The following is a 144,179-nucleotide window of genomic DNA, read 5'->3' on the forward strand; positions in this document are numbered from 1 at the left end:
TCTTTTAAACGCTGTTATAGTCCTAGCCTTCACAACCTCCTCAGGCAAGGAGTTCCACAAGTTGACTGCGCTGTGTGAAGAAGAACTTCCTTTTATTTGTTTTAAACCTGCTGCCCATTAATTTCATTTGGTGGCCCCTAGTTCTTGTATTATGGGAACAAGTAAATAACTTTTCCTTATTTACTTTCTCTACATCACTCATGATTTTATATACCTCTATCATATCCCCCCGTAGTCTCCTCTTTTCCAAGCTGAAAAGTCCTAGCCTCTTTAATCTCTCCTCATATGGGACCCGTTCCAAACCCCTAATCATTTTAGTTGCCCTTCTCTGAACCTTTTCTAATGCCAGTATATCTTTTTTGAGATGAGGAGACCACATCTGTACGCAGTATTCAAGATGTGGGCGTACCATGGATTTATACAAGGGCAATAAGATACTCTCCATCTTATTTTCTATCCCCTTTTTAATGATTCCTAACATCCTGTTTGCTTTTTTGACTGCCGCTGCACACTGCGTGGATGTCTTCAGAGAACTATCCACGATGACTCCAAGATCTTTTTCCTGACTTGTTGTAGCTAAATTAGCCCCCATCATATTGTATGTCTAGTTGGGGTTATTTCTTCCAATGTGCATTACTTTACATTTAGCCACATTAAATTTAATTTGCCATTTTGTTGCCCAATCACTTAGTTTTGTGAGATCTTTTTGGAGTTCTTCACAGTCTGTTTGGTCTTAACTATCTTGAGCAGTTTAGTATCATCTGCAAACTTTGCCACCTCACTTTTTACCCCTTTTTCCAGATCATTTATGAATAAGTTGAATAGGATTGGTCCTAGGACTGACCCTTGGGGGACACCACTTGTTACCCCTCTCCATTCTGAGAATTTACCATTTATTCCTACCCTTTGTTCCCTGTCTTTTAACTAGTTCTCAATCCATGAAAGCACCTTCCCTCTTATCCCATGACAACTTAATTTACGTAAGAGTCTTTGGTGAAGTACCTTGTCAAAGGCTTTCTGGAAATCTAAGTACACTATGTCCACTGGTTCCCCCTTGTCCACATGTTTGTTGACCCCTTCAAAGAACTTTAATAGATTAGTAAGACACGATTTCCCTTGACAGAAACCATGTTGACTTTGCCCAACAATTTATGTTCTTCTACATTCAAACAGAACACATTTTTGGCATATACAGGAATGATGATTATATAGAGATGGGACCAAAAATTTTTTTTAAGATAATAGATTCAGAGAGTTTAGTGCCAGAAAGGACCATTAAATCTAGTCTGACTTCCTGTATATCAAAGGCCATTAAATTTCACAGTTAAACCTGAATTGAGCTAAACGGGATATAATCCAAATCAGACGTGTATCCCTAGAGATGGTCCCTTGAAATCAGGCAGTGCAAGCCATTGGATTGGAAACTAGACTGGGAGCCAGTAGACTGCAGGTGAAATCTTGACTGCCATGGAAGTTATTGAGAGTTTTGCCATTAACTTCAATGGGGCCAGGATTTCATCCCCTGAATGTCATTTCTGGCTCTGCTACTGACTCAGTATGTGACTTTCCCTCATCTATTATGGAGGTAATAATGCTTACCCTCCTTTTGTAAAGTACTTGGAGTTCCATGGGTGAGAAATGCTACAAGTTCTCATTAATAATAAACGAGACTAGGTATTGGTAGAGCAGAATGTGAAAGCTTGCCCTGCCAGTGCCCATTCTATACTTATAATATGGATAAATAGAAGAGCTCCATTTCCAGAGCTGTCTAATCTGGTACATTTCACCAAATCATCAGTGGTTAGGGAGTTTGTGTGTGTGTTCCAAAGATTTTAATTATCCATATATATATATATATATATATAGAGAGAGAGAGATATATATATATATATAGATAGATAGATAATTAAAATCTTTGGATTTTGAGCATGGATTTTGTACTATATATATATATATATGTATATAGTACAAAATCCATGCTCAATATGCTACATTTTACATTCATTATTATTTGTATTACAGCAGTGCCTAGGAGCTCCTAGACTCTGTACAAACCCTGACTGCCCCCTCCTGGGACCCGTGCTCCTAACTGCCCTCCAGAACCCCACCCCCTACCTAAGCCTCTCTGTTCCTTGTCCCCTAACTGCCCCCTCCTAAGACCCCCCCAAATGCCCCCCAGCACCCTACCCCCTACCTGTACCCTGACTGCCCAAAACCTTATCCACACCCCCACCCCCAGAAAGCCCCCCCTGAACTCCCGACCCCCCCGTCTCTTGACTGCCCCCTCCAGAACCTCCCTGTCCCTTCTCCGACCCCCTGGCTCCCTTGTTGTTGGCCTTCGCCTAATGTCTCTGTGAGCTTGCTCAGGAACGGCCTGAGCCATTCGTCCCGGCACTCTGGGGAGTGGGGGAGGAGCTCCAGACTGCCGGAGGCGATCTGCGAATGCAGGGAGGGAGGGAGGGAGTGATCTCTGCTGCAGGGGAGAGGAGGAGGGGCTCTCTCTGGCTGTCGGAGCCCCATGTAAGTGGCACCATCCGGCCGGCTGCCCTGTTAGCCGCGCGCGCTCTGCATGGGGTGGGGGGGAAGTCCAGACACTTACAAATTCCCCCCCAACGCTATTTTTTGCGGTAAGCGCCGCCCGGAGACTTTATCTGAGGTCTTCCTTACTGTTGTTTTTCCTTAATCTACAAGTCATTTTGGGTGGAATGTACATGGTTGCTGTTTATGAATGTAAGCACCTTGGGGCAGGGATTTTTTTTTTTTTTTAAAGTTAAAAAAAGTCTCCGTGAAGGAACAAAGTGAGCATGTACCTTCTCTGCAACAGGGGCAGCAATTATGAGAACAAAATGGCTGTTTAAGTCTGCATATATGGATCCTCCTACTTGCAAATGAGCTGGGAGTAAGCAGGAAACAGCTCCTCAAATTGAAGCTAAGTTGTAATCAAACTAAGACACCTCTGCGTGTTAGAAAAAAGCCAAAAACCACCTGCTCACACCAGCTAGGACAGAGCTGAAAAGCTCCCCCTCCAACTATCTGGAACAGAGCCAGAACTGCCTCTCACCAGATGGAACCAAACCCAAGCTGCTGTAACTAAGCAAGAATCTCCCTCAGCCTTATTTTGTGCATGTTCCTAAATAACAGGAGTGTGTTTCTGGGGCAATCAGGCATGGTGCTGTCATTGTTTGTCTTGGGTCTGGATGGAGGTGGGTTGCTTTGGTTCGTGGGATGTGGTTTTAGCTTGGTTCATGTGAGTGAGCAATGGATGTGACTTGACTGAGGTAGGGTGAAACTTGGAAGGCAGAGCTTTGGATGTATCCAGGGTTTTGACATGATTCCAACATACTGGGGCTGGCTAGTGGTTCTACCTTTATTCTTCCCCCACCCAAGAGAGATTCTGTGTTACTTCCAATAGGTCCAACCATATATATATACGTTGAGGGGGGCATCCAAATGTGAGAGAGCATGAGATCTGCAGCTGTGAACCACAGAAATGTTGAGGGGACATATGCTCACTAGTGGCTGTACTTCATTTGTGGTCTATAGCAGGGATTCATACAAGCTAGTTTCAGGCCCATTTACTGCCTCTGTCCTACTCTCAGATGGTCAAGCTCCATCTTCTAGCACTTTTCAGTCACTAAGGTGTCTTAGCTCTCCAGCTAAGTCACAAAAGTCCATCCCTTCCAGCATTAAAATCCAAACGGAAACAAAACCATTCTTCCATCCCAGACTCTTGTTAGGAACAGCCCTTCCTCTCAGGGTCTGTCCTCTTCCTCAAGCTGTTAGCTCAGATTTAGCTCTCCTGGGTTCCAGTCAATTCCTTCTTTCCCTGGTTGGCAGGAGCCCACCTCACAAAGTGGTAGCATGGGGGAAACCCAACCCACCCTCTATTACAGGTCTGCAGCCTTGAGTCACTAAACAATTGGGCTGTCTGCCATGTGAAATGCCCTCTCTCTTCTTCCCAGAACTGCTTCCTATATACCCAGCCTCGGCCTCCTCACTGGCCTTTTTATGTCTGTTCCGCCAATTTTTAATAAAGTGCTCATTCCTAGGTTTGATCTCCCTAGAACCTCTACTGACTGAACTTAGGCTTGCACTTGTATCTCCCCCAGCAGCCTCTTTAGTTACATGCTCCCCTTGTGATGTGACCCTTGTACACCTGCTAAGTGGGTTAAATCTGACACAAGTGAGACTGGCCCCCAACCTCCTTAAAGGGCCCTTTCAGCCAGTGACAGAGAGGTTCTGGGAACTTTTGGCTGATTAAAAGTGAATCCAGAAGGATATGTGAGTATTTTGTTTGGACAGCGTTGGTGGATTCATTGACCAGGAATGCCTTCCCTTCTCTAACTTGGTGAACCATATATCCATCCTCGCCTCTTTCCAGTCCTGACTCTTTTAAACGTGCGTGTGCCATGAAGCCAGTTAGTGTTGTTATGCCACTCACCAAAGGATTTGCTATTTTTAATGTATTAAGATACAAAATAAATAGCTGTACCGTTGTGTGATAAATCCACTTCCTGATTACCTAGTGCTTTGTGTGTGCGATGGGGGTTGTTTGTCTACTTAGGGCTTGATCCCTTAGCCCTGTGCACATGGTACTCTGAAATTGAGGGTGCTTGGCTTTTCACAGGATTAGACTTTAAGACTGTGTTCCTTGGGGAAAGGACTGTGCATTCTCTGCATTCTGTATAGACATAAGCACACTGGGAACTTCAATAGCAGCTGCCAATGATTAAGCAATAACTATTTATCAAAAGGGACACTCTTTTCCATTTGTCCCCTCTCCATCCAGAAGGGAGATGTGTTTCATTGGCACCCTTCCCAACATGTTGAAGTCAGGGATGAAAATAAGGGTCTCCTGAATAGAGAGAACACAGGAATTGCCATACTGCATCAGAACATTGCTCAAACTACTTAGATATTCTGCCAACTGTATTGGCCAACACTTGATTGCTTCAGAGGAAGAAGCAACTCCATAATATAGCTGGCTTTTTGTGCTATGGTGTACGTGGGGGAAGGGGAGAGATTGCTGCAGTGTCTCTTTGGCTTATGGAAGCCGTTCTCAGCCATTCTCACTCGTTGATCTGGCTGGTGAAGTGAAGACCCACAAGGTGAGTCTGATGTGAGAGCAGCAGAAAGAACCTGGTAGGGGAGTTTCTGCTGCTTTCAGATTTTCTATTGGTAAAGGGAGCAGCAACAGCACCTGACAAAGGAAAAACCATCCCAGAAATTGTGTGACTTTCTTCCTCTCCACTAACAGAAGATCCATTTCCCCCATTACATCCCTGTCCTTCCCTGGGTATGAGGGGAACCAAGAGACATCCCTCTCCTTCCTCCACCCCTTTATCAGATAAGTAATACATTGATTTGGCATAAAATCTCTTTTGAACAGTCTTAAAATCTAACTTGCAGACAATTGCAGCGGATTGCTCAGCCTCATCTGAGGAAGAACACCCCTCTCCCCCGCTCACCATACCCTCCGTTTATATATCAATATTCGGGCTGTCAAGTGATTAAAAAAATTAATTGCAATTAATCAAGCGATTAACAGCACGATTAATGGCAATTAATTTTTTTAAACAACAATAGAATACCATTTATTTTAAATATTTTGGATGTTTACTACATTTTCAAATATATTGATTTCAATTACAACAGAACACAAAGTGTACAGTGCTCACTTTATATTTATTTTTTATTATAAATATTTGCACTCTAAAAAACTAAAAAAAATGTATTTTTCAATTCACCTCATACAAGTACTGTAGTGCAATCTCTTTATCATGAAAGTTGAACTTACAATTATAGAATTATGTACAAAAAAACTGCATTCAAAAATAAAACAATGTAAAACGTAGAGCCTACAAGTCCACTCAGTCCTACTTCTTGGTCAGCCAATCACTCAGACAAACAAGGTTGGTTACAATTTGCAGGAGATAATGCTGCCTGTTTACAATGTCACCTGAAAGTGAGAACAGGTGTTTGCATGGCACTGTTGTAGCTGGTGTTGCAAGATATTTAGGTACCAGGTGTGCTAAAGATTCATATGACCCTCATGCTTCAACCACTATTCCAAAGGACATGCTTCCATGCTGATGATGGGTTCTGCTTGATAACGATCCAAAGCAGTGTGGCCTGACGCATGTTCATTTTCATCATCTGTCAGATGCCACCAGCAGAAGGTTGATTATCTTTTTTGGTGGTTTGGATTCTGTAGTTTCCGCATCAGAGTGTTGCTCTTTTAAGACTTCTAAAAGCATGCTCCACACCTCATCCCTCTCAGATTTTGGACGGCACTTCAGATTCTTAAACCTTGGGTCGAGTGCTGTAGCTATTTTTAGAAATCTCACATCTTTGCGTTTTGTCAAATCTGCTGTGAAAGTGTTCTTAAAATGAACATGTGCTGGGTCATTATCTGAGACTGCTGTAACAGAATGTGGGTAAAACAGAGCAGGAGACATACAATTCTCCCCCTAAGAAGTACAATCACAAATTTAATTGACGCATTATTTTTTTAACGAGCATCATCAGCATGGAAGCATGTCCTCTGGAATGGTGGCTGAAGCATGAAGGGGCATACGAATGTTTATCATATCTGGCATGAAAATACCTTGCAATGCTGGCTACAACAGTGCCATGAGAATGCCTATTCTCACTTTCTGGTGACATTGTAAATAAGAAGCAGGCAGCAGTATTTCCCGTCAATGTAAACAAACCTGTTTGTCTTAGCAATTGGCAGAATAAGAAGTAGGACTGAGTGGACTTGTAGGCTCTAAAGTTTTACACTGTTTTGTTTTTGAGTGCAGTTATGTAACCAACAAAAAAAATCTACATTTGTAAGTTACACTTTCATGATAAAGAGATTTCACTTCCGTACTTGTATGAGGTGAATTGAAAAATACTATTTCTTTTGTTTATCATTTTTACAGTACATATATTTGTAATCAAAACTAATAATATAAAGTGAGCACTGTACACTTTGTATTCTGTATTGAAATTGAAATCAATATTGAAAATGTAGAAAAACATCCAAAAATATTTAATAAATTTCAGTTGGTATTCAATTGTTATAAGTGTGATTAATCACGATTAATTTTTTTTGAGTTAATTGAGTGCGTTAACTGCGATTAATTGACAACCCGAATCAATAAAGATTCTCTGTTTCGGTAGAAATTGGGGTGAGGAGCACCAGGGATGTACTGCTACCCAACCCCTGCACTACACCCCAATGCATATAGTTGGGTTTGGCTGGCTAGGGCTCCGCTTGGAGAGAGAAACTCCTTCCATATACGTTTCTTCTTTTGCCCCATTTTCTTCCACTTGCTGTATCCTGTTACCACCACATAATTTCCAGACTTGTGAGGAAAAACCATCAAAATGGGTGAGCTCTGCTATTCTGGTCTACTCTAACCACAGCTTCCTATCTTACCTTAACATGCATGCATGTGTTCAGGAACTTTAGTTGCCCATATGTGCACCATGATCTGCAAGGAGAATCTCTATTAGTTGTTAGCAATATTAGGCCTGACACTCAGTTGAGCAGTTCTGACTCTATCCAGTAGAAGGCAGTGTGCACATAAACACTAGCTAACTCAATAAATGTCATCTGAAGACATACAGTTTTCCAATCCTTATTTAAACCCACACACTGTATTTGATTCAATGATATCCCGTGGTGGTGAATTCTACAGACTGACTAAATCCTGCTGGGTACGGCTTCCTAATAGGCAAACTGCTTCAGCCAACAGTCCTGATTACTCTTCCCTTGCCCACCTGAGGCAAATACCAGAATAAAGAGCTTTGTAATACACCCTCTCCTCGCCCACACAATCTGTGAGGAATGTCAGGGATGGAATAATATGAATTAATCATGTCTCACATAGGATGGTATGTATAATTGGTCAAACATACCACAGGCTAAATGATATTAAGCCCTCAGGGCTGCCTATATATTTGCCCTGCTTTGAAGCACAAACAAGGTGGAAGAAGACACTTTGGTTGATATTTAGCTGTCTTTGGAAGTGACTCATAACAGGGATTTCATAAGACTCTGGTCATGCACACAGAAAGCGCTACATGACTGCACTAGGCTCCTGTCATGAATGCACCATGTGCCACAGAAACTCAGGCCTGGTCTATACTACAGAGTTAGTGTAAGTGTCGTGGTAAGGCATCTTAAGTCGATCTAATTACATCAGTGTACACACTACAGCCTTGCTCCCGCCGATGTAAGTGCCTTACCACGTCGACATAATAACTCCACCTCCATGAGAGGTGTAGGGCTTATGTCTGCAAAGTTAGGGCAAAATAGTATCCCTGTAGACCAGGGGTGGGCAAACTACGGCCCGCGGGCCACATCCAACCTGCGGGACCGTCCTGCCCGGCCCCCGAGCTCCTGGCCCGGGAGGCTTGCCCCCAGCCCCTCCCCTTCTGTCCCCTCTCCCCCGCAGCCTTAGCTTGCTCGCTCCACCGCTGGCGCAATGCTCTGGGTGGTGGGGCTGTGAGCTTCTGGGGCAGCGCAGCTGCAGAGCCCGGCCTGACCCAGTGCTCTGTGCTGCATGGCGGCGGCGGCAGCATGGCCCAGCTTGGCGTGTCTGTAGTGCCGCCTGCCACCGGTGCTCCAGGCAGCGCTGTAAGGGGGCACAGAGCAGGGGGGTTGGATAGAGAGCAGGGGAGTTTGGGGTGGTGGTCAGGGGTGGGGGTGTGAATAGGGGTGGGGTGGGGGGGAATAGGGGGTTGAATGGGGGCAGGGTCCTGGGGGGGGCAGTCAGGAAGGAGGGGGGTTGGATGGAGTGGCAGGGGGCAGAGGTTCCGGGGGCAGTCAGGGGATAGGGATCAGGGGTGTGTGGATGGGGCAGGAGTCCCAGGGGGTGCCATCAGGGAACAGGGGGGGTTGGATGGGGCAGGAGTCCTGCGGGGGGAGGCAGATAGGAGGTGGGGGCTGGGCCACGACCCCCTCCCCTAACCGACCCTCCATACAATTTCCGAAACCTGATGCGGCCCTCAAGCCAAAAAGTTTGCCCACCCCTAGCATAGCCGGAGCTACAGAAACGTGGCCTGTGTCATAATTGTGCTTCCAACTCTTACAAGAACAGGTACAATTGTTGGTGTCTCAAACAGCTCTTCCATGGGTCTTCAAATGTCTGTACATGTTTTCTGTCATTGACTCAGAGTATACTACTACGATCTAATATGAGAGATACTTCACAACAGCAAAACAAACAAAAAGTGTCAGAAGGGCCAAATCATGCGACATGAATGGCGCTCAGCACCTTGCAAGATCACAGCCTAAATCAGAGGTGGGCAAACTACGGCCCGTAGGACCGTCTTGCCCCGCCCTTGCGCTCCCAGCCGGGGAAGCTAGCCCCTGGCCCCTCCCCCGCAGCCTCAGCTCTCCGTGCCGCCAACACTCTGGGCAGTGGGGCTGCGAGCTCCTCCTGGGCAGCATGGCTGGGCAAGCCGTTGGCTGTAGTGTATTAAATTACTCCCCGTAGGAACGTGCTGCTTATGCAGCACCAGACCCACAGCTGTAAGTAGCACATTCCTACGGCGAGCAATTTAATACACTACTCCCACCCTCCATACACTTTCAGAACCTTGGTATCGCCCTCAGGCCAAAAACTTTGCCCACCCCTGCTGTAGACACTGTGTTACTTACGGCTGTCATTCTGTAATTACTGTTGTTGCTTGTAAATCGACCTAACATAGGTCGACTTAAGTTTATGTGTAGCCATGCCCTCGGGCTTCTATGCCTCATGCTGGATGGGGTACATTGGAAGATTTGCAGCAGATTCTTGCTAGCGCTTGATATGCCTGTAGCACGTGGCACAAGTAAGGGTATTTACTGCATGCTCTGGCCTAATCCTGACATATATTAAGCATGAGGCAAAGGAACATTTACAGCAGACTCTTGCCTGTCCCTCCTGTACATGCAGCACAGGGGACACGAGCATAATGGCAACAAATTTGCGCCAGCTCCTGCCCTGCGTGCAGCACAGTGTATTACCAAATAATAATAATAATAATAATAATAATAATTAATAATAATAATAAAAAAAATGCAGAAGACTTTGTCCGCTGCTGTCATGTATGCCTAGTAGCGCGCCAAGGAGGGCTGGCACCCCAGGCTCTTGCTTTCTCCCGCAGTCCCTGCAGAAGAGTGGGACCCATCAGATTTTGCAGCAGCAGCCCCTGCCATGCACACACAGCACAGGGAATGCGGAGGGGGTGGGGGCTGTGCGCGCTCGGAGCAGGCGGGGGGTCTTCCCTTCCCTCCTGGGAGGGGGTTTGAGGCGGCTCGTGCAGCGGGCAGGTGCAGGCTCGGGCACAGGCTTCCCATTGGCAGCTGCCGCAGCCTTGGCTCTGGAGCCGCCCGCCTCCTCCCTCCCCCTCTCCCAGACACAGGTGGGATGAGCGCGAGCGGCGGCGCGCGCTGCGTGTGTGGCTCAGCTCTTCCCCTCCAGCGGGCGGGGGAGCTGCCGCGGCTTACGGAGGAGGCGGCGGTGGTGGTAGCGGCGGCGGCAGCAGCAGCATTGGGTCGTGCCCAGCTGGGGACTCGCCCGGGGGAGGCAGGCAAGGAGGCTCCATGCAGGCGGGCAGCCCTCAGGTAAGGGCGCAGTGCTCACCTGGGTCCATGCACCGGGGAAGCAGCGACAAGGGGGAAGGCAGTAAAGGGGGGAGTGTAAAGGGGAGCAGCGCTAGAAGCGGGCGTCAGGGGGAAGCCGGGGTGGGGAGTTACAGGGGGAACCGTGCATATCCCTCTGGAAGAATTAACAGAAGCTGGGGCCTGCATTCAGTAATCCCCCCACCCCCGACAATTAGCTCCTGGGTGGAAATGGGAGCGTTGCAATATTTATAAGACGAGAGATCTAAGTCGGGGGTCTTGGCAGACTGGAGACCCTAGGTGGTTTATAAGACTTTATCATAGTGGCAACAAGCTGTGAATTGCATGGAGCAGCACAGTGAAGGTGGCTTCAGTGCTTCCTCTTTGCATTGAGGCTGATTTGCTGTTTGGAAACTGCATCCCATTCCCAGGGAGTCTTGGCTATTGCAGAGGGTAGAAGGAGAGTTCAGATTGGCACAGGGGTTTCGTGTGTATGCAGTATGCAGGCGGGGGATTGCATATTAGGAGAGGGCATTTTGGGGAGTGTGGTTTGCATGTCAGGGAATAAACAGTGGGGGATGGGCTGGACAAAGATGATTATAAGAATAATAATTTTATATCCTGTCTTTGGTGTCCATAGTCCTGACCAGATGTGTAGGTGGCAAGGTCCTTGCCCCAAAGAGGTTTCTGTTGCATGTCAGAGCTGGGAATGGGATTGCACCTTGGAGAAGAGTGGGCAGAGATTTCATCTGGAGGAAGAGAGAGATTGATCCTCAGCTCTGAGATCGCTGGGAGATGGCAAGATAATATTCTCTTTCTTGTTGCAGATTATTGCAAACCGGATGCCCTTCGTGGATAAAAGATGTATCATGGAATGAACCCGAGCAGCGGGGATCCATTCCTAGAGAAGCAGCAGCAGCAGTCCCTGTCCCCCCGGAGACTCTTCGTGGTGATCTTGTGGCTTCAGCTGGCGCTGTGCTTCGGCCCTGCACAGATCACGGGCGGTGAGTGACTAACTCATGTGACTGACAGGCAGCAGCAGCAGCGCCCCTGCAAGCTAGAGAGAGAGAGAGGAAGAGAGAGAGGCTCTGGCAGGCTGCAGGCAAGCGGGCTCCCCAGTGACGGGGTGCTGAGCCTCCTTGCTGTGTTTAAAGGCTAACTCACTTCTGTCTTATAGCCCCCCCCCTTACTTCTCACTACGGTTTACATTAAATCAAGCCATTTGACATTCAGTGCCCCCCTGTGTTTTTCCCATAATTCGAGCACTGGAGACATCCCTAGTTTCTGACCCCATATGCACAAATGCCAGTCTGAGAGACTGTCCTGCACCCCACTGCATACAGACACCTCCTTGCATGAGAGCCTTCCCCTGCATGTGCCTATGCACACATGGATCCTGAGATGCAAGAACCCCTTCTCTCCCTTCCTGCTCCCCAACACTCAGGCATGCTGACAGGACCCACCGCTATATGCATATGTAGAAACCTTCTGTCCACCACCCTTCTAGACACATGCACAGAGAGGTGCTGTCAGGAGAGACTCCCCCTCCTTATCCCCTTCTTTTCTCGTTCCAAAAAACAAACCATGGATACTAATAGGAGAAAATCCTCACACTTCTCTCTCTCCACCCCCTCTCTTCCCTTTCATAGACACAGACTAGAGAACTGAATCCCCTTTCTCCTGAAAAAATCCCACACATACATGCTGGCAGGCAATACACCCCTCCCCACATGCTGAAAGGAGAGGAGAAACTTCCCTCATATATACACACACATGGATGCTGACAGGGTAACCCTCCCACACTCGTATACACCCTGCTTCCCCTTCCATACATGCATACAAATACTGAGAGGAGAGGTGAGAGCCTTCCCTGCTGCCTGCAGGAAAGAACAATCATGTAGGTTGATGTGGAGACAACTACCCAAGGCACTAAAGTGGTGACAGGAGACAGCCTTGCCCAAATGCTGGCTGGAGAGAAGCAAGTGGTAATAAATATTTCCAGTATAACCACATATGAATTTTTATTTAAAAATAATGTAATTAAAATTCATTTAATAATGAATAGCAAGAATCCTGTTCTGTTAGCTCTCTTGCTATTCTTAACCTATGCATCTGGGAAAGCAAACCTTTTCTGTGTTTGGGAGGGAAAAAAAATCCAATGTGGGGCTAAATAAAGAGACATTAAAATTCAGTTCCATTGCATCCTCTTTGAAAAAGGACCAGTTCATGTTTGTTCTTTTTATGATTTTAATTACAATTTTTTACACCTTTTTTTATTTTATTGAGGCTTTTGAGGTATTTTAAGCAGATGCGTTTAATTACCAAATTGCTTGAAACTGATTCCCTAATTAGGTCTGGATTGCAGGAAAAGTCGTCAGATAAACTGCTGTGCTGCAAAGTGAACTTAGTTGGAATAACATTAGCAGTTTCAAAGGATTTCCACTCTACAATGGTGTTATATTTTTGAGGGGGGGAAATAAACTGTTTTGTGATTGGATCACACAATTAATGGCAGACTGAGAGGCAGTGTAAGAGTAGCTTGGGGTTCTTTTCATGCCTCTGAATTACATCAAACTGTTCAAACTTCGGTGCTTGCAGTTATGCTCATAAATCCACTGTTACTCACCTCACTTCTATTTTTGGTGTTTATGTGCGGCTCCCATTGTCTTCAGAAAAGCGGCCTTATTTTCAGAAATGTATTTTAGGTGCCTAATGATGGATTTAGGAGCCATATTTAGATACCCAAGTTTGAAAATTTTGGCCTGAGTTAACAACAGGCATGACAAGAAACTCAAGCAGCTCCTACACTGACACACTTTCTCTTATTAATTATGTGGTCCATTTGTAAGCTGGCTTATCTTTTTCTCCTCTCAAGAATATAATGCCATTTTAGAATAGAAATCCCTTGAAGCTGCTAATATTCCAGCTAAGTTCACTTTGCAGTCATACTTCCTGTGCTATAAAAGACCCTGTGTTTTTTGAAAGTGCTGCCTTTCTGATGAGTCTTAATTTTTTTTTTTAATTAGTGTGGTCATTAAACACCCTGCTTCAGTTGGTGGCATATTTCACGAGACTAGAGTGTTAACTTTGATGTCCTGACCAACTCTTAAAGTGTAATTACGTTCTGCCCACCTATGTTTCCTTTGCAGTTTCAGTTGGACAGGCCAACATTCATTTTGTGGGCCACCTCATAAGAGCGAGAATGCCTCATGGATCCACCTCCTATCCCAAACCCCATATCCTACTCCTTAATTAATTGCTGATTAATGAAAGGTGCTTTGTAAACTACAGTTTTTGAGCCTCTGAGATGCATTGTTCTTTTAACTACCTGTGCTGAACTCTTGTGTGGTGGTGGATGTTAATAAACAGCTGCTCCGTTTCACTTCAGTAGTGAAACCTGATATTGTTTCTATGTCAAACTACATTTGTAAAGCACTTCGGGATCCTTCAGGATGAAAGGTTCAGAGGAATTATATGAATCCAATATATTGTTTGTTAATATGAAGAGCTTTTGTTATAGGCCAGCTTGAGGCAAAAGAGAAATTCTTGTCCTGATCCCAGTGAAAATTAATGCATTAAACAACTTTGATTAAAAGAACCAGTGGAAAAATATCGGTTGTATTTCTAAGCAATATTATTTTTCAGTGAGAAGTACTGTATATACACAGTCTGCTAAATCAACAAATCTTTCATGTAGTAGAATACATATACCTGTTTTTCTGAAGGGTGGAAGTGGTGAGACAATGGGGATTTATAGTTAAAGAAGGAGACTGTGACCCAGGACTCATCATCTTTATTTTCCACTCTGTTATGGTCTTGGGCAAGCCACTTCAGCCACTTGTTTTGCATGCTTCAGTTTTTGACTGCTCAACTTGAGACACAGGGTGTGATTTTGAGAAGTGCTGAGCACCGATTGGACTTTAGTTGGAGTTGTGGTTGCTCAGCACTTTTGAAAATCTGGCTTCTATAGTACTCTCAAGTTGGATATCCAAATATTAAGGCATGCAAAATCAGTGAATACTGTTGAAAATTTGGCCATTAACCTCTTTGTATCTTAGTTTTCCCTATCTGTAAAACAAGGCCTTCACCAAGCAGGGTGTTGAAACATAACTAATAGTTTATAAAGAGCTTTGATTATTTTAAATTAAAGATGCTATGCAGGTGGAAAGTATTTATTCTTTTGTTTCAGTAGTGGTTCATCTTTAACAACATCAATGTGCTATAAGGCAAAAATAAAAACTAACTAATATGTTGAAAAAGAGGAAAATGATAGGTTAGACTTTGCCATGGAGCACTGTTTTCATTTACAGGATGAAAATACATTCTTCCCTTTCTTACCTGAGGGCAGAATTTGGCCCTAAGTAATAATCTTGTCATGACTTGTATAGCTCCTTCTATTTTATATCTGACTGTTCTATAAACTGTATTGATTTTAAGGTTCTGCCAGTTCACCCCAAATCAATATTATTTATAACCCTTCTTTTTTTTTTCTTGTCAGTGATTTTTACAGAGAATAAATCTGTCTGTAGTATTTTTACTCTCTCAAAAGTAGTTCCTGGAATGATCCATCAGAAAATTCACTCCACAAATGAAATCAAAAGATCAAACTCTTCAAAGCTCAGTAGGCCTAATTCCTCCCTGGTGTATGTAACTACATTCACACCAGAGATGAATTAAACCCCCTTGACGTTAGCTTGGGACTTTCTTCTAGTCACCTGGTATCTTTGCTCATCTTGTGCTTTTTACTGTTAATCTATAATGAAGAAGTGTTTTTAATAATAGAAATAACCAGTGTTAAGACCTTCAGACACACTAAATGCATAGCTGGTGCTAAAGGCAAGATATTTATTGCACATAAGCAATTTACAGAGTTCATGGCTGTACATGTATCATTCTGAGGGGATATTAAATATATATATTTTCCAAACATTGCAGATCTCTGGAAGTATGTTAATTTCTCCAGGAATTTGGAATTTTCTAATGACTGGGGGCAAAGAATTCACCATGTGAAGATTTATTTTAGTCAGTTTCTGAGTTTGGACGTGGGCTTTCGATTTTGCTGTTGTAACGGGAGAGGCGCTTGAGCTAATTTCTCTGTTTTGTTTTCTTGGTTGGCTCTGGAGTATTTCTAGTCCTTTGGAATGTCACTTTTTTGGGGGCGGGAGGGGAGGATAGCCCTTTGAGGAAGCTCACTACTGCAATTTGAGGGAGTATTTTTGTTACATTTGAATCAATGTCAGCTTGTTTGTTTTTTAGTGGTTGATACTTTCTTTGAGCCAGATTGATACCTTTGCTCACACTGAGTAATCCCATACTGTACAAATAGTTCCCATTTAGAGTACTTATGATATGTATGTAAGGTACTATTCATTGTGAATAAGGGTGTTGCATTCTGGCTTTTTGTGAGGTACTCAAACATGCTTTGGAGTCTGTTGAAACCATGAAGAATAGTGTTTTTGCTTGTTAAATATAGGCTGAATTTTTATTGCTCTGTGGTTTTATTGTATTGCAGTCTGGACTCTGCCTGATTCTGGATTTGATGATTCCATAAGAAATCTTTCTCAGGTTGCCAAGCAAAGTAGAACTGTTCCATCTGGATAAGTCAAATCCTGTGCATGCAAATGACTTGTGTTCACATTAGGGATGTGCATCGCCTTTGTTTTGACAACCTACTGTCTGTCTTTGGTGGTTTTTGGAGACACAAAACTGTTTGAGATTGTCTTTTTAATTGGTGCATGCAAACTCTTAGGCCTGGTCTACACTACGACTTTAATTCGGATTTAGCTGCTTTAAATCGAATTAACGCTGGACCCGTCCACACAACGAAGCCATTTAATTCGAATTAAAGAGCCCTTTAATTCGATTTCTGTACTCCTCCTCGACGAGCGGAGTAGCGTCAAAATCAGTATTGTCAATCCGAATTAAGGTTAGTGTGGCCGCAATTCGATGTTATTGGCCTCCAGGAGCTATCCCACAGTGCACCATTGTGACCGCTCTGGACAGCAATCTGAACTCGGATGCGCTGGCCAGGTGGACAGGAAAAGCCCCAGCAACATTTGAATTTCATTTCCTGTTTGCACAGCGTGGAGAGCACAGGTGACCACAGAGAGCTCATCAGCACAGGTAACCATGCAGGCTGATAATCGAAAAAGAGCACCAGCATGGACCGTATAGGAGGTACTGGATTTGATCGCTATATGGGGAGAGGATTCAGTGCTAGCAGAACTTCGTTCGAAAAGACGAAATGCCAAAACTTTTGAAAAAATTTCCAAGGGCATGATGGAGAGAGGCCACAATAGGGACTCAGATCAGTGCCGCGTGAAAGTCAAGGAGCTCAGACAAGCCTATCAAAAAGCAAAGGAGGCAAACGGTCGCTCCGGGTCAGAGCCGCGGACATGCCGCTTCTACGCCGAGCTAAATGCATTTCTAGGGGGGGCTGCCACCACTACCCCACCTCTGACTGTGGATTCCGAGATGGGGATAATCTCATCAGGTACACCTGATGATTCCGCGGAAGGGGAAGAGGAGGAGGAGGAGGACGAGCTGGCAGAGAGCACCCAGCTCTCCGTTCTCCCCAACAGCCAGGATCTGTTTCTCACCCTGACTGAAGTACCCTCCCAAGCCAGTACCCAAGACCATGACCCCATGGAAGGGACCTCAGGTGAGTTTACCTTTTAAAATATAAAACATGGTTTAAAAGCAAGCATTTTTAATGATTAATTTGCCCTGAGCACTTGGGATGCATTCGCAGCCAGTACAGCTACTGGAAAAGTCTGTTAACATGTCTGGGGATGGAGCGGAAATCCTCCAGGGACATCTCCATGAAGCTCTCCTGGAGGTACTCCAAAAGCCTTGCCACAAGGTTTCTGGGCAGTGCAGCCTTATTCCGTCCTCCATGGTAGGACACTTGACCACGCCATGCTAGTAGCAAGTAATCTGGTATCATTGCATGACAAAGCCTGGCAGCGTATGGTCCCGGTGTTTGCTGGCATTCAAGCAACATCCGTTCTTTATCTTGCTGTGTAATCCTCAGGAGAGTGATATCGCTTAGGGTAACCTGGTTGAAATACGGGAATTTAATTAAGGGGACAGAGGTGGCCGTTCCTACTGGGCTGTTTGCCTGTGGCTGAAAAGAAATCCTTCCCTGCATTTAGCCAAGTGCAAAGGGGGCGGGGGAGGATTGGCCCAGAGCTTTTTGCGTTTTGCTAGCAGGGATCTTCCCTGATACCAGCCACGCGGTGGGGGGAGGGATAAAGCACTCATCCCAGAGAATTCATGGCGGGTTGGGGGGTGGTGGTGGTGTTAGTTTGGTTCCTGCAGGGATCTTCCCTGATACCAGCCACGTGGTGGGGGGAGGGATAAAGCACTCATCCCAGAGAATTCATGGCGGGTTGGGGGGGGGTGGTGGTGTTAGTTTGGTTCCTGCAGGGATCTTCCCTGATACCAGCCACGCGGTGGGGGGAGGGATAAAGCACTCATCCCAGAGAATTGGATGGTGGGGGGGTGTTAGCTTGTTTTCTGCTGCTGAAGGTTAACAGGAAAACTGCAGCACAACGGGCTTTGCTTGGTATGTGGGAAAGCAGGGCGCAGAAGCCTAAAGACAGTGGCTTACCATGACAGCATGCAAGCTGAATTCTGTTGCCCGGACCTGCGTCTGTGATCTCTAGCAGCAAAGCCACAGGCACTCAATATTAAGAGGCAAAATGCGACCTTGCACAGAAATCATATGTGCTATGTAATGTGAATAGTATTTGTCACCGTGAAAGAGTATAAGCATTGTTCTGAAAAATGTATCTTTTAAAAAAATTCTCTCCTTTTTTCACTCCCTCCAGCAGCTGCAAATGTTTCAAGCCTCCCTCCTCCTTCCCGAAGGCTATCCCAGATAAGGCGTCGGAAAAAGAAGACGCGAGACGAGATGTTTGCAGAAATCATGCAATCCACCAGGAGAGAAAGAGCTCATCTGAATGAGTGGAAGGACACGGTTTGCAAGTATAGGAAAGAAGCCAGTGAACGTGAGGACAGGAGGGACCAATGTGAGGAGAGGAGAGATGCTCGAGATGAGAGGTGGCGTCAGGAAGATCAGAGGAGGCAGGATGCAACGCTGGGGCTGCTGCGTGAGCAAACAGACATGCTCCGGCGTCTGGTGGAGCTTCAGGAACGGCTGCTGGAGAACAGAGTGCCGCTACAGCCCCTGTATAACCCCCCTACCTCCTCACCATGTTCCATAGCCTCCTCACCCAGACGTGTAAGAACACGGGGGGGGGGGGGGAAGGCTCCGTACACCCTCCCATTCCACCCCAGTGGACAGCCCAAGCAAAAGGCTGCCATTTTTTAAACCTTTTTTTAGTGGGCTTTTCCTTCCCACTGATCCTCCTCCCAAACCCCACTCAGGTTCTCTCCCTCTTTTTATAATCAATTAATAAAGAATAAATGATTTTTAAACAATAGTGACTTTATTTCCTTTGAAAGCAAGCTGGGGGAAGGGGGAGGGTGGGTTCCTTACAGAAAATGAGTCAACCCGCCCCCTTTATTTTCATGAAGGATAAACAAACAAATTTCACACTGTAGCCTGGCCAGTCATGAAACTGGTTTTCAAAGCTTCCCTAATGCGCAGCGCTTCCTGGTGTGCTCTTCTAATCGCCCTGGTGTCTGGCTGCGCGTAATCAGCAGCCAGGCGATTTGCCTCAGCCTCCCACCCTGCCATAAAGGTCTCCCCCTTGCTCTCACAGAGATTGTGGAGCACACAGCAAGCAGTAATAACAATGGGGATATTGGTTTGGCTGAGGTCTGAGCGAGTCAGTAAGGATCGCCAGCGACCTTTTAAACGGCCAAATGCACATTCTACCACCATTCTGCACTTGCTCAGCCTGTAGTTGAACAACTCCTGACTCCTGTCCAGGCTGCCTGTGTATGGCTTCATGAGACATGGCATTAAGGGGTAGGCTGGGTCTCCAAGAATAACAATTGGCATTTCAACATCCCCAACGGTTATTTTCTGGTCCGGAAAGTAAGTCCCTTGCTGCAGCCGTTTAAACAGATTGGTGTTCCTGAAGACGCGAGCGTCATGAACCCTTCCCGGCCAGCCCACATGGATGTTGGTGAAACGTCCCTTGTGATCCACAAGTGCTTGCAGCACCATTGAAAAGTACCCCTTGCGGTTTATGTAGTGGGTACCCTGGTGCTCCGGTGCCAAGATAGAAATATGGGTTCCATCTATCGCCCCACCACAGTTAGGGAATCCCATTGCAGCAAAGCCATCCACTATGACCTGCACATTTCCCAGAGTCACTACCTTTCGTAGCAGCACCTCCGTGATTGCTTTGGCTACTTGCATCACAGCAGCCCCCACAGTAGATTTGCCCACTCCAAATTGATTACCGACTGACCGGTAGCTGTCTGGCGTTGCAAGCTTCCACAGGGCTATCGCCACTCGCTTCTCAACTGTGAGGGCTGCTCTCATCTTGGTATTCTGGCGCTTCAGGGCAGGGGAAAGCAAGTCACAAAGTTCCATGAAAGTGCCCTTACGCATGCGAAAGTTTCTCAGCCACTGGGAATCGTCCCACACCTGCAACACTATGCGGTCCCACCAGTCTGTGCTTGTTTCCTGGGCCCAGAATCGGCGTTCCAAGCCTATAACCTGGCCCATTAACATCATAATCTCCAAAGCACCGGGGCCCGCGGTCTGAGAGAATTCACGGTCCATGTCCATGTCCTCATCACGCTTGTCGCTGCGCTGCAGTCGCCGCCTCCTCCTTCTCGCCTCTTTTTTCTGGTCCTGGGTAAGCATAAACTCCACGAGAACGCGCGAGGTGTTTACAATGTTCATGACTGCGTTCTGGAGCTGAGCGGGATCCATGCTTGCTGCGGTATGGAGTCTGCAGAGTTCACTCAGGAAAAAAGGCGCAAAATGGTTGTCTGCCGTTGCTTTCAGGGAGGGAGGGGGAGGCTGTACCCAGAACCACCTGCGACAATGTTTTTTGCCCCATCATGCACTGGGGTCTCAACCCAGAATTCCAAGGGGGGTGGAGACTGCGGGAACTATGGGATAGCTATGGGAAAGCTACCCACAATGCAACACTCTGGAAATTGATGTTAGTACGGTAGCTTGGACGCACACCACCGAATTAATGTGCCTAGTGTGGCCGAATACATTCGAATTTATAAAATCGGTTTCCTAAATTTGAATTATATAAATTCGGATTAATCCCGTAGTGTTGACATACCCTTAGATCTTATAAAGAGTCTTTTCTGAACAGACTCCTATTTGACTGACACCCCAATAAATATATCTGTAGCCAGCATATTTTGCTTCTCCCCTTTCAGTGTGGCTGCCTCAGTTGACAAGCAAAACAGACAACACCCTTCTTTTCAACCTGAAATATGTAACTGAGGTTGGTGAAATCATTAATTAGCTTTACAGTATCAGCCTTGGCTTGTTACTTTGTAAGAGCTGGTTTAGGCATTGTCATATCTTTTAATGTATCTTCAGTGTAGCTTCCTTTCATATATCTGCTGAGATATGTTCTAAATTCATTCCACTGAGTAATTCTGATTTAAAATGACAAGTTCTTCTACACACCTTGGTATGACAACAGATAGTTTGCTTAGTGGTGTGTCCACCCACATCCTTGTGAGATGTGGACTTATTTGATAGGCTAATACTGTAGCAGTTCCTTCTTGCGCTTCATGAGAAGGAGGTTGATCTTGTTGCTAAGGCATGGGAATAAGAATTAAGATCTGTGTTCTGTTCCCAGCTCTGCCCCTGACTTGCACTATAACTTTTGGCAAATCACTTAGCACATCCTTACAGAATGGTCCAAATTTGTGTGCCTGCTTTCTCTGCCATGTTGATTGGCACTAATGAAAAAAGAACAATGCTTGGCTGCAAGGTACCTGGAGAGCCTCATATGGAAGATGCTGTGAAGTGAAAAGTGTTTATTATTACATAAAGTAAAAGATTAATCTTTAACACTGGTTGTTTGCCTCAAAGGTTAGTAAGTAAAGATCCCTAATGAAGGCAGAAATATTTCATCCCTTTTGATTTCTACAGCTTTTCTTATGGATATTTCTCTGTATAGAGCTTTGATCACACACTTTGAATTTTTCAAGTATCTACCACCTCTGCCTCTCTGATATTCATAAGTTGCTTGTAACAAAATAAACCTCACTAGAAACCATGACTGTTGCACCCTTACAACTCCACTGATGTCAAAAATGTATGGGGTGGTTTTTGGTAGGGCCGAAGAAGGCAGAATGTGACCCCAATTCAGATCTGATGTAAACAAATGCAACATCCATGGAAGACTTAGCCAAATTCAGTAGTGAACATAGGCTACACATCACATGTAAATTGGTCAGAAAATGAGTGTAAAGGGTAAAATGGTGTAACTTGCACAAATGTATTGTTCAGTACACTAATTTTATGTGCAACTTACACACTGAGAAGGCTTAAGGTTTATGTGTTGCAGGAAATCCAGCTAATTACAGTGTAAGATAAAGTAGCCTGCCTACTTCTTTTCACATCTTCCTATTTGTTACTTTCCTTGCCATGTTACAAATCCATCAGCATGTTAATTACTCTTGGTTTACACACCCACTGGATGTATGCGGTATTGTAGTCATGTTGGTCCCAGGGAATTAGAAACATTACCATACCCACCTGGTAGCTTTTATTGGACCAACTTCTCTTCATGGGAGAGTCAAGCTTACACAGAACAACTTGATGTCAGATTGGAGCAAATTGCAGTACTGACCCTTAACATTTATTTATACTTGTTTTCTAACCACCTTACACCACTGTTTGTAGGTGCTAATTTGGCCCCCTGTGTTTGCAGAAGGGGTTCTTGATGCCTTTCCCCAAACAGCTAGTCTGCTCATATGATTAGTCTAAATTGGGGCATTTCTTTTTCACGTATTGAAGACATTAGAACAATTTGTTAATACCATCTGTGCACACCAAGCACATGCTGACAAAATGTGTCAGACATATTTTCACACTCACGAAGAGTGACCCTTGAATCACTTTTTTCTTTTATTTAGTCATATCTTCTTAATGATGTAGTGTCCATATTGAGTTGGATTTCTGCTTATTATTAAGGAATGATACAAAGCATCCACTCCATGAGGAAGTTCAAGTCTTTATTAAGAGAATTTTTCGGTTGAACAGTTCTCGCTATTGTCAACATTACTGGCCTTAGAAAGGTAATACGTGGAGTTAGTCTGCCAGCATCACTACTAACACATTGCCAGGAGCATCAGATTAAAAGAAAAGATTAAACATATTAGTGATCTCTCTCCTGCCATCCATCTCCATCCTCTGACGAACAGAGGCTAGGGACACCATTCTTACCCATCCTGGCTAATAGCCATTTATGGACTTAGCCACCATGAATTTATCCAGTCCCCTTTTAAACATTGTTATAGTCCTAGCCAAAATTCTAGCAAAAATTGTTGCCTGTTAATAATAATTAATAATAATAAATAATTCATAGCTCTTTTATATAGCCCTTTTTGTCCCTAGATCTCAAAACATTTTAAAAAAGGAAGTTAAGTATCATTATCTTCTCTTTGTAGTTGGGGAAAATGGGCACAGAAAAGTGAAATTACTTTGCTTAAGGTCACATTGCATTGTCAGTGGCAGAGCTGGTAATAGAACTCTGGGAATAGATCTCCTGGCCCAGTGCCCTGTTCATTGGACTGTATTTTTTCCATGACAATGCAAAGGAAAAATGACTTGCAATTGCAATTTAAAATGGAGGTGCTGGGGGGTGGGCAACATCTACAATTTTCTTTTGATGCCACATTTGTATGGTAAAAATATCTGATGTATCTTTTTGGACTCAATTCTCTCATCACTGAAGTCAGTGACAGAAATCCCATTCACTTTATTGGGAGCAAGTTCAGGCCCTATGTGTTGCCTAAGGAAACTACACAGGCAGACTGTTAATCTAATCTTTTCAGGTGAGATTTATCTGTCATAATACTTCCGAACAGGAGTAGGTGTGTGGGGATGTGTATATTTCAGGTGGCACATGTCGTTTTTCCAATATCAGAAGTATCTTTATCTGAATAATAAACAATAAAAAAGTATTACCCTTGAAAAACCAGCCATCTCTCTCTCTCCTTAGAACTAGCTGATGGTCTGTGGGATGGGGTTCTTATACTTTTTCATAGTAAGGAACACATATTAATAGTGAGAGAGTATCTCATGGATATCCCATAGATGTCACTCCCAGTTACGATTACAGGACTTTTCACTGTCATATAACAGTCCTGCAGCAACTACAGCAATTGCTTACATGGAAAGATAACATAAGCAAAGTATTGAATGTGTTTGCAGGTAATTTTAATGTGCTTTAGTGGTTGGAAATAAGGAGAGCCAATTCCATGTGAACAGCCAGCTCTCTGCAAGCCATTGTCAGAAAACAGTACCACCCTTGTCATTTGTTTTGGGATCAGTGGCAATTCAGTGGCTGCACTCAAAAACTTCTTCTTCTCTTCCTACAACTAACTGTTTCCCTCCTGCAAATAATGCTGACATGTGTTCCTTGCATGAAGGGAAAGAAACAGAAGAAACAGTTCAATTCAGTTCCTTGCTGTTTACACCAGATGGCTATGCTGCTGTCACATTCTGCATATTCTCCTGTGGTAGGAAATGTCCCACTCCAGCCAGGAAGGGGTTAATGAGCTCCTGTGGGCACAGTCAGCTGATGCCTGTTCCACCCGGAGAAGGATGACTACTTAGAAGGCATGATCCAAACACAGTGAGGGGAGGCACTCGGAGGGAAGCAGAGCTCCCTGCAACTACAGAGTGGAACTGCTGACCCGGAAACTTGCTGAAGGGCCTCTACCGCCTGGAGCCTCTGGACAAATGAAGGGACCTTCTTTATTTTGTTTGCTCTTTCCTTAAAGCCTAGGACACTCAGCCTGGGCCTCACAGACCGATAAGGAGTTAGAGACTCAGCCCTTGCTAAGAGATTAATAGTCCATTTGCCTTGTAATCATAGTGGGGCAAACCCAGAACGTTTGTGGACTACCAGACTGTTATATTTTTCCTCTGTCACTCACTGGGACTGCTGAAGGACTTTAAGAAGAGGGGGAACTGCCTCCCTGAGATGTGTAGCTGGAAGCAGTGGTGAGCTGGAGCTGGGGACAGGGAATGGGAGGGGGGGGTTGGGCAGGGGGTGGGGTCCTGAGGTGCAGTTAGAGTGGGGGGGTCTCAGAAGGGGGTGGTCGGGGACAAGGAGCGGGGGGGGGGTTGATGGGTTGCGGGTTCTGAGGGGGGCATTCGGGGGCAGGACGTGGGTGGGGGTCGGATGGGGGGGGACAGACAGGGGGCTTGTACTCACCGGGCGGTTCCCTACTGGGTCTTCGATGGTGGGTCCTTCACTCGCTCCGGGTCTTCGGTGGCTCTGAAGGGCCCGCCTCCGACATGCCGCTGAAGACCCGGAGCGAGTCAAGGACCTGCTGCCGACAAACCGGTAGGGAACTGGTTCTTAAGACTTTGGCAGCTCATCACTGGCTGGAAGGACATAGCCTTGTGGCAGACAGACTTTACAGCAACTACTTGCAGCCAGGTAAAGGCCTCTGGGACAGAAGAGGTGCTCTAGGTTCAGAAGCACAGCCTCCGACATCTCCATTGAGCTGTGCGTTATGGAGAGGTCGTAGGCTTACCATAGTTGAGGTTGCAGGTGAGATTCTGTTTAAAGCCAAATTTTCCATTTTTGGAAAAACCTACAAAAAAGAGTCAGATCAGCTTGGAAGCTTGGCAGAAAGGACAGGAGCTACAGTAGACTGGGGGAAGTGAAGGTTAGGTGATACAAAATTTGCAGAAGATACAAAATTACTAAAGATAGTTAAGATACAGGCAGACTGCGAAGAGCTACAAAAGGATCTCTCAAAAGTGGGTGACTGGGCAACAAAATGACAGATGAAATTTAATGTTGATAAATGCAAAGTAATGCACATTGGAAAGCATAATCCCAACTGTACATATAAAACAATGGGGTCCAAATTAGCTTTTTACCACACAAGAAAGAGATCTTGGAGTCATTGTGGATAGTTCTCTGAAAACATCCACTCAATGTGCAGCAGCAGTCAAAAAAGTGAACATAATGCTGGGAATAATTAAGAAAGGGATAGATAATAGGACAGAAAATATCATGTTGCCTCTATATAAATCCATGGTACGCCACATCTTGAATAATGTGTGCAGATGTGGTCGCCCCATCTCAAAAAAAGATATATTGGAATTGGAAAAGGTTCGGAAAAGGGCAACAAAAATGATTAGGGGTATGGAACGGCTTCCGTATGAGGAGAGATTAATAAGACTGGGATTTTTCAGTTTGGAAAAGAGACGGCTAAGGGGAGATATGATTGAGGTCCATAAAATCATGGCTTGTGTAGAGAAAGTAGATAAGGAAGTGTTGTTTACTACTTCTCATAACACAAAAACTAGGGGTCACCAAATGGAATTAATGGGCAGCAGGTTTAAAACAAATAAAAGGAAGTATTTCTTCACACAATGCACAGTCAACCTGTGGAACTCCTTGCCAGAGGATGCTGTGAAGGCCAAGACTATAACAGGGTTCAAAAAAGAGCTAGATAAATTCATGGAGGATAGGTCCATCAATGGCTATTAGCCAGGATGGGCAGGAATGGTGTCCCTAGCCTCTGTTTGCCAGAAGCTGGGAATGAGCGACGGGATGGATCACTTGATGATTACCTGTTCTGTTCATTCCCTCTGGGCACCTGGCACTGGCCACTGTTGAAAGACAGGATACTCTGAAAGGCACTGTGAGACACACTGATGAATTTGTGTAGTAAATAGTTTCACATGATGGCATTTCTATATAATGAATGAGGCTAGATGGACCTTTGGTCTGACCCAGTAGGGCCGTTCTTATGATCAAGGGGATCCTGAAATACTGCATCCCAACAATGAGTTGTTTACAAAGATGCTAAATTCTTCTAATGCTGTTTTGCACACATACATAGGGGAAATAGCCAGATGCAGGAGACACATGAAGCTGGATTCTCTTTGCTGAGATCTCAAACAAAGAACTGAAAAGAAGACCTATGAAATCTAATAAGCTTTTTCAGACCTTGTTTTTGGAATTAGAGTTGTTAAAACGCAATGTTGAGGAGATTGTGCAGACTCAACACCAAAGCACTCCCGTATACTGTGTGTGTGTGTGGGGGGGGGAGTGCGTCCCATCAAAACCACACTTTTGCAAAGGGGAAGGTGCGCTGAACTGGGAACCAGGAGACCATGGGTTCTAGTCTCCTCTCTTTCACTGATTGGCACTAGGTGTTGTTTATACTTGACAACTTGTTAAGCAAAGACTCATACCCCTATTTAAAAGGCAGGAAGGTATCTTTTCCTGAATTTTACAGATAGTGTAATGAAAGAGAGAACTGGGAATAGGACCCAGGTCTCTAATGTGGCAAACAAGTCTCGTTCCTTTAGCTATATTGCCTTTCAGAATGAATGTGCTAAGCATGTGTCCTTATCTATCCTTCCTGCTCTAACCACTAGATTACACTTCATTCCCAAGATTAGGAATAGAAAGAATCCCGATTCCCAATATTCTACTGCTGTCTAACAAATAGCTGTGTAACTCACTGGCAAAGTGTTTGTTCAAGTGGCAGAGGCCAGTGGTGTAGATCTAAAAGTTCTGTGTTCAAACCTTGCTGCCAACCCATGAAGGAGTCATTAAGGTGATGAAATTTCTGTTTTTTCCGTTTTTTTGAGGTCACCACTAAGTTTGTTTTAAAACTAGATTGTGTATCCTCCCCAACAGCGATCTAAAGAGACAGATTGGCCAGGCTAGGTCAGGGGGCTGGCAGAGATTCTGCAAGGCAGAGCCAGGAATAGAACAGGTCCCTTGTATACCAGAGCCAACCCTTATCCCCGTAGCCTGGTGCCTCTCAGCCAAGTATACAGATTTGGCCTAATTTTCTTATGCTGCCTGTACAAAGAGGCTACTCCTGCATACTGACCTCTGAAAGGCACTGTGAGACACACTGATGAATTTGCATAGTAAATAGTTTCACATGATGGCATTTCTATGTAATGAATGAGGCTGCAGGGGAAAAAATGGATGGTCCTGGGGCTAAGATAATAGACTGGACCACAGGTGAACTGGCTTTTATGTATAGACATCCTATGTGATCTTGGGCAAGCCTCGTACACCACAATTTCTGGAGGTAGTTACTAATTAATGTCCTTGTGCCTTAGCTCCTCCTCTGTATAAATTGGGGGATAATAAATATATTATCTAGGAATGTTTGTGTCACGCAATAGTCTGGAGCTATGCAAGAAGTGCATTAGAAAGGTGTCTGGAGCATTTCTAGGTGGGGATGAAATGTGGGGGACTTAGAGGTGTATTGGGAGCTTGCCGTCTAATCAAGAATAGTGTGTTTGTAATGGGGGTGAAGGCACTGGAACTAATCACTTGAGAAAATGGTACTCAACATAAGTTCAGCATCAGATCCTCTGATTGTAAGCACTTCATGGCAAGGAATGTGTCTTTTTATCTATGGTTTTTAAAGTTCTGTGTAAACTTACAGTGCTACACCCAATGTTTTTGTAATACTAATTAGTACTCAGGAAGCATAGTACTTATGAGTGAAACAGGCATATTTCTCAGCATCACATCTCTCTCACAATTGCTATGATATTTTTAAAGATACTGTATGAATAAAACACTGTTCAGAGAATATACAAATGACCCACTCCAAAAGGAAAATAAATAGTAATTAATTTGGGTGCACATAAATTGGAATTGAGTGCATTTTAAAATAGCTTAATTGGAACTAATTGCTGCTTTAACCTTAAAGATGGTAACCTGAGAACACAAGGGGAAGTACAACAAAATAATGGCTATCATTATGGGGAAACAGTAAATGTAGGAATGCACAGGCTATTAGCCTTATCTTGCAAAGTGTTCAGCATCTGTCCCTCCTGTTGAGGGCTCTCAGTGCCTCACAGAAGGTGCTCAGTGTCAGAAACTTGCCCACTCCCCCTCTGGAAGGACACCAAATGTCTACATTACAATGTTATAGCCCCTGCCCCCCAGGCTGAGCCCTTGCGAGCCAGAGTCAGCTGACATGGGCTAGCCACAGGTGTTTTATTGCAGTGTAGACAAACACTACGGCACGTTCCCAGGTGTAGACCTCACGTCTCTACCCCTTCCTTGGGATATGGTGCTCTTGAAAGCTGGATACCTTACACCCTGGAACCAGCCCTCCTGGTAGCTTATGCACGCTCCCTCGGAGTCTGCCTGACTGTGGGCACTCTGAGCTTCTCGATTAACCCCTTCAGGGACAACAATGGCAGGCACATGGAACACAGACTTAGCCAGGGAATTGCTTAAAAGCACAGGTACTTCTATTCTTGAAACCCTTGAGAGTTACAGATCTTTGGAAAACAACACAATCCTGAATATACAGCCCATTTAGGGTGATCTCGCCCCCCTTGTCAGCCCTGGGTTTGGTATGGGTTCATAGGCTAGATGGCCCTTCCACCAGCCTTCTCTCTCCTTAGCCTGGCCTTCTTGCATGTGGCGGTGGTCTGGCTCCCTGCTCAGAGAAACACTCATCTTTTAAAACAGTCTGTCCCCCTTTTTCCCATGTGCTTCAGCTGGGGAAATTCCAGAGTGCAGCCCCGGTGTAGGGAGTCATTCAAAAATCAGTGGCCCTACCAGTAGAAAACCCATCATTCCAGAAGAGAAGAGTCAGTCACCATTAATGATACTTGATGGCTTTCTCACTTTTATCTCTCTCCAAAGTGTCCCACACCCCTGCATGAGCAGGACACTATTCAGAAGAGACTGGCCGTGTCAGGGCCAGGCTGGTTGTTCAATATAAACTGGATATCTTATTCAAACGTGGTGAGTACAATCAAAAGTGACAGTCACAATGAAGGTTACAGTTGACAATGGCATTCACAAAACAAAATGGAGTTTATGGTTTGACACACAGACGTACCCCCCCAATCTGTCACACTCAGCACCTCAGAAGAGCTGGGCTCTTTATCACTGGACATGCTGCCTTGTACTAACTGTGAAGGATTTAGGAGGAAGAAACTAAATAAATGGGCCCACAGATGAGGAGAAGGATGTGGAGAAAGAGACAGACTAATAATTACGTGTGCACATGTGTGCTTTTATGCACACATACATGTATGTTAGTCTTAATCTTATGTGCACACGCATGCACGCACACTTGCCATGAAAGTCAAAAAATAAACAATGTGGGAGTTGGAAAAAATTTGCTACTCTCATTAGCAGCCATTTCAAGGATATCTTCAAGTAGATTAACCCCTAATGGATTCTCTGGAAAATCCTCTGGATAGAACAAGTAAATCCATTGTGTTCAAAAATATCATAGTGAGCCTTGGTGGGTAAGGATATCAACCAATAAACGAGAGGGTAAAACGTTATTTAAAACATAGGGTTTATAAAAGATAGTAAAATCACTGTTCTGTATTAATACAGTGTAAAAAATTAAGTCAAGAGCACACTGTTTACTATATAATATTATAAATTAGCCCTGGATTATGTTAACTAATTTTTTTCCCCATGGTACATTAGCATCTCAGATCAGAGAATCATGTTCTTTTAGAAATGTGCTTTAAAGCAGTAGGTGCTAGATCAGAGGTGGGCAAACTATGGCCCGCGGTCCACATCCGGCCCGTGGGACCGTCCTGCCCGGCCCTTGAGCTCCCTCCCGGGGAGGCTAGCCCTCAGCCCCTCCCCGGCTGTCCCCCTCCCCCACAGCCACGCCAGCAGCACTCTGGGTGGCGGGGCTGCGCGGTCCTGCAGGGCAGCGTGGCAGCGTGTCTGGCTTTGGCCGAGTGGGGCGGCTGCCAGACATGCTGCTCTGAGCGGCATGGTAAGGGGACCAGGGGGTTGGATAAGGGGCAGGGGTACCCGGGGGGCAGTCTGGGGACAGGGAGCGGGGGGGGGGGGAGGTTGGATAGGTGTGGGAGTCCCGGGGGGCCTGTCAGGGGGTAGGGGTGTGGATAGGGGTCGGGGCAGTCAGGGGACAGGGAGAAGAGGGGGTTGGATAGGGGGTGAGGTCCCGGGGGAGCGGTTAGGGTCGGGGGGTCCCGGGAGGGGGTGATCAGGGCACAAGGAGCAGGGGGTTGGATCGGTCGGAGGTTCTGAGGGGGGCAGTCAGGGGACGGGAAGTGGGAGGGGGTGGGGGCCAGGCTGTTTGGGGAGGCACAGCCTTCCCTACCTGTCCCTCCATACAGTTTTGCAACCCCGATGTGGCCCTCAGGCCAAAAAGTTTGCCCACCACTGTGCTAGATGATATCACCAAGCAGTCTACCATCTGATGTTTGTAGTAATTGTATAGGCTCATTATTCTCAACTTAATTTCTGAAGTTGATTGGATGGGGAGAAAAAACAACCTTGCTATTGTAGCAAACAATGCATATTATAAAAAGCTTTTGTTCTATATGTGGTGGTATTTTTTGTAGCTTTTTATTCAGGTGATTGTGTGGGTAATATTTCTTTTGTAATGCAAAACTAAAGCATTTCAGGCAGCTGAACCAGAACTTCGTAGATTTAGTAGCTCTTCAGTAAATGGCCCCATGTTGTCTATGTTAAACTGAAAACGATGTGTTGGTTTTTGTCACTTTTTTTTTTATTTTTGGAAGTAGGGTCTGGGGATTTTTCCTACTGATCATATTTCCATTCCCCTGCAAGTGTTCTTTCCTTAGGCCTTGGCTACACTCGGGAATTCACAGCGCTGCCGTGAGCGTGCAGCGCTGCAGGCTCTGATCACACTGGCACTTTACAGCGCTGCACTCGCTGCGCTCGGGGGGGGGGGGGGGGCGTTTTCACACCCCTGAGCACAGCAAGTTGCAGCTCTGTACAGCGCCTGTGTAGCCAAGGCCTTACTCTCAATGGCTTGCATCGCAGTGACCTCCCTTCAGGTTGAGAAGCCTAGGATTATGAGAACTACTATCATAGCTGAGTGCTGCAAGGGCAAATTTGGATCTTAAGTGCTGTCTGCGAAGACTACCAGATAGCACTCAAAGACTTCGTTCTAAGTGTAAGATCTTATCCAAATTGCGCAAAAGTTGGCTCTATGTGAAGTATTTATATAATAAAGCAAACAATGAGATTGTGATTCAGGGATACCATTCCTCAGCAGTCTGATCAGAGTAGAAGGAGATTTACTTGCTTCCCCTCTTCATGAGGTGATGTTAAAGCTGTCTTTCTGAGCATATTATTTCGACTCCACTTCCCTATCTCAATCTGGTAAATCCCTGATTTTTGTAGCATTGTTTTGCAACTTGAACAACTGCTCCTGTGTAGCAGAATAAAATCTTCCAGTCTGTTCTCTGTCTTCCTTGAATAAACCTGCCTGGTATTGTGAAAGGACTAAGTGATGAGAGAGGAACTTCACTGGGAAGATCGGCCCCAAGCCTAGCCAGTTATTTTTAAATGTAAGTGAAATCATCCCTGGGTCCTTACACTTCTTCCCTTGGACACCCTACCCTACTCATTTGCAGCACACCTTATTGGTTACAGAAACTCCTTTTTGCCACCTTTACCTCCCTTAGAGACTGAAGACCATTTCTGCCTTTTAGAGGCAGCTTGTGTGAAACACTCACATAGAAGTTTTATTGGAAACAAGATTTATTAAAAATAGAAAATCAGATTAAAATAAAAAGTCATTTAAAATAGATGAAAATAAAAGAAACTGTGCATAACATACCTCATTTCAGTACTTTGCAAAATCCCATAGAGGCCGGCTCCTCTTCATTTAGCTGTAAGCTCTCTAAGGCCTTGTCTACACTACGAGAGTACTTCGATTTTAGTTAATTCGACTATGTGGAATCGATATTACAAAGTCGAACGTGTGTGTCCACACTAAGGACAGTAATTCGACTTTGTGAGACTTGGTGAGTCCACACTAACGGGGCAAGCGTCGACATTGGAAGCGGTGCACTGTGGGCAGCTATCCCACAGTTCCCGCAGTCCCCGCTGCCCATTGGAATTCTGGGTCGAGCCCCAAATGCCTTCTGGGTAAAAAAATGTGTCGAGGGTGCTTTTGGGCGCCTGTCGTCATCCGTCCGTCACTCCCGCCCTCCCTCCCTCCCTCCCTGAAAGCGCCGGCGGGAAATCAGTTCGCACGCTTTTCTGATTACTGACAGCGCGGACGCCACAGCAGTGCGAGCATGGATCCCGCTGCGACCATCGCTGCAGTTGTGGCAGTTCTCAACGCCTCGCAGCTTCTCATCCACCTGTACCAGAGGCAGCTGCAGATAAATCATGAGAGGAGGCTACGGCACCACCGTGACGGCATGAAGTCGGACACTAGCTCCGACCTCTCAGAGAACATGAGACCCAGCGCCCAGGACATCTCGCTGTCACTGGGTCTTGTGGATACTGTTGAACGGCGATTCTGGGCCCGTGAAACAAGCACGGACTGGTGGGACCGCATAGTGCTGCAGGTCTGGGATGAATCCAAGTGGCTGCGCAACTTTCGCATGCGGAAGGGGACTTTCCTAGAACTGTGTGAGTTGCTGTCCCCTGCCCTGAAGCGAAAGGACACCCGGATGCGGGCAGCCCTGACTGTCCAGAAGCGAGTTGCCATAGCCCTCTGGAAACTCGCAACGCCAGACAGCTACCGGTCCGTCGCTAACCACTTTGGTGTGGGCAAGTCTACCGTGGGGGTTGCTGTCAAGCAAGTAGCCAAGGCAATCGTCAAGCTACTGCTATCTAAGGTAGTGACCCTGGGAAACGTGGAGCTCATCATAGATGGCTTTGCCGAGATGGGATTCCCAAACTGCGGTGGGGCTATAGATGGGACTCACATCCCTATCTTGGGACCGGACCACCAGGCCAGCCAGTACATCAACCGAAAGGGATACTTTTCCATGGTGCTGCAAGCACTGGTGGACCATCGGGGACGTTTTACTAATATCAACGTTGGATGGCCTGGCAAGGTTCATGACGCTCGGGTTTTCAGGAACTCTGGTCTGTTTAGATGGCTGCAGGAAGGTCTTTACTTCCCGGACCACAAAGTAACTGTTGGGGATGTGGAGATGCCTACAGTCATCCTCGGGGACCCTGCATACCCGCTAATGCCCTGGCTCATGAAGCCCTACACTGGCGCACTGGACTCAGGGAAAGAACTATTCAACTACCGGCTCAGCAAGTGCAGAATGGTGGTGGAGTGTGCTTTTGGCCATCTCAAGGGGAGATGGAGAAGCCTACTCACTCGCTGTGATCTCAGCGAGACCAATATCCCCATTGTGATAGCTGCTTGCTGTGTGCTCCACAATTTGTGTGAGAGCAAGGGGGAGACCTTTATGGCGGGGTGGGAGGTTGAGGCAAATAGCCTGGCTTCTGATTACGCCCAGCCAGACAGCCGGGCGATTAGAAGATCCCAGCGGGACGCGCTGTGCATCAGGGAGGCTTTGAAAGCCAGGTTCCTGACTGAGCAGGGTCTCCAGTCACTGTTTACTTTGTGGACACAGATGCTGAACCTGCCCCCGTTTCTTTACCCAGTTACTGTTGACTACCCTTCCAAGTTACATACCCCCTTCCCCACCTTCCCAACAAATAAAATCTGTTCCGTTTTGTTAATGAACAAGGTTCTCTTTCTTACTGTTTTCGCGGGAATGTTTTAAACCGGGGACGCAGACTGTGGCGGGGGGCGGGTTTAGTGTTCTGATGCAAATGATGCTTCTAAACTCCGGGAATGACAGGCTCCGCAGTGCTGGATTGGTTGTTTCAACGCAGCCTGCCAGCAGTCCTGGGCGGGACTGCGTGTATGTGTCGGCCAAGTGACTTTCTGGCAGGGGGCGGAGGGTAACAGACCCCCTGCTGCGTGGCTCTGTGATCCAGGATAAGGACCGCGGCAGAAGATCTCTAACTGCCCTCCCCCGCCACAAAGTCACAGATCAACCCCCTCGCACCCCAGAACATGAAAACTGCCTCCCAGACTGACCAGGGTAACTGGTGACTGCACTGTGTATGTGTCCTGATGCTGGACCTGCCCCCGCCTCTGTAGCCTGCTACAGGTGACTGTCCTGTCCAAGTAACAAACCCCTTCCCCCCCTTCAGACAGAATCCCCTCTAAAAGACACTCTCGGAAACAGTACTTAACAGAAACAGATGTTTTATTATGAACCGCACATGAAAAGGGGGGGGAGGAAACTTGGACGTGGGCTAGTGTGAGATGGGTAGGAAAGGACTTTTCAAACTTTGTGGAACGAGAGCCTTCCAGTGCTGCAGCAGTGTGCAGGGGCCGACTGAAAGTTTTAACGGCCCTTGCCGCCCCTCCTTCTTTGTACTTTTGGTGAGGGGGGTGTGGGACTTGGTGGCGGGGGAGGGCGGTTAGAGATAGACAGCAGCAGGGCTCTGTCCTCCTGCCTCCGGTCTTGCAGAACATCCACTAGGCGCCGGAGCGTCTCCGTTTGCTCCCTCATTAGTCCAAGCAGGGTTTGAGTAGCCTGCTGGTCCTCCTGGCGCCACCTCTCCTCCCGTTCCATGACTGCTCTATGCATTTGTGACAAGTTCTCCCTCCACTGTGTCGTCTGGGCTGCCTGCTCTCGTGAGCAGTCCATAAGTTCATAAAACATGTCTTCACGCGTCCTCCTCTTCCTTCTCCTAATCTGCGCTAGCCTCTGGGAGTGTGATGCCAGGCTGGGTTGGGAGACAGTCGCAGATGTGTCTGTGGGAATGGGAGAAAGGGAGTGAATTCCTGAGACAGATAAATGAAGTTGCTAACAAAGAACATAGTCTTTCTCTGTGAACAACACCATGCACTGGACCTTTCACATGCGCACTCAGGACAAGGTCGAATTTTCGGCCTTCGCCTTCAGTGCCTGGGGTCTTGCGGTTGCGATCAGAGAAGCATTGCAGGACACCTCTACTTCTGTTGCAGGAAAGCATGGTAAGCCGTAGACTTGTGGCAGCTTAAAAATGTAATAGTAGCACTGGGCTCCTTTCGCACTGAATGCAAGGCCACTCTCTGCTGGCAGCAATCAGGGAAGCATGAGCTCTGCCCCTGTCCCACCACCTCGCTGCTGTCCCCGGGAAAGCTCCCTGTATGCTGCCCCTCTGCCGCCTCCACCGCGTGGCTGCAAAGCAGTCCCAATACTAACATTCCCCTCCCTAATTTAAAGCAGGGCGTCATGTGTGATATTACTCTCATGAGGATCTCGGAGACCGAGAGGGGAAGGATGCTTCGGGAGACCATGCAGAGGCCAGGGCCGTATGCCGCCATGCTGTGCCGTGCCATGATCCCGGACTACCTAATGGACTCATGGCGTGGGAACGTCTGTTACCATGGTGGACCGAACAAGATCGCCCTGCCGCGGAACCTGATGCGCATGCTTGAGCGGTACCTCCAGGAGAGCTATGCCGAGCTATCCCAGGAGGACTCTCTGTCCATTCCCGGGCACATTGACCGTCTTTTCCTTTAAGTGCAGCATAAGGGACTACAGAGTGGAGCGTCCTGTGGTGGCCTAATCATGAATATCCGGACATTATTTGATTTTCTATACATAGTTAGGACTAAATAGTTGACTAAGCCAAATAAATCATGAACACCAAATTGCTAATATAGTTAATATTCCTGTTTTGTTATAAATAAAAGTTTCTATGTTTAAATGAGTGACTGAAAAGCCCATTCTTAACAATATAAATATTCCAGTTATGTTAAAATGAAATGTTGAGATGTTTAAAGCACTCACTGCTTGATCCTTCCCCTGATTCGGTGTCCGGGGTAACGGTTGTGGACGGTTGGTAGGGGATCTCGGTAAGGGTGATGAAGAGCTCCTGGCTGTCGGGGAAATCAGCGGTGCAAGCGCTGTCGACTGCCTCGTCCTCCTCATCTCCTTCCTCATCTTCCCCGTCAGCTAACATTTCCGACGAGGAACCGGCCGTGGACAATATCCCATCCTCGGAGTCCATGGTCACTGGTGGGGTAGTGGTGGCGGCCGCACCTAGGATGGAATGCAGTGCCTCGTAGAAACGTGATGTGTGGGGCTGGGATCCAGAGCGTCGGTTTCCCTCTTTGGTTTTTTGGTAGCCTTGTCTCAGCTCCTTGATTTTCACGCGGCACTGCGTTGCATCCCGGCTGTATCCTCTCTCTGCCATGGCTTTAGAGATCTTCTCGTAGATCTTTGCATTCCTTCTTTTGGAGCGCAGCTCTGAAAGCACGGACTCATCGCCCCACACAGCGATGAGATCCAAGACTTCCCAATCAGTCCATGCTGGGGCCCTCTTTCTATTAGATTGCACGGCCATCTCTGCTGGAGAGCTCTGCATCGTTGCCAGTGCTGCTGAGCTCTCCACGCTGTCCAAACAGAAAATGAGATTCAAACTGCCCAGACAGGAAAAGGAATTCAAATTTTCCCGGGGCTTTTCCTGTGTGGCTGGTCAGAGCATCCGAGCTCGAAGTGCTGTCCAGAGCGTCAACAGAGTGGTGCACTGTGGGATAGCTCCCGGAGCTATTACCGTCGATTTCCATCCACACCTAGCCTAATTCGATATTGCCATTTCGAATTTAGCGCTACTCCTCTCGTTTTCGAGGAGTACAGAAGTCGAATTTAAAAGAGCTCTATGTCGAACTAAATAGCTTCGTGGTGTGGACGGGTGCAGGGTTAATTCGATGTAACGGCGCTAAATTCGATATAAACTCCTAGTGTAGACCAGGCCTAATGTAGCTGCTCTAAGCTGATAGGAGAGAGCTCTCCTGTCAGCTTAATTACTACAGCCCCTGTGAGCAGCAGTAGCTATGTTGGTGGGAGAAGCTCTCCCACCGACATAACACTGTTCCCACCGGTGCTTAAATTGGCATAAATTATGTTGCTAGGGGGGAGGCTAATTCACACTTAAACTGTAGTGTAGCCACAGCTGTAGGTGTAGGTAGGGCTCTACCAAATTCACGGTCATGGAAAAACTCATCATGGACTGTGATATCTAATTAAAATATGACCATGCAAATCATTGTTGCTACCACTGTTGTATAATGGCAACAAATCTTATACAAAGTGTGTCGCATGGCCAGAAAGGGTTAAGCAGGATAAATGACCCAGATTCAACCTTTAGAGACATGTTAGAAAAGTATGTAAATGGTAATTAGGACCATTCCATGGTAGATAGGCTAGAACTTTGAAATGCAAACCTATATTGTTAGAAATTAGAGGTGGTACTAATTGTATGTGTGTACTCATATCTTGTTAAACGTTAACCATGTAACCAGACAGTTCCTGTCTGTCACTATAGCTGTTGATTCAAAGATCAAAAGGGAATATTAACATTTAGATGAACCTTGGATGAAATAATGTCATTGTCTATATGTCTCTTTAAAGTTTGTGATAGACTGCCTAATGGATAAATTGCCTTATGTTAATTTGTGTAGCTAATTACTGATGATGCTTAGGAAATAGGTCTATTTCAAAGTATCCATAATTGCCTATTGTTCGCCTAAGGACTCCGAGCTGTCGAGGAAGACCTGGAACTGTATAAGAATGCCTGGGGTCCTGATCCTTTTTATCTCAGATCTGCTTCATGCAGGGGAAGCTTAAGCCTAAGATTGAGATCTCCAGTCCTAAACTGGAACACCCTGAATATGAGCATGGACTAATTATAAGAGAACTCTTTGCAACTACAAAGCTCACCATCTCTACTATGAATCTAAATCTCAAGAACTGTACTCATGTCTGTATGTATACTGATCTTTTAACCAATACACTTTTTCTTTTCTTTTTTAAATAATTTTTAGTTTAGTTGGTAAGAATTGGCTGAAAGCGTGTATTTGGGTAAAATTTGAAATATTAATTAACCTGGGAGTTAATGTGTCTGATCCTTTGGGATTGGTAGAACTTTTTTAATATGATGAATAAGATTTTCAGTAATCCTCATCATATTTCACTTGGGTGTCTGGGTGGAGGCCTAAGGCTGGGTTACTTTAAAGGTACTGTGTTATTGGCTTCTGGGTAACCAGTGAGGTATTATAGAAGTTGTTTTATGCTGGTTTAGTAAATCTAAGTATTGGAATATCCACCAGCTTTGGGGATTGTCTGCCCCATTCTTTGCAGTTTACCCTAATTGAGTGACCTCAGTTGGCTCCCCTGGGACCCCAGTCACACAGACCATGAAATCTGGTCTTTTGTGTGCTTTTACCCTATACTATATAGATTTCATGGGGGGGGGGAGACCAGTGTTTCTCAAATTGGGGGTTCTGACCCAAAAGGGAGTTGCAGTGGGGTCACAAGGTTATTTTAGGGGGGCTGCGGTATTGTCACCCTTATTTCTGAACTGCCTTCAGAGCTGGGTGGCTGGTGGCCGGGCGCCCAGCTCTGAAAGCGACACCCCGCCAGGAGCAGCGCAGAAGTAAGGGTGGCAATACCATACCATGCCTCCCTTACTTCTGCGCTGCTGCCTTCTGGGTGGCCAGAGACTGGCGGCTGCTGACTGAGGCCCAGCTTTGCAGGCAGCAGTGCAGAAGTAAGGGTGGCAATACCATATCATGCCATCCTTACTTCTGCGCTGCGGTTGGTGGTGGTTCTGCCTTCAGAGCTGGGCTCCTGGCCAGCAGCCACCGCTCTCCAGCTGCCCAGCTACGAAGGCTGTGCCGTGGCCAGCAGCAGCTCAGAAGTAAAGGTAGCAGTACTGCAACTCCCCCTCCCCCCCCCCCACAATAACCTTGCGGACTCCTCCCCCCCCCCCCCCCCCAACTCCTTTTTGAGTCAGGACCCCTACAATTACAATGCTGTGCAATTTCAGATTTAAATAACTGAAATCATGAATTTATGATTTTTAAAATCCTATGACCATGAAATTGACCAAAATGGACTGTGAATTTGGTGGTGACCTAGGTATAGGGAAAAAGGAAAATCTCTCATTTCTAGAAAGCAAGTCCTTTTTTATTCTCCTGATCAAACTAATAGCCTCTCCCTCCAGTGTCCAGAGAAAACTCTCTCGTCCCCATCCTTATCCTTGTTGGCCCCTTCAATCCAGGGCCCCTTCAATCCAGGGCAGTATAACTCATTTTCCAAAACTGTTATTTGAATATAAAACACACAGTGAGGGTTGGTGCCTTCCCCAGGAGATTATCTGAGGATGGGGTGAAGGTCCTTTTAACAATGCTTTGTATCAATGCGGCCTGCTTAGCTACCAAACTCAAGTATAGCGTTTCTCAGATCATTTGGTCTGGCTATCTCCAGATTATCCAGGCCTCTTTTTTAAAACCTTTTTCAAATGTTTCCTTTGCCATGAAATATAAATGACTACAGACATTCTGTCACAGGAGGTGAAATGGGACATTTATCTTGGTGGTAAAAACTTTCAAAGGTTTGGGTGTAGCTTCGCTTCCCAGGTGGTGGGTAGGTCTGGGCTTGTTTGTCTTATCTGATTCAAGTTGGCATTTACACCAGGCTTATCTGGTGGGCAAGATGCTATACATGGATGCTGATATTTGAATCCAAGGGTCAATAGATGCCTCTCTTAAAAATGTTGATGTTCTCACTATCATACTGTATATTAGGAAGGGAATGATTCTGCATATCTAGGCCTGATGGCCCAGGATTTGTAAAGCTAAACAGCAGCAGTTTGATGCTCATATGAGTCACTATTATTTTTAGCTCTAAAGAGAAGACAGTTGGTCCGAGGGCTTTACTTGTCTTGCCACACCAGCTGTCGTTTCCTAAGGATGATCTGCCACCACTGATGGTTTTTAACTCCAGGGCTCCCTCTTTAATCAAACTTCTGCAGGATGTACTTATAGCTGTTCAATTTTTTCTTATTACAGTGTCAGTCCTTGAAAGAATGGCTCAGTGAAGTTGAAAGGTGATCTGTTGCTATTCTTTTGCAAAGTGTCCTTTTTATGGTTCTCAAGGACCAAGACTTAAACTTGAGCTGCTGGAGTACCTGCAAACAGAGCAGGAGTAGCAGAGGCAGGAATTTACCTACAGTAACAATATAGCAGACTTTGGAATAGGTTGGATAATTTCTTTTCTCCGTTCCAATTTTGAAAGTTTATTCCAAATAATAATTTCAGGGGTCAAAATTTGTGTAATGATGCTAAAATAAATAGATCAGGGGTCAATTTTTTCTCTTTGTGGTCACTGATCCAAGATCAGAATTTGGAAAATTATACTGGTTCTGAAAGCACTTTACTGGTCTGCTAAAGCACTCATAGTCCTGGCAAGTTGCATTATATTTAACTTATATTTAAGTTAATATACTAGCATTCTCATTACTTATCCCAGTGAAGTTTGAACAGCCATTATTATTCTAGTCTATTCTATTCAGGTTTTTATACTGTGCGTGACAGAGGGGGTGAAAAAGAAGTGCGGTTCAGAATGGATTGGAAGTTCTGAGTTGAGTCAGTGAAGAGAGAAGGAAATGGGCAATAGAGTAACAGACATGTCTTGACTTGAGTGTGAGTCTGTACTCTTATGTTCACCCTTTTTACAAAATGATAATAAAGTACAAAGTACGCCTTGTGAACTTTCATTTGAAAACTCATAATCTACTGAACATTATTGTCCGGGTAAAATGTGTGTAGCAACATTGTATATAAAGTTATAAGATTTTACTGTATGACATTGTTGAGACATGCTCCAAGTTTAGAAAAGCAGCCTGAACTAGTTCCTCAGGGACAAAAGGTTAACCAGCACCTCAGCCAGGTGTCAGCATAATCAAGTAGACTATCACCTAGATAAATGGCCATTCTTTGGCAGGAAGAAAAGTGTGAACAAGAAATTTACATTTTGGGCAATGTAACAGCTCGGGTTTCCCCGTGTGACAGACTGGCTGTCACCTGTACCCCGGCTGGAGTTCTTCCTTAAAGAGAAGAGAGAGGTATGAGGACACTCAACACAGATTACTGTTCTCCTCCACTCTTCTCTGCTCACAGCAGCAACAATGCCTGAAAAAAACCTGAACTGGGGGAGAGGTCCTGGCTGGGAGGCTTTAGCCAGTAAAGACGGCAAAAACCATGTGGTGAGAAAAATCTTTGCTTTTAATTCATTTAGTTTGCCAAGTTAGATATTAGTGGTGTTTTATCTTTTATTTTCTTTGTAACCAATTCTGACTTTTATGCCTCATTACTTGTAATCACTTAATCTTTCTTTCTGTAGTTAATAAACTTGTTTTATTGTTTTATCTAAACTAGTGTGCTTGGATTGTAGTGTTTGGCAACATCCATTTGAAAGATTTGTGCATATCATTTTCTGTTAATGAAATGACACTTTCTATGAGCGTGTACTGCACAGAAGGAAAGAGCTGGGCAGCACAAGACGCACATTTCTGGGGACAAGTCTGAGACTGGGAATTTGCTAGTGTTGTCCTGTAATGTAATTTGAGTGGTTAGCTATAACACTCTTTCAGTTCAGGTGCGAGTGACTTTGCATGCCAGTGGCTGTGTGTGAGCAGGACCAGGAGTGGTTGCTCTCACAGCCAAGCAGTGTAAAAGACATCCCAGGTTGGTGATTTGAGGCGACACAGTTGTGATTTGAGGCAACCTGTCCAGATTGTACCCTGGGGAATTTCACACTCAAGAGGGCCTGTTGGAACAATCATAATCAATGGTGGAATAGTATGGCACAGGAAGCCTCTGAAAGACATGATCAGAAATGTGTGTTTGAGATGTCCATTTTTGTGGCTTCCTCCAGTTAAGGATAAAAATGGAGAATACTGCCAGGATATTGATGCACAACCTGAGCTTTGGCCTGAGCATTTTTTTTTTTTTTTTAATTAATGAACTGATCCCTCACCAAGATGAAAATTACAACTTAATCCAAAAGTGAACCCAGCAGAAAACAGGCCAGTGACATTAGAAGAAATGATGGTAAAGTACCTTGTCATGACAATATTTCATCGGAACTGCTAAAGAGTGGGTGCCCTGATTTAGTTAACTGATTTCATGCAGTTGTCTTAAAAGTTTGAGGAAACTGGTTACATTCCAGAAGGTTGGAAAAGGGGCTGCATCCTCTCTTGTTTCAAAAAGGAGAATAATCAGCTTGCTCAAATTACAGGGGAATAACCCTGCTATCAGCCCCAGGTATTACTGTAAATACAATACTACTGAATCGACTGAAATATTGTCTCAACCCAAAAGTGAGAGACAACCAATGTAGTTTCTTTACAGACTGATCTACAATTCCTGCTATATATGCTCTGCAGAATGTTATTGAACAACATTTAGAGCAACAAAAGGAAGTTAACGTTGCATTTATAGACTTTACTGCTGATTTTTGGCTCTGAATTTATCAGCACTGTGAATACTGTGGTGTCTGAGGACTTAGTATGCCTAGGGGAGAAACTGTACCATAGTACTTTTAGCTGTGTGAGGGTCAACGGTTGTATTATAGACTGGTTTTCAGTAGGATCAGGAGTACACCAGGGATGTGTTATCACCTATGTTTTTAAAATATTTTAATAGACTTTCTAATGACAAAGCTGATTGAGGCCAAAGTATGGGGTGTGAAATTTAAAGATTCATCTTTAGAGGATCTCAAGTATATGGATAATATTGTCTGTCTTGGAGAGACTACTGACTAACTACAGCTAATACCGGAAGAGCTGTGGAAAATTGCAGAATTTATGGGACTTGCGATCAGTGGTGGTAAAAGCAAAGCTACGCATGCTTCTTATAAAACAGAAATGAATGACCTGCTGATACTATATGTACAAGGCAATGACACTGAATCTGTGATTAGTTTTATCTATTTGGGTAGTCGGTTGACAGGAGGTTCTATATCCGAGGAATGCACGTCAGGCAGGTTTTGCTTCGTTGGCATTTCAGCATCTTCAGAAGCCCATGTTTGAGCAGTGGAAATGTCTGTGAGACAACTAAGATACGAGTGTTCAAATGTGGCAGTGATTATAACTCTTTTATATGGAGCAGAAACAGATGAGGAGAGTTTAAAAAAAACTGAGGAGAGGAAACTAATCAGTTTTCAGCTTCAAAACTTATGGCGTATTATTAGCATCTGTTGGGTTGATTTTGTCACAAACAGGGAGATACTGAAACGATCCCAGCGAGTTGCAATCTTGCATCAGTTGAGATCAAGATGACTGCATTGGTGGGGTCATGTCCAATGTGCAGAAGAAGGTATGCTTTTACAGAAGGTTTATAGAGCTGATATTGAGGGAAGTAGAGCACAGGGCCAACCATGAGTGAAGTTGGAAGATGCAGTTCGGAGGGATTTAAGAAGTCTAAACCCTCCCATACTGACTATTGCCAAAGGAACCGTTTAAGATGGAAATCCATTCTCTGTGCCACCATGGCTACATCATATCCATGTAAATCTGCCGTGGCTGCTGCTCTTCTACCACACTCATCACCAAAGTATCTGAACTCCTTCCTGTAGTGCACTAAGCAGTGTGACTACACATCTGTCACATGTTTGTTCTCTCATCTTCTCCCCAGAGGGAGTGGAGTGTCTTGTTTTGGTAGTGTTTAATAAATATACCTGTTGCTACATGTGTTCATCAGAGAAGGCAAGGTCTAAGAAATGTGCCTCACACTTGGAATGGGAGTCGGGAGGTTTGTGTTCCTTTGGGAATTCATTCCACAGTCTCGGACCACCCTCGGAGAACGTTCTGTGTCCTGCACAAATGAGCTTTACTTTTATTGTCGAGAGTTGCATTGTGCCAGAGGAGCGAAGTTGTCAATCACAGTCTTTGTCCTGAAGCTTCAGTCGGTGTTCTAGTTATCGTGGCCACAGGCTATGGAGCACTTTAAAGATAAGGACTGAGATCTTGAAGTCTATAGGAAGCCAACGTAGAGGCCGGAGGAAAGGTTTCATTAGAGTCCTGTGCTGCTGCAGCTGTCTTAAGCAGTTCTCGTTTTCATTTTAAAGAGGAGCTATTGTAACCCATGCCAGCTTGGCGTTGTGCTCTGTCCCCCTCTAGTGGCACCTCGCCCAGTTAGAGATTGATGAGTCTGCTACAGCCTTGACTAAGAGACATGTGGCTTTTAGCTCATGCAATAGGGACTCATACACTGAGTTTCAGAGGTCCCAGGTTCGATCCCGCCAACAACCGGGGTCTGTCGCTGTTACGCTATGATGGCAAAAATCAACAAAAGTGAATGGAGAAAATATTGGACTTGGAAAAAAGATCGAAGGTTTAACATTTTAAAAGTACATGTGGATATGTCCCAAACAAAAACCCAATCACAGTGAGCCTTGGAGCCTGGGCCTACAGATGCAGGCTTTCACTATGGCACTAAAAATAGCCATGTAGACCTTTCAGGCTTCAGAGCCCACCCAGAATGTCTACATTGCTATTTTTGGTGCTGTAGTATGAGCCGGAGTCTGTAGGCCCAGTCTCTGAGACTTGCTGCCATGGTTTCTTTTTGTTTTTTGTTTTGTTTTGCAGTGTAGACATACCCTAAGTGACTTAGGAGACTCCTTTATTCAGCATTGACCTGGGCACTTGGGACCAGATACACAAAGGGAGTTAGGTGCCTAAGTCCCAATTGTAAATGCCACTGTGACCACAAAACCCCTACTGAGCTGCTGCCTAATCTCAGCCAGTGCCGCAATTTTTGCTGTAAAAGTTCCCTAGACACCTCCTAAATTTCTGTCTCTGGGCATGCAAAATGTTGCCTTGCTCTAGGTTCTGGATGCCTGAGACCCAGTGGGATCCTCAAACCAGGTGAAGAACAGCGTTCCCCCACCTGTCTTGTCGGTGGGGCCCAATCCACATACTGCAATAGTCGTTGGCATTGCAAAACCTAAGTTCCTGTGTGGATCTGGGCCTTAATAGCCTAAGTCATGTTGACTTTCAGTGCGACTTAAGAGCCTAAATGCCTATGTGACTTTTGAAAATAGAACTTAGGCTCCTGAGTCACTTTGGGTTAAATTTGTAAAAGTGCCTAAGTTCGATATTTTCCCTCAGTGTTCACCAGGACCTAGACTGAAGCTTTCCTGCTTTCATTATGAAGGACCTTGCATTTGGCCAGGGCAGTTCAGAAGGATGTAGAGCTGCCACATTTATCACTAAAGATATATTTGGCAAATAGTTTTGACAGTTCACATCTCGTTAGAAAAATGTAACCTCTTAGGTACTCAAAGCAGCATGTAGAGATTTATCTCTGTGACCTCAGTGTGACTTTACAACTAATTTTACAACAAGCTTTACTTGTTGAATAGAACTAAAACCATAAGCAACTCTGAAAGCGTAGGGGAAAGCAGCTAAAGCAAATTCTACACCAGAAAGGTAGATCAACCCTGCTACATCACTCAGGGTGTTTATAAAAAAAAAAAAAAAAAAAATCCACACCCCCGAGCAATGTAGTTAAGCCAACCTAACCCCTGGTGTAGATAGTGTTAGGTCAACAGAAGCCTTCTTCCATCGACCTAGCTACCGCCTCTCAGGGATGTGGGTTAACTACAGTGATGGGAGAACCCCTCTTGTTGCTATAGTGAATGTAGTGTGCTGCTGTAATGGTTTAAGTGTAGATATAGCCTAAGTTGCTGCTAAATGCTCTTCAGATACTTGATAACAGTATAACCAAAGCAAAAGCGCTGCATTCAGAATACAAGTGTGTTGGGTCTTTGTGCTTCAGATATAGTAGCTTTTTTTCTTTTTTTGCTCATGCAGCATATTTGATGAGAAGATTACTGCATGTGCATGAAGGTGAAGGAAAGGATTTTTAATTTTAATTTTTAGTTTTTAGTTTTTCTGAGAGCTTGTAAGCACAGCCCCTTTACTGGAAAGACTTAGCCTTGTGTACGTCTAATTTGAATTTAATTTATAAGGAAAACCTATGGATCAAGAATCTCGTTGAGCAATACTTAGTTCTCTATAATGGGGTTTCATCCTGGTACATGTGGAAGGTTAATGTGAGTCAAAAAGGGAGGAAGGGGCAGAGAAGGAGGAATAAGGGGAGAATGTGCCCTGTGTAAACAGGGAATCGCAAGCTTACAGAAAGTAAGACAGACATTTTTCAAATAAGTTTGAAGCTTGCTCCAGGCAGTTTTAACTTACTCAGCCAGCACTTACAGTGGCTGATAACTCACAGTGACACTGAATCTGACAGTTGCACAAGGGTAAGCTCCCCAGAAGGATGAACTATTCTTGAACCGTTTCTCCAGTATACCAGGCACAATCCTGCATTCCTTCAGCATTGATTATGGATGTCTGTTTTATTCCAGGGTCAACATATTGATTGCAGATAATATGTCTGAGCACTCCTGCATCCATTATGTAGTACCGCAGGGCAGTGTGGTGCAGTAGAGCCTCTTGCGCCACACTTACCCCTTTTTCAATTCTTTTTTTTCCCGCCGTTCCCCTTCGAAGTGCTGTAAAGAGTTTGGTTTTTAGTAACCATCTGCCCTATGGTGTTCTGTCTTTGGGGTAATTTAATAATTTCTTCCAGTCTTGTATTCCTGTCTAGCGAGTGCCAAGTAATCTTTTACAAGTACAGTTTCACTTGCACAGGCAGTTTTCAAGCGTCATAAGTGGCAGCTTTGAGCTGATCAGCATTAGGAGACACAGTCAAGGCAGTAACATTATTTTTAAGCCTTTCTCTGTGCATTGGTGGAGGCTGCCTCTTTGCTGGTGAATCACTGTACTTCTTGCTAAATATGCCAGGGTCGTGGGTGTTGAACGCTGCCTGAATGTAAATCCTTTTTCTTGTAGAGAGCCCTCCAGACTCAAGAATAAAATGCCACAGTAGGAATGAAGCTTATTTGCATCCTCCCCATGCAGATCACCGCAGCTTCTGTGTGCTGAAAGGTCAGCTAGGGAGTCAAGACCTATCACGAGTCCTATCCTATAACATGGAAGGTTATGAATTATGGTCTACTGCAGAGAGTCTTTAGTTGTTAGATAGGTTTTAGGAATTAAAGGGACACTGTCAGGGTTGACAGGCCCTAAATGCCTCCCTACTCTAAAAAAGAGTTATTTTTTAAAAATATTAGACTGTGTCCATGATACAGAAAAAAACTTCTTAGGCTATTCAGGACTGTGACTGCAGCTGTGTTAAAATTCTAGGTCCTCTGCTAAGTGATCTACCAAGAGCACATAGGGTCAGGGATGTTTTTGTGCATGTTACATTGTCGGTCTGTTCTCCCTGCTTTCTCTGATCCCCTGAGCTGGCAGAGGAGTGAAATTGACAAGACTTTTGCTCTCCCAGCTCTTCAGGGAGGAGGAATCTTGTCAATTTCAGGACCATGCCTGCTTACAAGAATTCAGCTGGCAAGGAAAAACAGATAGTATCATGGGCATGTGTGTGACTGCAGCTGAAGAAAAACTCTATTACCCAGGTTTTACCAGCAGTCCTCAGGCTAGAGAATGGGATTTTAACATTCTTGGACAGTTGCTAATTTTTTTCTGTATCAGGGAGGCATTTAAACAGAAAAAGAATACTCTGGTGGGAGGATTTCATTTTATTGCATCCACCTGACCACTGTGACCTTTTAAGGATATGATGTGCTAAGAGTCAGGCTCTTTCTGAGTGTCTCTCTGTTAACCGCACATGTCACAATTTCAGGGTAACCACATTTATTTCTTCCTCTCCCTCGTCCACTCCAGGAGTTCCTAGTCAGGTCTCCAGCTGTCATCTGCCAGGAACCTTTGTCCCATTCCCTTGTGACCGGGGTTTTAAGGCTGCACAGCTCCCTGCCTTACATTATGGCATCCTCAGCAAACTAGTGTGCCTAAAGGCTAGTGCCTGTGCATTGTTTTCTCTCTCTCAGGGCTATGAACAGTATATTGCCAGCAGTTCCAAGTTACCACAGATCTCCTTCTAATAAAGCACCTTTATTTTAAGGTAAAAGCATTAAATAAAAAACGTAGTAAAAACAATAGACAGATTTGAACACACACAAAATGTACCAGGAGTCCCCCATCAGTCTAGTGGAGCCCTAGTAAGCCAAAGTCTTTCCAACCTTTGGGCAAGTGTTGGGGCTCCCACTGGACAGAAGGTTCAGTCCATTTGCAGGATCAGAAAGAGGACCTTGAGTTGGTTCAGATGCAGCCTTTTGATGCCAAAAGCGCTCTCTCTTTGTCTATTGGTCTCTGAAAACCCAATTTGAATGAGTATATGCTAACCACCCCAAGGCTGATATCTTCCTGGAGGTATGCACAACCTAAGTGATTTACTTTAATCACGCCCCCCTTGTTTTTGATTTCTTGAGGAGTTGTGGCGACCCTCCCCATGGAGTTGTATATAATCCCTGGCCCACAGTGATACATAAACTTAATACAATATGGTCCTCAAAGATATTGCATGAGATTGCAATATCTGTCTCAATTGGTGCCATTTGTGAAATAAAATCAATTTCCTTATTAGAACTCAGTCTGAGTTCTGGTTGCTTGCATGTAGTTGGGACTACCACTTAACCAACCACAATGATAAATTACTTAGCACCCAAGGGGAAGGGTGTGGGTGTTTGTGCGTACAGATGGACCTGCGCACATAAAGGCTGTAATTTGTATGCATGTGGTCATGTGCAAAAATAGTACATGCAGAGTTCTGCAACCACAAATAGAAGCAGTGCTTGAAAATTTGGCCCATAATAAATAAGGGATGAACACAGACTTGATATGCATATAAGAGTCTCTCAGTCTTTAAATTGATTATAAGAGGGCCGAATGGAATGAGGATTTGTAATGGGATATGGAGTCTTCCTCCTGCTAAAGGTCATTCCCTGCCAGAGCCAGACCTAAAGTTGTTCCCACTGATGGTGTTTATTGATCTGTGGTCCTAGAGGGTAGGTGTTTATCTTGTGCCCCCTTTGCAACTGACACTAATTTAGCTTGCTTGTTGTCAGTCTTGAGAGATTGGCTGTGTACTGAATGGGCATGGAGAATGAGTTACCTTCTTGACCTTAGAAGTTGTCAACCTAAACAGGGTTGCCATAAATTGATAGGGCAGTATAAGGAAGCTAGAAGCTGCTGGTAGGCCATGCTGTGTCACTTCTGGACCCTATCCTGCTCTATTGAAGTCCATGGGAGTTTTGCCATAGGTTTCAGTGGGAGCAAGATCAGGTCCTGAGTGAATAGGTAGAAGAATTCAGGCACCAGGGCTGCTTATACGGTACCTTCTAACTTGAAGGTTGTTTAGAAATATATAGTTAACTTCATTTGAATTTATTTTTAATCATAATTAGTGCCATTTTTTTAAAAGTGGCATGCTCTTCTATGGAGCACATCTCATGTATAATTGGCTGACCTGCCATCAGAAATTATTGCCTGTCAGCTCTAAACATGCAACTCACAAAATCAAAATAGGAGGATTTAGTCTTTTACTCTTTTGAGGAGCTGTAGTGTGATGGCTAATTTGTGTGAGCAGATGGCATCTTGCACCACTCTTAAGACTGCATCGTAGTTTCTATCATAAACTCCTCTATTAGTCAGGAACGTATAAGTCAATTGTACAATTTTTGCTTGGAGCTAAAACTTGACATTCAAGGTCACAGCCTAACTGCAATGTGGCTGACCCTCTGAGGTAGACAAGAAACTCTGGAAGCCACAGCTTTATTGTCAGAGCGACCTGATTTTCCAAGCTGCTGGGCCCTGTAACTCCTGCTGAAACCAATGGGAGTTGCAATATCACAACTCCTTTAAAAATTGGACCCCAAATCAAGAGACCTACCCATTAGGACTACAGGTCATTTGAGTACCATCAGATGGGAACAAGCCCTTACCCCTATATTGGGGGTCCCTGAATAGCATCCATCTGGCCAATACTCTCATAGTGTAAAATATATTGGCCTTGTTATAAATTGACTTTAGTGGCCCAATATACACCTCTACCCCGATATAACGCGACCCGATATAACACGACTTCGGATATAACACGGTAAAGCAGTACTGCGGGGAGGCGGGACTGTGCATTCCGGTGGATCAAAGCAAGTTCGATATAACACTAAGATTTTTTGGCTCCCGAGGACCGCGTTCTATCGAGGTAGAGGTGTATTAGCCCAGTATGTTGGCAATATTTTTGCTAAAGTTGGTCAGTAAAAGTACTGTAAAATAAGAGGCTAATTGATTTGGTATTTCATTTTTTGAAACATTTCACCTTTCAGTAAAGACACAGAACCACATATTTAAAAATACATGTTTATATGAAAAAAAATATTATTCCTAAAGGGGCATTTATAATTAGGGCCCTACCAATTTCAGGGCCATGAAAACACGGACCGTGAAATCTGGTCTCCCCGCTGTGAAATCTGGTCTTGTGTGCTTTTACCCTATACTATACAGATTTCATGGGGGAGATCAGCTTTTCTCAAATTGGGGGTCCTGACTCAAAAGGGAGTTGCAGGGGGGTCGCAAGGTTATTTTAATGGGGTCGTGGAATTGCTACCCTTACTTCTGTACTGCATTCAGAGCTGGTTGGCCAGAGATTGGCGGCTGCTGACTGAGGGCCCAGCTCTGCAGGCAGCAGCGCAGAAGGAAGGGTGGCAATACCGTACCGTGCCATCCTCACTTCTGGGCTGCTACTGACAGTGGCTCTGCCTTCAGAGCTGGGCTCCCGGCCAGCAGCCACCACTCTCCAGCTGCCCAGCTCTGAAGGCAGCACCGCCGCCAGCAGCTGCGCAGAAGTAAGAGTAGTAATACCTCAACCCCCCTACAATAACCTTGCGACCCCCCCCCCCCCAAACTCGTTTTTTGGGTCAGGACCCCTACAATTACAACACCATGAAATTTCAGATTTTAATAGCTGAAATCATTCAATTTACAACTTTTAAAACTTATGACCGTGTAATTGACCAAAATGGACCGTGAATTTGGTAGGCCCCTATTTATAATCTATTGTGTAAATAATCTGCATTTTAAATAGCCCCTAAACACATTCACACAATGAATAGTTCATAAAAGCTGTAAATATATATTTCATCAGAGAAATATGTATTTCATCATTTATATGGCAGAATACTTCTCTCAATAACATACTTTAAAAAACAAAGCAGACCCACACATCATGCACACAAATAATGTTTAAATGAAGTTCAAGTTGCAAAATAAATCAGTTAAAACCAGCAAATTAGTTAAGACTGACATATTAGTAAGTGTTCTGCTGTGCTTAGCTATTACGGAGGTCTCAGATCAGTAGATAATTCTATATACTCTGAGATGCAATAAGTAGGTAAGACCAAGAGGTTTCTAGATGGAGGGAAATGCATCACTTCAGTGAATTTACCTCTACTTATGCCACCAGTCAAGTTAGCCCCGAGTATCAAGTTTAACTGTGAAATTCCGGGTTTTAATGGATTGTGACACAATCCTTACGTTGCTTTAGGCTTTGTGTAATTTGTGGGGGGGTTTTCAATGCATCTTAAATCTGAGGATTTGGAAAGTGTTTTTGCATTGTATTCTAGCTACTAATTCTTTTCCAAAGCAAGTGTTAGCTAAATATATAAAAAATATGCAAGTGGTGGGTTGTGGCAGTGGTTTCTTAAGTAAAACAAATAACATCAATTTTATGTTTGCATAAAATATTTTATTAACTCTTCCACCTCTACCGATGAAATGGCTATTCCTGAGACTAAATATTAAGGGTGAAAATCTCCTCCAATGTGCAAGGCCTGAGTATATGAAATGAGTGTGTATGAAAGAATTCTCCCCACTCATCCATGGTTGATATCAAAACTTGCTAAACTCCTCCTCTGTGGGTTTTCAGGCAGTGAACCTGTGTAGTTTATGCAAAAACTATGAATCTGAAGAAGTGGGCTGTAGCCCACGAAAGCTTATGCTCAAATAAATGTGTTAGTCTCTAAGGTGCCACAAGTACTCCTGTTCTTTTTGTGGATACAGACTAACACAGCTGCTACTCTGAAACCTGTGTAGTTTATGGACTCGCTAGCCATGCTGTTGGCTTTTGCCTGGCCTGCAGTCGGCCGTGTTGCTGCAGAGAACTTCTCTATGACATAAGGAGGATGCCTGTTTGCAGCCTACACACTGGCTTAGTTGAGCCACTGTGTTGTGCTGCATTTTGGGCTTTGCATTCCCACACAAGAAAGATAAGTTTTCTCCTTCAAGCAAAATAAGTTGGGCTCTAATGGTGGGCACTCTCTTTTCTCCATCGTTATAAATGATGGGAGAGTCTGAATGAGGAGTGCAGTAGCATTTAAATAGCTTATTTAAAATTGAAGCCATATAGTTGACACATTTCTCTACCAAGATTTATTTCTATTCAGTTTTGAAATGGGAGTGTATTATTTCAATGGTGTGTTTCCATTGCCAGCTCAGAAGACACCCAAGAGAAGGAACTTGACTTGCTGATTAACAGCAGAGATTTTACGTGTCTGAGATGCTAATCTCAGTCTCTGGCAAGTGTGTGTGGCAAATGGGTAAGGGGAGTTGGTCTCCTGCCTTCTGTTCTTTGTACACCATCATACCTGCAACACCTCCAGTTCCTTTCTCTTACTTATTAACCCCCTAAAATTCTGTGCTGGGTAAATCCATCTTGACTTGCTATGGGTTGGAAGGTGGTGGTGGGGGCTTTAACTTATTAAAATCTGAGAGAACATTTGTTGCTCGTGTGGAGACACTCTTAAAATGCAAAGGAGACTAAAAGCAATCTCACTCTTTGAGGTGATCTTTCATGAGAATCCCTTCCCACACTTTTTTCTCCTCAGTTGCTTCTGCAGGAAGAGAGGCAGGGAAAGCTCTGCCAGTTTCCAGCATTTTCTTTTACTACACTAGATACTGCCTCAACAGTATGTATACCAAGCCTGTGTATCATTTGGGACCAAATCCTGCAACTTTTATTTAGCCAAAAAAGCCTGACTGATGTCCATAGAACTCAGGGAGTAAAGGCTGGTGGATTTGACTTGACCCATGCGTTTTAACTGTTGATTTTTAGCCCCCGCCAACCCATGCAGTTCTGTCTAACCTAATCTACAAATAACGTGCTGATAATTTGAGATCTCGGTGCAACCAAAGTCACAAAAAGCAATCAGCCAAAAATCGCTATTCTCCCCCTTGTTTTAATAATGCACCGAGGAAGGGTGCATGTTGGGTAAATTTCCTCCTGATCCTCCTTGTATTTGTTTACCCTAGAGGAATGTTCAAAGCCAGCACAGTGCAATCCACCCACCCTGCTCTGTCTCTCAGCAATCTGAATATGAAGGAAGTTATTGTAGGAAAGCTAACTGAATGAAACGGGTCTTACATTTTGTTCTGATGGGGATAACATTAATGGTCATCTTGATAGCCTGTGCATGGGAGCTCTACAGAAGTGGGCCATGTACTGAGACAGCTGCATCCCCTGCACTTGCAAGTCTTACCCTAGGCAAGGTGAGTTTTAGGATCATTGAGAGGAGTGCAGCTCTCATGGTTACAAACAGGGAGCAGCTGGGGGTGATTTAGGAGATAGTTGGGGAGCATCCTGTTGAAAGTTTTGAAGATGAAAATCCAGACCTTGAATTGGATTTTTGGGCCAGGTGCCAGTGCAGTATGTAGAGCGATAGGGGTAATGTGTCCTCAGCACGCTTTGCTGGGTTAAAAGGGAAGCCATTACACACTGGACCCTCTGGAGTTTCTTTGTTCATCCCCAGGAGCAGTGAGTTCTGGTAGTGGAGCCTGGAGGTGATGCAGATTGTGGCCACCTTTGTCACAAATGGACGTGATTTTCTAGCCTGCTAAAGGGCCACTTGGATGTCCAGGAGCAGTAAAGAATCCAGAAGGACCTCAAGACTGCACACCATCTTCAGGATGGGAAAGCATTTACCCTTGGTTGAGGGTGATATTACGGCTTGGCTAGTTCTCCAGAACACTTTTGTCTTCCTATTAACATCACCTCTGTCTTGGCTTGGATTTAGTTTCCGATAGCAGCCCTTCATGCAGGTGCATTATTCACTGAAGCATCAAGAGAGCTGTGTGAGGGTACTGCCTGTATTTGATGTGAAGGCCATGTAAAGATCGGTGTTATCCATCTACAGCTGGCATTGGAGTCCATAGCATCTCTGTCTTCTGCAGAGGTTTACATAGCTGTGTATAGGATGGGAGGAAATGATTGAGCCTTGTGGGACTTCACAGGTGAGTGATGTCAAAGCAAAAGAACAGCTACCTGCCGCAATCTGCTTTGATCTATCCTAGAGGAGTGTTCAAAGCCAGCATAGCGCAAGTCCAGCCACCCTATTACAAGGTGTCTCAGCAATCTGAATATAAATATCTATCCACAGCTAAGAGTGCCATCTAGCTGCCGTATCCTGGCTTTGAGGAGTCTAGTATGTACTGCTGGAGATGATGGTTCTTCACCTGCTGCTCAGTTTACATTGCTCGGGAATGGTAGATTTGACACAGGCTGACACATGAAAAATTTTAACACCCGAGCATTCAAAAATGCTAGTTTTTGTAGCTGCAAATTCTAACACTTGTGTGTGTGTAGACATTTAAATTCTGAATGTGCATATGCAGAGGTTTGCACCTGCAAGGTGCAGGTACATATGTGCGTGTGCTAGTTTGCATACTGTGCATGCAAAATTGTATATTGTGCTGAGTGGACAACTATTTGAAAATTTGGCCTTAAAAATGTTTAATCTATGTATAGAACCACCTACCTCTTGCCCTCCCTGGCTCCCCTCCAGAGTTGCTGTTGGATTGGATCAAGATCAAGCAATTTAGCAACCTTTCTAAGTACAAATTAAAAGTGCAATAGTAGGAACTTTGCACTAAGTGTAACGAGATAAAAGTAGAGGGACTGAACTTAAAAAATCAAAAGGCCACTTCAGGCTTTATGTAGGGCAATGCTTCTGCATCTGGTCTATTATTTATTATTACAATTTGGCAACTGTACATCAGCTGAAATTTGGAACAGTTTGCTGCATTGTGTCTTTATGAACATGCAACTTGACTGTGTGCTGTCTTGGCATAACTAGGACCAAACCATTGGGGGGGATAGCTCACATTCTTCAATTTCCTTGTGTTACTGCTTTTATTACAGGAGCAGATGGCTTGGTTGGAATGTTTCAGGCTTGGTTAAATCAAAGATGTGAAAGGTCGTACGAACTGGCTTTTATTGGAATGTGCTAGTTATCTCGGCTAGTGGTTGTTTAACAATCAATCTTCGAGAATACCTTTCATCCATTGCACAGATAGTATCAAAGGTCTGGTAGTGCAGGAAGGGAATACAACAGAAAATAAATTAAATGCTTTTAAGTAAGCAGTGCAAAATGACTCTAAATTCAGCACCATATTTGTCTATGCGTTTTGAGACATTTCTTGCTTGCTCTGATTCTGAACATGTAGCGACAACATTTTGGTTGAATAATACATAAAATGACTCTGAAGAATTGGCACCATTTCAGAGCTAGTTTACTTAAAAAAATTCTGGGGTCTGGATAATGGGCTGTAGAAATGTACTATTTAAGCCAGTTCAGATTCTGCTCCAGTGAATAGTGACCGAGAATTATTGCTAACTGGCATTGGATGATTTAGCATGTAAAATAAGTTGGTGGTTCTCAGTTTGGTTCCAGTTGCTCAGGTGTCCACACCACAGAAGCATCCTAATTGGCCCTTTGCAGTCTCTGTATGGAGGCCAAGTTTGGAATGGACCCTGGAAGCTGAAGTACTCTCACCTTTGAAAGTGATCTGGCCAGCACAGGGTTGAGGTGCACTGAGGTGGGGGGACGTGAAAGGAAGCTCATATTGCCAATGTCTATGCAGTTACTGAAGGGTGTGTCTAGGCAAACACTGCACAGCAAGCTGGGGTTTAAATCTATAGCACTCCAGCGTGCCAGCTCACTGTCTGTGTGGACCCTGCTGCCATGCATTAAAATTTCCCTAGTATGCTTTGACCGACTACAGTTTGTTAGTCTCCAGGAGTGTTGATCCTACACCAGCACAAAATTCACTCTTTTGTGCCTAAAGTTTATTTTCTTGAATTTTTTTTTTTAAACTGCATTTGTACTTGGCACCCTTGTCTATTATACCTTGTGGGATAAAGGGTGCTCTATAACAAGAGCTGTGGTGCTTGTGCCAGGAGGAGTCAAGAAAAAGCAAACGATAAGAGCAGTTCTTTAAAGGGAGCCACTTTCTCTGCTTTCTCTTTTATTGACCTAGCACCAGATTTGTCTATATTCTTATCTCATTCTGGCATTTATTTCTTGATCACTTGAATGTCTCTTTGTTTTCTGCATAAAACTTGAATAACAAGTCACATACCTGTGGGTTTTAAGAAAGTGGGAAATATATCCATAGGGCTCCAAACACGTGGGGAAAATCTCATGTGGGGCTGGGAGCCTTTATATCAAGATAACATCTTTAAAACCTGTTTCTAATTTGATGATTTTGGTCTTGTTTCTGAATCTAAAATCGGTATCCGTTTTCCACTGATGCCATGTTAGGTTGCATTTTCTGCATGCAGACTATTTTCCCATTGTGCCACAGGTGGTATTTTTTTTCATTTCACAATGGGCAGTAAAAGCAATGCAGTAAAAGCAATGCAGTAAAAGCAATGCAAAAGAGTCCCTGTTTTAAAAAATCACCGATGAAGACATCGGCATTATTTAGACTGAAAGGCATAGCAGAAGTGTAAAGTTTTATTTATTTAGTTAGTTTATTCTATTCTATTCTGATAAGATTCTGCAGAGAGAAATTAGGTGATCTGAGAAGTGGATCACAGTCACCTGCAGGGAAAGTTTGAGAAAAAAGCTTGATAGAAATGCTATTTCTCAGTTTCTCTCTGACATCAAGGCTTGATTATATAACAAATGACTGTTAGGTATGAAGAGCTGTGTTGTAAAAGGGGGAGCTGGTAGCACTAAAATTACTAACAGTTTCCATTATGAGCCCCTGTTTTCAGTTGCTTATACTTTTGCCAGACTATAAACATTTGGGTGAAAATGCCTGTGCATGCTCTTTGTCTGTGGCTGAAAAGTTTCAGCAAAAAGGACTCAGCTGTTTTTGAGAATGAGGCTAGGGGAAAATAGGTAGTTTTGCCAACATTAAATTATTTTCACAATCGCTATTTTGAAGCGCTCCAGATTTCTTAAAGGTTTGGAGCAGGAACTTGAATTTGCTAGGGGTAGGAGGTGCTTTTTGCTGTCCCTATGAAAATCTACCACGATTTGGTCAAGCTATGGGGCTTAGAAAAGCACTATCTGTACAATAAAGTTTGTCAGAGGCTTGATAAAATCTCTGAACATTCTTTCTGCATGCTTCCACTGAGCATGCTCCATGGCTTCCATGGGCCTTCCTCTTCATGGAGCATGCTCCATGTTCCCACATATTTTGAGCTTCAGGTGTTGTGAAATAACATCTGCTCCTTTAGCCTATGGGAAGGGGGTATTGGGCTGTAATCCTGGAGGAGATCATGAGTTCTAATCTCTGCTTTCTGTTGACTGGGAGGGAGGATAGTCAATATGGTTCCACCTGATGGAATTTGTTAGATCACTTTTCCTTTTTAGAAACTAGAAAATTACATGTAATAACACTAGGTTAAAAGAGCAATAAGGTTGCAAAGTCAAACACCCCAAATTTAGGAAATGCTGGCATTAAGATTGTCTCTGCAACCTTAATTCTAGCTCCCTTATTCCTTAGTCTAACCTAGGTTCTTTGCATGTAGTGTTACATAAAATATGTGGGGAGGGGAAACACTTTAAAAATTATTTTTATGCATGTGATTTCCAGATAGGGTCTATGAGCCCAGATACACAAGAGATGAGAAACCCACATGGGAAGTCACAAAGGGGAGGGTTGATGTCTAAAAATGATGCTTTCAACATCTGAAGAGGATCTGGTGAATGCCAGTCGTCTGCATTATCTAGTGAACAATCCAGTGATGCCAGTCGACCCTCCCTTCCTGTTTATAGGATGAGAAACGGAAAATTCCCTCATTCCACTCCAAGCAGACCAAAACACGGGTTCTTGTTACTATGGCATGGGAGTCAGATTGGCAGTATCCTCCAGGTTAGGGGGATGATAGTTGATAATGACTGTTCATATACTTTAAATGCATACTTTAAATACTTTAAATACATAAAAAACTGTGTGAACAAGACACAGAGTAAGCAATTCCGATATAGGTCAGAGAGTAAGAACAAATTATCATTATTTCAATAAATGTGCTATAAGAGAGAACAATTACTACCTGCTGTCTCGATCTCAAACCATTTTACACTTTAAGGCAAATTCACTTTGAAGGACTGTGCCAGGAATGGGATGCAAAGCATAATAGAGCTACCTTAGTTTTGTTTAGTAACATTTTGAAGGTCAGTAGTCCAGAGAATTAAGGGGAAGATGATGCAAGATGGTAACAAAAACTGGGAAAGTTCCCTATGAAGAGTCTTCTTTCTTTTCTTCCTTTCCATCCAGCTGTGGAGCCTCATATGTAGTTTATCTATGGTGTGTGTCTGCATGTGTAATAAAAATTTTGTTTAATTACAACAAGTTTGTGTCAGGAGAACTGAGAATTTGGATTCTGTTCTAATATTTGTACTTGCACATTACATATCTGTGTTTTAGAGGCTGACATTGCTTGTTTGATCTAAATTGGTTCTATTTACTCTCCTGAAGCTAACTCTTTTTGTTGTGTAGTTGAACCTGCTTGCTCTAGTGTCCTGTGCAAAACTCGACTGGTCATGCAGCTATCTGACCGCTTAAAGAAGAAAAATCCTTGTTCTCTTTCTCCTCAACTTTACCTTGTTGAATGGAGCAAATCATACAATAAATTACATCTGCTTTTAACAAACCCATGCATGTTAGTAGAACTTGGTCTGAAGTAATAACTACCCTTTCTTGAAACTTAACTTCTCAACTATAATTGTTTTAATTATTTGCCCTTTGTCATAATATCTATTATATTGAGATTTCAGAGACACTCTCTTGTGGCTACTTTAACTTAATATGGCTCAAAAAAAACCCACACACATGCGTCTGGGGGCGCACACACTCACAGGACCAGCCTGATACAGGGGGCACAAACCAAAAAAACAGTGTTTTCATAATGCCAGTCTTTTTGAGGGGAGGAAAGAGATGATGGCCAGTGATGCAGGTTCATTCAGAATGGGGTGAGGAAATGCTTTCTGGCAAGAACAGCTGAAGGAATTGCGACCCAGCCTGACTGTTGGTAATGCACATTCAGATACTGTAATTATTGATCAGGCACACACAGATAGGATTAGAACTTGGGACCTCCCATTTCAAATCACAGCTTCTCTATTTGATAAGCTAAAGGAACAGCCTCATCTTCTCAACTAACAGGAACTATTGTACATGTGTCCATGTGCGGAGTCCAGCTCCCGCATTGGTGTGCACTTTAACAACAGATGAGTGGGGCATAGAGCCTTGTTCATGTTTATAATGAGAGCGTGTTGGGCACAAAAATATGCCCATCAGTTTATCAGATTTGTAAATTATTTTGGAGGTAATTCTTCCAAGCACGCAAAACATACATAAAATCATTCAACACTTCATTTTAGTTGTTAGTATTATCTAAGGAATATCTCTTTGTGCCTCATTATCCCACGCCCACTGCAGCTGGATGGAAGCAGTGTATTAGAGCTATCACAACCGTATTGCGACTCCCACACTATTTTTCTCTGAGTGACAGGATTGATCAGATCTCCCACAGCTGCAGGAACTTGAATTTATTCTTTTCCAACTGTAGAAATGACAAATGCTAGTCCAGTTACCCTCCTCTACAACTGCAACCCTCTTGTGTAGTGCTAGAGATCTGGAAACTTGTTCACAGTGCAGTAAAGAGTCTGGATAATTCTCTTACGAGTCATGTGCTGACCCATGTCTTTGTCTTACCAAAAAGATGATGGGTTTTAAGTGCTGCTCTGTTCTTTGTCACCATTTCCTTTAAATAACACCTCAATAGCACAAGAACAAGGCTTCTCCAGCTTTTTCATAGAATGGAGTGCGTCTTAGTGGTCGAGCCATGTTCTCTCTACATCCTCTCCCAATCATAGACCCATTCACAATGATACAGCAACACTGTGTGTACACAAACACAGGAACTGGAACACTGAGTCCAGGGAGCAGAAACCAGGAAATGAACAGGAACAGGGAGCAGGAAGCAGTAAGACAGAAGGCAACACCCACACCAGTCATCATATTAATATAATCACTGTATAAAAAGCCCAGGGTGAAAAAGTATTTTCCCATGCTCTTACAAGACACATTTATGTGCCTAATAAACACTGAGGATTTCATGGTTCTGCTGAAATCTGTTAACATATGGAACAGACTAAAATGCTACAAGATTTCAATATGAAAGGAAAGCATGTACTTCACAATGTACTTACCAGGAAGAATATAGTTCTTCACTGTTCTAAATCTAAAACAATTTCCTCCTCCATTTGGATAAAGTACATTTTGAAATGGGTGTACCCATGTGCGTTTTTTAGCTGTCAGAGTAAATATGAACCAGAAGCTTTATTGGCACTGATTGGATGACATTCAGTAATTGCTGAGTTCATTCCGGTTTGGAGTGGCTGTGTTTGCCAGGGATGTTAGAACATCACTACCATTCATCGTAAAACAGTTTATAGAGTAAAGACCGCATCCCTTGTGACCCAAGGGATAGCTGAGGCGGATCAGATCGAAAATGCTTCTAGAAGTAAATGTATTTCTTTGCCGTACTGAAACAATTAGTTCTTACCTTGGAAGTCAGATAAAGGATGATGTCCCTGTGCTGAAGTATGGTACTGTATACCGAGAATATTAGCTGCAGGCAAGGGAAATTCCACAAAGTACCTCCAGGATTTTTCAAGAACACAAAACATAATTAAAAGATAAAAATTGATCAGGGCCATCTTTAAGTATAATCTACGTAGGAGGCCATATAGGGTGCTACATTTAAGTAAAAGGCAAGATCCCTGCCCGCCCCAGGGCCTTACCATCTAACTCACAGGCAGCATTTATCCTCACAAGAAAAAGTCAGAGTCCAATATGGGACTTAGTAAAAACAATATGGGAACTGAAAAGGAAAGACTTGAGACAGACAACCCATTATGCACATGGCTGGAGGCTGCAGCATAAGGATGTAGGGTCTTGCATTTTTCTAACCCCCCTTGCTACATAATTCAGGATAGTGAGGTTTGCTGAGGATGAAGCATCAGCCTTAGTTTGGAATTTTTGGTCTGATCACTGCAGTGTGAAGTTATTGAAAGAACAATCCCAGGTGACCTGCACACAAACAGATCTGGGTATGTGGCCTTTCTCTAGCACAGCATATGTATAGATCTGACTGAATGCACTCTTTTAAAAATGTATTTATTTATTTAAAATAAATCTGATGTAGCTGTTGCATCAGAAAGAAATACAGCACTGACGGAGAAGAGGCTGGGGAAATACTTATCTTAAACCCTACAAAGAAAAATAACCTCTAAATAAGTTGCTTGTTTAGGTGTGTCAAATTCTTATCAGTACTACTTGATTAAGAACAATGGACTATATCATTGTTACTTTCAGACCCTTCCTAACTCCCAGCTAATCAGACAAATGATGCTATCCATAAAAAATTATATAACAGATGTTTCTTTTTCTGCCTCCAGTACTTTGAAATGATGAGAATCTATTTGCATGGCAGCTTGGGATATGAATATCTCTAGAAGAACAGGACCGACGTCTAAAATATTTTGAGCATCAGATATCACAGTTGACTAATCATGGTGTGTGTATTTTTGTTACTATATAAATTTGACTACCTAGGTCTTCACCGCTGTCATTGTGCTGCATGTGATGGCCACCTATAGTTCTTTGGAGGAAGGCCAGTGCTTGTTCATGTCAGAAGTGTGCAGTGCAGATGCTCTGCCTCTCTTCAGTTCTCTCCTGGCACCAATGCCACCTCTGGCCCCCTAGCTCTACTTCACATCTGTGTCTCTGTCAACACGTCTCTTCCCCACTGGTTCCGTGCCACTCCCCCAGCCTCTGCTGTTCCGCATCCCAGAATCCCTCCCCACACTTCATACTGCTCTGACTCCTCCTCCACGCCTTCCTGGCTTCTAATGATGCCTGCACCCAAACCGCTCTCACCCAGCCTACAGCCTGAGGTTTTACTTCACCTGCCCTTTCCAGTCCAGCAAAGCCTCTCTACTGCTGCTCCAGCTCCTCCCATTTTCACTGCTTCCCCTTCTGCAGCTGTCACTTCAACCCCCTCCTCTGCTTCCTGCTCTATTCTGTTCTATATAGGTTTTTATCATCATGCTCTCATCATGGGCAGTGGGTATAATAGGCCAGGGGAGGCTCTGCCTCCCCCGGTGCTGCCGCGACCGCCGGACCCCCGGTTGCGAGGTTCAGTGGTGAAGTTTTTGCTTTATTATGCCCCATGCAGGTTTCGGGGTGGCTGAGGAACCACATACCCCCTCCTCAGCTGGGGACCTGCATGGGGCATATCAAAAGCGTCTTGTAACAGATGCTTTTCCCCTGGGCAGGTTGGGTCTAGGGAGGGGAGGCATGGTGCAGCTTTGGTCAGCCCGGGGCTCCTCCAGGCAGGTGGAGGGGGGCACTCGGGGCTTCGACCTGCCCGGGACTCCTGTGGCTGGGGGGAGGGGCTCCGGTCATGGGGAGGGTGCGGGTGGAAGGGGCGGAGCCAGGGTCTAGCCTCTCCAAAGGGGGGCTTCACCCACCGCCCATGACTCTCATCACTGTCATATCTGAGTGCCTTGCTTGCAGTAGTGCACTAAACAGTGTGACTAACATCTGTCATGTGAGGCTGTTACTTATTTTCTCCCAGGGGGAGAAATGTGAACACTGGAGTGTTTTGTTTTGGTAAGTTTATTTTATTTTATTTTATGTATTTTATTTTTAAATATCTGAATATGAATCCTTCCCTCGCTATCAGACATCCCTTTTAGGGCATGACCAAGGCTCAACCATACCTGACTATCCTGGGCCGCTCTTTGTGTATCCTCTCTGTTAAGTCCCATACGTTTTTCCTGTCTAAGTACTGTTCAATGGAGAGATTATTTCAGTCGGCCCCTTCTGAGAACTACTCCAGCTACTCAATGGCACCTCTGCAATGGCAGATGCTCTGGCTTCATTGTTAACTCATGTCCCAGATATTTCCATCTTCTTTTCTGGATCATTTGGAGATAAGGAGTTGTTGAAATCTCTGAATCTCGGCATTTGTTATAAATTTATTCCATTTCACACCAAATACTTTTCTGAGCGCTTGCTTTTGAAGTCGTTTAGACAGCTGTCTGTATTTTTTTTGATGGATTTCCAGTTTTCACATCCTCATATTAAGGTGGAAATAACATTGGAGTAGAAAATGTGTAGTTTGGTCTTTGAGTTGTAGTGTTTGTTTTTTTTGTTTTTTGTTTTTTGTTTTTTGTTTTTGCAGCTGCTGGCTTGCCAATTCATGACAGTTTTCCCTTCTGGATATCCCATTTACCTTGCAAATTATTGCCGTGATATGTAAATTGACTCACCTTTGCCGTCTAACGTAATGCTTGAATTGGAAATTGCTGGGGTTCTCATTAAATTTGGTTTTTTTCCGTAACTCATTATTAACCCTGTCTTTCACTCTTTGCTTGCATGTTGGATCAGCTGTCACTTAGAAGAGCTGTGTTGTCCACAAAATATAAATCTTCTAGTGTACTGTTGTGAAGCAATGCGTTGCCTGTATGTGCCCATGTTGCTATGTGTTTGTTAGAGCAGGCAAGTCAAAGAAAAGTGCCTTGCACTTGGAGTGGAAGGTAGTGAGGTTATAATGGTCCTTAGTTCCTGTGGGATTTGAGTTGACCTAGTACAACTAGCTCCCAAGAAGTCTCTGTCTCCTGCACAGAGAAGCTTCATCCTTATTGTAGAAAATTCCATTTTGTGCTGGAGGAGTGGAGTTGTCAAACCCACCTAGTTTCCTGATTGTCTCACTCCTGGGTCATCGATGAGTTACTATGTGTCACTTTGACAGCCTCCTTGCTCAAAACCAGAGGTCCACAGATTTTAGAGAGGTGCTTATTAGGAGTATTTTAATAGTGACTTCCCTAGAATGGAGTGCTTTCCTAAGAGGTTCGAGGTCTTTACTAAGCTGTCTGGAAGGAGCGTACAAGCTTTAGGGGCATTTCCCTTCGGTATTGTGGAAACTGAATTGGAAGCAATTCTGATTCAAAAGGACAGGAAGAAACAAGGGTTAGAAACCCACTTCTGCATTTTGTTATTGTAACCTACTTCTGATTTTTACAGCCTTTTCATCATGAATAAGATGACTCATTATAGTTCAGAGCATTTATAATGTATAATTTCACTAATACAGCCATTTTATTTTGATGATGGTGGTTCATTATCTACGCCCAAATAGATCTCTGCTTCCTTTGTATTCAGTTGTTTCATTTTATATCATTCTTTGAAAATAGCAAGCAAACTTGTCATTTGTCTCCAAGGAATGTACACTTGTTAAGGGAAACCACAAACTAAAACCTGTGCTGGATGTTTAATATTAGTGAAGCATAGGAATATATGGTCAGCTCTCAGCATGGAAGGAGATTAGTAGAAGAGTGCTCCAAAGATCCATATTAAGGCTAATATTGTTTAATGTATTCCTTCAGTGACATGGAAAAGGGGATGAACAGTAAGGTGGCAAACTTACGTATAATACACAATTATTAACAGTAAGTTAGTCAAGTTCAGAAAAGACGTTAAGGAACTCCATTAACAAAGCTAGGTGGCTGGGCTAGATGATGGTTGCGTTATGAACTACAACCACTCCAGAAAAGAAAACAAAACTCTGGGTGTCGTAAGCACCTCAATAAAAGCGTCTGCTCATTGTGCAGCAGTATAAAAGAAGCAAATAAATGTTAGCTTGTGTTAAGAAAGGTGTAGAGAATAATCTGAAAATAGGATAGTGCTTATTATATACATTGATGGTACGCCGTCATTTCAAATACTGTATTTAGTTCTGGTCACCCCATCTCAGAAAGCATATAGCAGAAATGGAAAACACCAAGGAACAGCAATGAAAATGATATAGAGCCCTGGAAAGACTTTGATATAAGGAGTGATTACAAAGATTAGGAGCTATTTAGCTTAGAGAAGAAACTAATAAGAGGGGACTTGTTTTAAAGAAGGTCAAGTTTGTGATCGTAGTTCTCCTCTGGGCAACGAGACACCCAATGAAATTAAAAGGCAACAAATATAAAACTGATAAAAAGGAAACACTTTTTTTCAAATTCAGTGCATACTTAACCTATGGAGTTCATTGCCACAAGATATTACTGAACAGATAGCTTAATAGGATTCAAAAATATTTTATATTTATATGGATAATAAGAGGTTTCAGAGTAGCAGCCGTGTTAGTCTGTATCCGCAAAAAGAACAGGAGTACTTGTGGCACCTTAGAGACTAAGTGGCAGACAACCCACTTAGTGGGTTGTAGCCCACGAAAGCTTATGCTCTAATAAATTTGTTAGTCTCTAAGGTGCCACAAGTACTCCTGTTCTTTTTATGGATAATAAGAATCTCTCTAGTTACCCCAACATTTTTTTATTCTATCTAATGTATTAACCTTCCAACTTCAAGATGTAAGACAGACATTAAGTGCCTGGTCTTAAGAAGAAAGTCCTCCTATTGTCAGGTTAGACCGTAAATGTCTGTTACAGAGATGATTCTTGCACCTTCCTTGGAAGAGTCTGGCTACTGTCAGAGACAGGCTGCTGGACTTGGTGGGGGTATTGGTCCAAATTGGTACTTTTTCTTTATTTAATCCTTTTTAGGGGAATACTTATACCAAGGGGTAGATACTCCGCTTCTGGAAACTACTTCATTGATGTCAATGGAGCTACGATAATGTATACCAGCTGAGGATCTGGCCCATGTCTTCAAAAGCACTCTTTGCTGGGAGGGAATATTTCACTTTAAAAGTTGTGTGAATGGTATGTTAAGTCACTCCCACAGGTTTCAGCTTTGGCAATTTTTAAATCTAAACGTGAGGGGCCAAATTCTGCCATAGTATGTACACATACAAGTCCCAGTGAAGTCGGTGGGAGCTCTTTGCTTGGATCTGAAGGCAGAATTTAGTTCAAAACATGCTTCTCCCGTTTTCTCGTGTTGCTTGTCAGAATATTTGAGTCCTGTGTGATTTTATGTGGCCTTATTATTTTGAATACATATGTAGAGACACATTTATTACGTTTTTGTATATTGACTTAAATCTGGTATTGCATAATGCTATTTGCTGTGTTCTTGCAGTTCAGTGCCTTGAGGCCCTTATTAAATTACAGTTAGTATTATTGTTCCTGGAGTTATTGCAATGTGAAAGGGCTTGGGGTGGATGGGTAGTAAAAGTGTATCCTGAAATCCTTAAGTATTAAATTCAGATGAGGAGAATATTTTATTCGTCAATTTATATAGAATGCATATTTGAACTGTGTCTGGTGCTTTCTATAAAACATACAAAAAAGTATTTTCTAGAGGCATAAAATACTGATTCAATAATTCATTCCTCACAGAGAACTCACCTGCCATAACATCTAGCTCCTAAAGTAAATGAGGGCCTGATTTTTTTTTTCCAGCCTGGCCCCTCTGTGTCCATAGTACAGTTGATTGTGGGTGCAGTTTATTTCACAGAAATGTCTATCTACCTAATGTACAGCTACAGTCCTGTAGTTAGACATTTCAGTGACATAAACTTGGAATTATTTGTGTATGCAAGTTACAGGCACGAAGGGAGGCCACGTTTAAAAAATAAGTTTCTAAATGTTTCATTTAAAAGTCTTACTTGAATAGAAGTATTTTGCCAAATGCCATATGACCTGAGGCACGTCCAAAGACCTTGTGGGGATCCTCAACTGGAAAACACCTTGCTTTCAGCAAAAGCACCTAGTCAATCTTATTTGTTCCAGTCTCTTAGGTAAATAACGTGCCAGGCCTAGTAGGGCTTTGTATCTTGTTCTTTCAGTCCTTTATATTGTACCTAGAACTAAATAAGCAGCCAGCCTGCAAAACACACATTTTCTGTACTCTTCAGGCTTGTCTACATGGGAGAATAGCCCGGAATAGGTATTCATCAAAGCTATTCCTCATGATCTCCCTGTGTGGACACTTATTCTGCACTACAAGTGCCTGTGTGTGGTTTGGCTTAGCCCACTTCCAAAGTGGATTATTATTTATACATACTGAAATTTGTCATAGATGAGAACATGAATGCTGAAACCTCAAGCCATGTACATGAGTATTTGATTCCTGAAGTTGTCATTGTGCCTTGAAGAAACCAGGTATTCTGCTGCATGGTTTAAGTGACACTTCATTGTTCTGGATTTGCTTTGATTAAATGTATTTTATACTATTGGCCTAGAATAAGTATTATTATAATAACCACCTCATGCTTCATTTCTGCTGCTTTTTTGCTGTATTTAATCAGGGATGCATATGTAGAGTAAACTAATGAATGGTAATAGTAATTATTTTTTTCCATACTGCTGAAAAATGTATGATAAATACAACAGCAACACTGAAATGAATATTAATTTTTTTTTTTTAAATACCATAGAAGAAGTAACATTCTGATTTTTTTTATTTTACTTCATGTTGCATACCTAAGGGTATATTCTTACAGCAAGAATTTAGAAAACTCCCTGTTAAGCCCATGAGAGTTTTGTGTATAAATTCCAGCTCAGACATAAAGGATGAAAATACACTCCTTTGACAGTTACGCTGAGTTTTTATAACTGAAACGTAAACTGTGTTGGTATGAGCTAAATGCTGTCAGAAGAACTACTGGCAGATTTACTTTCTAAATTTTGTCTTTCATTTAATTGATGCAAAGTTCAGAGAATTGCACAGTAGCGTGTAACATTTGTTGTTTCATAGGGATTAATAAATTATGCAGTCAAACTTGTCAGCTTTAAAAAACAAAAAGAGGCTGGAAACAATAAATGCCTCTTGCATTATAAATGAAATGGCTTATTTGTAAAGAGGCATATATATACTTTAATTGTAGGAGGAATTTATGATTAGGGAGACAGACTGATGCTCTTCTAAGAATAAACACACTGCTCCAGGAAGAAACAAATGCATCTTTTAAAATTTTGTTTTGGCCATATACGTAAATTACAGATTTGATCATGATTGTCTGAATTGGACCTGATATGTATGTGAATCCACTCGAAATCTGCATATTTGGATTTGACAGTTTCTGACCTAGCTGTCACTTCATCCCTCAGATTTCATAAAATGCAGACAAAAATATAAATAGCAGATAAACTGACAAGGTTTAGGACCTGATCCTGCAACAAATTTTGCTTGGGTGGACCCCCTGCTCCTGTGCAGAGTTGATTGACCATACTGGCCTTAATTTATCTTATTATTTATACAGATTCAAACACACAAATGTCCTTCACTATAGAGGGTAGTTTTTGAGACAAGAGCCTTCTTTCTGCCCCTATTCAGCCTTTGTGGAATCGTTTTTGAGGGGGTAAAATGTTTCTTGAAAACTGTTTGAATTAAATTATACCCTAACAGAGTCGTCATCTTGTCACATAGGTGGGGATCTACGATTGTCTAGGTATACTTAAGAGAGGGTTCTCTTTGCCTATGAACCTTTAGGAACTGCCACATTGGATTAAGCCAGTGGTCTCTAGTCCTTCTGGCCTTTGTATACAAGCATTTATAAAATTTGCCAATATTTAGTTGTCTGTCTTCATGTGATACAATTAAGTAGGACTCTTTTTCATTTGACTTTCTCTTAATTTTCTGCCTGTACTTTATTAACTTCTGTCTTCTTTACTAGGATATAGAGTATCCCCTTTAATAAATCCTCCTCTTAGGGGTGTCTGATCCAAACTTTGGGCTCCTTCACACCTGTTAGCTTTACCCCAGCCTTTAGTTTAAAAACTGCTGTACAACCTCTTTAATTTTACATGCCAGCAACCTAGTTCCATTTTGGTTTAGGTGGAGCCCATCTTTCCTGTATAGGCGCCTCCTTTCCCATAAGGTTTCCCAGTTCCTAATAAACTAAATTCCTCTTCCCAGCACAATTGTTTCATCCACTCATTCATAGATTCATAGATTCTAGGACTGGAAGGGACCTCGAGAGGTCATCGAGTCCAGTCCCCTGCCCGCATGGCAGGACCAAATACTGTCTAGACCATCCCTGATAGACATTTATCTAACCGACTCTTAAATATCTCCAGAGATGGAGATTCCACAACCTCCCTAGGCAATTTATTCCAGTGTTTAACCACCCTGACAGTTAGGAACTTTTTCCTAATGTCCAACCTAGACCTCCCTTGCTGCAGTTTAAGCCCATTGCTTCTTGTTCTATCCTCAGAGGCTAAGGTGAACAAGTTTTCTCCCTCCTCCTTATGACACCCTTTTAGATACCTGAAAACTGCTATCATGTCCCCTCTCAGTCTTCTCCTTTCCAAACTAAACAAACCCAATTCTTTCAGCCTTCCTTCATAGGTCATGTTCTCAAGACCTTTAATCATTCTTGTTGCTCTTCATCATTAAGAAGATATGACTAAATAAAAGAAAAAAGTGATTCAAGGGTCACTCTTCGTGAGTGTGAAAATATGTCTGACACATTTTGTCAGCATGTGCTTGGTGTGCACAGATGGTATTAACAAATTGTTCTAATGTCTTCAATACGTGAAAAAGAAATGCCCCAATTTAGACTAATCATATGAGCAGACTAGCTGTTTGGGGAAAGGCATCAAGAACCCCTTCTGCAAACACAGGGGGCCAAATTAGCACCTACAGACATGCAGTTCTGCCTGTTTAACTGGCCTGCATGTGGAATTGGAAGCATTTCAGAGAATGCTACCATGGAGGTCCTGGACTTTAATCTCTTACGTAGTAGCCTAAATTTGGCTTCCAGTACCTCTATCCTTCCTTTTCCTATGTCATTGGTAACTACATGTACCGTGATCCCTGGCTCCTCCCTAGCACTGCCAACAAATCTATCTAGCTGTCTTGAGAGACCTGCAACCTTCGCACCTGGCAGGCAATTCACCATGCCGTTCTCCCTGTTATCACAAACCCAGCTATCTGTTTCTAATAATTGAATCCCCCATGCTATCACCTGTCTCTTCCTAATAACTGGAGTTCCCTCTCCCAAAGAGGTATCCGCAGTGCGAGAGGCTATCATGACATCAGCTGGAAGGAGGGTCCCAACTATGGAATCATTTCGCTCCGCTCTGACTTGATGATCTCCTTCCCTGAGACTTCATCCCCCTGAACAGCACAGAGGCTGTCAGACTGGGGCTCTGTGTCCCAGAAAGCTCTCTGAGAACATCCTGCCAGCTGCCCCTTCTATTTTGTAATGAGGGAGCATCCAGCTTGGGTGTCCCTGTTGATTGCAGCTGTGGCAGTGTGGCCTGGGGAGAGAGGTAATCCCTCAGGTAAGCTGATCACAGACCATTTAAGGTGTTGTGGGTGCCCCTCGCAGTAAAGGAGCAATTACAGTCTGCACCAGCTGCATTCTATGAATGCTTTTAGAGTGTACTGCAGTATTAAGGTGTAATGCAGAGCACCTTACGGTAGGCCAACCTGAAGGTAAAAAAGCATGGGTACCAGTGACAAGATTTGCATCCGACAGGAAAGGGCATAGCCTATTAGCCAGGGCAGGTGGTAAAAAGCAGACTGAGTTAATGCTGTCATGCTGTCAGCAAACAGCAACTAGGCGTCTAAAATCATCCCTAAGTTGTGAACCCTAGTAACTAATGGCAGAAGTACTCCCTCATGCACCTCAACCATCTTCTCCTATGCAGGAGCTGACATACTGCCAGTGTATCCTTTCACCGTTCTCACCTGTTCAGTTTAATCACTGGGCTGCATGTCAGCGGCCCCTGGCAGACTCGTTTTGTGCACTATGGGCTTTTTGCCGGTGTTGTAGCTTCTCATGCTTTCTAGCCCTGCATGTCTGTGGTCCTGTCAGAATGGAACAGCAGCTCATAGAATTGCCAGAGAGTTGTCAGCACTGTTTGGTACAGCTACATCCCAGGGTTTAGGAGAAACATGTTTCTCATGAGTGGGGCTTTTAAGGCTGAGCTGCCTCTCAGGCTCAGTAATGCTTCTGAGAGACTGCTCTCTAGTGCTGCTGTCCCCAGCAGATGGTGCTGCAGAGAGGCAGGGGAGGAGTAACACTATCGTCTTATGCCCTGTGGGGGGACTTGAGTGCCCACTGAGGCCTGATTTTCCTGCTGCTCCTTTGCAAAGGGGCCTCAACAAATAGGTTCTGCTCTAGAACATTGGAGTGGAAGCAGCCGAACAGAAGATCATAACACCCAATACCTCTGCCACCCCATGGCCTGAGGTGAGCATGATGGAAGGCTCCCTGTCTGTGACAGGAATAGGTGGGTTAGTTAGGGAAGCGGGGGGGGGGGGGCGGATAGAAGGAAAAGGGAGATTCGAGGAAGAACAATTGCTCGATTTGAGCAGAGAACTGAACTTGTGTAACTTCCAGGTTTTGACCAGTTCCTAACACATTAAAAAGTTGCAGTGGAGGAAAGCAAAGCAGCAGGATGTAAGCAGAAGACCTCGGCTCCATTCCCAGCTCTGCCACGGACTTGCTGTGTGACACTGGGCTAGCGGTCCTCTCAGTTTCTCCATCTCCCAGAATGGAAATGATCAATCTTACCTGACTTGTAAAGAGTTCTGTGATTTCTCAAACAAAAGGGTTGCTAATAAAATTACATAAGAATGGCCATACTGGGTCAGACCAATGGTCCATCTAGCCCAGTATCCTGTCTTTGGACAGTGCCCAGTGCCAGATGCTTCAGAAGGAATGAATAGAGCAGGGCAATTATCGAGTGATCCATCCCCTGTCATCCAGGACCAGCTTCTGGCAGTCAGAGGTTTAAGGACACCAGACCATGGAGTTGTGTCTCTGACCATCTTGGTGAATAGCCACTGATGGACCTATCCTACATGAATTCATTATCACCTTTCTGTTTGCCACCTTTAAACCAATTTATACTACTCCATATTATGAATATATGATTATTAGTGCTGTCAAGCGATTACAAAAATTAACCACAATTAATTGCGCTGTTAAACAATAATAGAATACCATTTATTTAAATATTTGTGGATATTTTCTACATTTTTAAATATATTGATTTCTATTACTACACAGAATACAAAGTGTACTGTGTTCACTTTATATTTATTTTTGATTACAAGTATTTGCACTGTAAAAAAACAAATTAAATAGTATTTTTCAATTCCCCATTACAAGTACTGCAGTGCACTCTTTATCGTGAAAGTTGAACTTACAAATGTAGAATGATGTACAAAAATACAGTGTAAAATTTTAGAGCCTATAAGTCCAATGAGTCCTACTTCTTGTTCAGCCAATTGCTTAGACAAACAAGTTTGTTTACATTTGCAGGAGATAATGCTGCCTGCTTCTTGTTTACAATGTCACTGAAAGTGAGAACAGGCGTTCGCATGGCACTGTTGTAGCCAGCGTTGTAAGATGTTTACATGCGCTAAAGATTCATATGTCCCTTGATGCTTCATCCACCATTCCAGAGGACATGTGTCCATGCTGATGACTGGTTCTGCTCGATAACTATCTGAAGCAGTGCAAACGGACGCATGTTCTTTTTCATCATCTGAAGCAGATGCTACCAGCAGAAGGTTGATTTTCTTTTTCGGTGGTCTGGTTTCTGTAGTTTCCGCATCAGACTGTTGCTCTTTTAAGACTTCTGAAAGCATGCTCCATACCTCGTCCCTCTCAGATTTTGGAAGGCACTTCAGATTCTTAAACCTTGGGTCGAGTGCTGTAGCTATCTTTAGAAATTTCACATTGGTATCTTCACTGCAAATCTGACAAAACGCAAAGAAGTGTTCTTAAAATGAACAACATGTGCTGGGTCATCATCCGAGACTGAAATATATGAACATGAAATATATGGCAGAATGCGAATAAAACGTGCTGAACTCCCCCAAGGAGTTCAGTCACAAATTTAATTAATTAAATTGAATTAACGCATTATTTTTTTTAACGAGCGTCATCAGCATGGAAGCATATCCTCTGGAATGATGGCAAAAGCATGAAGAAGCATATGAATCTTTAGGGCATCTGGCAGGTAAATATCTTGCAAGGCCAGCTACAGCAGTGTCATGCAAATGCCTGTTTTCACTTTCAGGTGACATTGAAATTAAGAAGTGAGCAGCATTATCTCCCGTAAATGTAAACAAACTTGTTTCTCTTAGCTAAACAAGAAGTAGGACTGAGTGGACTTGTAGACTCTAAAATTTTACATTGTTTTGTTTTTGAGTGCAGTCATGTAACAAAAAAACCTACATTTGTAAGTTGCACTTTCATGACAAAGAAATCACACTACAGTACTTGTATGAGGTGAATTGAAAAATACTATTTCTTTTGTTTATCATTTTTACAGTGCAAATATATGTAATAAAAATAATATTAAGTGAGCACTGTACACTTTGTATTGTGTTGTAATTGAAATCGATATATTTGAAAATGTAGAAAAACACCCAATAATATTTATTTAATAAATTTCAATTGGTATTCTGTTGTTTAACCGTGCGATTAATTTTTTTTATCGCCATTAATTTTTTTCATTAATCGCCTGAGTTAACTGCGATTAACTGACAACCCTAATTATTAATGTATCCCCAGTCCATTTAAGGATCAAACATTCTCTCCTGGCTTATTGCCTCACTTCTGCAGTTCTTGTATCTTCTTTTTGTGTTGTGCTTGGGAGGTTTTGGTGCCTGTGGATTGCAGTGCACAGTGGTTCCTTATTTCTCTGCCACCCCACTTGTAGGGTTATGTGAAGGAAATTGTTGCTTAATAATGTTCTTGGTTTTATGGATCAGTTTGTGGTTTAAGCCAGCTCTCCACCCCCCGGAGTGTGTGTTTGCTATTCTGCTTCTCCTGCATAGTAATTGGAACACCTGCCTTTCTCTCAGTGCATTGTTATGCTATTCTCGATATGGTTGTACAGTGTGAGAAGCAGGAGCCCCCAACCATGTTGTGAGCTGGGATGCACTCTGGAAGAATAGCAAATGAGATTGGGAATTGTGTCTTAAGCAGGGCTGGGTTTCACAGAGCTGCTGATGCCTTGAGGAAGCCCAAGTAATAGTGATTTAAGGGATTAAAGAGCGGCTACATTTTAGCAGGGATTTCACTAATGAAATTACAGGTTTATAATTAATTTCACTTCTTCCAAGGGAAGATGCTATAAGCAGATCCTTCTTTTTCTGTAGTGGTAAGCAGATGCTTCAATTAACGTCACTGATTACGAAGAAGCATAAGTAGCCCCAGGCACAGAACTCTGTGTGGTTAAAACAGAGGCACTTAGGGTACTGATTGTTTAAGGGACAGAAATGACATTTGTCTCATGCAAAGAAAAAAAAAAAGCCCTCCGCATGTTTGCACTTGTGGCCTCTTCTTGTGGTTTGACTTAAGGTAATGCTGCAGCTGCAGCACACGCAGGGTACGTCTATACTTACCTCCGGGTCTGGCGGTAAGCAATCGATCTTCTGGGATCGATCCCGGAAGTGCTCGCCGTTGACGCCGGTACTCCTGCTCTGCGAGAGGAGTATGCGCAGTCGACAGGGGAGCCTGCCTGCCGCGTCTGGACCCGCGGTAAGTTCGAACTAAGGTACTTCGACTTCAGCTACGTTATTCACGTAGCTGAAGTTGCGTATCTTAGTTCGAAGTGGGGGGTTAGTGTGGACCAGCCCGCAGATTGCTTTTGAGAAGTGTGAGCTGGGGATCCAGTCCCCCTGTAAGCCACAAAGTCTCTGCTTCCTGACACTGTAGAAAGACAGAGAAAAGACCCGCCAATTTGGTAAGCCCAAAGACTAACATACTGGGTTGAGGGAAACCCGCACTCCAACATAATGTTACAGCCAAAGAGAAACGCTGCAAATACATTATAACGTTAGCAATACCACACATTTACATAGCACCCTTCCATCCCTCTAAAATCATAAAAAATTGAAATACAGGCTGTGACAAGGGATTGCTTCATCCAGCACTGAAATGCAGCCACCCTTTGGGATGACATGCAGCAGATGTTTAACAATGGAATATTACACAGCGGTTTGGAAGGGAAGAAATCTGCCATATGCAGATTAGAAATCGGCTCACCAGTAGCATGATCTGGAAATCTTGAGTTCCTGGGATGGGAGATGGACTCTAATTTAGAGCTGTGGAAAATGGGAGGGGAGAAGATGGAAGAAACCAGATGAGGAAGGGTGCATGCAGAAAGGAACATTCAGAAAAGAAGGATGAGATGAAGTGTGAGGAAACATTCTTTAGACATCTGACATTTTAGGTCTTATCTAAAATTCAGCCATGTTGAAAATAATTTTCTTTGATGACAGATTTATTCTTGATTTTGCTCCCAAACTTATGCGAGTACTTGGGTGCTACCTGGAATGTTCCCAGCAGTTGAGATAAAATTAGGGTTGCCAACATTATATTTCAAAAATAAGGAACTGTTTTCCTAGCAACCCACCCCACCCCACCTCTCCTCCCCATATCATCATCATCATCAATAATAAATAACAAGCAGTACTCACATTCACAAGGGGTATTTATTTCTGCTTTATGCAGCACTCAGCAGCTTGTACAGAGATAAAAAAATAATATTTAGGGCTGTCAAGCGATTAAAAAATTAATTGCAATTAATTACACAATTAAAAAAATGAGTTTAATCGCACTGTTAAACAATAAGAGAATACCATTTATTTAAATATTTTTGGTTGTTTTCTACATTTTCAAATATATTGATTTCAATTATAACACAATACAAAGTGTACAGTACTCAATTTATATTTATTTTTGATTACAAGTATTTGCACTGTAAAAAAACAAAAGAAATAGTATTTTTCAATTCACCTCATGCAAGTACTGTAGTGCAATCTCTTTATCATGAAAGTTGAATTTATGGATGTAGAATTGTGTACCCAAAAAACCCTACATTCAAAAATAAAACAATGTAAAATTTTAGAGCCAGCAAATCCACTCAGTCCTACTTCTTGTTCAGCCAATTGCTCAGACAAACAAGTTTGTTTACATTTGCAGGAGATAATGCTGCCAGCTTCTTATTTACAATGTCAGCTGAAAGTGAGAACGGGCGTTCGCATGGCACTGTTGTAGCCGGCGTTGCAAGATATTTACGTGCCAGATGCAAAGGTTCATGTGTCCCTTCATGCTTCAACCACCATTCCAGGGGACATGCATCCATGATGATGACGGGTTCTGCTCAATAATGATCCAAAGCAGTGCGGACCGACACATGTTCATTTTCATCATCTGAGTTAGAGGCCACCAGCAGAAGATTGATTTTCTTTTTTGGTGGTTTGGGTTCTGTAGTTTCTGTATTGGAGTGTTACTCTTTTAAGACTTCTGAAAGCATGCTCCACACCTCATACCTCTCAGATTTTGGAAGGCACTTCAGATTCTTAAACCTTATCTACAGCACTCAACCCATCTTTACAAATCTCACATAGCTATCTTCTTTGCGTTTTGTGAAATCTGCAGTAAAAGTGTTCTTAAAACGAACAACATATTCTGGGTCATCATCCAAGACTCCTATAACATGAAATATATATGGCAGAATGTGGGTAAAACAGAGCAGGGGACATACAATTCTCCCCCAAGGAGTTCAGTCATAAATGTAATTAATGCATTGTTTTTTTAGTGAGCGTCATCACTATGGAAGCATGTCCTCTGGAATGGTGGCCGAAGCATGAAAGGACATACGAATGTTTAGCATATCTGACACGTAAATACCTTGCAATGCCAACTACAAGAGTGCCATGCAAATGCCTGTTCTCACTTTTTGGTGACATTGTAAATAAGAGGGCAGCATTATCTCCTGTAAATATAAACAAAATTGTTTGTCTTAGCGATTGGCTGAACAAGAAATAGGACTGAGGGGACTTGTAGGCTCTGAAGTTTCACATTGTTTTGTTGTTGAGCGCAGTTATGTAACAAAAAAATCTACATTTGTAAATTGTACTTTCACAACAAAGAGATTGCACTACAGTACTTGTATGAGGTGAACTGAAAAATACTATTTCTTTTGTTTATCATTTTTACAGTGCAAATATTTGTAATAAAAAATAACATACACTTTGATTTCAATTACAACACCAAATACAATATATATGAAAATGTAGAAAAACATCCAAAATATTTAATAAATTTCCATTGGTATTCTATTGTTTAACTGTGTGATTAAAACTGGGATTAATTGCGATTTATTTTTTGAGTTAATTGCATGAGTTAACAGCGATTAATTGACAGCCCTAATAATATTATTGTGATAAGGGACTGTTGACAATCCTAGATTAAATGTCCCAGGATATCCTAATAGTTTACTCCAGTGGGGACATGTGCTACATTTATTTTTATCAAGGAGTAATCTGCCATTTTTACAGGCCTCATAAAGTCTGCATTACGAAGCAATTGCCCGTGAATAGAGATGCCTATGTTAAGGAGGGTTTTATTAGGGTTGGCCCTATAAAAAGCTTTAAAACATGGAGCAAAACCTACTCTGAGGTGTCCTGACAATATCTGGCAGAGGGATTTCCAGAAGGTGAGCAATTTTGTGGGTAGCTAAAATTCTGGTTCAAAATTGAACTTGGTTTGGAAACCTCCAGACTTCTGAGAGATAATTGGCTTCTGATTTTTCAGGCTTTTCATCATGAACAAAATGATTCATTATATAACAGACCATTTAAAATGTAGAATTTCAGTAGTACAGTCATTTCAAATGGATTATAATGGTTCATTATCTACCCAAAACAGAGCCCTGCTTTTTTAGTCTTCTGATTGATTTTTCATCATATTTTTACACTGACAATACAAAAGTAATTTAGATAGAATGAACCTGAATAAAATGCTCTCTCGAACATGCGGTCGTATCCATGTTGGGAGAACTGCTATATCTCTATGACCACAGTTTGGTCCAGTAGTAAAATGGAGCCTATAGCAAAAACCCCGTCTGCATCAGGGACACATCTTATTGCTGCCACATAACTTCCTCACTCCTGAGCTACAGCAGAACGTGTTATTACTAGGGCTGTCGGTTAATCACAGTGAACTCACCTGATTAACTCAAAAAATTAATCACGATTAATTGCCCTGTTAAACAACAGAATTCCAACTGAAATGTATTAAATATTTTGGGTGTTTTTCTACATTTTCAAATATATTGATGTCTATTACAACACAGAATATGAAGTGTATAGTGCTCACTTTATATTATTTTTTATTACAATTATTTGCACTATAAAAATGATAAACAAAAGAGAGAGCACTTTTCAATTCACCTCATACAAGTAATGCAGTGCAATCTATTTATCATGACAGAGTAATTTACAAATGTAGATTTTTTTGTTTGTTTCATAACTGCACTCAAAAACAAAACAATGTAAAACTTTAGAGCCTACAAGTCCACTCAGTCCTACTTCTTTTTCAGCCAATCGCTAAGACAGACAAGTTTGTTTACATTTATGGGAGATGCTGCTTCTTATTTACAATGTCACCTGAAAGTGAGAATAGGTATTTGCATGGCACTTTTGTAGCCGACATGCAAGGTATTTATGTGCCAGATGTGCTAAATATTCGTATGCCACTTCATGCTTTGGCCACCATTCCAGAGGACATGCTTGCACGCTGATGATGCTCATTTTTAAAAAAAAAATGTGTTAATTAAATTTGTGACTGAACTCCTTGGGGGAGAATTGTATGTCTCCTGTTCTGTTTTACCTGCATTCTGCCATATAGTTCATGTTATAGCCATCTTGGATGGTGTTCATTTTAAGAACACTTTCACAGCAGATTTGACAAAACACAAAGAAGGTACCAATGTGAGATTTCTAAAAATAGCTACAGCACTAGCCCCAAGGTTTAAGAATCTGAAGTGCCATCCAAAATCTGAGAGGGACGAGGTGTGGAGCATGCTTTCCAAAGTCTTAAAAGAGCAACACTCAGATGCGGAACTACAGAATCCAAACCACCAAAAAAGAAAATCAACCTTTTGCTGGTGGCATCTGACTCAGATGATGAAAATGAACATGCATCGGTCGGCTTTGCTCTGGATCATTATCGAGCAGAACCCGTCAGCATCATGGACACATGTCCCCTGGAATGGTGGTTGAAGCATGAAGGGACATATGAATCTTTAGCGCATCTGGCACGTAAATATATTGCAATGCCGGCTACAACAGTGCCATGAGAATGCCTGTTCTCACTTTCAGATGACATTGTAAACAAGAACAGGAAGCATTATCTCCTGCAAATGGTAACCAAACTTGTTTGTCTGAGTGATTGGCTGAAGTTGGACTGAGTGGACTTGTAGGCTCTGAAGTTTTACATTGATTTATTTTTTAATGCAGTTATTTTTGGTACATAAATCTACATTTGTAAATTCAACTTTTATGATAAAGAGATTGCACTACAGTACTTGTATCAGGTGGATTGAAAAATACTATTTCTTTTGTTTTATACAGTGCAAATATTTGTAATAAAAAATAAAGTGAGCACTGTACAGTTTGTGTTCTGTTGTAATTGAAATCAATATATTTGAAAATGTAGAAAACATCAAAAAAATTTAAATAAATGGTATTCTATTATTAACAGCATGATTAATCGCGATTAATTTTTTTTATCCGTTGACAGCCCTAGTTATTACACATAACTCTATAAGATAGGCCCTAGAGGTCATCAGTACATAGATCTAACAAGTTGGATAAAGGATGGAGTTTTGATCCTGATGGTGAAGGGTGGGTAGAATTTCATCCTTAATTCTGCAGTCTTTACTTCTGTGGGTTTAAATCAGAATAGTAACAACATTTAACATCATTATTGATGATGCAACTTTACTGTTTATCCTTTGGATTTCCCAAATAACCGGTGGAGATACCCTGAGGTAATTGAGATCAGAATCTGGCTCTGCATCTTACAATTATATAATAAGTATTGGACATTGCAATTTTCCCCCCTATGATGGTGGGTCACAGCCAGTTCAACATAGCAAGAAAAACTCCAGTAAACAAAATAAAGGTTATATTCCTTTCCTCTCCAGGGACTCATCTAACAGTTTGCAAAGGAATGGCGCCATCCCTGGTTCTGAAGTGATTTTTACTCTATTGGCTAGCAGCGAAGAGTGTATCTAAGACTTTTCTGTTATAACCAAAATAATTGTTTTTCATACTTGGAGCATCTTTGTGGTTCTTTTCAAAGATTTATCTTTTGGTTCATGCTGAAAACTCTTGCCTGGTTTCATCATACTCTAAAGTGATCAAGGCAAAGATAAAATAACTAGTAGTACTTGTGGCATCTTGGAGACTAACACATTTATTTAAACCTGTCACAAAGCAAAGATGTCGATTCCGTATGATGAGATTGGCGTTCATTTCATTTTTATGATGGGACAGAGTAATTTCACAGTGGCTGTTATTAATAAGTTAGCTTAGATGAAAAAGTGACACAATATAGTAAGAGGAAAAAAGACATGAAATATTGGAACGTTATATATTGTATCAGAGACATACATTTGTGCTCCTTCTATACAACAGCATAGAATGAAGCTTAACTAATTAGTCTGGGATCCCAGGTGGGAAATTTTTGGCAAATTTTGGAAATGTAGGGGTGAGGGGGCAGAGTGAGGGCAGGGTCTCGGTGGAGGAGGGCAGAGCAGGGACAGGAAGAGGAGGAGCGATGGTGGGGCCTCGGTGGAGGAGGGCAGAGCGGGGACAGGAAGAAGCGGAGCAAGGGCAGGGCCTTGGCTGAAGGGGCAGAGTGGGAGCAGAGAAAATATCTAGAGTAAATTTGCCGTAATGAAATCAGCATAAGATGACCCCAATGTTATACCCATGATAAAGGACCGTCGTTACTTTGACTTTTTAAAGAAATTTCAGAAAACAGCTTGACATTGTGACACTCTGCACCCCATATTCATCATAGTGGTATGATTATGAAACCGTCACAAACATGATTTACAAAAACATCCATAATTCTCAAAGCAACCACTGCATAATATACCATCCCCCTGTAAAATCACTCCCGAGGTTAATTCCTTCATAAAAATGTAGAGAAATGCAATGAATCTCAAATTCAGACAGCGTTTTCCGTTTGGGCCCCCAGACTATAAATGAAGTTATGAAAAGAGAGAGAGGGTCAAATCCTAGTCCAGTCAAAGATACCAGAAACACTCCTATTTTTCATTATTGGATTCTCACTTTTGGGTTTTGTACCAGGTTTGTTTTGAGAATTACTCATGATGATGGGCTAAATCTTCAGCTGCCCTGGAACAATACTTGGTATATCTGGTGCGGGGGGTGGGGGTGCGGGGGGGTGGAAAGGAGGGTTACACCATCTCTTTCTGGGGCAGCTCTGTCAAAACACAAAGTAGCCTCAGAGTTGCTCTAACTTGTAGCAGTTTGTAATGGCCCCCTAGGGGCCATGATGTGGATGTGGGGACTCCACAGAATGTGATGCACTCCAATCAGAGCCTGCCTTCCTTCCCTGCTTCCCTGTGTGGGGCGAGGAGGCAGGAAGAAGTGGCATTGAACTGGCTTTGCTGTTTTAAACCAGTTTTCTACCTCCCTTTGTGTCTTTGAAGCAGCATAAAGGGACCTGAATGCTAACTGGGATCTGGCTCCATATTTTCAAAAAGCAGAATTACATGTAAGTAACTTCCCTCTGATTTAGGTGGGGCCAAGGTTTGTCCCAAATCTGCTGTGGATATTTTGGGGAATTACTGAAAAGAATTGTGGGTTCAGCTTTTATCATCTTTTTTTAACTACTGCAAGATAAATTACTGTATTCTCTGCATCCGAAGAAGTGGGATGTAGCTCACAAAAGCTTATGCTCAAATAAATTTGTTAGTCTCTAAGGTGCCACAAGTACTCCTGTTCTGTATTGCACAGTCTGAGTGTTTCCTCCCTGTACCATTCCCCCACCCTTCCTTTCTACACTGACAAGAAACCTGAAATATTGTAGAGCAGCAAGTGGACTATACTGCCTATATTACTGTGTAGCTTGTGGGAAACACTTTGAAGCAGGGGTTTGGGAAAGTTTCAGGGAATATAATTCCACCTTCTCCTTGCTGTTCCAGTTCCCTCCTGGAAATTGCAGTGTGTGCACAGTCTTCACACACAAATTGTGTCTGAGGGGTGGACATAGGCTAAGACAGAGGCCACATGCGACTCTTCAGAAGTTAATATGCGGCTCCTTGTATAGGCACCGACTCTGGGGCTGGAACTACACGCGCCAACTTTCCAATGTGCCAGGGGGTGCTCACTGCTCAACCCCTGGCTCTGCCACAGGTTCTGCCCCCACTCCACCCCTTCCCACCCCCTCCCCTGAGCCTGCCATGCCCTCGCTCCTCCTAAGACTTCTATGAGGTGTATATAACCCCACCAGTGTAATGAATCCATGGCTGCACGATCGTCACATTTGTTAAAGTGGTGGAGGCATGTGTATTTTGTGCAGTAGGTCCTGAGTTGTATGATGTCTGCACTGTGTGTATTGGGGATTTGTTTCACAGTATCATCACAGATGAGACTTAAGCGCCTGTGACTCTTTGATGCTTAGGATGAGCTTCATCTAACCGGAGATGGAAATATGTAGGGTAAGAGTCTGTGGCCTGTGCTGCTCCCCTTGCGCTTCTCCAGCAATGCAAAGGAAATGGAGACTGGCTGCATCCCTCTAGCTGGGGTTCCTCATGGCACAGGAGAACCCCAAGGGTATAGACCTAGTAGAGCCAGCTCCTACGCAATTCCTCCTGCAGCCCCTGGTGGATGGGGTCTGTTGGGAGTAGGGGAGTGGCTCCTGGGGGTGTGATCAGCTGGTGGAGTTCAGAGCAGCCATGGAGCCTGGACTGACACTACAGTGGAGGCCCTTGAGGCAGGAAATTACTGAGGCCCTACGATACGTTTCTTTTAAAATCAAAACATTAAATCTATAGTTTGATGGTTTTCAATTTTTTCCAAGCATCCCTCCCATTGGCTGATTGCCCCCCTGCTGATCTTGTTGCAGAGCTGTTTGCTTCTTCAATATGCTGTGCATATTCAGTACAACACTAAACCTTAGTTATTTTTCAGCAAAAAAAAAAAAAGCAACATTTGGTGGAAGACTCTGCATACGTTGTAGTGAGCTTGAAAAAGTGCTAGACATTCATTTTAAAAATGTGATTCCTGGCTGTTTGTTGATTAGTTAGTTCTCTGAAAGCAAATGTCTTAACATAATTCCTCCTGGTGTTAACTCCTGCTAGTGGTCCTCAACCAGGGTTTTACCAATATGTGAACTGACCCACAAGCCAGCTTCATTGTGGGATCTCATTTACCCAACATAGAAAGTCACATTTTCCTATGTACTGACATTCCCCAGAATGCCCATCCTGCCCCCAACCAGCTCAGCTCCTAGACTGGCACCTGATTCCTTGGATCGCAGCTAGACTTCATACCCTCTATGCTTTCCCTTTCACTCTCCCTTCCCATTCTCCCCCCCCTTCTCTTTTTCTGTTTCTTCCTCCCTGCTTTCTTTTGGCTCTTCCAAATCACTCTGGTCCCCCAGCTCCTGTGATGAGCTACAGATATGTTACCCTGCTTTGTTCCCTGCAGACATGTGGGTCAGGTCTTTATTGACTTTGATTAGATATTGAATGGCTAGGCTGACATCGCTTCTACTTCTAGCTCAATAGGCTGGAGCTATGAGAAGGGGCAAAGTACCTCAGCACCTGGAATTTCCTACTGGAGATTGGGGGTGAGTCATTTCCAGGGGGACGGGGTGCCCTAGAATGCCCCTAGTGATGAGCTTGCTAACAGGCATTAATAGGAGGCTTAGGGGCTCCCATACGCTACAGGGATTGCAGTGGGTGATTGTTGTGTCACTATCCTCCACTGGCTGTCGCTGTTCTCCAGAGCCTGTCAACATGGTGAATCCTAGAAAAAGGAAGACTGTTCATTTGTTACTCAAATAATTGCATAATTGACTTACATGTTTGTTCACATAGGATTTGATGACCTCCATGCTTGTGTTGATCCTGGAGTCCCTGAACATGGATACAAGACACCCAGTGCAGGTGTTTTCTTTGAAAGTGCTGTAGTCCGGCTTCACTGTCAAGAAGGATACAGGCTTAAGGGTCCTTCGAAAAAGATTTGTGTGAGACATTTTAATGGCTCCTTGAGCTGGAAACCAAGCGATAAACCTGTGTGCCTACAAGAAGGTAAGTTAATTTTGTTTAAACATTTCACAAACCTCAATTGTGATCACTTACATACATACCATTATGTCTCCCTGCAGAGCGCAAAAGCCTGGAACCCGTTTCATAGGATTACATTCAATATGTGTTTTAATTTCTGAGAAGTTTTTATCCAGATAAATTAGCTAGAACATGCCTGTGTGTGTTGTCAAGGCAGGAACAGAGGAAGTAAATGAATTTTAGCCATGAAAGTAATAAAGTCCCATTACAAATAGATTTATCACTGCTTTTGTCAAAACACACAGAGAGAGAATACTGCCACTGATAACAGAAACATTATTACCATTACTGTTCACTTAGTGATCCTTTCTGTAATATCGTACTATATAATACATCTTTGGTATCATTAGAAATGAATTTTAATCAGAGGTTTAAATCAATTATTATTTATTACATGTACATAGTTCATAATTAATTAGAGGATGAAATAGGCAGAGCAAGCAGTAGTTTATTGGTACTGTATACGTTTACTTTTAAGTAATTCAGACATTCATGGGGTAAAACCAACTTGATTTTTGTTATATGTAAATATGGTCTGTTTAAAAATGTATCTGGTTTTAAGTATTTGAGACACTGCTACTTTTTCTTCTAAGATGTTTGATGGAAGCAGGATTAGACTATCAAATCACAAACATTAATTCTGGCCAAAAATGTGTCCAAGTAGTACATACTATTAATTTCACCAAGTATATTAAAACTATCACTTCTTTCTACAATGGATTGATTTTTGTTCAGCAGAGATACTATCATTAAGAGACATAAAAAGTGTCAGCAGGATTTAGTGTGAATGCTTTACCGCTATGAAACTTTATAAATAATATTTGGCTGGGAGTGTTCTCTCTCTATTTATATTAAAAACTGTGGGGCAGATCTTCAGCTGGTGTAGTCATGCTGATTTACTCCAACTGAACAACTAGTCCTGTGTATCCAAGTAGAATTTTTCTTCTGCTGTTTTTTTTTTTTTTTAATCTAACTGTATACCTGTTGTGTTTTAGGGCCTGCTTTTGCCCCCATTAAAGTCAGTAGCAAATTACCCATTGACTTAAAATTCGACCCTGATCTCGCTTATTTGCTAAGGCTCCCTTCATGTAAAAGAAGATAAAATACCATTACCTAGACGTGTAGATCTGACTCAAAAGAAACAACTGAAGGCTATGTGACTAAGACTTAGCCCAAGGTGAACAGTAACTGCAAATATATTATGAGGGAAAACCCCTTTTATATTTTGTAAGTGGTTATGAATCACATCTTCTAAGCATGGAAAGTACAGAGGCCTATGTCTTTGGGTGGTAAAATTATATCCTGGTGGCATGTTCTTTCTGAATCATGATAACTGAACCTTTTGCAGTCAGTCTGTTTCTGGTACTTTTTCTTTCAGTAAATCTCATTAATAGTTTTGCTTGTTTGTTTTGTTTTAATTTTTAACAGGGAGACATGAGAGTTTTGCTCTTTCATTCCATTGGCAAAGCAGGAAATGACCATCTTCCCAGGACAATTCAATCCCATTTTGCTGTTTCTGAAAGAGATGCTTCTATTATACAATGTTTTGCACATTTCATGCTGTGGCAGAAATAATCCTGTAGATATAGCACAGTAAAATAGCAGTAACTTTTTTGTTTTTACTTCACTGTCTCATTACCAGCAAAATAGTTACAAAGAAAAAATCAGCCACATTTTAACACCACATGTGTGTAATATTCACACTCTTGCATATTCCATTCACCTGGCATTGACATCCATACTCTCTAACCAAATAAGTGTTGATGGAAAAAATGAAAATGGAATGACAATGGAAACAATTATGTTTAAAATTAGCAGTAAAACTAGGGGAAAAAGACAAGTTCTTGTAAAAACTTATTTTCTTTTAGACATTGCTAAGTGTTTGCTTGGGGGTTCTGCATATCTCTAAGCCAATATATGTATCACTTGTTGCAACTGTTACACTGAGCATTAATGCATTTTTATTGTGTACACAAAAAACAGTTTATTATTATCCATGGATGAAATTCTGCCCCTATAGAAGTCAATGGCAAAACTCCCATTAAGTTCATTTGGGGGGGTGGGGTGTCAAGATTTCACCCCATGTTTGGGGGATGGTAATGATTTCACCCCATGTGTGGGGGATGGTAATGTGATGGGCTGAGTGCCCAACAATCTCACCGGAGGCAATCATTAACTTGCACCATTGGGCATAACATAACATTGCCTGTCAAGGCCTTAATCCAGCAAAACACTGAAGCATAAGCTTCACTGTGAACACATGACTACTCATGTTTAGAGTTAAGTATGTGCTTAAGTGCTTTTTTGGATTGTGACCCAAGAGAGTAAGGCCCTGATTCAGGAAAGCAGCTAAACATAATACTTTACTGGTTAGGGATGCTTTCCTGAATTGAGGTCTAAATACTGTACTACCAAAAAAAAAAATAGATTTAGCAATAGAAAAGAATGATTTAAATCATATAGTTCATCCCCCTGCTAATAAGCCCCTGATTCAGAAAACCACTTAAGCGCATACCTAACTTTAATTGTGGGATTTAAGCAGTTATATAAATGCTTTCCTGAATAGGCGCCTTAGTCACGAAGCAGGAGAATTGTAGATTGATGGGCAATATAGTAGCATGGCACATTTGGAGTGTAGTTGGGAAGGAGTTGGGACATCTTTTGGGTTCTCCTGGCACCTGTCAGAGGTTTAGTGACTTACATAAAAGTCTGCATCACAGACATTTTCTTCTTTAATGATATGTGTAGAAATTTGGAGCAATTAGTGGTGAAGCAGGCTTTTAATATTTTAACATGCATCATTATAACCCATCAGAAGGTGAAATAATCTTTGTGTTACAAGCACTACTTGACTGTTTAAGACAGATGTTGATTGTTATATTTGCCACTATGCCTTATGTAAATTTCAGGTATTGCCACCTGGACCATTAAAATAGCTGTTTTTAATATGACCAACATTAGAAAACTTGAGCATTAAAAGCCATTAACATACCACAGTTATTTGCTAGAACAATCTAAAATTTATATTTGCTCTACAATCTCAGGTATTAGTACTATTTAAAAGACTATGAAATGTCAATCTATATAAAAAGTTCTTCATTTAAAAATGAATAAGCTTATCAGGAGATTTTCAGTCAATTGATTTGATTAAATAGACCTTTCATTTCCTGTTAAGGTGCAGAAGATCTTAAGTGTCAATGCAAGGACAAAGTCGCACAGGTCAACGATATACATGATAAATGTACTTGTCAAAAAATCTGTTTACTTACAGTTATAGTCTCGTATTGCTCTACAATGTGTAATGCATGTAACTTCCATCAGTTCTAATGGGGTTATGCACGTAAATCCTGAGGCAAGGTAAGAATTCCGTATTTATTGTTTAAGAATAAGTGTCATGTTTTCTACACCGTAATCTCCCACTGCAATACGTGGCTGCTGAAACTATCAGACTAGTAGGAACAAGTGCTACCTACCTCCTTTCAGGCTAAATCTACAGTTACACAGTCCACTTGAGGATGCTCTATTGTGCTATGGGCTGAACTCTCTCACTCCCATTCTCCAAGGCTGTTTGTTACTGTTGAGTTCTTTCAGTGCCAGGCTGTCCCAGGGGGAGAAAGGTTGGCCTTGTGGTTAACTCAGGAAATCTAGGTTCAGTTTCTACCTTTGCCATGGACTTCCTGTGTGATCTTGGACAAATGATTTAATCTCTCTGTGTCTGTTCCCCATCTGTGAAATAAAGATGATGATATGTTCTTCCTCCCATCTTTTTTCTGTCTTGTCTATTTAAATTGCAAGCTCGTCAGGTCCAGGACTGTCTCACTGTTGGTCATATTAAAAAGAGCTATTTTAATGGTCCAGATGGCAGTACCTGAAATTTACATAAGGCATAGTGGCAAATATAACAATCAACATCTGTCTTAAACAGTCAAGTAGTGCTTGTAACACAAAGATTATTTCACCTTCTGATGGGTTATAGTGATGTATGTTAAAATATTAAAAGCCTGCTTCACCACTAATTGCTCCAAATTTCTATGCATATCATTAAAGAAGAAAATGTCTGTCTGTACAGTGCTTACCTCTATGGGGCACCAGTCTCAGTTGGAGCCTCTAGGCACTGTTATTATACAACTAGTAACAATAATTAACAAAGAGCAGGAATCCTGTGATGTCTCCAGAAATATAATCTCTTTGTCATCCACAGAATTATCATACCAACCTAATTCTGCCAACTTTATTTTATAGCACTCACAGACCAAGTTTTTCCATAATTACAAAAATACAACTTAATGGGAAAATATAGATCCTTATATTTGTTTTTAAGAGGACACTGTCAAGATCAGTTAACCCAAAACTGAGCATGTTCTTAATAATGCCGTTCCTGTCATATTTCCCTCCTAATCCTGGAAGACCTATACGTGCCCCTTAACAAGCACTGCAGCATAGATAAAATACAAGCCACTCTGGTGGGCAACTCCACAGTAACACACCTGGAGCACTGGATTTCTTCATTGTTGTGTGCATGTCCTGTCGTCCCTCTGAGCTGCCTTTGTGTGCTGTTCTTGGAAGCAGGAAGCAGTTAAGAAATAATCCCTGAAATCTTAATTTAGAAGAGGTCGTGTATGTTTCAGGGTCACAACAGAATGGAACAGACAAACATGTACCTCGGTATGAAAGATGAGCTCCATTTACAGCCATTGGGCTGCTGGAAGTTCACAAAGGTGTCTCTCAGAGAATGGTTTGGGCTCCCCTGCTTTCACATTGACATATTAGATCTAAGCAGAGCATGCAAGTAGAATTCTTTACTCTATAATGCTGGTAAAAGATCACTTACAACATGTGATGTGGTTTACACGTTCCAGGGGATTTGCTGAAGAGTGCCTAGAAAAGCAGTGACAGGAACACATTTTATTTTGTCTGATGAAGAAGTCTTTCAGTTCGGTCACTTACTTTCAGCTATTCCAAATGGAATCTGTGGCAGCTCATCCAGTTTATGGCGGGGAAGACTACAGCAGTGTATTCTTTTATTTAAGCCAACCAGGGTGTAGTGGGCTGCTAATGGAACCGTGAGCAACTGCCACTGTATTCTGCTAACATCCATCTGAGTAAAATGTTTCAGTCTGCAGCCATCATTTGGGATAATAGGAACGAAGTCACTGTAATAGATCATAGTTACAGGATCAATTTTCTCTGCTTTGAAAATAAAATTTCGTATTTCATCTCAGTGTATAGTTTGCTCCTGTATTTATGTAGCAGCAGGACACCATTATCCCAGGAGTAAGCTTTTCATCGGTATTGTCTCTTGCCATCTGTCCTGAGCTTCCATCTGCATCAGGCTAGGAATTGGGATCCCTATCTGTCATTCCATCCCTGAAGACTTCCACTGAAGCCCCCTCGTGACAATATTCAAGACTTGGCATAAGGCTTTTCTGTTGGGTCAGGGCACCATTTTTTCACTCCCATGCTCACTAGCTCTCCAGTTTTTTGAGGGAATGTCTGGGTTTTTAACATGGCGTGGGTTTAACTTTTTGTTAGTGTACACATCATCCGAGATCTGGGCGCTCTATAAATTAATAATCTCTGTTGCTGCTGTTCCCCTGCAACACCCGCCATCATCCATTAACGCTCCAGTGGACAGCTGGTGTGCTCTGCCAAAATACCTGGCAAATTCAGCAGTAGTGAAATAGTTAAAGGTATTGGGAAATCGTCAAATTTTTGACTACTAATTGTTTCCAGATGACATAATAAAGTCTACTAAATAAAATATAATCCGGAAAGGACAGGTATAAGTTGAAAACACAGAGGGATGTGTTTTTAAATTGGGGCAAGGCACCAGTCTCCAATTAAAGTCAGTGAGATCTGGTGGCTGAAAGGATCATAGAACAGAGGTTCTTCATCTGTGAGCCATTGCTAGAGGTTTATCTAGTCTAGTTGTAAATGTCTAGGCCTTGCTTAGAAATTGTGCCCCTAGTAAACAAGCGGCTTGAAAGCAAGATGTTGCAGTTTTTCTTCTTTATGGATGATTGATTCCTAAATTGTAAATTTAAAAATATACTATCTGTGAAATTGGCAGAAGATTTCTCTTGGTTCCCTAAAATTTGCAGCTCCCAAGTGATTTTCAAAACAAGGTAGTTAGGCTCCTTGTGTAATAGTGTGGGTGACCGTCTCCTGGGAGAGAGAGGTTTGTAAAGCAGCACAAAAAGAGATTTATGATAACTTTTTTTTTTATTTGGAGCCCTTTACTCTCCTTATGTTTTCTGGTGTCTACAGATTCTTAACTGCTGTCTCTGACATGAGTTGGTTCCTGGCATTCAGACAGATGATTACATGGGCATATTTCTCCAAGATTTCCTTTATTCCGCTTTCTAATCTTATTTTATGTTTATGAGGAGGATGAACTTTCTGAGTCATGTATACAGTTGTCTCTTATTAATTTACCTGGCTGTTAACTGTTTAGTATTAGTAGAATTTTTTTCTCTCTCTCTCTCTCTCTCTCTCTCTCTCTCTCTCTCTCTTTGTCCTCCCTCACCTTCCAGCCTATGTTTCATCTATTTGTGTATTTTTCCACTTTTGCTGCTTTGGCACCACTGTGTGTCTGTGCCCGTGTATCAATTCTCCACCATTCTTCCTCATATTTCATCTAGTGAACACAGGATTTTCAACAGTGGCTATTGATTTTGGGTCAGCTCAGTTTTGGGATACCTATGTGGAGGGCCTGATTTTCAGAGGGAAGTTTCAGACAGTGCTGAGCAAATACCTTTTAAGGCATATCCATTTGAGCACCAAAAAACTGAAGCATCCCCCCAAAATCGCTGGTAACTTTTGAAAATCTGGCCATTGAATACACACTGGGCCTGAGTCTCTACTCCTTTACACTATTTTACACTGCTGTGACTACATTGACTTCAGCAGAGGCACACTGATGTAAAACTGCTGTAATGCATGCAGCAGAGAATTAGCTCCATCCTCTCTGGAAAGAGGGAATTTTTCTTATCCTTTGAGCTAATGCCTCACATACAGTTTACACATTTTTACGAATAGACATCATCAGGGCTTAAATTCTCTCAGAGTTTCTGGGAGGCCCCCCACCCTTGCTATACAAACTTCTGAGGGTTGAAAATATTTACTGGCGCTCCGCTCCAGACAGCTCCGACTGAATTTAAGCCCTGGACATCATCCTCCATTGATTTACCTTATTCAGCATCTCTGCCTAATAGTCACAGTATGCAGCCTGGGAAGGTTAAGTGTGCATGTGAATTACAACTTCGTGGCCTCTTTATGACCAGCCTGTGGACATAAATGTCTGCAAATGGATAACATGATGTGATCTCTTCAGCTAAGTGTTTACTCTGTTTTACTGTCTGTGAGTGATCATAATGTAAATCACTAAAAGCAAAAAACAAATGAGCAAACTGAACGCTAGTAATGTGGGGCTTTCTATTAGCTAAACACTGACGGTGTGTAAGGAGCAGGATATAAATATGCAAACAATATCTGCATTTCCTCTTTTCTTTCCTCCTCGCCCTCCTATCCCCCCTTTCCCCCCCCCCGCTCCCTCCTGCTTGCACTGACTTAATGTACGTGCAGTTTAACTTGTGCTGCAACAGAAGGGGAATATTAAAAGCAATCTAGCTAGGCTCTCTTCGTCTGCTTGTATACAACAATTGGAAATACGTACTCTCATAACACACCAGACTCTACTATCCTACAATCGACTATGGTACTGATGAGTGACTAGGAAAATGTATATTAACTGAATTGCATTTTGTGCTGTGCAGGCGGCAAACTGTTTAACCAGAACAGAGATATTATGGGTTAACTTTGCTTAAGAGCTTGACTATTGAGCAGCTGGCCATGGTTCTTTTTTTGTAACTAAATTAATAATATATCACTTTTTTTTATTAAGTCACAGATTGCCTTGTTCCACGTGTTGAAGATGCAGAGGTTCATAACAAGACATACAGGACTGGAGATAAGTTAATAATCAGTTGTCATGAAGGATTCCAGATCCGTTACCCCGACTTAGACAACATGGTTTCAATATGTCAAGATGATGGAATGTGGGATAATCTGCCCATTTGTCAAGGTATAGTACCCCAGAACACCTTATTTTATAGCTCTTACACCTTGTAATCCTTTACCAGCACTTTTTTCTGCGGCTAAAGAGGATAGCAATAAGCTGATCGATCCAGTTGTACAGTATTTCTACAAAGGCTTTTGGATTTGCTCATCCCTATTATTCGCTGTTGGAAGTAAAATTCCACATTCCAGCATAGCTTTATTTTAAAATATGTTAAATGTTACTTTTTGCTAGTCTAAAATCTGAGGCAGGCATATCCTTTTTTTAATGAAACAGGTTGAAATTCACCCCTGTTAGGTCAGCACAAGGCCCTTTGGACCACCTAAATCTGTGCACTACTTCATTTAGTGAAAGAATTAGGTTTTTTTACTGCTTTTCGCTTCGTTAGCCCTGCAGAGCTGATGCAACTAGGAGAGAACAAGTTAGAGTCTATTCCATCTTGTGCATTATCAACTGAATGGTTCACCAGGTTTTAAATCAGTTACACCCATGGATACTGACTGAACACTGTTCAGTTGCACAGGGCCTAATTTGGCCAGCAGAGCCATTAGTGCTAGTGACGGTGTATGAGAAGGAGACAGCTTGAGTTTGTCTAGACTTGAGAAGAGTGATTGAGGCTAGGCTGCCATTAGTGGGCATGTGTTAAATACCCTGAGCTAACCCCAACCCTTTTCTCTTGTATGGCCACAGATTAGCACCTTTAACCTCAATTTAGCTAGTTGAGGTTGATCCTAGGCTCCCCTGGGGTTAGTCTTGACCATTTTAGTCAAGACAAAAGGTGTTAACCTGCGTCTGCACCAAGGGAAAGGTTAGGATTGGCTAACCTTGACCTCTTTTCCTTATCTAGACAGGTCTTCTGTGTGTAATACAATTTAGAAAGTATACTGTCATTTTGGGTTTAGACGTGAGAGTGCTGAGCCCGCTTTGAGTTGAAATCCAATGTGAATCACAGATGCCCATCCCCTTTCAAGTTATTTCCATACATTTGGAACACATCTGGAAATGCAGTAATGAACTATTGTATTTTTAATGGCGTTGGGGATTGCAGAAAGCATTGAACATTAAGACTTGTCAGCATGGTGCATGTGTATTTTTTGTCAGTTTGATAGTTCCTATTATTCTGTAAATCTTTTTTAAAATGCAGGGAGAGCAGAAAAATAATCAAATTTCACTTAACAGACGGTTCCTAAATATGCTGTGGCCAAATAGAAGATAAAACAAGACCCTGAGTGATTAATTCTGGCTTTATTTTTTTTTTTAATTTAACATGCCGCAGAGTCTCTACATATTTCACAAAGAAAGGTCTGATAGCTGCCATGTGGCACCAGCATGTTGAAGTTGGGCAACTGCCATAGCCCAATATTGCTTTGCACATATCTTAGAGATTAAATAAATTGTATCTATAGATGCTAGCAGAAAAAGCAGAACCCTTAAGAAAATCACCTTTTCCAGTCAAAATGGTGAATGCACTTTGCACCATCGCATGCTGGTGCAAGGGGCATTTGTGTGTAGTGGTTTTAAGTGCCCCTGCCATTTTTAAACAAACAATGACAGACTCAAACACTATTTGTTTTGCACTTAAGGGACTTGCTCACACAGTTTACAGGTGGAATTTTTCTGGGCTATTATTCAGATGAGCAGTAGTATCCATTGCTTTCCTCCAGTGTGATATCAAAGCCATGGAACAGAAGACAACTGCTGCTACACACACCTCAGCTGCAGTGGATTGATAGCGCTTCCTAAACACACACCTCAGTTCTCCTCCTGCTTAATTCAACATTAACCACATTTTAAAAGTAAATTTAGTGCAAGTAAGCGGTATGAAATTTGGTATCTACGAAACAGGTACAGAACAGGCAATCACAGTGTAGGCTTCCTTACGTTGCTCTCCAGTGGTTCTCAAGTCTTGTTGTGGAGTTAGCAGCTGTTCCAGGTGCCTCCGGTCTCTTAGGATTGCCATCATGAGTGCTAAATATGAGGTGAGCACTTGTCCACTAGGACATGGACCACCAGCTCATTTTAGATAGCCCACCAATTACTGTGGACCTGATTCTCATTACACTAAGGCCCCTTTCAAGTTGTCAGAGCAGTGTAAAGAGGTCTTGGTGTAAATGAGAAATGGGCCCAATGATTTTAGGCATTAGACAGTACTGGAATGGATTTAAGTTAACTAGACGTAAATGGCTTTGTTTTCTAATACCAACCCCCTCTACTCCTTTTTTTTTTTTTTTTTTTTTTGCCAAGTTAGCAATTTTAGCAAAGGAAAAAAACAGTGAAAAATTGTTAGAGTAGATAAAGTTAATTTGTTTAAAAATAGGGGGAAATGTATATGACCTTCTAATTATATTTTTGGGTGAGAGAAGCTGAGCCTGGTAACTAAGGCTAGGTCTACACTACAGCGGGGGTCCGACCTAAGATACGCAACTTCAGCTACGTGAATACCGTAGCTGAAGTTGCGTATTTTAGGTCGGCTTACCTAGCGGTGAGGACGCGGGAAAGTCGACCGCTGCCGCGCTGCCGCCGACTCCGCTGCCGTCTCCTGCCGAGGTGGATTTCCGGAGTCGACGGCAGAGCGATCAGGGATCGATTTTACCGCGTCTTCACTAGACGCGGTAAGTCGATCCCCGATAGACCGATTGCTACCCGCCGGATCGGCGGGTAGTGAAGACAAAGCCTAAGGCCCAGATCCTCAAAGGTATTTTGGTGCCCAACTCCGATAGATTTCAGTTAGGTGCCTAAATACCTTTGAAGATCAGGGCCTAGATGGCAACAAACCTTAAGTGCAAAGCATAAGTGTGGCCCATAAATCTGATCACATCTGACTTTGGGGATACCTGCCCTGGAGCTGGAGGTGTGACTGTCAGTCCACGTAGACATACCTCTGCTAGCTCTGATTGATCGAGCACGCTAAAAATAGAAGCGTTGCTGGGATGGCACAAGCAGTAAGATAGGCTAGGCACCTGAGTATGATCCCATCTAAGATGTGTCCTCAGGGCAGCCAGCACCTTCCACCACTCGCGCTGCTGTGGCTACACTTCTATTTTTAGGGTGCTAGTTCAATCAAAGCTAGCATTGGTATGTCTACCCGAGTTGCAATTACACCTTCAGCTCCAGTGTAAGCATACCCTTCACGAGTGCATTTGTCTGATGTGTAATTTTGGGCTGATTTTGGAAAACACACTCCCTAGTTGCTGAATGACAGGATTTTAAAGGGAAAAAAAGTTTGCTGGATCACTAAGAATTGTGAACCACTGGACGATGCCACCCTCTTTCTTGTTTTTTAAGATGAATTCTTGTGGAATTAAAGTTTCCACGCTTCTGGTGAAAATGGGAGGCTCCTTGTTTCTGGGTAGACCTTCATTTAACTGTACCAGAAGATTGATGATTTTTTTCATACTTTTTTATATACTGTGCTCTGTGAAACTTACATTTTGGAGGGGTCCTCCCTCCAAACTCTCTTGCCTCCAGAAATGGGAGACCGTCTTTCTGTGAACCCAGATTAAATGTCTGAGGAAAGGGCAGGTTAAATTTACAATAGCGCTGTGAACTGGGCGCTCATATGTAATATGATTTTCTGCACGTCGTGTACAGTCACATAAGGAATTATAACCAGGCTTTAATACTACATTTCACAATGTACTTTTAAAATTTGCACTTACGCAGTGGTCCGTTGGGGCCTGTGCATCGGAGCTCTGTCATCTTTATCTGGAAATCCAAACAAAACCTTGTCTGAACTTAGTCACGTAGGACCAGATTGTCAAATGTATTTATTTAGGTGTCTTCAGATGCATATACACACTTAGTGGGATTTTTAAAGCACCTACTGAAAATCTCACTAGATGCCTACCTTCTTCTTTAGGGGTGTAAATACCTTTAGAAATCTGGCCAAGAAGACAAATTCACCCTGGTATAATTCCATTGAAGGTAAACTTACCCCATTTAATAGTCTGGACTCTTTGCCTGCAGAAGTGCATGTGTTTTATATTTGGTACATAAGAGGAGGTAATAGCCAATAAATAGGGCGATTGTGGCTCTATTTGAGCAAAGGGGATTCATGAACTAGTAAAACTACTATTAAAAGCCGTTGTGCTGAGAACATGCTGCAACAGGTTTCCGTCCTCTCTCCCCCTCCCCCAATGGCCAGTGCCCTGAATTATTCTCTGCCTTTGGATTAGTTAGAAGCTGTTTCTTTAAAGTGGTGGCTTGGCATCTCAAGAAAAGGGAGTTGAAGGTACCCAGCACTTTGCAAGATGTACTCAAATTGGAAGATCTGTCCTGTAGCTTTTATTTTGATAAAGTACGACTTTAATTTTTTACAGTTTGTCTAACAAGGCTTGAAATTATGGGAATCCATGTGACCTTCCTTCTGGAATTCCTGATAGTGACAAGAGGCCTATTAATGGTGGTTATTGCCACAACAAACAGCTTCTATTAGTCTCATAAATTTTCATAAGGCTTTTTTCATTCCCAGATTGCTAATCATCGTTCCTCAAAATCATTGCAAGCTAAAAATCAACACCATTAGTCATTACCAAGTGGGTCATTTTTTAAGGCAGTGAGCAAAATAATTCTAGTTTATTTTAGTACACAACTTGAAATCTCAAGTCTCAATATCCACTCAGAACATTGTTTGCACACATGTGAATCAAATATTAGAAAGTCGTGAGTGATCATGTAGTGAATTTCCTTATAGTCCAAATGTCATCTCATTTGTGAAGCCAACTGCTGTCAATTCCCCCTCTAGGGTGCCAAAATTACAAAGTCTGCCTGGAGTTAATCACTCTGAGCCAGATTCATCCCTGGTGTAACTCCACTGAAGGTAAATTTGTCCCTTTCTAGATCGGCTGTGGCCACTGTTCTCAAAAATGACTGATGAGTTTAGGTGCCTCCATTTTTGGGTGCCCAATCTGAAACACCTTGAAGGGCCTGATTTCCAGAAGGTGAGCTCACTGAGCACTTTCTGAAAATCCGGCTCCGCTAAACTATCTCAAATTGGGGTCCCAAAATCACTACTCATGTTTGAAATCTTGGCCTCTTTTGCTGCTCTGCACATGTCGTAACAGCATCAATTTCAGTATTAAACATAACCTCTGTGACTGCCTGTTTGAGGAGAGGAATAAAACCCATGGTTTTGTATAAGTGACAGTCTTTGTTTATTAAGGATTCCACCTCATAATAAGTGACAACTGCTAATCCGGTGAATGTGTGGGTGTGCAAAACAAAACATTGCAATTGTCATTAATGCTATGTTGGATTTGCAGAGGATATATCTTATCTTGGCAGAATGTGTGTGCTAAGCAATAAAAGAACTTGAAATGAGGTAATGCCAATCTCTCTCTTAGATGCTCAATTAAGTAGGAATGCCATTCACTGTGGGGAGGATGGGAAATATTGTGCTTCTCAACTTGGGAACCATAATCAAGATGTGTTACAATGACTAAGACAAGCGCCTCATAATAAAAGATACCTTCCTCTTCTTAATTTGCAGGTTGCCTGAGGCCATTGGTTCTTCCTCATAGTTACATTAACATATCTGAGTTCGAGTCCTCCTTCCCAGTAGGAACAGTGGTATATTATCAGTGCTTTCCTGGATATAAACTAAAGGGGACAAAGTTCCTTGAGTGCATGTATAACCTTATCTGGTCACATAGCTCACCTAGGTGCCTTGATGTGGAAGGTAAAACAGCTTATTTGTTTGTTTTTACTTTTGGACAATTTAACATGATATATTTTATTTGAATTTAGGGCTACGATTTTTAGCTCCATTTTGCCCACTGCCTCCTGAGGACATACAAAGTGCATCCATTCAAGTTCCTGTTTTGTTGTATGTATACTGTGTAATCTGGAACATCGCATAGCTTAATTGTTAAAGTTACTTACATAATGTTTGCTCTTTCGGTATCGTAATCATAATAGCTGAAGATTGTAACAACGAAGACTGTTAGTTTTTAGATTTTAAGTATAAACAATGTAATCTGCTGTCTTTCTAATGAAATGCTGAGAAAGTTAATGAATCTATATTCACATAAGGACAGCCTGAGTAGCTGAAAATTTCAGCACCATACCATTCTGAACTAAAAGCATTTGTAAATACTATTAAGTATCAAGTTTCATTTCAGCCTGCATGCCAGGTGTATGCACAATCTAATACTGCATGATTTTGCATTAAGAATATTGGATGTACTACCCAAAAGTACTGGAGTGTTTCTTATTTTTAATTAGCAGTCTGGTTTCCAAAATTCTAAAAGGGCTTTGCAGTGTAAGGGTTCCACCTACAGGAACTGATTTTCTGATCTAACATCCTAGAAATTTAACCACAAAACAGCCCTGCATAAATCATCTTTCTTTTTATTTTTTGTAGTACATGTAATACAGTGTTACAGATAAAATTATTAGAAAGAGAGACTGCCTGTCAGATACCATAAAAGAAATTACAAAATGAAGCAGGATAAGCCAGAAGAAAGTCTGTGTGTTAGATAGGAGCATTAAAACGCACAAACACAAACGTACGAAACTGAAAATTTTGTATGTGTCATTTCCCTGTGCTCACTTAACACAGATGACAGTCTGAACTGCCTCTTCCAGCTCTTGTCAAAGTACATAGCAAAACTCCCATTGACTTTAATGGGGGTATGGATCATTTGTATTATATTAGCACCTAGAGCTCCATTGTGGAAGGCTTCTTAAAAGTATACAGAGAGTATGAGAGAATCCCTGCCCTGAAGATTTTGCAGTCTAAATAGACACGACAAAGAAAGGGTGGGAGGAGAGGCAAAGTAGTATTATCCCCAATTCACAGATGGGGAACTGAGACAGAGATTAAGTGCCTTGCCCAGGGTCATACAGGAAGTTTGTGGCAGAGTGGGGAATTGAACCTAAACCTCCTGAGTCCCGATCCAGTCCTTTAATCACAAGCTCATCCTTCCTCATGATCACTTTTGGCACAGGGCTTGTTGTTCTGTTGTAACATTAAGACCAATTTTTTTCCTGGTGATTACTTGTAGAAACCCCATATATAAGGTGATGTACTATCTGAAACATTTGTGGTTTGTCTAAGAATGGGTTATTTTGACTTTGGGTCCTTTCTGTTTCCATATGGGTAGGACAGAGTCTTATAGCTGACAACTCCATTTCTCAGGTGTCATGTGGGACTGGTGTAACTGGAACACACAGAACTTGTAAAGTTCCATCCAGCACCTGTAAATCAACTTTAGGTATTCACATTTGAAAATGTTGGCCTAAGTGACTTATTCAAGAAGCATCAGACTTCAGGGGTCCTGTCTCCCATCCATTATAACCTCCCACATCCTTTTCAGCAGTACTGCCACTTAGCCAGTTATTCCCCATTTTGTAGCTATGCATTTGATCTTTCCTTCCAAAGTGAAATACTTTGCACTTGTCTTTATTGACTTTCATATTGTTGATTTCAGACCAATTCTTCAATTTTGTCAAGGTCCTTTTGAATTCTAATCCTGTCCTCCCAAGTGCTTGCAACCTCTCCCAGCTTGGTTTCATCTGCAGATTTTATAAGCATACTCTCCACTCCATTATCCAAGTAATTTAATGAAAATATTGAATAGTACCAGACCCAGGACAGACATATGCAGGACCCCACTAGAGAACCCTCCCAGTTTGACGGCACACTATTGATAACTACTTTGAGTACAGTCTTTCAACCAGTTGAGCACCCACTTTATAGTAATTTAATCTTGACCACACTTCCCTAATTCACTTACAAGAACGTCATGTGGAACTGTGTCAAAAGCCTTACTAAAATAAGATCCCTCACATCTATTGTTCTCCTCCCCCTGCCCCCCATCTACTAGGCCAGTAACCCTGATGAAGGAAATTAGGTTGATTTGTCATGATTTGTTCTTCCTTATAATCCTGTTATCCTCCAGGTGCTTACAAATTGATTGTTTAATAATTTGTTCCAGTATCTTTCCAGGTATCAAAGTTAAGTGATTGATCTATACTTACTGGGGTCCTCTTTGTACCCTTTTTTAAAGATAGATGTTATATTTATCCTTTTTTAGTCCTCTGGAACCTCATCCGTCCTCCGTGAGTTCTCAAAGATAATTGCTAATGTCATAGTTAAGGTTGCTCAACACTTGCCATTATAAGATTCTGTTTTCAGTTGCTTATCATTCTTCTTCGAGTAGTGGCCCTATGTGGTCCCACTTCAGGTGCGCATGTGTGTCTCAAGCCCTTGATTGAAGATTTCTAGCTAGCAATGTCCGTTTGGCCTGCGCAAGTGCCTTATGCCTCTTCATGGCAAACACCGAGGCTGTCTAGATGTGTGTGGGGGGTGAGGGGGGAAACTGCCCTCACTTCCTTCTCTACTGCCTCACCAGTGTGCAAAAGGGCAGATAAGTACTACATGCCCCTTAAGGATTCTGACTTTTTATTTTCCCATCCCCCACCTAACTCCCTAGTGGTGGATGCAATGAATGAATGGGGTAGGCAGCACTTTTTGAGATATACCCCTTATGACAAGGAACAAAAGCAGCTGAATCTCTTTGGAGAAAAGTCTTACTCATCTGCAACCCTGCAGCTCCGGATCGCAAACTATCAGGCGGTCACCAAATACAACCATACTAATTACAACAAGCTCACAGCCTGTATTGAGCAGGTGCCACACAACTGCAGGGAGCAATTCCAGTTGGTAGTTGAGAAGGGCCCGAATGGCTCTCCAGACATCCCTAGATGCTGCTGCCAGATCCATCTCTGCGGTGGTAGTTATGTGCAGGGTGTCATGGCTCTAACTTTTGTGGTTTCTGAGAGAGGTTCAGAACACAGTAGAGGGCCTCCCCTTTGATGGTCATAGGCTTTTCTTGGAGACCACGAATGACGCCCTGCACACATTGAAGGACTTCAGGGTTATCCTACGTTCCTTGGGCATTTACACAGCTATGAGCAAGAAGTGTTTTAGTAGGTCACAGATGGCCCTGAGCTCACACCCTGTTCAGTTCTCGGGGTACCATAGACATGCAGAACCCTCCAGAAAGAGAGACGGGTTTCAGAGGAAGAGGGCCACCCAACCACCCACATGACCACCCAGGTGTCATCTAAACTGCAGTTTTGATAGGTTGGTCAAGAGTTTGAATCCTCCCACTCTTCTGGATTTACAGTTGTGCCCTTTAGCCTGCCTCCCTCGCTTTGGGGACTGCCTTATCCATTTCTACCAGGCTTGGGAGCTGCCTTATCCATTTCCACCAGGCTTGGGAGCAAATCACCATGGACCAATAGGTCATGGAGGTCATGACATCAGGCTATACCATCCAGTTTATGTCACTCCCTCCCTTCCACTCCCCTTCCCCCACCCTCTTCAGGGACCCCTCTCACAAGTTTCTACTAAGGCAAGAGGTGGAGTCTCTCCTCCAACTAGGAGCAATAGAACTGGTCCCTTCCCTTACAGGGGCAGGGGTTTCTACTCAAAATACTTCCTAGTGCCCAAGAAGGATGGAGGTTGGAGGCTGCTCTTAAATCTAAGACAGTTGAATAAGTTTGTGATGCCTCAGAGGTTCAGGGTGGTAACTCTGGCAATTATAATTCCTTTACTAGAGAAAGGGGATTAGATTTCTGCCCACGGCCTACAAGACGTCTACTTCTATACATCCATTGCACAGGAAATACCTCTGATTCACCACAGGCCAAGATCATTTCCAGTACTGTACCAAGTGCTCCCCTTCAGCCTATCCTCGACCACAAGGGTGTTTTCAAAGGTTCTAGCAGTAATGGCAGCTTACTTTTGGCAGGAAGAGATTTAGGTCTTCCTGTACCTTGATGACTGGCTACTCAAGGGCTATTCCTTCGAGGCAATGTTATTAGGTACCCAGAAGGCCCTTGCTCTGTTCCAAGAGTTGGGCCTCCAGCTAAACGTAAAGAAATCCACGATAATACTGGTACAAAGGGATACAGTTTATAGGGGTGTTCTTGGACTCTGTGACAGCCAGAGCATACCTCCCTTTAGACAGATGTGTGACCTTGTCAGGACTGGTAGCGACAATTCAGGGAAGCTCTCGGACCACAATAAAAAACTGTCTTGAGTCATGTGGCAGCTTGCACCTTTGTGACCAGTTACACAAGGCTATGGCTCTGCTGCTTCCAGGGTTGGCTCAGAACTGCCTATGATCCAAACAGGGACACCTTGGACAGGGCGGTGATAGTCCCTTTTGCATGTACAGAACTCCACATCTGTGCAGGTGTCCCTTTCTGTCACCCAAGCCCATCAATGACTCTAACAACCGATGCATCATTGTTAAGATTGGGTGCCCAGCGCAATACCCTCAGGGATCAGGGCAGATGGACAGTGCATGAAACCAGTCTCCACATCAACCTGTTGGAACTCAGGCGGTCAGGAACTCTTGCCTCCATTTCCTAATGACAAAGCATTCAGGGTCATGACGGACAAAGTGTCCTGCATGTTTTACATCAACAAGCAGAGAGGAACAAAATCCCCCTCCTTGTGCACCAAAGCTATAAAGCTCTGGAACTGGTGCATAGCCCACCATATCCAGATTTCAATGGTCTACCTCCCAGGCATCTGGAACACCACAGCCGATGGCCTCAGCCGACACTTCTCCCTCGACTATGACTTGGAGCTGGACGCTCAGGTTGTCCACAGCATATGCCAGAGATCGATATTTTCACCACCTCCGAGAACAGGAAGTGTCCCCTCTTCTGGTTAAGGATGGGGGGGCCTGGATCACCGCTCCCGGGGGACGCCCTTTTTCCACCTTGGAGGCAGGGCCGACTCCAGGCACCAGCGCAGGAAGCAGATGCTTGGGGCGGCCAATGGAGAGGGGCAGCACGTCCGGGTCTTCGGCGGCGGGTCCCTCAGTGCCTCTCGGAGGGAAAGACCGGCCACCGAATTGCCGCCGAAGAATGAAGCGGCGCGGTAGAGCTGCCGCTGAAGTGCTGCCGATTGTGGCTTTATCATTTTTTTTTTTTTTCCTCTTCGTCGCTTGGGGCGGCAAAAAAGCTGGAGCCGGCCCTGCTTGGAGGAAGAGTCTATTCTATGCCTTTCCCCTAATGCCCCTAATTCTAAGGGTATTGAACAAGATCAGGCAGGACGAGGCCAGAGTTATCCTCAGAGTACCTACCTGGCCGAGACAAGCTTATTACCCTTACCTACTTCAACAAAATATCCAACCGTCAATCAAGCTCCCGACCATTCCTCTTCTCCTGTCTCAGGATGTGGGTTGCATGCTTCGCCCCAGCCTGGTGGTTCTACACCTCAGGGTGTGACTCCTGGATGCTTCTCAGGAATAGAGGTTTCCTGCTCTATGGATGTGCAGCAGGAGTTATTAAACAGCAGAAAAACATCAACCTGCTCTTCTTCCCTGCAGAAATTTAAAAAAAATTGTCCAGTGGTGCAGTCCATTTGTCCATTGCACCTCTAGCTGGAATTGGTTCCTAGATTACCTGCTGGATCTGAAGACATCCAGGATGTCCATCAGTTGAGTCAAGGTACACCTGGCTGCCATATCAGCCTTTCATCCCCCAGTAGAGGGATTCTCCATTTTTGTTCTCCTGGTATCGTCCAGAATTATTAAGGGTCTGGGTAATCTCTTCTCCCACATTATACACACCACCCTGTCTTGTGACCTCAACCTGATTCTCAACCACCTAACAAGTCTTTCATTCACACCAATGGTGACCTGATCCCTACTTCATTTATCTATGAAGATGGCCTGGCTAGTTGAAAAATCTAAATGATGGTGCTTATTTTTAAATTAACTGAATCTACAATCATAATTTGGGGGAAATGATAATCTGTGAAACAATATTACATTTTGAATGTCTGCACCTTCTTTGCATTGAAGAAATGTACTTTCATCTTCATTGTCTTGGAGTTAATGCACCCTGCATTGTTCATAGCATTGCAAGAAAGGCAAAAGACAACTTGTAGTCTGCTCCTTTTTTGGTCTTTTACTATGGCAGCCCTATGGATCAAGCTGAAACAAATCACCATTTTACACCTGCTGTATCACCTGTGTTCTTTGCAGAAACTCCTTAGCCTTTCCCAAATCAGCCAGACATCAGAACTTTCATGAAACCATAATTTCCTGCCCTCATGTTTCACATTTGCCCACAGATGCATGATACATTTTATCCATGGTGTTGCAAATGTGTGAGGGATTAGACAGGGGAAAGCAGATCAGGTTTCTCCCTCAGGGCTGTCTTATATTGAACTTAAATGTTATCTGACAGTGCACCTCTAACAGAACAAGAGCACTACGCTGTGTCACTGGAGAGAGAAATATTACTTTGTGCATCAAGGTCATATTTATTGATTTTTTCAGTCCACTTACTGCCATCACTGGGCCTGCTTCTCAGCTAGAGGAAATCAGTGCAGCCCCATTGACTGCAAGTCATTGGAATTATGCTGATTAGCACCAGCTGAAGATCTGGCCTCTCATTATAGAATCTAAACTATATATATTACATGCTAAATCAGTTTGTTCACTTTTTAGGCAGGAGTCAAAGGTTCACACTCAATTAATAGAAGAGGCTATAAGCAAACAAAGGGTTGGAATCAGAATTATATCACTAGTACTCAGAAACCACCCTGGCTTTGTATGGTGATGCGATGTAGGAATTACTGCATTAGAGTCTGCTCTGGTCTAATTTTAAAGCCCAAGCCAAGCACAGATGACCCAAGGTCGTTTTCAGAACTGACCCAAACTTGTGTCAGAGCCACCACCTCATCCTAGGGGCTCAGCCTGGTGGGACTTCCCAGGCCCCATGCCCGCAGTCTGTCTCTGATCCCCTCCTGCCTGTGGAGTTGGCACAGCAGTGGCTGTGTGCCCTACTCCTGCCTTGCTGCACTGCACGTGCTGCGGAGTGACTGGCAATGTATCGACACCATGCTCCACAGCGCAGGAAGGCAGCGGCAGCCAGCAGAAGCAAGGCACGTAACGTCTGCCACCCCAACCCTGCAGGCAAGCCGAGGTGATCAGAGCCTACCTGACCCAAGCCAAAGAGGTTCAGGTTGTTTTCAGACCCAACACTTGTAGTCGAGTTCCGTCAGGTTGCAAGGCTGTAAGCTGCACCTCTGTTTGCTTCCTGGTCTCTCTGAGTGCACACCCTCAGGCCTTGTGCATGTACCTCTCCTGAGGCAGAATCCTGCAGTCCTCCACTCTTTGACCAGATTCTGGACTACAGTACCCTGTGCCTGAGTCATGCTTACTCAACAGATCTGGCTGGGTTCAGCACCTGTGGTTCTTCCCTTAGGAACTCTCTGACCATTGATGTATATAGTGACCAGGCAGCTTTCTTAAAACTAAAGCACTATTTATTTCACTAGTTAGGAACAAAGCATTTAGAGGAAAAAGGATTTAAAACCACAAACAGTGTGCACAGGTCAATATTCAGCATTCATAAATTATTTCAGCTCCACATCCATCACACATGGCAGAAAGCACTGGCCCAGAAAGATGGAGCTTCCTGGAATGTCCTTTTTGACATCAGTAGCAAATTAAAGACCTGATTTGGAACAGGGCTCAAATCTGGACTCCTGCATATGATTGTGGATGCAATTGATATTGTTTGGACACCTAAGTACAGTACCTGATTGTAGCTGCAATTCAGGTAGTGGGATGCCTAAATAACATCAACTGCTTGTGCAAATAATTATGAACATCAAATTGAACTTGCACCCACAAATTTTGAGCCTGAACAGCGAGACCAGGTATTGAATGTCTGGCCTTGGAGGTTTTAAAGAGACAATGCATCATCGTTCAGCGAGGTACTGAGTTTATTGGGGTACATGTTTACAGAAGGGAAAAAAATGCACAGAAGGTAGGTAATGCTGTGACTGACTAATACAGTACTTGTTGTAATTGCAACCCCAGTGCTCCAAACAGCCATGCGCTCCTAGCACAGCACATAGATGTATTCAAACATGATTCAGCTCATGTCTCTTTAAAAAAAAAAAAAATGGGCTCCATCTTGCAAAGTGTTGTCATCAACTCCCTGGCATCTCAGCAAGATCATGACCAAAATTTGTAGTTTAAATGAAAGCTGCACTTGTTTAGGTTATCACCTCTGTGCAAAAGATCAGGAGAATTGTGCCTTGCCATGTATAAACTGTGAAATGTATTTGAAACTACAGTGTTTAATTAAGATCAGCATTTCTCCAGTTACTCTGTTGCAAATGGTTGCATTACTAACAACGGCTATAGAGGCCAGTCTGAAAGTTCAGTGGGAGTTTTGCTTGAGTGGGGACTTGCAGAACTGAACCCATTATTTGTACCTCCAGTCACAGGGAAGGGAAGGGATTGTTAAAGGAGGACAGAAAGTTATTTCAGTGTGAAACTATTATAAAAACAGAATGAGAAACGGTTTTCTAAACTTTCACTTAGGCTCATACTGCTGATGTCACACTGATACCAATTTTCAGCAAGAAATTTGTTGGAGGCAAACCAGAAAAGCAGGTTTTCATTAAAAACTTAATTATTCAACTCATTTCACAATTCCTGCAAGGTAAAAATGCTGCTCACCATGTGAACACTCAGCTTGCTGTGCTGTGTTAACGTAGCTAGTTTTTCTCTGACTCTTACAATTTGTACTCAGACAGACGTTCTTGGAGATTACACAGAATTAAGACATTTTTGGTCCAGTGCCTAGAGCAAACAGCTGGGTGTCAGGAGACCAGGATTCTACTGTGGACTACCACTGACTTGCTGTGTAACCTTCAACCAGTTGCTTAACGCTTCTGTGTTTCTTTTCTTCAATTGTAAAATATACACACAATGTTGTGAGGCTTAATTGACTGGTGTTTGTAGGAGCTAGAGAGATCTTAGGATAAAAGGTGCTATCCAATTGCATATTATTCTTACATGTTCAACCTTCTGTGACAGGATTTACTACTCACTGCTGCGGTGCCTTCTTGTGGCTCATCGGGGGATTAGCTCTCAACCAGTCTGACGCCCTGACCTTCAGTTGCCCACCTGTAGAGTGTTTGTGTCTGTCTGTCTGTCTGTCTGTCTGTCTGTCTGTCTGTCTCTCTCTCTCTCTCTCTCTCTGGATTTGGGGTGCTCTCTCTTTGTGGCTTTGCCCTGGGGCTAGGTCACTATAGATTGCCCCTTAAGGTGTATCCTTCTGGACAAACGGTCTCAGGCAGTCTTCTGATCTGCTGGTCAGACTGTGCCACTTTCCCAGTGGCTGATAGGGGAACCCAGACCCGCCCACTATTCCGCATTCCAGCCCATGGACTCTATGCCCACCAACCACCATCTGCTCCTGCTCTGACTTGTTGCTGTTTCCCTGGGCTCTTTCCTACTTTTCTTCTCTAGCTCTGGCCCCCTGGGTTACCAGTGGAGCTTCCTCTACTCCTCGTGGCTATTTCACCCCCTTTCGGATTCTCGCCAGAGTCTATAGTCCAAGGGAGGATTCCAGGGTTTATTCTCCTCCTAGACCGTCTCCTTGTCTTCTGCCACGTCCCCTCCTCTGTGGGTAGTGTCTGCAGAGCCTCTCCCTGACATCCTCTTTCTTTATGAGCCTTGCCCAGCTCCACCCCTAGGTGGGCTTCATCAGTCTCTGGTTCTCCTCCAGGTGCAGCCTAATTGGCCCTTTTTAGCCTGCTCAGGCCTTGTGTGGGGTGGAGACCCCATCATACCCTCTACAAGATTCTTCTTGGTGCCTTTTAGCAGCTTCCCATGATCAATGTGATCACCTCATACCTCTGTCACTTTAAGTCGTATCTGTTACAAGTCTTTATGCTATTGTCTTTACTGATTGTGGTGATTTATTTGTTGTTAGAGATTAGTTTGATTCAGTGTTTTACTGCGGGGGGTGTGGGACAATCTGAAAAATTCCTTGAAAGCACCTCTTCAGTGTCAAAGCACGAATTCCACATGCACAAGAACTTTCCAGTTTGTCCCGTTATAGCTATTACACAGCTGGTTGTACACTGGAAATGCATTCTGGGTATTAGAATGCAAATGAGGACACTGTCAGCCCCACTTTGCATCCGGAATGCCTACTCTTCGTAGAGACTCTTTTCGTGACCCTGGCAGTGTTTTTCATTTGCAAATAGGAAATAGTTAATTTATTGTCATGATTAATAGGAACTTACTCTAATAAAGCTTCCTGTTCTACTCCTGTTTCGTGAGAAACTGATTAGAAGTAAATTATGGTTTATGAAGCTGTTCTAGATCATTGTGGTTTTATAATACTTGTTTTTTAAGCAGTTGGGTCTGCGGTTCCCTCTATTCTCCAGCTCTCAACAAGTTGCAGACCAGCTGAGTCTGAGAATAAATCTTCTCTCCTACCAGTGTCAGACTACGCTGTGGGTTGAGAAGGGACTTGTATATAATTTGAGATATTTTTATTTTGCAGGTGAGAATGAAAGATGTTTTTAATTTAATTTATGTTCATGATCCTATAACTTAAGTGATGCAAAAAAAAAATAGAAAAAGTGCCCTTTTTTGCTTATTTATAATGCATAAAGAATTTCTGTTCCTCTCCTTTCCAGCCCTAAAATAAGATATTTTTTCTTGCTTGTTTTCGCATTAGACATATCAATTCTTGGCTACTGATTTTTCTCCAGAAGTCTTTATGGACAACTGGAGAACTGCTTGGATGATGAAATCATGAGACTAAAGACTAAAATTGAAGTAACTGTCTGTTTTGGTTTTTTTTGTTTAAAGCACTTATCTTTTTGTGTGTTCTTGTTACCACATACCCCTGACAAATTCTTAGAAGAAAAAAGGCTCTTTGTGAAAGATTCTGACACCTATGCCACTTCAATTAAATATGAAGATATAGGCACTGCAGTAATTTCTGTAGTGATATATGTTATAATAGGGGAATATGAGGTTGGAGTTAAGGCTTCATGTTGTAGTGCAAGCATGAGTAATACGGTCGGTGTGTGTATAGGGCACATGTTGGAGGTGCATGGTAGTTATTTGTGGAGTAGCCGAGTCTGTCAGATAGACTAGGTATTAGGTTGTGCGGGTTTGTGAAAGAATGATCCCTTAACTGGGCGTTTGACTGAATGGGGGTGACACTGTTGTTAGTTAAATGTTTTTTAGTGGCAATTTTCATAAAGAAGCAGAAATGGGCACAAACATCATTTTTTGTTTCTTTTATAGGTTACCTTTAAAACCTTATTTTTCAAATTGTGCAGATGTTTACATTGTGATGTGGGGTTTGCCTTTGAGTCAGTATTTAAGAGACACTTTTCTCTACCGGCATCCTGGAGCCAACCAAAAGGGGGTGGGGCCATTCCAGAGTAGTTGGGTCAGGCCACCCGGGGGAGAGAGGCTCCTTCAGCACCACTCCTGGGCAGACTCTGTTGGCACTGCCCCCGCCCCCCCAGCCAGAATTTAAAGCCGCCCTTTCCGGGCAGAACCCCAAGGGGAGAGCAGCAATGGCAGCACCACCTGCCCTCTCTGGAGTGAATGCCTCTCTGGAGCAGCTGCACTCTACGCTCACTAGGGCCAATCCACCCCTAAATCTGATATGTAGGGTGGCTGGGATGGGGCAAAACTTCACACTGGCAATAATGGATCTGAGTATTCTGGTGAAAAATGACTAGATCTCCTGGCTCTATTCTCCCCTCTAGTGGCCAGCCATGGAATTGCTAACACTAATCTTTGAAGGGGCCACCTGCTTCTTGTCTGCTGGGGAGTATCATTAGAGTGAAAATTAGTGGGCCAGGATGAAGAAGATGGGAAAGGTTAGCACATTACCTCCCGAATGCTCCTCTCAGAGAGGTCAAAGTCCCTCTTTCAGGATGGTAGGTTAGAGGAAGTATGTATTGAAAAGACAGCTCTCATTTCCTGTGAATGGGGAACTAAAGACTTTCACTGCACTCCGGTAATGTGGACCAATCTGGAAGGTAAGTAACGCTCTTCCTCCTTGGTTTCCAAAGCCTATGACAGGATGATAAGCCTCGGGGAAGGTAATGGAACATATGTTTAGGAGACTGAGGTTTCCTGTGTGCCTCTTTCGCGATAAAATAAATAGTGATTATCTGGTCACTGTGGAACAAATGTGAAAATCACCTTGTTTTTCCGTTGCCATCTGCTTCACATTAATTACAGAGAGGGAAGGAGTTTTGCTGACAGTACCGTAGTAGACTGGCGTCTAACGTCAATTTAGTTAACATGAAGTCCAGTTGCCTTTCTGGTACATGGGGAGACTAAGACTGCTCGTGGAAGGGGAGAAATGCAGATGGCTGGATTTCAAGTATCCAGCTTGTTGGTGTGCACTGTGTGTATGAGCATGACAAACAAGAGGGGCAGGAGAGGTTCTTCTCTCTCCTGATCTGTGCACAGATGGTATGCACTTCGCAGGCATGCCAGGACGTTTCAGATCTCCATTATTATCTAAGCGAAATGTGAAAAAGTGCTTTCCCTGCACTTTGCCCACTGCAGCTTTTACTTGCACTGGCCTCATTATAAAGACTGATCTTAATTCTTTTTCATCCTTTAAAAAATAACAAGCAGGGATGCACAGCACATTTCAAACAAATGTTATTTTTGTTAAAAGCACCTACGTTTTGATTATGTTCCCCGTATGAAACATTAAAAATCAGGCCATGCACAGGGATGTTCTGAAGGTAATCTAGCACAGACAGAAAAGCAGCTGGTAGTCGGACACAGGAGGCAGGCTGCTAACTAGAGGAAAAACATATTATTTGATTCAGATTCTGATTCAAAGGCAGAAGATGGGCTTTGAAATGCCCTGGATCAACAGATTATATTGCTCTTTTTGTCAGCCTCGAGTATGAAAGTCAAGGCAAAGCTTGAATAATTTTCCTGCCATTTAGCAGTAGCCCAAAGACTAAGCATACCAGTCAGGATGAAAAATAACTGTGTGATCATGCCCACAAAACTATGACCCCTGCAGTTTAAGGAACTAAATTGTTGTGTACTGTTAATTGTAACACGTCAGCTTCCAGTTTGTAACTTCAAAAAATGTAACAGTACATCTCTCTTGCTTCCCCATTAAGGTTACTTGGAGTTATGTGAATGCCCAGAATCTCTCCTGAAGTTAGTAATGCCAAAAATGTAGGAATAGGCTAACATCCTGTGGGCAAATCCACTTGTCCACAATGAGTAGGAAGCTGTTCTGAGCAAATACCATCAACTTCTGTACCGTCTAAGCTGTAAGTGGCCCCACGCTGCAGCTGCTCCCCAGAAGGCCCTGAGGTGGGGGGGTGTGGTGGTGGTGTGCAGAATGCTATGAGGATTCTGAACAGAAGAGCAGACTGTGGAGGCTGCCATAAGGCAGAGCAACTACCTTTGCCGCCTCTCCCTGTGCCTTCTGCACTCTCTCAGGAGAGACAGAACAGAATCTAGCCCTGGGTATTTTACAGAGAGCTTCAGAAAACGAATTTGGTTATAGCACCTCCTGCCGCCAACGGCCCCACGGATCAGCTCCACCCCCACCCCAGTGCCTCCCGCCCACCGATGATGTTCAGCGGTGGGCAGGAGGCACTGGAGGGGAAGGAACGGGGGCAGGAAGAGGCAGAGCGAGGGTGGGATGGGCGTGGGAAGAGGGGGGGAAAGAGGCAGGGCAGGGGTGGGGCCTTGGGGGAAGGAGTAGAGTGGGGGCAGGGCCTGGGGTGGAGGTCGAGCACCCCCGGGGAAACCAGAAAGTCAGTGCCTCTGGTCTCAAGATTATAAGCACTTCCTATGAGTTGCTGCACACCCTCATTGAAATCAATGGGAGTTGGGAGCACTCAGTATATCTCAGACTAGAGCCCTTAGCTCCTGCTGTCATTAAGAAAAATTGTACAAGCTCATCACATCAAACTGAGCTCCCTTAGTTTCATTGACCACCTGTTGTGTTGAGTATCCCAGGAGGGATTTGTTATGTTAGACAGACATGTTTTTTGTTTCTGTTGTCGGGAGGAAAGGGTAATTTATTTCTGGTTAACCATTTAGCTTTTCATCTGGAATGTGCAGCTGCAAAACACCCAGCCTAATGATGAGCCTACTACAATCTGTGGCCATTGCCCATAACACCTGAATTCTCAGGAAACAAAAATATGGAACAAGGCTCATTTGTTCTTGGCTACCCAGTGTCACACATTTCAAAATCAGCAGAAGATAAGACATGAATCACACACACGCCACTGAAAAGCTTTAAAGTTAAGAGTTAAGAACTCAAAAACTGTCTTTTTTTTTTTTTTTAAACTCTCACCAAAGGTGGTGATTTTTAGATTCTCCAGGCTGTAGGGTGTAATTACTGAAATAAAGTCTGAAAAAGCATTATGAAGTGCTGAAAATAATGAAAGCTACAGATATTAAAAGGATTCTGTCGTTTTAAAAGTCATAATGTAAAAGGATTCTTTACATATGTTACAAAGGGGGCTGGCTCCATGCACCAGCCGAGCAAGCTCGTGCTTGGTGGGGCGGCAAATTCTAAGGTGCGGCTTCCCTCCAATCCTTTTTTTTTGCTTCGCCGCGCCGGCCACCCTGTAGGGGGCGGAGGAGGGGAGCGCCCTGCTGGGACGGGGCTGCGCACTCCGTCTGCTCCAGCTGGTGCCAGGTCTGCAGCAAGCCCGGCAGGGCAGCCTGCATCCTTCCCTCCTTGCCGACCGGAGCGGTGTGGAGCCCTACCGGCAGGTGGCGCAGCGGGAGGGGCCGAGTGGCGAGCGCCCCGCTGAAGGAAGCCCTGGCCGCCCCCCTCTTCTCTTCCCCCCCCCCCCCGCTGCCTCCCCCACTCCCCCCCGCTAGCTGAGGCGCGCACTCCGCTGCCGGGGCACATCTGTAGCACAGGGAGTCCCCCTGCACCCTGGCTCCGGCCGCCCCGCAGGGTTTTGTTTGTTTGTTTGTTTTTCCTTGGGGCGGCAAAAAAGCCAGAGCCAGCCCTGGTTACAAATAATGGCATAGATGACTATAGCTGAAAGAATTTTTGAAGTGGAATTGCTTGTCTCTCTACGTTCTTTATTTACTTTTCACATTTCTCTGAACTTGGACCATGGAAAAAGGCTTGTCAGCTTCACTTCTGTTTGTTTTAATCAGTTTGTTGCCAATTTCTTTTTGTTGGATCTCTTCTACACTAGCCCAAGGCTTCAGTCTGTGGATTACAAACACAGTGGGAACTATTTTTTTTTTTTTTTTTTGGAGGGGCGGGGTTGTTTTTTTAACATGCAATGGAATTTTTCATTTTAGTTTCATGGAAACATTGCTATTTGTCTTCAGTTTGGTAACCTAAATTTGGGGCCAAATTTGATCTGATAGGGTCTGTTTAATCTGTAGGACACCGGTGTGATATACTAGTTTCTAACACACATGAGAGCCTACAAGAAACAGAATTTGAATAGCTGCAGAGTTCCATCATGTTTTAATTATAATTAAGGTGTCAGAAATGTAGGGCCCAATCCTGTGAAGTGGCTAGTGCTTCCTGCTGCATTCAGAACCCTCTATTCACTGGGAGACAAGTGTGTTCAGCAGCCTCCATGGTCAGACCCTTAAAAATAGTGCTGTTTTAGTGCCTGCATATTTGAAGTCCCTGGGAGTCTTTCCATTGACTTGGATCAGGCCTTTAGTTATTTTTTACACAAGGTGGCTTGTGAAGAGAACTGGGAATATAACAGGCTGCTCCATACTCAATAATTAATGGATTGAAAGGGGTTGTTTGTAATGTAGCTTGCTTGCTTTGATAAAGACTCTATAAATCTGAAGGTTATTGATGACACCAGGGGTAGTCAATAGGTGGACCGTGGGCCAAATCCAGACCACCAGATGCTTTTGAATGGACCACAACATCTTTTTATTCACTTATTATTATCATCGTCGTTGTTGTTTTTGTATTATTTTCTCTGGAGTTTGGACCTTGACTATATCTTGACCAAGAAATTTGGACCTTGACAAAAATAATTAATTACCCCTGGATTACAAGTATCAATATCTCAATTTGCAGACTTGAATATAACCATAGGCCTGTGTTCTATGCAAATTTTGAAGTGCATTGAAGATTCTTTAGACTGGATTAGCATAAAATTCATTAGTGAGACATGCCTGAAGTGAGGGAAAAGCCCTTATTCTCTTGGGTAACTGAAATAAGAATAGAGTACTGCCTGAATTAAGTTTAACTTGCTCATTTTCAACCTGCTCCATTATTTTCCCATCTGTTGCCCATAATAAGTATTTTAATAAAAAGAGCCATTGGCAGGCAAGAGTGTTTAAAACAAGTTCATTTCGTTTTATTTATTACCCAAGACAAATTTTCTACAAAGATAAAAAACGGATTGTTTACAAAAGCTCTCGGGCAGCAGCAATATGAGTTTCCCTTGAAACGTGGAGGACATTTACAATGGATGTGGCACCAGCTTCAATTTTATCATTAGGAACACACTAAGATTAATGCTCCCGTTTTCAGGGTTTAATAAAATACGTCTCCCAGTATAAGCAGGCTGTGACAGTATCGTAGCTGAGTTGAGCTGGCAATGTACTCTTTTTAATCGTACTGTTGAAAAATGCTTGGTTACTGGGCCAACACAGAATGCTAGAAGGCCAGTGTTGTGCATTCAGAAGATTGATGCGGCCCCTAATGTCATTAATGGACTGGGAATTCTGAGCGCCAGGAGAGGCAGCAGGTGTCATTGCTTTAGATTAGAAATTTGCTTCTCGAAGCAGTTGATCTCTGTGATGAGAAGCTTTTTATTTTGCACATGGCTGGAGCAGTACTGTATATTGACACATCTCTGGCAGCCCTGTTACAGCTTGCAAAGCTTGCTTTGAACCCAGCTGCAAAGAAGTTTAGATAGCAGGGGATCATAGGAAGATGGTAATAAATGTATATAATAAAACATACTATGTCTGATGGTAGTGGGCTGGGATTGTGCTTTCATAGATTGGTGTAGTGAGGTTGTCCATGATTCAGATAATAGGCATTGTCCCTTGTCATCTTGGTGTCCCTCCTTTGAGCCACATTTGGAAGAATTGTTTTAGGCAGAAGAAAGGAGAGCTCTTCAGACTTTTTCTGGACTTCCTAATAAACATTCCTGCTTCCCCTGGGTTTAGTCTACTTTGGAAAGTATGCAAAGTATTGCCTTTGGTGTGAATTACTTGTTCTGGGTTTCACATTATTATTAAGCCTTGCTAGCGAAAATGCAAACAAAGCTTGTCTTCAGGGTATGGGGAGTAGATAGTGCTGCACATTATAATCAGCCGCTCTTGAAATTTCATTTAATGTCTCGTTGTGGGTTTTCTTTCTTTCTTTTTTTTGTTTAAGCGTTTTAATCCATTATTCATGTAACAAGATTCACAGAGAGAAGCAACTGAATTGTGATTTCAGTGGAGATTCTGTTTTAGAGAAATGGCATTTTCATTATTTAAATCCTATGCAGTGAGGCTTTACTGCATAGCAGATGCATGAAATTAACACAGCAGCCTATTCATGGGGGACTGATTCTGTTGGTTATTTGTTACTCCTCTGAAGGGAAATAAACTGACCCTTTTAGCTAATTCAGACACTTTAGGCTCTCAGAACGCTCAGTTCAATATTGTAGTCATTTTATTAATCATGACAGCAGCTTTGAGAAACAGTAACCAAACCAGTGGTCAACTAATCTTATTTCTTATTTTTGGTAAAGAGGCTTCCTCTGCTATACAAAAAAGCAATGCATTGAAATACTTCAGCTACTGCTATTTTCTAAAAATGTTCCTTCATTTAATTTGTCCACCCAACAAAGTGATTTCTTTTTCTTACACTGTCTTTTTTAAAAGCATGTTTATATTGCAATTCTTTCTTATTTGCATAGCCCTTTGTAGTATGCTTTATTAATACAGGGCCAGAATCTATCACTGTTGCATTTAATTCCTTACTTCCCGAGCAGGCCCATTGAAATCAAAGAGGCTGCTCACAAAGTGAGGTGCTACCTGACTTGAGTAAAGTTATCAGACTCTGACACCATCTTTAAAATAATATATTTTAGGGGCTTTAATTGCTTTAGCAATATTACCTGTATTGTATCTATTACAGTATACTTTACAACAACTGGTTTCGTAGCATAAGCTGTTTAAGAATGGAATTATTGTTTTAACTACACCTCTACCCCGATATAACGTGACCCGATATAACACGAATTCGAATATAACGCAGTAAAGAAGTGCTCCAGGGGGCTGGGCTGCGCACTCCGGCGGATTAAAACAAGTTCGATATAACGCGGTTTCACCTATAACGCGGTAAGCTTTTTTTGGGCTCCCGAGGACAGCGTTATATCGGGGTAGAGGTGTATTTGAGAGTGTTAATGATATATGTATTAACAGGACCTTAGGACAGAATTCCAGCTGCCTAGTAAAGGTGCTTGCCACAAAACCTCAGGATAGAGGGGGATTATAGAGTGGTAGTTTTCTGCCGTAATTATGATTTGCCCCCTTTCACTTTTACCACCCCTCCCCCCCCCCCCAAAAAAAAGAACAAAGGTCCACAGAAAGGCCACATCTTCATGATAAATGCCACTGAGTTCTGGGGAGGAGGTTTTGAGGTATGGCCTGCACATTTCTGCCATGTGGTTTTCTGACCTAGCTATGGGCATTCCTTCCCCCACACTGCACCAGAGACATGTGACAATGGTCATTCATGGTCAGAATTCAGGCTTCCAGTAGCATTAATATGGTTTGGGGCTCAGTTATACAGGGGGGCAGTATTTGGTCCTGTGTACAGTGTCGTGTCAAATCCATACACTGAAGATATTCTGTATGAAATGGTTGCTGTTGTTGTTGACTCTTTTTTTCTTTTTGCCCAAGTTTGTCCACTACCTCCAATGGTGATTCATGGAGATTATATTTGCCATCCGCGGCCTTGTGAGCGTTATAACCATGGAACTGTGGTTGAATTCTATTGTGATCCTGGTTACACTCTTACCAATGACTACAAATACATCACCTGCCAAAAAGGAGAATGGTTTCCCTCAGCTCAAGTATACTGTGTCAAAACAGGTAAAAATAGCACTAAGTTCACAACTTCTGAGGGAGTTTATCCTTTATTTTAACAGTATAATCACAGGTTGACATTGCCTGTCGAACTACATTTTTGTCATGTTTTAAATTTTACAGGTTCATTTTGATGTAGTTATTTTCTGCTTTTATGATCTTGAATTTTCAGCAGCTAGCTCCACAAATGCTAAAAGGTGCATATTAAATGTCTGCTAGATCTTCTTTATTTTGATGTAAATAAATCCAGATTACAAACACATTAATAAAAATAGCATGGAAGACACTGAAAGATCTAGTAATTTATGACAATATGCCTTAAGGGTAGGGATTTTGTCTATGTATTTATACAAAACCTAGGGCCCTGATCCTGATTGGGGTCTCTGAGCATTACTGCAATATAAATATGAAACAACAATAATAATCTAATGCAACTATTTTTTTGTCCTTTTGCTACAGAGCAAACCTGGCCAAATACACAGGAAACCCTCCTGACTACATGGAAAATAGTGGCATTTACTGCTACCAGCGTTCTACTGGTACTTCTGTTGGTTATTCTAGCCAGGATGTTCCAGACCAAATTTAAGACGCATTTCCTTCCAAGGTTGGTACTGGAGATGGAGGCCTTTAATTTAGTTATTTCACTGAATGCCCTTTGGAGAGCAAATAAAATGACATTGCAAATATCTTCTTTTCTTGCATTGAACAATAAATAACAGAGGGAATGGGGAGATATCTAGGCAATCCATGGAGTTGGGACCCCTGGAATTCCATAGTACTTCTGGCCTTTTCTAGGGCAAAGAGAAGAGGCAAAGTTTGCCAGATTCACATTGGGTGTGATTATAATAATCGCTAAACTGATACTGAGAGTTTTGTCTTTGATCGGATATACTTACAGGTAGAAGCCACATATTTTAATATGTCAATTTTGGGGGTTGGGGAATAGGTTCTTTTAAATATATTGGGTTTAGTAGTGTAAACTTCAAAAACAATATTTTTTTTTCAATGGAAATATTTTTTTAAAACTTCAGTGAGGCCTCCATTGATACCCCTCCAGGATGTTCATTAACTCACTCTCTCTCTCACTCACCACTGTGCAGACATCAACTACCTGCTATTAATGCTCATGCTATTCCCTGCAAGACAGGGAGATAAATATTATTACCCTTCCTTTACAAATGGGAAAACAAAGGTTTGTGACTAGACAGGGCTACATAAGTGAGTTGGTGTCATAGCTTAGTTCGGTCCTATTTCTGGGCTCAGGCCTGTGCTTAGACTGCTAGCCATCATGTCTGTCTGTCTTTCTTTCTCTGTGTGTGTTTCTTCTTTACATCATTTGTAGGAATGTGCGATGGGAATGATATATTAGGTCAACTAGTCTGTCCCTGTGCCAGTGTAGGTGATGGACTAGTTCACCTACATTATATATATGCAAGTGAAAAGGCCTCTAGATTTAAGAGGCAGCTCCAGTGACAGGTGTCCTGACCTGTGTTCCTCTGACTTGCTGAAATACGCTTCTGTCTTCCTCTTCCTCTTTCAGATGTTCCCATATCCTAAAAACACATGGGATCCTGGTGGGACTCCATTGTAATCTAATTGACATTTTTGAGATTAACAGATTAGAAAATTTTATAGCCTGAAAAAAGTGGTTTGCTTGAAAATATCCTCTTAGTATTGGGGGGGGGGTGTAGGGGAGAGAACATGCATCCTTCCAAACTGAGGGTGAAGCGAGCTCAAAATCTCAACCCCAAAGCTTGCATCATCCAGCAATTATCAGCTCAGTATAGTTTTGCATGTGCTGCAAGTACCCTACCCCTTTAGCTCCAGTGCTGATCTCTTCAAGGATTCACACACTTATTGATTCACCCCGATTCTATATGATTCTATATCCCTGATATTTACTGTGCATGGGACAACAGAGAATGCTCCTTATCTCTGCCTCAGACCTGTTTTCCTTTCCTTCTCTAAACGATGCCTCAGTTATTGGCTTTGTTTATCTCATCATAACAAATTGCACACACCTATCAGTCTGAGCTGATTTTTGCAGATCTGTGAAGTGGATATCCCCGTGAATGTTAACAACCTTGTATAGCTCCATTTCATGTGATTAGAAAATGTTACATCTTGAAGTGTTATTGAAATGTTCAAAGACTCCATGATGATCTGTCTTTGTTTGATGTAGAGGTGCCCAGGAGAGTTCCACCAGCAACCCCGACTTCGTGGTAGTGGATGGTGTTCCTGTCATGCTGCCTTCCTATGATGAAGCTGTGAGCAGTGGTTTGAATGCCTTGGCACCGGGATACTCATCTCCTGCAGGCCAGGGGCAAGTTTTGCAGACAGACGATCAGAACCCTCCAGCTTATCCCGGCCCAGGAGAGACAGACACATTACCTGCTGAATTTGAGAGCTGTGATAGCATATCAGGCTCCTCCGAACTTCTCCAAAGTTTATATTCATCCTCTGTGTGCCAAATGGGCGTGCATCCTATTTCAGATAGAACTGAGGTGATCAATAGCACCACTGGGGAGGCTGCATCCACAAGCCCAAGTATCGATATTGCAGATGGTAAGTTTTGCTTGGATATGTTACATGGGATGTGTGTCAAAGGTAATGGTCAATAAATACAATCCATGTGCTTGTGCTTCAGAGCAGGAATTAAGCAGGAATTATTTGCAGCATACATGTTATTCTTTATGCTTTCTTCAAAACAAATTCTTCAGTGCTTTTAGGGTCTCATCTCCCCTACCCGACCAGGCTAAGCCCTAGCCAGGTGGCAAGGGGGATTGGTTCTCCAGGAATGGAACAGGGAGGAATCTTCACCCCAAAGTCACACAGTGGCAACAAAGCCACTCCTTGGAGAGTTTTTCCTTGTTTATTTTGGAGTGAATGGAGGTTTTAGTTGACTAATTCCAGGCATCACAACAGAAGCGAGTCTTGAGGAGGGACTAGACTGGGAATGTTTTGCTCACAAGTACAACCTTTCATCATACACTATTTGTATATCGCCAACTGGTAGGTGTGAGATGGCACTCTGCAGGCAAATAAATGACAGGTCCCCTTGACCCAAATAGTCTATAGGCTAAAGCCAATAATTCTTTTTTTTTTTTTCCCTAGAAATTCCATTGATGGAAGAAGACCCTTAACCAGCACAAAATTTGTTCATTATATGATCGCACTAGGCAAAAAGAATCATGCACATATATATACATACAGATAGAGAGATAAAAAGACTATTTAAAGATTGGAGGGAGGGAATTTTTCCTGTTTTTTGATCTTCCTTGTGATGTCACCAGATTGTGTGCACATCTTAATCAACTGTGTGGTTAGCAGCATCAGCAATTGAACAGCAGGTTTGTGAAATGAATCCTGGGGATTTGATGAGACCATTTGTAAAAAAAGAACTGTGAATTCTTGGAACTGAAATTAACGTATCTCTGCATCGCAGGAAGTCGGATGATTCTATAGAAACACTGTTGAATTTTGATACAAGTACTAACTGCCTCATGAAAGCATGTCAGATTGTGTAGATTTGCTTATAAAGGCTGCCCTATACTATCTATGGACCCTGGTTTATGAAGGATTATTATAATTTTTTAAAAAAAAATCAGTGTTGAAATCTGAAAAAAGAAAACAAACTCCTTTGAATTTCCTGTATTAACCAGGTTTTTAAGAGGAAGCCATTGTTTTATTTCTTGCTAACATCATTTCAGACCTTGTCTGCAGAAAGCATAACAGAAGAGATGCAACTCATATAAATTTTGACATTATGATAAAAATAAATATATCTATATATATACATACACACACACTTTTTTAAAGAAAATTAAAAAGAAAGAAAGGGAAAGACATGATCTGGAGCTTTTTTTTAAGTAAAGTAGGATTTATATAATATATAATATTCAAGGTAAAGTATCAATATTTGTATTTATGCAGCACTTCTACATTACATTTGATAAATCCTGTTATTTTATGAATGTATTTAGAAAGTGTTAAAATAACAAGGTCATGATGAAGGAGATGTTGAACTACTGTCTTGTTTCCCCATTTCTTACACCATCCCATACAAATATACATAGATTATTCTACGGCCCAAAGCACTACAGTGTCCCTACTGTATGGGGTAGTACTCTGGGTCATTACTGTACAATACCATAGTACTTTTAAAAAAAGGGGGGGACATTACATGTATTTCAGTGCTTTTCTGAGTCACCAGCTTGTATCCAGTAGACCTTGATAGAGCTTGTTCTTACCAACCAAGTGCTCTGCTACCATGTTAGCTTCCATGCAGGAACATTTGAAAGGAAGTAAGGAAACGGAGTCAGCCTTAAATGCACTCATCATGGGTACAAATAGACAGAGTGGTATTGTTTAAAGAAAATGCACAGTGCTCAGAGTGCTGTTGAAATTGGATTTCTTGCTTCCTGATCCACTTGTGGCTCCATTTCTCTCCTTCTCCTCATGTGGAGCTGGGGCACAATCTAACCACTGCAAACAAATCCTGTATCTACGGTGTGTTCCTGGGGGGTTATGTGATACATTATTTGTAAGGAATATTCCTCCCTGCTTCAACATGGTTATTCATTTGCCAAGCAAATTTTCCATCTTGTTTCTAGCATTGCACAATTGAAATAAGAACCTTATGTTAAGTTTACAGTGGTTTAAACAGTAACTCACTGTTATCTTGACTGAGACAGATTGTCATCTGTGCGGGCTGGTTGAAAGAAAGAAAGCAATATAGCAATTAATTCTAGTTTCAACTGCGGTAGAACAAATCAGGAGTATTTCTGTTATCAGTAGAGTCACTGCAGATTACACTGTTATTTTCATTTATTTATTTATTTATTTATTTGTGTTGTGAGAGCAGCTAAAGGCCCCAGACATCAATCAGGGCCCTATTGTGCCAGGCGCTGTACAAACATAGAAGGAGGAGATGGTCCCTGCCCTGAAGAGCTTACAGTCTAAGTATATGATGAGAGAATAGGTAGATACAACAAACACGGAGAGGGAGCAGAGTGTAACATTGAGACAATGATTGTTATGATCTCGGTTGCCCCAGTCTAACTGAGATCAGAATCTCTAAAGCATGATGTTGAAAGGTAAGAGGCATACAGTATCATCTTTCATTGTTGCTTAAATGAGACCTGCAAATTGCTTTGACAGTTCTCTCAGTTGTATCAATATCTATGAGATTTCCCCCATGCACAGGCCATGAGGACATTCCCACAATATCCAGCTGTGTTTGCATTGCCAATTCCTGGTTCAGTTTGCCATCCCAGCATATATACTGTGTGGGTGATGTGATATCAAGCAAGGAAGACCCTCTGGAGCACAGGGTTAATTAAATGATTTCATTTTATAGTATTGTTGCACAGATTTACAAAATATTCAACATATTACAATTATCCTATAAAATATAGTGAAATCTGTACTTGCTGCTATCCATAGTCCCCTGTGTTAACAGTTTGCAAAATCTCAATCCTTGTGAAATTACTTCCTTCCTTTATGTTCACTCCTACTGTGGTAGCTGCCTGGTTAATGTATGTCTGCCTGTCCGCAGACTGGCATTGCTCTATACATTGTATTGCAGTCAGCCTGCTGAGGTGGCCAGAAAGGGCAGCTGGTTCCAAACTTGGAAATTTATTTTTCAAATGAAGAATTTAGCTCAAAACACTTTCAAAGTATCAGTAGAGAGTTATGGTTTATTGGACCTTTTTTTTTTTTTTTGTAGAGCTGAAAATGCAATAGAAAACATGTACACCTCTACCCCGATATAACGTGACCCGATATAACACAAATTCAGATATAACACGGTAAAGCAGTGCTCCAGGGGGGCGGGGCTGCGCACTCCGGTGGATCAAAGCAAGTTCGATATAACACGGTTTCACCTATAATGCGGTAAAATTTTTTGGCTCCCGAGGACAGCGTTATATTGAGGTAGAGGTATATGAGTGAAAGCTGCCCATAGTCTTTTGGTTGCGGTGCTGTGCTGTATTAAATGTGACCGACAGAGGAAAAAAGATTGAGTTTGTGCCCTGTTTAATTCTTTATGATATGCAAGATAGCCTGAAAGGTTTTTCCAGATGTTTTGTTTCTTGCTTAACATTTTTTTTCTGATTGTTTACGTTGGAGTGGAATTATAAAGAGAGTTACATGCAGCAGTGTTGAGCATGTTTGAAAATTCCCCCCTAGAAATTCAGGTCTTATGTTTTTTTCTTGGAAGACACGTTAGGTCACCGGAGAACTGGTAAGATTATGATACTGCGCTTACCTGGCAAGTGAAAGCAGACTGGGAGGATAAGGTGATATTATTCTTATTGTGGTTTTGTTTGTTTTTGTTAACATGTGTTTAACATAAACATGTGAGAAACCCTTGGGGAAAAAACTCTCTGTTAAAGATTCCGCACGCAAGCTCCTTCATTTAAGGGTTAAGAGCTCACTACCTACATTTCTGAGATCTCCAGGAAAACCAAGAAAGAGCAGACTTGACATTTCTGAAATTTCTAAGGTGAAAAATGAGCAGGAAAAAATTTATTTTGTAGAGAGGGCAAGAGACAATCATTTCTTCTTCGAGTAGTGCCCTACGGGTGCTCCACTGTAGGTGTATGTGCGCCCCTGCGACTCTAGTCGGAGATTTTTGGTAGCAGTGTCCATTGAGCCCGTGCCTGTGCTCTCCCTCCCTTGTGGTCTGCCTCGAGGCTATCTAGCACTGCGCCAGCGAACCCCCCCCCCCCCCCCCCCACACACACACACACACATTTCCTTCTCAACCGCCTTTGGCCTCAAAGGGAGTGAGCAGTGGTCCCTTCCTTATCTGCATCATTAGCATAAGTCATAGTTGTTTTATTTGACCCCTGATCATCCCCGGAGCCTTTAACTTCAAAGGGGGTAGAGTTGTGGAAAAAAACCCAGCAGACTCCCCCTGTAAAGGTTCATAAAAAGGGCTCCAAGTAGTTGGCCAGCCAGAGGGGTTCCCCAGTGTGGCCACCTCTGTACCGACAGCACTGGAAAAACATGGGCTCCTAGTCGTTGGCCAGCCAGAGGGGTTCCCTGGTGCAGCCACCTCCGTACCAACGGCACCAGCAGCTCTGAAGCATGGTACCCAGAAGGGGGCCTCGCTATGAGCTCTGCTCTCTGCCGCACCGGCTACACCACCTGGAGAAGCCAGGGGCTCTGGCAGTCAGGCTCTGAGGCAACGGTACTGCCCCCTAAGGAGACAGACAACTACCGTACCATCTCTAAAAGAGCGGCACAGAGAAAACTTAGTACCAGGTGCGACAAAACTCCATCATAGTGGATGTGGTTAATGCACAAAGCAAGCAACATAATGCCAAGTCGACCCCATACGATCGGGCTTGGCAGGATGGCATATTTGTCGGCAACATTACCATTTAGAGTCACGAATTGCCAAACTGTTATGGCCAAATACAATTTTATTAATTATGGGAAACTCAATGCGTTTCTGGAACATTTACTGGACACAAAAGGAGCAGTTTCAGACCATTCTTAGAGAGGTCAGTTAATTGCCAGACTGGTGCTAGAGACAGCACTGGATGTAGCTGATAGAGTGGCCTGCCCACTCTCCAGGACAGTGGTACTGAGGAGGGCTTCTTGGCAACACTTTTCTGGGTTGCCCAAAGAGCTGCAGAAGACTTCTAGTTTGAAGGACCCAAACTCTTTGCGGAGAAGACAGATTCTTCTCTCCACATCCTGAGGGATTCCCGGGGCACATTACACTCCCTAGGAATCTGCACTGCGAGACAGAAGAGAAGATATACCTCTCAGCCACAGCACAGGTCACAACCTCCTCAATATTCACCATCTCAGCACTGTTAGGAGCTGCAGCGTAATAGGACCAGGGCTCAAAAACAGAAGCTGTTCGCACCCCAATCCATGACCTCTCAACCTGCCTCCTTAAGCACTTTTGACGGGCTGGTCGAGTGCCTGAACAATTATACCTTGCAACATCAGCTGCCATCTACACACCTGTCACGCCCCTTCAGAAATTGCCTGGCCCTTTGTCACAGCAGTTGGGAGAATATCACCTCTGACAGATGGGTCCTGGAGTTTATTTGGAAGAGTTACGCCATTCAATTCATGTCGTTTCCCCCCCCCCATTCCAACCCTCCTTCCCCGTCCCCATTCAGGGTCCCTTCTCACGAGAACCTACTTCATCAGGAAATATATCATTTGTTATGCCACAGAACCAGTCTCGGTGGAACTCAGGAGCAAGGGGTTTTACTCCTGTTATTTCCTGATCCCCAAGGTGAAGGGAGGTTGGAGGCCCATTCTAGTTCTATGGGCACTAAAGAAATACGGGAAGGCGCAGACGTTCAAGATGGTCACGCTAGCAGCCATTATTCCAGCTCTAGAGCAAGGAGATTGATTTCCGGCCCTAGACCTACAAGATGTCTACTTCCATATCTCAATACAGCCATCGTACAGGAGATTTCCTACAGTACACCTGCTCTGCCTGGAACTGCTCCCTTGATGCGGGAGACATTAGTTCCTCGCTGGGTTGTGGACTTGGGCTTAGTCCCAATGGAAGTGATGCAGGTGATGGGGGTGTCTCTGTCGATGTGAACCGCTCTCTGTGGGTGCACTAGGTTGTATTTCAGGCTCCAGTTGAGCTTCTTGCGCTGGTTTAGCTGCTGCTGCAGGTGCAGGCTCTGTGTCGCCCTTTGGTACTGGCTCCCCTGACTCTGGTGGAGTTGCAAGCACGGGCCTGGTGCTGACTGCTCTGCCAGTTCCGATCCTTGGGCTGGTTCTGGCTGGGTCCCAGGAACTGGATCTACAGCCGTTGCCATAGACTCTGGTCTGGGGTCTGGTTCCACACCTCTCGCTGGGTCCCCAGGGGACATAGACTAGGTCCTTGTAGGAGGCTCAGGAATGGAGTTAGGTGTGGAGGCCTGTTTAGCCTGGCTGCGGGTGACCATCCCCACACTTTTTGTTAGCCTCACATGGTTGGCTAAGTCTTCTCCCAGTAGCATAGGAATGGGATAATCCTCATAGACTGCAAAAGTCCATATTCCTGACCAGACCTTGTACTGGACAGGCAACTTGGCTGTAGGCAAGTTAAGAGTTGGCCTTAAAGGGTTGCACTGTCACTTGGGCCTCTGGGTCGATGAATTTGGGGTCCACCAGGGATTGGTGGCTAGCTGACACCTGTGCTCCAGTGTCTCTCCATGCAGTAATCTTCCTCCTGCCCACACTCTGTTTCCCTTCGCTCTGGGGATATTTGTGAGGCATCTGGGCCTGACGGCTCTCGGTGGGATCCCGGGGTGATGAGTTGCAGTCAGCTGGTGCTCTTGGGGCAATTGGCCTTCACATGCCTCAGCTCATTACATTTAAAGCATCACCCAACTGACTGTGGGCTAGGGCGAGGTGCGTGGTTGGACAGTCGGGTGGTGGGACGAGCAGACATCTGGGGTCTCCCTGGCTGTGTGGAGGGCTCCTCCTTGTGAGGTGGGGCCTTGGGCTGACTCCGATGGTGGGTGTTGTTTCGGGTTGCCCCTTCCGGTATCCCCACCAACTGCTACTAGCTTTCTTCTTCTCCGCCACCTCCACCCATTTGGCTCCAATCTCCCCCGCTTCGATTACAGTTTGGGTTTCCCATCTAGGCTGTACCTTTCTATTTCTTCAGGAACGCTCTCTAAGAATTGCTCCATTTGTATTAGGAGAGACCGATCTTCTAGGGACTTAACATTTGCTCCTGATATCCAGGCATCCCAGTTTTTTACTTTGCGGTAGGCGTGTCAGGAAAATGCCATGTCTGGTTTCCACCTTAGGGCTCTGAACTGCTGACGGGCATGCTCGGGTGTTAGCCCCATCCTAATTCTGGCCTTTTGTTTAAAAAGTTTGTACTCGTTCATGTGTTCTTTAGGCATTTCAGCTGCCACCTCTGCTAAGGGTCCCCTGAGTTTTGGCCTCAGCTCCACCATATCCTGGTCTGTAGGGGTGTCGTACGCAAGGCAGGCCCTTTCAAAATTTTCTAAGAAGGCTTCTGTATCATCGCCTACGTTGTATGGGGGGAATTTCTTGGAATGGGGAGCGATACCTGGAAGACGACTGTTAGGGCTACCTGGCTGACCCAGCTTAGCCCTTTCCAGTTCTAAGCGCTTCAGCTCTGTCTCCGCTTCTAAGCACTTCGCCTCCATTTTCGCCTCCAAGCGCTTCATCTGTAGGAAGAAATTCCTGTCTTCTGCAGTTAGAACTCGGTCTGGGTTAAGGGCATCCCTCCATCATGGCACCTGGATCTCAGGTTGGGGAGGGCTGACCATTCCCTCCAGGGAAATCTCCGGTCCCCCATCCCCTCCCTGCATTTCTGTCGTGGAGCTGGATGTCTGGGCTTGATCTGGGTCTGCTCCGTGGCGTGCCACTTTGGGAAGACTGGTTGCTCTAGGGTTTAGGTGTCCGACCACAACCTCATGCACAGGGCTGCCCTACTCTAGCCTAGCTATTTTGTTGCCACGAAACTAGAAAAAAAAATAAACTGCTTGTTGGACTCCCTGGCTTTGCAGGCTGAACCTTTTGCGTACCTGTTCCCCCTCAGGCAGAAAAGAAAAGAAAAGAACCTCCCTGACTCTGCAGGCTGCCAAAAGGAAAAATGTGTCCTTTTAAAATCCTGAGGTCTCTGCCTCTGGTTCAAAATGATCCCACCACTGCCATAGGGGCCAACTTACCCCGGTGCCGGTGGGTGCTTGCGCCCCCCCCGCCTTTGGCCCCACCCCCATTCCAACTCCTTCCCCAAAGGCCCTGTCCCAACTCCGCCCCCTCCCTGCCCCTATTGGACCCCTTCCCCCGCCTCTTCCCCGAGCACGCCATGTTCCTCCTCCTCCCCCCTCCCTCCCAGCCATGTGAAACAGCTGTTTCGCGGTGCAAGCGCTGGGAGCTAGGGGGGAAAGCGGGCACGCGGCGCACTCAGGGGAGGAGGTGAAGCAGAGGTGGAGGTGAGCTGGGGTGGGGAGCTGCCGGTGGGTGCTGAGCACCCACCAATTTTTCCTTGTGGGTGCTCCAGCCCCGGAGCACCCACGGAGTCGGCACCTATGACCACTGCCACCATGTCAAGGCTAATTCCCCGCTCTAGCACTTCGAGTGCAGAAGTGGGGCCCGCCAGGATTTTAAAAATTAATACTGGCCACTCCAGGCTTGTATTAAACTCCCAAGGTTACAGCTTTTCTCTGACCTTGGATGGCTAGATGCTGCCACTATCTAAGTGCAGAACCCCTTTGAGAGCCCAGGAAGGCACACTTGGGAATTCCTTCCTGTGGGGTACCCTCAAGCCCTTTCACTCCCTCCCCCCCTCCCCCCCGGGGAAGAGCTGAGAAAAGGGCGGGGGGAGGGAAATCAGCTGTTGTTAATAGGGCTCACTGTATTAATTTTTGTAAAGGCACCCACTATCTTTCTCTGTGAACCAGTTCCAGCTGCGTAATATGGTTGCTAGGATGACCACAACATAGTACCTGCTGGTGCATTGCATCCAAGAAGCTGCTGAAGCCCCTAAATGACACTGAAAATCGTGCAACCTATGAAAAATAAAAGGAATATTTAAACTTCCCTGGCCTTTGTGCGCATTGAGGTTCCCAGAGGCTTTGGGGCAGAGATGCACTATAAATAAGTTTCTATTGTTTTGGTACAGGTGAGGGAATTTTGCAAACTCAATTTTATAGTCACCTTTAAAGAAATAACATCAATGTTGAAATCTAGCCAGTTTCAAAAACTGGCTAAAAGTAGTTCCAGCAGCTACATCTCCTCTGCAGTCCCTCTGCCAGCTTCCCTGGTTTGATAATGTCCTATTTTGAAAAAAAAAATGTTTCTCTCCCGTGTTAACATGTGAAAGACCCACCTAGCGAGAGGAGGAATGCTGGCGCAGACGGCACACACAGTGCTGCCAAATGTAGACTGAAAAAACAGAAACATGTTCCTGTCATCTCCAGTATAGTTCTCTTGAGTGGTAGTTGCTAACCATTTGGAGACAGAAGTGTAGTTGCTTATAGCAGACAAACCTCTCTTTAAGGATATTGCAGCATATATTGCTACTGAAGTGTTAACTAAGATGTCAACCTTTAACACAGAAATATGAACAGGAGATCCAACAGGATTGGTCAGAAGAATGTAGACAGAGGTGTTCTGAGGCCTCATTCTGAACCAGTGAGCATCTGTATCTTTGCGGATGTCATATCTGCCCCTGAAAAAAAAATTCTCAAAAATAACTGTGTCAGGCAAATTTGACTGGCCAACTCTCAGACCTATCCAGAAGTCTCACAGATGCACTGGCTCAAAGGATTTAGGAGAAATAACTGGGCTTAGCCCAGGTCCCATCATTTCAGCCTGTTTTCAGTGTTATTTGTATAGTAATGTATCCTGTGCATTGTCTTCTGCATGTTCGCCATCCCTTTGGTGTTTGCACAGATTCCAGCCAGAGCTGTTCTCCAGTCCAGCAATGAAGTACTCCAGAGACCTGGGCTCCACTAAGAGCCTCAGAGTGTAATCTGAGCCCCACTGCTGCCAATGGGAGCTTTGCCATTGTCTTCTATGGGACCAGACTTTCACCCTATATCAAATCTGAGATTGTGTTCAACTGCTCTTCACTTCTAGCTTTGGCTGTTCAATAGGTGCAGGGCTCTTTACTGGAAACTCCCTGTGCACTTTGCGAAGTCATTCACCCTCCGCATTTAGCTGAAGACAACAGTTTCTGAGTCCAGAGCTACAGAGAAGGCAGCAGTTATATTACTGACATGGTCAGATTGTCAGGTTTATGCAGAATATTCTTTCCCTCAGCATTGTTCTGGTTCCACAAAAGGAGTTTCATAAGGCTGCCCGATCCTCTCTGCTTCCTAATGCAGAGGTTAGCACAGCATGCCACATTAAAAGCCAAACCTGGACCTAGGGGAGAGCAGCACACCTGCGGCTTTCTACACATGGAGCTCCTGTCTTTTGGTCTCTCTTGGATTCTGGGGGAGCAAACAGGGACAGGGAGGAACCAGAGAGCGGCTTCTCTGGATCTCCAAGGGCACATCTGCTCCAAAACTAATACTGGTTGAACCAGTAGCAAATCCCACTGTGCAGCTGTAATACCCACCCCTCCCAGGCTGCTTCTGAAGGAGTTATGCTGCCATGGCAGAGAGACAGGGGCCTTGCTTTGCCCTGTCCTGTTTCAGGTCATTTTATGCATGCCTCCTTCCCTCTGCAGGTAACATGAGGGAGCCATCCTAGATGAACAGCCAAGCCCTGCCACTCTCCCGTTTGTGCCCCAGGATAATTGGTAGAAAGCTCCTCAGTAGGAACTCATGTAGTGTCCTTCATGCTCGTTAGGGTTTTCCCCATACAGAAGCAATGTGGCCCAGACTTTCCAGACACACCTTTTCCATGAGTGGAAGAGCCAATATTTAACAATAACAGAAAATGCCCCCATCTGCTGTCTAGAGTGTGTGTCCTGCACGTTAACACAGCTGAGACTCAAACTAGGACCCTTGTGATCTGATGGTGGCAGCTTTCCTTGGTGAGTTGGAAAGAAATCCCCTTCTGGACAAGGCAGAAGGAGCTGGGCTAAGATCCATGCAGTCATTATTTGATAACTACAGGAACACAAGATCCATACAATAACATATTTGAAGCAGAAGCCTGCAGAATAGATGGGTTAAAAGCAATGAAGACCAGTGGAAACACCCTAGCAGGGCGCTATGGGAAGGCCTTGGGACTGATTCAAAATGAAATAAAGGCACAAAGAGAAAAAGATTCCATGAGAATATGCTTCAGGTACCTTGGGCTGATTCAGTTCTTCACTCTTGCCTCTGCACTTCATGGTGCCTGAATTAGCTCTGCTTGGAGCAGTGACTCTTGTCTGCCATGGATAAGACTTTTTGTGCTCAGATGAATTTCCTCCATCTTTCTATATTAGCTTTTTACTTCCCCTCTGCTTTTTTTCTTCTTCTTAGTCTTTCCTCTTTGCTTTCTCTATCCGCTCTTCACACTTACCTCTCTCTCTCTGACAAGATGTTGGGATGTGAAATGAGTGTTGATATCAGTCCGTTTCCTAGAGGCAGAGTTCCCCCATCACAGCACCACAATCACATTCCTCATTGGCATTCTCAGCAGAGAAGACTGAATAGGTCATAGAGACTGAATGACCCACTGTCCCTAGAATTGCTGTATGGAGATCATGGTTGAGGCGCAGTGAGGGTTGCTTGTGTTACTGCAGCCCATGCTTTACCTGTTCTGATGCCGTCGGTCCCCAGACCTGTCAACCCATGTGCACGTATACACACAAAGACGTATTGGCCAAGATTTTCAAAAAGTGACCAGTGCTTTTGGGTGCCTAATGTGAGACACCTTTAAAGTGGTTGATCTTCAGAAATCGCTACGCAGCCACTCTGCAAATCAGGCTTGAAAAGCTTGGCCACTGGACACAGCAGAACAGTCCATCCAGCTAGATCCTATTGCTGCTTGGTCAGTTTCTTAATAGAAGAATAATTGTGTTTTTATAATAATGAGCAGCTGAGAACCTGCCGGTTACTATGTTGTTAGGTTTACATCCAACTTCTTGCCAAAACGAGACTAGGTTAGTTTTCTACTGCTCCTTGCCCTCAGCCTCTGGCTTCTGAGAGTCCAGTGCTGGACAAATGCCACTCTTAACTCTCTCTCTCAGCACCCAGGCCTGCTCTCTCTAGAGTATTTATATGTCTCACCTTTGTTGTTGTATTATCTCTCTAGCAGCACATTTGCCTATCTTGATCTTGCTGCTATCAGCTATTTTAGTGGGAATGCCATGTCAACTGATGTATTTTTTATAACCATATAATTCAGGGGCGGGCAAACTTTTTGGCCTGAGAGCCTCATCGGGTTTCATAAATTGTATGGAGGGCCGGTTAGGGGAGGGGGTCATGGCCCGGCCCCCACGCCCTATCCAACCCCCCTGTTCCCTGATGGCCCCTCTGGGACCCCTGCCCCATCCAACCACCCCTTCTCCCTGTCCCTGGAACCCCTGCCCCTGACTGCCCCCTGCTGCCCCATCCAACCCCTCCTCCTTCCTGACTGCCCCCCTGGGACCCCTGCCCCCATTCAACCTCCTGTTCCCCCCCCCCGACCGCGGGGGAGGGGGGGACAGCAGGGGAGGGGCCGGGGGCGAGCCTCCCTGACCAGGAGCTCAGGGGCCGGGCAGGACGGTCCCGCGGGCCGGATGTGGACCACGGGCCATAGTTTGCCCACCCCTGACATAATTGCTGCCTCTCAACAAGGTGCTTGGGACAAAAGGTCTTCCTAAGAACATTGGGATGGTAGCTATAAAGAGGCAGGAATTTCAGAGTTAGCATTCCAAGGGGGTGGGCAGTTTCTATTACCACAAACCATCAGTTAAATGTATTTGTATGGGAGTGTCTCTCTTTTATGGGGTAGGGAAAGACTTGCCAAGCAAAGCTGTGCTGTTCTGCATCCTCACCGCTAAGACACACCTTGATACCACAAGAAATACCATTAATGGTGCATTTTCATGCAATAGATTTCTTTATTCTGTAGATCTGATAATACCTGCAATTTTAAATCCAGTTTTTATAGGAAACAATCAGAACTGTTAGTCTATGGTTCCACTAGGAAGAAACCAAACAGGCCTGAGCCTACAAGGGCTGAGTGCCATTCACCACTGACCATGTGCTGCTCTATACTGTGTCACTAACACTGCTTGTTTAATAAATGGAGTGTTACAATCCCCAGTGAAATTGTTTATTTACATTAGAGTCTATGGATGAATTGGTCTCCCCATTCTATGATTCCTAATAGATCCTTTTTTCTGAGCTGCCCGTTTAAATCTTGCATCAGACGTGCACTGCACCCTCATCACCAAATATGCTATGAATGGATTCTTCAGGCCAGTCCTACAAGCTGCTAAATGCCTTCAACTCCCTTTGACTTCTCAGCACCTTTCAGGAGGGCCCTGAACTGGTTACTTGGTTAAAAAAACCAAACTGCACATTAGACATTGAGATTGAGCCTGATCTTATTCCCCTTCTTTTTCATTTGTTTTTTAATTTTAAATTTAAAAATTAATATCAAAACATTTACAAAGTAGTTAAGGAAGCCCACTTTAAAGCAGATCAGACTCGGTCAAAATTAGAGCCCAGAAAGAAAGAGTCACTGGTTAAGAAGAGTCAATACTAGCCCATAACTGTACTGAAATCTCAAAGCATAATGCAAGCTGTATCCCTACGTTAATTGCTAGTGTTTATAAGTGCTTTTGCTGGAAAGATACAACTTCTGCAATGCAGTTACATATTTATACTCTGTACAATAGGTCTGTACGCTTACAAAGGTGGGCCTGTGTCTTTGGCCACCAGTCAGAAGGGAGCTGTGTGTAATATTCACAAGTGCAATACAAATAAAACACATTTGTGAACTTTGACATTTGGTGAATTTTTTTTTCTTTTACAGAATGAAAAGAATGACTTAGAGCGTCAAGGAAAATGAGTCAAGGCATTAGTAGTTGGGGGGGAGGGGAGAATAAAAGCAACTGTGTGGAGGGTGGTAAGTATGTTTTGAAGGATGTTAAAGGGGCTCTGTCAACTTGGATTTTTTTTAACTACCTAATTTTAAAAGTCAGGTTTCTGATAGAGCACACTTTAAACGGCTTGTTTAGTTTCTTTAAAATAAATTGCCGTACTTGATTCATCTGCATCCCTGCAGATCTGCATCACTTACAACAATCTTTGTTACATTGGTATTAAGGTTGCTGCCATAAAACCGTGCCTTCTGTTCCCTATATCCCAAACCAAACATTTGCAAACAAGCTAAGGTCTCCCCACATATTCTGAAAAGAATATTTAGTTCCATAAGAACATAAAAATGGCCATATTGGGTCAGACCAATGATCCATCTAGTCCAGTATCCTGTCTTCTGACAGTGGCCAATGCCAGGTGCTTCAGAGGAAATGAACAGAACAGATAATCCTCAAGTGATCCATCCCCTGTCGCTCATTCCCAACTTCTGGCAAACAGAGGCTAGGGACACCATCCCTGTCCATCCTGGCTAATAGCCATTGATGGACCTATCCTCCATGAACTTATCCAGTTCTTTTTTGAACCCTTCACAACATCCTCTGGCAAAGAGTTCCACAGGCTGACTGTGAGTTGTATGAAGAAATACTTCCTTTTGTTTGTTTTAAACCTGCTGCCTATTAATTTCATTTGTGACCCCTAGTTCTTGTGTTATGAGAAGGAGTAAATTGTTTCCTTGTTTACCTTCTCCACGCCAGTCATGATTTTATAGACCTCTATCTCATTCCTCCATAGTCGTCTCTTTTCCAAGCTGAAAAGTCCGTGTCTTATTAATCTTTTGCACTGGTTTTACACTATTGTAGCTCACATGCACTGGGGGTTGCATTGTGTAGCAACATCAGTGCAAAAATCTCAATGTAGACAGACCCTATAAGGGTCTTTTGCCAGTAGAGAAAAATAGGTGGGCCTGAGAGTAACACCACCAAATGTGTTTGCCCCACTCCCGCCTACCCTTCTGTGCACTCCTCTGGCTACAGCCTCTTCTGTTCCAGCTTTGCTGCTGCAGTTAGCTGTAATCCACCCTGGTACAAAGTAGTTGCATGAGGCAGGGAGGGCAACCGAGCATCAACTCTGCAATGAAAGTGACTATACTCAGAAGCTCTCAAATGCACAAAGTAAAGAAACTAAATTAGCGATCTGGGGGGCTACTTTTAATAGCAGGCACATCATTTTCAGGCAAATATGATTTCCAAGTTGATTCTGACTTTTAAAATGATAGTAGTTATCTGTCCAGTGGAACTTGGGCTCCATGGAATCTCTCATGACCCCAGTCAAGCCTCCACAAGGCAACAGGAGGAAATGGAACAGATGTGAGCAGTGTTTGTGGGGCTTAGACTGATTGCACAAAGGGTCTGTCTACACTGCAATAAATCACCCGCAGCTGACCCATGTCAGCCTCGGGCTGCGGGGCTATAAAATTGTAACGTAGACAATCCGGGTTTGGGCTGGAGCCTGGGCTTTGGGACCCTCCTCCCCGCACAGGACATCGACACTACAATTTTATAGCCCTACAGCACAAGTCAGCTGATATGGACCCACCATGGGTGTTTTATTGCAGTGTAGATGTACCCCAAATCTGCAGAGACTGGCAGCAAGCCCCGGACAGAGTCCACCACACTCTATAGTGTAGGGGCAGTTTCCGGAGCATGCTCCAGTCTGGCTCCTTAGAAGCCATCACCTGGGGGCAAAGTTTACAACAGCTTCCAGGCTACTCTAAACTCAGATGTAAGACTGGCTCCAGGATCAGGGAAACTACCTCCTTGATGCACCAGCCCACCCTCTATGTGCTGTTCCCAGCAGAGCTCTGGACCACCATCTTCATTTTACAGCCTCATGAGCACTTGCTCTAAGTATACCTGATTGGTGATCACTTACTAAAATATCAGAACCCCCAGAAGGGAGAGGGTTGATGTTTGCAAAGGTAGTGCTTAGGGGACGGGTCAAATGGACACTGGATGAGATGGAAGGAAGTGAAACCCCGGAAGGGAGAGGGCTGAATGCAAAGGCCCACAAAGGTGGACATGAAGCAGTGGTGTCCTTCCTGCTGGACTTTTGTATGCAAATCCCACTTGCTTATGGATGGAAATGTGGTTTAGCAGCTACACAAGGGGAGTAGGGGACTGGCAGCCAGGACTCCAGGCCTCTATTCTGAACTTTGCCAGTATGATCCTTGGCAAGTCCCTGTGCCTCAGTTTCCTCGGCTCTAAAACTGGGATCATGTTACTTACGTCACTGCAGCGTTATGAGGCTTCATTAATTAGAATTTGTAAAGCACTAGATAAAAAAGAGGAATTGACGTGCCAAATGTGACCAGCTCTGCAATTTTTATACTTTGTCATTTCATATGTGTACAAAATGTTACTACTTCTGCTAAAGTACAGCGTCTCCTCCACTATTTCCACACTTGAGGAAGTTGTCAGAGTGAAGCAATACAGCCATACCAGTGGGCTGTTTTTCATAATTACAGCTCTCCTCAGTGACCCGTGAGGCACAAGGCTGTCTTGAACGTGCTGAGTTTAAGCCACAATTGCACTGGAGTTCAGCGTGTGCCAGTGTGTGCAATTTATAATTTGTTTCACAGGGCATTTCTTTTGGTGTTACTGGTGGCTTGGCTTTGATCTTCATCCTTCCTTTTGTTCACACGCTGCTAATATCACTAGCTGGCTTATTGATACTGCATAGAATGGGAGATTCAGGGGGATGCAATGGGCAGGGACCAAAAGGTCAGTCCACATATGTGTATGTGCAAACTGCTAGACACACCAATATGATGAAAGCTGTTACAGGCAGATTTAATAGGGTTAATCAAGCTTGTATGTTGTTTAGACTAGTTTAGTTTAAAAATAGATATAGGCCTGAGCGTCCAACTTTTAATCATATGAGTAATTCCACGGAGACCATTTTAAATTGGGAGTATTGGGCCCTCCGACATTAATCCTTATCATTTCCCTCCCTCTTTCTTGGCCATAGTGATAGTCTCTAAAGCATGATGACTAAATTCTGAGCCATTTTACCAGGATCTGATAGTAACTCAAGTAGCTGAAACGTTAGCCAACCAGTTGCTGCTTCAGTTGTCCATAATCATAATGTAGGTATTTGCGAGTCAAAATAAAACATGTTGAATTATTCCAGTGTCCAGTGCTGGGAGCCCCAAGTCTGATGGAATGTTCTACTTTTTGATCAGTGAGGTTATTTGGTTTAATCAGACTGCACTGTCCGACTGTCATTACTTTTCTGTTCCTTTGTTCGTATTTCCATTGAGCCAGATCAATCCCCAGTGTAACTTCTTTGTGCTGTGGTTGCAAGATTTTTGACCACATAAGAATGAGAAAATACTCTCCTTGCAGTTTTGGAGTTGATTCAAAACAAAGCTCACAGAAACCCATTTGGAGCTGAATCCAAGCCATGTGAAATTGGAAGGTGTTGGCTTGGAGGATCTTTTTTGGGCTCACCTCTACTTTCTAAGGGAAGAAAAGATGTCCAAGCACATACTGTAATTTCTTTTTTGTCACTCCATCATTTTGGTGAACAAACTGTTGAGTGTGTCCAAAAAGCCCGAAGGATATCCAGGAGTCACCTTCCATTCCTCTCCCAGCTGCTGTGTACACGTTTGGGCTCTTTAGAATTTGTGAATTTATTGAAAAATGAATAGATTTGTCTATACGTCCTGTGAAAATCAGCTGGAAAAATTCAAATACTTGGTATTTTAAAACCTTTGCCAGGCTGGTCTTTTAAATGCTGAGACACAAGGAATAAGAGGAACTGTACCTTATTATTACTGGAACATATCCAAGTGAACACAGTTCTTTATGATGGTGCAGGCCTAGAGAGGACACCAGAAGCAATGGCTTTGATCTTGCATGGTTGGGGGCCCATTATAGATGAGACCATTGTGTCCCCCAAGAAGATTTTACCTGCCTGTTGTACAATATGCAAGAGTCCAAAGGTGCAATAAGAAATACATTTAGTCAGTGCAATACATGAAATAAATTGTCAATTAATTTATGAATCACCAAAGTGCAATTAGGGGACTTCACTTAGAAAGTATTGGTCGTTCACCTTAGATCTCATCCATGGCTATTCACATTTTATGGGTTTAGTTCAGTTCATTTTGGCCTGATCCTCAGCTGAGGACAAATCCTTTTTGCAGTATAAGTCCAGCACTAGTCCTAGTTAATTTTTTTTTTTTCATGCGTACAAGAAAATGTCTGTTTTGGGTCATCTTTCAGTAACTATTCTGATCACACTTTATATGAAGATTCCATTTATAAATGGCTTAGCAAGGCTTTGTATGTTATTGATACATGTTATAATCATGTTACAGACCTGAGCGGTATCAACAGTCAGAGTTATAAGCCATGGTGATAAACAACCTATTGGCCTGTTGGAGACTATAACAATATATATAAACAATTGGTTAACCAGTCATTAATCATTTATTAACCCTTTATAAATGTGCAACCAATAGCCTTGATGTGGTTTTCCCCCTAAATTAGAAATAATTATGTGTCTTACTGTTCCACCTCAATGCTTTAATTGATCAATGCATCGATCGGGGGGAAACAGGCTAAATAAATGAAACTCCACAAATAGGCTTCCTCTTTAAGCTTTTCAGTGTTTTTCACTGGGGTGGGGGAAGTACCCCTGGTATTTCCACTGTAGTCGCAGTGGAAACCACAATATGGCATTTTAGAAGTGACAGATTTGTGGTCACAAAAATGTGCCTGCTGCAACTGCATGTGAAAAGCAGGAAGTTGCAAAAACAGCCAGCCAGGGGTTTAACTCACCAAGTGTGTGTGTGTCACGGCTTGAGATAAAACTACATGGTGGTTGTCCAGTCTGTGCCACAAAGGCAGCTTCTGGTTTAGCTACCACATCTCGTGTGTCCTTGGAGAATGACAAATTAATACAACTAAGTGATTTTTCTTTGTTTGTCAAATACAGCAGCTGCAATATAGCCTGAGGTGGTGGTGCAGGTGTTAGTTTGGTCATCAGTGTATATCTTCTCCTACAGTAATCTGGCACTAATCACCCTGGATTTATCTTGAGGGCAGCATAAACTTTCTATTGAAGTATCCCATATTCATAACCTGACATCATCCCAAAATAATTATCATGTTAGAAACATCTCCTTTAAAAAATGCTCAGATGCAAACTTTAGGATGATGTCAACTCTGTTATACGAGGGCCGTAATTCAAGGGGAATTCAGAATAGGGTCAGAAACCCCAATGATACTCAAGGAGTATGTCCCAGTCTGGCTTGTAAACTGCATCCACACAGCAGATAAGGAAAAGAGTGGACTAATATTCAGAAGTGCTGAGCACCTTCAACTCCCATTGGCTTCAATCCCACGTCAATTTCAGTAGTGGTTGTGAGTGCTTAGCATTTGTAGGTGAAATGCAAATCCATTTATCAAACACCTTTCATGTAAGTATTTTAAAATACTTCACAAAGAGGCAAGGAGAGGTCAAGTAACTTGTTCAAAACCATAAACCAAGTCTGTGGCAAAGCCCTGAATAGAAACCAGGTGTGCCAATTCACAGTCCCCAATTATTGCAACTAGCTCACACTGCCTTTCCTACGCAGTGTGGCAGTTAGTAGTTTCTCCTTTGTAGCATGTTTATACAATCACATTGTTAGGGTGAGATGCTTCTATTATACCTTGATATGCTGGTGTCCATGTACTGAAAGCACTGTTATGTATGTATTTTAAAGATGGAGCTGCTTAATAATTAATTATAACGTTTTTATTCAGCAGAGGCTTTTCAGCTGTAATAATAGTTTGTGTGGCTGCTGAATATCTTCTGTTTATTGTTCAGTGACAACCTGATATATTTGATGTGTATATATGGCAGGTTTACACACACACAACCCACAAAAGCTTCAGATTGAATGTGCTGTCATAATCTGGCAAAGGCTTTTATAAAAAATCACTCTGTAAATTAGAGTTCCTTTGTTAGGCTTTGGAAACTGATGATGCTCGTCTTTCCTTTGTGAGCCAGAACTCTGTGTACTGTACAGGATGTTGCTTAATGCTGTCTTGTAAGAGGACAGGAAAAAAAAGGATATTTCCAACAGCACCTGATGCAGAAGGCTGTACTCAAAGGCAAACAGTGACATTTTAAAAATCTCTCCTCTTGCAATGACAAATTAGCTCTCGCCATTGCTGAGATTCTCATCACCAGGTGATTTATGATCAGAATCATGTCAGCCTGCAACAAGTAAATAACAGTAATAATTTACATGTATTAGAGCACTTTTTATCTCTGGGTCTAAAAGAAATATACAAAGATTGAGTATTTGGAAGCGATTGTTGGCCAGAACCTTAAGCTAATGTAAATCGATGTAGCTTCGTTGACATTAAAGTGCAAAAGTGCACCATGGTGCCTGAACAAATATGAAAATACAACAGTGGACAACCACCCCTAGCATGGCCTGCACTGTCCAGAGTTGCTTCACAACCTTGTTGTGCTAGCAGTTCTGCCTGGTGCTAGCACAGCAGCCTCATGGTTAGGAGAGTAGCCAGGAGGCTAGGACCGGGGTTGGCCGATCCACTCAGTTTTGCTGAAGCTGTATGCTCATGACACTTCCTGACCCTCCAGCTGAACGTCCCGTGCAAGGACAGGACTCCAGTGCAGCATCAGCATCATGGGCACTATGAGTTTGAATCCCACTGTGTGTTCATATGGAGCTCTCCCACCATCATACATTGATAAGGCCCTACCAAATTCATAGTCCATTTTGATCAATTTCATGGTCAGAAGAGTTTTTTAAATAGTCAATTTCACAGTTTCAGAGGTTTACATCTGAAATTTCACAGTGTTGTAACCATGGGGGTCCTGACCTAAAAGAGAGTCATGGGGGGAGGGGGGAGTGTCGCAAGGCTATTGCGGGAGTGTTGTGGGATTGCCACCCTTACTTCTGTGCTGTTGTTGGCAGGGGTGCTGCTTTCAGAACTGGGCAACCGGAGAGCAAAGTCTGCTGGCCGGGTGCCAAGCTCTAAAGCCAGCACCACTGCCAGCACCAAGCAGCACAGAAGTTAGGGTTGCAGGGTATCGGGGGTGAGTTATTATATGTCTGGGTTTTCCCAACAGCGTCCCCACCAGGGTCGGATGCTGACATCTGGGGCCGCAGCCTCCCACCCAAATGGGGAGCTGTCCCAGCCAGCAGCCATGGAGCTTCCTGCAGCCGGGGGAAGGTCCTGGAGATAGTCTGACCTGGCTCTGGGAGTGGCCCTTGCAGGGGAAGAGGAAGTCCCAGCCCGGGCCAGGAGTAGCAGCTGGAGCCTGGCCCACGGTAGGAGCCCCTGGCTGGGGGAGCCCCAGCCCTGCCCTTCCCCTACAAAAGCCAGATTTCACAGGGGAGATCAGATTTCATGGTCCGTGATGCATTTTTCACATCCGTGAATTTGGTAGGGCCCTATACATTGGGGGCTCACAATGACACCCTGGGTGGAGTCTTGTACTTAGAGGTGATGCCCTGGGAAATCCCTCATTCTTCTTCAAGTGATTCCATAGTAGGTGTGTGTGCTCGCCACCTGCACCGGTGCCAGACGTTTTCCCCCTAGCAGTACCCCGCGACCCCTGGAGTGGTGTTTTCCTGGCACGGTATAAGGGGAGCTGCGCGCTCCCACCACCCTCAGTTCCTTCTTGCCGCCAGTGAAGGTGTGTCGGAACTGCTCAGCTCCAGCCTTGCTGCAGCTTGTCACCAGAACTGTTTGTTCAGTAGTACCTGTAGTCAGTTAGTTTTCAGTGAAGTTTAGTTAGTTAGTGAGCCCGGGCTGGGGCATGCCCCGTGCCCCGGGATTTAAGTCGTGCGGCTCCTGTAGGTGTTCTATGCCAAGGAGTGACCCTCACACAGACTGTCTGCGCTGCTTGGGAGAAACCCACATCAGCAAAAGGTGTAAGATCTGCAAGTCGGTCAAGCCCCGGACTAAAAAAGAAAGGGACATTAGAGTCTGGGCCATCCCGATGGAGTCGGCGCTGGCCCCGACCCTGCACACCACTCCGATCCGGTACCCAGCACCGCAGCATTGGTGCGCAGAGACCCTCCGGTACCCTCGACTAGTCGGCACCGCTCCCCTTCCACGGGATGTGCCAAGAGGACCGGAAAGACTCCCTCTTCGCAACGGCACTGCGGGAAGTCTGGGACAGAGGCTAGACCCATGTTGGGTAGTCCTCGGTCCCCATCAGGCCCTAGGCCTCCGACTCATGCGGAGTGGAGTAGCCCGGCCCCTTCGGAGCAGACCTCTCCAGATGTCCAGATGCCATCTATGCCTGAAGCTCTCCAGGTGGCTAAGGGCGTCATGTCCATGCTGGTGCTCGGAGCGCCACCGATGTTGGCCCCACGCTCCAGAGGCAAGTCGCCGCTGGGATCACTGCAGTCGCCACTGGCCCAGTACTGGTCTCGGTCGAGGGAACGTTCCTGACACCACTCGCCGCCTAGTGACCATTCAGGGCTCAGTCCGTGTGGATCGCCCTCGACGCTGGCCAGACTGTCTGGATGGGTGCCATCCGATCGGGACTCCCGGCACCGCTCGTCTTCATGGAGTGAACCCAGACGGGACCGTGGCGGACGTCGTCAACGGTCCTCGACTCGAAGGCGGTACCGCAGTCGGTCGCAGCATGACCGTCGACGCCGTTCCCGCTCGGTATCCTGCTAGAAGTTTCCGCCAATGCACCGTAGCTTCGGGCGTCGATCGCCAGCTCCTTGCTGTCACGGGTCCGCCAGTCGAGATCGCTCGCGGAGCAACTACTACCGTCGGTACCATTCTCCGGCCTCAAGGTCGCAGTTCCGTGTCGTACACCAGCCCGACCTCCGTTCACAGTCGCCCGTCTACAGGCCAGGCTAGCAATGGCACCGTGCGTTATGGCCAGCCCAGTGGTACCAATGGAAACCGTGGCCTACGGCGCAGCCCCTGGTGGGGCTCGCTCGGTGGCCGGGGCGTCGAAAGGACCATCGGCCTCCATTTCTAGACCGCCGGGAAAGGAGTCGACGGGCCCCACTTCCTCGGGGCCCCACTTCCTCGGGGCCGCGCCCGGAATCTGAGCATGTGGTGGATCCTCCAGTGCTGGCCAACACCCAAAGCACCGCACCGGCCTCCTCGCCCCATCCGTAGGAGCGGATTGCGGCCCCGCCCCTCTCCGTCCTGCAGGAGGACTACCGGGCCCATCAAGACTTACTAAAAAGGGTGGCAGCGAGCCTCCATCTCCAGGTTGAGGAAATGGAAGAGCCCTCAGACTCCCTGTTCAATGTGCTGTCCCCCTCGGCACCGGGCAGGATGGCCTTGCCGCTCCATGAAGGGGTGGCGAAAATGTCAAATGCCCTGTGGCAAACACCAGCCTCATTGGCTCCCATCTCTAAGAAGGTGGAGCGCAAGTACTTCATACCCACTAAGGGGCACAAGTATCTGTATACCCACCCCGCGCCCAACTCCTTGGTAGTCGAGTCGGTCAACCACAGGGAGTGACGGGGCAGCCAGCCCCGACCCCAAAGAACAAAAACTCTCAGAGGCTGGATGCTTTGGGGGGGAAAATTTATTCGTTGTCAAGCTTCCAGCTGAGGGTAGCAAACCATCAGACTCTCCTGGGTCGCTATGAGTTTAATCTCTGGGGATCCCTCCCCAAGTTCGAAGACTCCCTCCGGGGGCGCGATAGAAAGGAGTTTAAGGCACTCGTGGAGGAAGGGGCAGCCGCCGCAAGGCCGTCTCTGCAGGCCACTTCGGATGCAGCGGACACGGCTGCACGGTCCGTGGCCTCGGCGGTGTCCATGAGACGGGCATCCTGGCTTCTGCTCTCTGGGTTATCCAGCGAAGCGCAGTCATCGATGCAGGATCTCCCTTTTGACGGGAAGGCGCTGTTTGCGGAGGAAACAGACACAAGGCTGCACGGCATGAAAGACTCCCGCACGACCCTCCAGGCCCTGGGCCTCTATGTCCCTGCTCCGGCAAAGCCC

The 144,179-nt window shown here is 43.6% G+C and overlaps 1 protein-coding gene across 1 annotated transcript; it reads left to right on the forward strand.

The window, feature by feature from the left end:
* The first annotated feature begins 11,462 nt into the window (after positions 1-11,462).
* Positions 11,463-120,826, forward strand: SUSD4 (sushi domain containing 4). The gene is made up of 8 exons (XM_065401816.1): positions 11,463-11,604; positions 84,453-84,665; positions 92,611-92,784; positions 98,267-98,455; positions 117,498-117,689; positions 118,143-118,287; positions 119,866-120,248; positions 120,798-120,826. Exons 1-8 carry the CDS (start codon positions 11,463-11,465, stop codon positions 120,824-120,826), a joined length of 1,467 nt encoding a protein of 488 aa, XP_065257888.1.
* Positions 120,827-144,179: the final 23,353 nt, after the last annotated feature.

Source organism: Emys orbicularis, chromosome 3 (genome assembly GCF_028017835.1).
Source record: "Emys orbicularis isolate rEmyOrb1 chromosome 3, rEmyOrb1.hap1, whole genome shotgun sequence".
Classification (NCBI taxonomy): domain Eukaryota; kingdom Metazoa; phylum Chordata; order Testudines; family Emydidae; genus Emys; species Emys orbicularis.

Bases quoted from the DNA above. Each gene is read 5' to 3' on its own strand.
- SUSD4 (XM_065401816.1), top strand. From the start codon at position 11,463: ATGTATCATGGAATGAACCCGAGCAGCGGGGATCCATTCCTAGAGAAG. The intron at 92,785-98,266 runs GTATAGTACCCC...CTTAATTTGCAG, and splicing joins TAATCTGCCCATTTGTCAAG to GTTGCCTGAGGCCATTGGTT. The intron at 98,456-117,497 runs GTAAAACAGCTT...TTTTTGCCCAAG, and splicing joins TAGGTGCCTTGATGTGGAAG to TTTGTCCACTACCTCCAATG.